The sequence below is a fragment of the Nymphaea colorata genome, chromosome 4 (genome assembly GCF_008831285.2).
Source record: "Nymphaea colorata isolate Beijing-Zhang1983 chromosome 4, ASM883128v2, whole genome shotgun sequence".
Lineage (NCBI taxonomy): Eukaryota > Viridiplantae > Streptophyta > Magnoliopsida > Nymphaeales > Nymphaeaceae > Nymphaea > Nymphaea colorata.
In genome coordinates, this window is record NC_045141.1 from 1,283,981 (window position 1) to 1,428,159 (window position 144,179).

General features: G+C 38.2%; 3 protein-coding genes across 4 annotated transcripts; 2 read left to right on the forward strand and 1 right to left on the reverse strand.

Annotated features, from left to right (window-relative positions):
• Positions 1-25,873: 25,873 nt before the first annotated feature.
• Positions 25,874-86,398, forward strand: LOC116252416 (COP9 signalosome complex subunit 5-like). Of its 2 annotated transcripts, none has more exons than XM_031626661.2 (7): positions 25,874-27,167; positions 27,271-27,685; positions 56,792-57,073; positions 57,241-57,388; positions 71,474-71,556; positions 85,761-85,838; positions 85,933-86,398. In XM_031626661.2, the coding sequence occupies exons 2-7, from the start codon at positions 27,305-27,307 to the stop codon at positions 86,029-86,031; spliced, it is 1,071 nt and encodes a 356-aa protein (XP_031482521.1). In that variant the 5' UTR covers positions 25,874-27,167; positions 27,271-27,304; the 3' UTR covers positions 86,032-86,398. The 2 variants fall into 2 exon arrangements, with proteins under 2 accessions (XP_031482521.1, XP_031482520.1); XM_031626660.2 differs by having other exon boundaries at positions 25,955-27,167; positions 27,286-27,685.
• A 33,259-nt stretch (positions 86,399-119,657) lies between these two features.
• LOC116252564 (transcription factor PCL1-like) lies at positions 119,658-120,233 on the reverse strand. The gene has a single exon (XM_031626913.1). The coding sequence runs from the start codon at positions 120,231-120,233 to the stop codon at positions 119,658-119,660; it is 576 nt and encodes a 191-aa protein (XP_031482773.1).
• On the forward strand, positions 120,002-132,563 carry LOC116253352 (serine/arginine-rich SC35-like splicing factor SCL28). Its single transcript, XM_031628127.2, has 7 exons — positions 120,002-121,140; positions 123,300-123,377; positions 129,696-129,860; positions 129,960-130,027; positions 130,236-130,275; positions 131,754-131,909; positions 132,289-132,563. The coding sequence occupies exons 1-7, from the start codon at positions 120,950-120,952 to the stop codon at positions 132,299-132,301; spliced, it is 711 nt and encodes a 236-aa protein (XP_031483987.1). The 5' UTR covers positions 120,002-120,949; the 3' UTR covers positions 132,302-132,563.
• Positions 132,564-144,179: the final 11,616 nt, after the last annotated feature.

Here is a 144,179-nt window from a genome sequence, read left to right on the forward strand (position 1 = left end):
CATCCCCTGCCCCCGAGCTACCCTCGCTTTGAGTCTCTCCTCCTCCTCTGCCTCTCCCCCTTCTGAGTCTTCCCCTTGCCCACTACTCTATTTGTTGCTCTCTTCCTCGATTCCATCAATCGATGGGTCAACCGGTTGCTACAACCGGTGTCTGTCACCACCTCAGCCCGTGTCTGGCGTCCTGTCTTCGTCTCAGTGCACCATCTCAGTGTCTAGACACAGTATAATACTGTTGAATTTGTCGCACTGTCTTCCCAACCTGCAAAAAGATAGTGAAATAGCATGTCGAATCCGACTACAACCAAGACATTTTGTGAAAGAGTTACGAAACCTCCATTATTCTGATGTACATACCCAAACTGGTATGGGAGTGCCATCTATAACTCCTAAACAATCCTACATGTAGTGAAAAATATAATGAAACTGCATTTGTACAATATAATATGTGATCATAAATTAGCTTGCCTTAAAATATGGATATAAATGAGGATTGAAGCGGAATTTGGATGGAGTGTCATCGTTCGGTCGGCTGATGTATTCATTACCTAATTGACATAGTGCTCGTAGGATGAGGTTCACGTACTTACTAATTGTTTGACTTGAGTGTTGGAACGTGTTTTGACATGCACGATTGCGCTCATTATGGTCAACAGTAAGTAGAAAGATAGCAACTTGTTCTTCAATGTTGATTTCAAGACCATCTTCTACTAAATTTTTATCTTTCAAGATATTACATAGTGTAATAAACGAGTTGCGATCCATGCGCAGTAAGTCCAAGCAATTCCTTGGATAGCCGTCAATGATATTATGAACAAATTGACTACCAACATTTTTATAAGGGTGAACAATTTGCCTACGCCGATGTAGGAATCTAAAAAATATGATGACCAACACAAACATCATTTTCACTATAACATGTTCTCTTTCCTCATCTGACAACATGACTGTAGCATTGGGTAGCACATACAAAAAAATAACTTTCGTCATGTCTAATCATACCATCTACAAATAAAACATTCTAATATGCAAAGGGGAAAGGAATTAACAACCATAAAACAAACATATATGTGTCAAGTATAAAGCAATTTCAATAGCATCTTTTCAATTGCATAGAACTTAGAACGAACATAACATTGAATTATAAAGATGTAGGAGAACACGTACTACTTACTATTGATGATTGACGTTAAGCCGCAACCAAGGCACATGTTCGGTCGGCCGAAGTTTGAGGAAGATGATTGGCTTATTTCCCTGCTCCATTAGCATCAGGGCTCTTAAGTACATGTCATTAACAATCTCTCCCGAGTCGAGCATTTCATGCAATATATCCAAACATTTGTTCAATGTTTGTGTTGTAGATGTGTTTATGACGACGACGAAAGACAAGCCTGTTTCTGGCCTCTGTCAATCTTTCTCTCACTTACTCGGAACGAAGTCAACTAGATTGCAATAGTAATGCATATATAGAACAGACAATTCATCTTCTTAACCTCTTAAAAGATGAAGACTCAATAGATCTCCTAAAACGTTAAGATGGATTGCAATTAAGTAAGGAGATGCATGCTCGATATGAAGTCCACCGTAGATATTATGATATCAAGAGTCACATGGATGAAGATGATTCAAGGTCCTGAAAGTCTCTTTACCAAGAGCTATCTTACCCCTTGACTTGAGGCAGTGGATCCTAATGTTTCATTTATACTTCTGTAAAATTGCTGATAGGTTGGCCCTCAACAGTTTTATTGGCCAAAAAATAAAAATATATAGAGGGCAAAAAGTACGAAGTCCACCCACACAAGTACTGAGATACATAAATTACACTGAAATTTCAAGATGGGGACCCAACTTCATGTTTCATTATACCTTTTGTAGAAGAAAAACAATAATTTTCATGCTTTAAAACCCATTTCTCAGTCATGCCCAAAATGGGTTCTAGCTGAACTAGTAGAACAATTCATGTGTAAAAATAATCACAAAAGGGAAAAGTGAAAAACTTCACAGGTTCAACTGGCCTTTGCACTCAGAACTTGAGCCATGAGTGGGCAATAAAACCTGGTGAGGGAGAGAGAGCAGATACCTTCTTCTGGGTGGAGTGAAATAAATGCCACAAAGCTTAGAGTGGAATGCTGGATGTGAGAGGGTGATAGAGACGATGAGGTGAGGAAGAGAGTGAGAGGGCGAGAGAGACGATGAGGGGAGCAGGAGAGTGAGAGGGCGATAGAGACGAGGAGGGGAGCAGGAGAGTGAGAGGGCGAGAGAGATGACGAAGGGAGCAGGAGAGTGAGAGGGCGAGAGAGACATCGAGTAGCAGTCAGTTGAGCAAGGGCGAGAGAGACATCGAGCAGCATGCGGTTGAGCAAGGGTGAGACAGACGACCAGGGGAGGCGGCAGCGGTAGGAGGGAGGCAAGATGTGAGCGTGCCCTAACGGGCAAAAAAAAAAAACCCGAAAATATGTTTCCACCTCTCCCGATGGAAACATTTTTCTGAAAAAATTTTGCCGATTCGAGCTTCAACTGTCTCAAAAAAATTTCTGTGTTTTATAAACCAAATTTTTTTTAAAAATTTTGGTTTTTTTTCCCTAAGCCACAGGAAATTTCCTTGCCATCAAACACTACCTAGATAACTAGTCTTCTATCCTACACACTACTTTTCTCATCGAAACCATGTAATACTTTAGAAGAGGCACCATTGTAAGGTTCCTACATTTCAGAAATTAAAAACACAACAAATAATGAGATTATCACCATAAAGTATTAAAATAATAAAGTATAATTAAAACAATGACATATAATATAATGAGAATGTTAGACAATGAGTATCATACTTGAAACATAATCATTCCACATTGTTGAAGTAATTTGCTCTCATTGTTGCTACCAAATATATGTGTTTGTGTAGCTATGTGAGCAATTTAGCTATCAGCGCATATATATATATACATACATACATATATATATAATATATATATATATATATATATATATATATATATATATATATATATATATATATATATATGTATATACATATATATATATATATATATATATATATATGTATATACATACATATATATATATATATACATACATATATAATATATATATGGTGGCCTCCAACAATTTGTTTACTTATATACTATATGTCAATTAATTATTTGCATAGTGTCCCTCAATCATTTTATTATGTCTAAAGTTTTGCAGAGAATATTCTTGGAATTATTTTCTTCTTTGTGTCTCATTGCTTATAACTGTGTGTATCATTAATCTTTACTTGATTGCAAAATAAATACATTGATTTCTAGGGATCAAGACGTAAAAAAAGATAACTAACTGAGTAAGATGGTGACTTGTGATGCTATCAATTGTATTATTGTGTTTGTAACTTGGTCCATAAATGCATATTTACGCACACTAGCATGTTATGTTGAAGAAAATAACTCTGTCTTTCACTTGGCAGTAGAAAATAAGTGATAGAAAAGGAAGGAAACACATAGTGATAGAAAAGGGAAGGAAACACATATATCACATACGTCTATTCTAAAATCAGTTTAAATTATGGTATGATGTATATCTTCTTCTATCTTTGGAACTTCAGATGTAAGAGCCCATATTGACGTTCAAGTAGGAGCCATCTTAAACTATCATCGTGTATGGAAACCCACAAAATTATAAAACATGAAAATGGTGGTTGTTAAACAAGTGAAAATAATTCGAACATAGAACCACAAATTGGCTTGTCTATCTCTAATTCCAGTTTATGCTCCTAAGTATCATAAACTTAGCAGCAAGAAAACAGTAAGGCTCTCTTAAACACAAGCACAGTGGTATCAAGCATAGTAGATAGTAGCTGTAGAAAAATATGGGAAGTGATGCTTTTCTTGCTACTTGAACTTCTGAAAAACGCTAGATTTTCATCTACAGCAAGATAACTCAGCAGCAAGAAAACAATAAGGCTCTTTTAAACACAAAGTTATCAAGCGTAGTAGATAGTAGCTATAGAAAAATATGGGAAGCGATGCTTTTCTTGCTACTTGCACTTCTAAAAAAATGCTAGATTTTCATCTGATGATGATTCTCACTAGTAAAGATCTTGTTAATTGATTTTCAACCAAAATGGTAGAGAGTATGTCATAGAACTAATTAATAGAATGAACGAGATTAATCTACCAACAACACAACAAAAAAGTTTTATTTTACTGTTGTTTTCATCCCCCCCACAATGACTTTCTTTACAATTTGAATTTCAGGGTCAGTGACCTATATCATAGTGAAGGACGTCTTAACTTTCTCGACATTTATATGCTTGATTGCTGTCAAGAAAAAAAAAAAAAAAAACAAATCAAGCAATCAAGTGTCCCCAAGACAAACTAGTGGGTCATTTTCAAGAAAAACTAAGGACCAGACCATGTGAAAAAATATTAGTAGCCGAATAAGGAAAAAATGGTTGGTGGAACAACTGGTTGGAGGGGCTCCTCCCCACAGTTTAATGTCCACTTATAAGTGGAGTTGGAGAAAGTAGATGCTTGTTATGGAAATGCCAACCTAGCATAATTTGTCCAAATGCAGATAAAAAGACGAGATTGTCGTTAGGCTTTGCAACAAATCTACATCCCCAAGAAGTATAAGAAAGTCAACAAGATATTGGGAAGGGAAGAGTAGAAAGTTCATGAAGAGAATGGGCGTTAGCTTACCGCTGGTGAAGGCATGGGTGAAGCCCACGAGGAAGCTTATGGAAATCATAATCAAACTAAGAAGAACAAATTGAATGGGTGCTTTTGCCGACAGATGTGCAAGGGGATCAAATCTGAACCAACCAAAAAGAAAGAACAAAATCAATTCAATTAGTAAATTTTCTTAGAAATCAAGAACTAGTAGCAGATTCAAGCAAGAATACATCTAGTGACACCAAGATTATCCATGACCAAGAAGCTAAAAATTAGAAAGGAAGGTAGAAAAAACAACAAAAGTAGTCACGAATATGAGAAAAGTTGAAAAATAAGAAATGGAGGAAGGGTGCAGTAGATGATTGAGAGAGGCGCAACAGGAAGAGACCAAAAGTGAAAAATTCTTGCAAGACACATGAAGGAAATGAGAGTAGTACTCACTCACGAAAGGCAGAACACGACTAACAATGGAGATGGCGAGTCCAAGGGTTGTCGTGACTAAGAAGTCGGCAATCAGATGAAAGGCCACTACGACGGCACAGACCGCGACGGTCTGCATGGTGAGGATGAAATAGATCTTCCATATGAAAAAGAGAAAGTGAAAGAGAAAGAGAAAGGGTGAGGGCAGCTCGGGGGTAGACACAGAGGAGAAGGAGAGAAAGAGAAAGGGCTAGGGTAGCTACGTGGCGGAGACAAAGGAGAAGGGGCAGCTGAAGGGTGGAGATAGAGAAGGAGAGAAAGAGAAAGGGCAAGGGCAGCTCGGGGTCGGGGGAGAGACTGCAGGGAGAGAATGAGATGTTCATCGAGGCACTGTTCAGTGGTAAACCACGGAATGCATTGGAACACCCCAGCCTTCCCATTGTTCTCTATCTTGCGTGTCCTGATTGTTCTTTGTCCAATGTTTGCACCGACTTCGCCTAAACAAAACGCGTACATTCCATTCTGAGGTGTTCCAATGCATTCAAACGACCTCTTATTTATGATGTTATTCGATGTAAAGATGTACATAGATTTTATTTAATTAATTATACTTATATATTATACTATATTTTTTATTATAATTAGGCCACACTCATTGCAGACAGTCAGGTGGTGCTTGAGATGTACCTAGCACGCAGATCTAAGAGGTTGTTTGATAATTGCACCATAGGATAGAACTGACAAGATGTCTTGTTCATCACACTACTGTTATGCCTATCCTGTTAATGGTGTTCCCTATCTATTGTTTGATAGTTTTATGAACTAACACCATTTTCCTTATGTTTAGCGTTTGTTTTATTTCTATTTGTATTGTCTGTCTTGTTCGTCTTGTTCAATGTTTGTTTTTTTGAGTCTCTTGTTCATTATAAGAATACTCAAATGAAGTATTTGAACAGCCAAGATGAAACAATAGGTTTTTCTCTCTTATATATATATATATATAGAGAGAGAGAGAGAGAGAGAGATTATCAACTCATGAAAAAAATTATTTTTTGCTATTTATACAAAAACAATTACACTATTCATGAATCATCAACTCTTCATAATTGCATGTGTAAGTATAACAACCTTCTAGCTACTTCCCTATACTCTCAATAGTGGTCTCCCCATTTCTGTACTCTTTCTTTCTATAATAATACTATACAATGGCCATCAAGAGTCTACTCATCATTTCCGTTCATCTTGTAAGCTTGATTTGGGCCATATATTTGCTTCCTTAGTACAAAAAAAAATTGGAAATTCTCATATTAATTTAATATTATAAGGTGAAGTATAGATAAAAGAAAGGGGGAATATAGCAAACCATCTAAAGTATATTTCTGTCAAGCGTGAACGGTCTTCTGCGGACTCCAAGATATAAACATTTTCAATAAGAATACAATGATTTTTTTTTTATTATTCTTTACATATGGCCAATATAAAGATGCCAAAAGCATAGTTTTTCTCAAATTTTTTGTTGAGGAAACTGAAAAAACGACTTCAACCCATTTGCCAACTATAAACTGAATAAAGAACATTAAACATGAAATGACCAAATAATTTCAAGCCAATCCATTGAAATTCCCATGGAAGTCACATTCACATCATCAAATCCAAAGACAAATATTTACATACAAACACCTCTTCGGGGGTCACATTCATATCATCAAATCCAACAGCCACACAGTGGGAGAACTACAATGTCAATGGAACACTTATATAGTCCAGTACCCTTGAGGAAAAAACAAGCATTCTCAAGGACATCAAAAGTTATTGTAAGATCTCCACAAAACTATGATGGTCAGGTCTACATTATTAAATCCACAATACACTGTCACCACTACAAACTTACAAAGTCGAATGAATAACCAAATACTACATAACTCTAGTTCCACAGATTTTTGCTAAGCTATTGCAAGAAAATTAGATAATTCAACCAGTAGGATTATAAGACAAAGACCTCCCCAACCTTCTCACCAATTGACTAAACCCAAAACCAGATCAAGCTCATGCTGGTTATCTATATGAATGGAATGTGAACTTAAACTTGAATTAATAGGAATCTTTGTTATCATCCAAATTTTTTCGAGGAAGACTATATTTTATTATTGAGATTTAAATCCTAGACCTAGAACAAATTAGCAATTGTTCCAAACACAAATTCGAAACTCGACCTTAGATGCGAGATTTAAAACCTGGACCCACATTTCTTTTGGATTAGATTTGTGTTCACGGGTCTGGTCTCAACCAAGACCCGACCTGCTAAACTTGTCTCACCTAGTTTTTGTATGTAACCCGGCTGAGATGGCCGAGACAACAATCATAGTGGTCGAGTGAACTGATTCGACCCCCACGCCCAAGGAGAGAAGGCATACAACAGCTTCCGACCACCACTGTTACAAGTTCCAGCGGACCGCATGAGAAATCCTATGACCACCACGCCACAACGAGCTGTGTCCCAATGCAGCACAGCTGGGGCGCAGTGGCATCGCACGAATAGTAGGCGATCGAGATGCAGGTGAGCAGCAGGCGTTCAGCTTTCCTCAGGCATCTGATTCCGGCAAAAGGTGACATCGCAAGGAGCCGTTATGCTTCCTCACCCGACCATCGCTGCAAGGGGCGGAGTTCTAACACAACAACGAGCAGGAGGCAACCAGAAATTGAGTGCACGGCACACCACCCACGACAGGAGATGCAGGCGAGCGGCGTTGAGGGTTTTCGATGAGCAGCATGGGTGACCGACGAGTAGGTGGGGCAGGCGTGTAGCAATAGAGCGACCACCAGGCGGCTATGGAGATTCCCGATGAAGGCATGGGCAACCAGCTTTCAAATAGCAATCATTCGGTCAAGACAATGCCTTTTCTTCTCCAACGATTGGCAGCGTGCAAGTGGCCCTCTCCTCTTCTATTTAAACTCTCATCGATGACGAGTTGAGGGAACTTTGATTCATCTTGTAAAACTTAGAGATTTATGAGAATTCAGAGAATCGCCGGCGCCCCTTGCAATTTCGAACAACACTCTGTTTCTAGAAACAGAGGAGTTTTTCCCTGCTCATGCGAGGTAAGAAGCTCAACCTCTAGCGGTTGTTCAACTAGGTGGTGTTGTCACCTCCAGCGACCAATTGTTGAGATATTGTATTGACTGCATTGCCAGTGTGTTGCGGTTCCATCGGACTAGAGCTCGACCAGAGAAGTGGCTGGAGTCCGCCGGATCAACTGGCTTTCCGATCGCCTGTTCCTGTGTTGTTCCTATCCCTGCTACATCAGAACATACCTCTTTTAAACTTGGTGGCACTGTCACCACCTCCAACCAATCACCGTGAGATGTATTGACTGCTTCGCCAATGTGTTATGGTTCCAACGAGCCTAAGCTAGACCGGAGAGGTGACCGAAGTCGGTGGAAATGGCCAGCTTTCCGACCGCTTGTTCCCCTCTTCTTGTGCTACTGTCCCTGTGCTACCGAATATAGCTTTGTTCAATGGGCCTTATCTTCGGATCCCATTGTCTAGAATTCAAAAGAGTGGGCTCTCCATCTTCCTGACTCGGCAAGGTTCGAAGAGCCATAGAAGTGTGAAGCTGCCCCTGTCCTTCGGCAGGTTCATAACGTAGAACCTCGTGTCTTATCTGTTGCTACATCCCCCGCTTTGCCAGACCCTGCTGCATCCCCCGCTTCACCCGACCTCTCTCCTTGGCATCTTAAATAGAGCGGCTGACGAGAGGCGTTGCTTTTCTAGCAATATCATTAGTCACCAGCGACCGCTCTAAGATCTTCCAAAGTAAGAATTCATCTTTTAAATCATTCTCATTAAAAGTGTGTGATCAATATCTCATTTCATTTCTTTTTCTTACTTTCTCTCTTCTTCATCTCTTCATGGTCGCATGAGATAGCTCTCAAGACTCAAATCTCCTTTTTGAAGTCAAGAAACTATTTTTGAGTGTACCGAGAGCATGAGAAGATGAGATGATATTTCATTCTATGATTGAAACATGTTCTTTCTTTTCTTGAATGTTGCTTTATTTTGAGATATTATTCATGCATAGCCAATTAATTTTTCTTATTTATATGTGAATGCATGGCGAGAATGATGATGGTTTGAGATTCTTCTCTTCATTCTTATGTTAATTTTTGAGGTTGAGGTTTGTTCAACTCAAGAAAACCTTCACGAATTTGTACATGTTAATATGTATTTTCATGTCATTCTTGCGTTTAGTTTCCATTTTAATCACCCAATTAGGAACCCTAATAAGTGCATTATTATGTAGTTTGATTTTCTTCCATACCCAATGGTGGAAGAAATATATTTCCTTATAACAAACAAAATAATAATATTTCATATAAAATATTTGAAATCATGCATTTCAAAAGATTTTCGAAAGCAATAACACATTCTAATGCGGCTTTGGAGACTTAGCTTAGGCTTTTGCATGGCCCAAGCTCCTGTTTGGTCTACATAAAAAGTGATGTCAAAATATTTTAAGTTATTTCTTGATTTTTAACCTCAGACAGGTATATATATACATGTTATATGTTATATACATATAAACATATATATGTGCACATGATGATTTTTTTCATCATTCACTCTTTATGTTTCTACATTTTATTTTACAAATTTTCATATACACATGAATGCAAATATATATATATGTGTTCTATTTTCTTTTTATAAATTTTTTATTCTTCTTTTCAAGTCAAATGTCTTTCCCTACAAATTATATATATATATATCTATATATATATATATATATATATATTTCTCTATTTTTTTCTCTCTAAAATCTCTCTTTTTCTTCAAATCAATATCCCTTTTTATAAACTTTCATATGTGTATATATGTGATAGTATGTACACGTACATGTACATCTTTTTCTATATCTTTCTCTCTCTCTTTCTTTCTTTATGAGTATTTCATCTTTTCCGTTCTTTTGGACATTTTTCTCCCAAGATCCTTTTATTTGCTAACTTCATCAACAAGATTAAAATTCAAGTAATGATCCAATATTAGAATCATGTTGGATGGTCTACAATCTCAATCCATTTTCAAAAACTTTTTTTTCTTTATAAAAATATTTATGATAATTATAAAAACAAAAATCTTAGATGTATGTTATGGTAGTAATGCTTTTAGATGAATGTTATGGTAGAAATGCTTTTAGCTGATTGTTATGGTAAGAATGAATTATTCTCTTCTAATCATATAGGATCAATGCATTCATACATTCACACTCACTTAATATTACTTATGATCACAAGCACCTCTCCAAAGAACTTAAGCAAGATGAGATAGAGCTATAACTATGTAGTAACCAAATTAGAGCAAAATCTCAAACTTACTTAAGTCTTAGGAGAACATTAAAGTGACTTCAAAAAGTGATCTCCAAAGTTTTTCAAATGATAATTGTAAAAATCTTTCAATTCAAGATTTTACTCAAAATCAAAGCAAATGATTCTTCAAAAATTTGAAACATCAAATTTTCAACATTTTCTCAAACACTACACCTCATATAGAATGAAAAAGAAAGATGTTTAAGCCAAAATGAAATGCATCAAGAATAAGCATAGCCCTTGAATTTATTACCCTTGGTAAAGGCACCAGGAATGATCAATCCTCGTACCGACAGATGAGTCTCTTTCTCTCTCATTTTCAAAACAAAAACTCATTTTTCTGGAGCACTCCAAAAACCAAATAAATTTTTGAAGATGCGAACAATCTCCCTTGCTAAAACTTGCTTGTCGATCCAACAAACATAAAAGTACCAAGGATCTTCTTCAAGAATGTGAAATTCTTGTCAAATATGGCTCATAGAAGTATAACAATAGGAATATATAACCACCATGGAAAAGCTCAAGCAAATTTGTGAGTATGCAAGTCGTTGGCTGAAACATCCGTTTGTAGCCCTAAACTTGTAAGTTTCTTGTTTTGTTGCAATCGGGAAGATTTCCCCCAAACATGATGGAGAGGGAGACTCTTCAACAACAGTAGAAGGTTTCCCCAAATCTAACATAAGAACGATGTAGAAGTAGCTTTAGTAAAGGACATTGCGTACGACATTCGAGTAATGGAGAGAGAGAGACAAAGGGAGGAAGTAGAGATTGGCCTCTCACATGGATGGGATACCGAAGAGTCAGTTGGCACTAGCGAAGGAAGCTGGTGAGTAGCTGGGAGCCAAAATGCTGGTGAACATGTCACTAGGACACTTTTGATGAGGTTGCCAGAAAGCATAGATGTCAGAATGGAAGTCAGAAAGAGAAAGTTGTGGGTGCGAGGGAGAGAGAGGGAGAGGGAGTGGGAGAGATACTTTGTCAAGACCATGTCCCAAGCGATGAGTTCCATCGGTATTGGAAAGAAATTTGCAAAAACTTATTTTAGGAATTAAAGAAATGAAAACAAGATCCAGATTTTCAAAACCCCTTTGTGTTTGCTGGACTTGAGATAAAATCCATATTTTCAAAGCCCCTTTGTGTTTGTTATACTTTAGTTTATGGTTTAGGAAATAAATTTCACAATTTGGTAGGAATGAAAGATGAAAAATAGAATCGTTGGAGATTAAACACTGTTTTGAAGCCAACCACTATGTTTTTTGTCCCAATTTTTTTTTCCACCCCTTGGGGTGGGACGAAATTTTGGAAAGAAGTTTCTGGAAACAGACCCAACGGTAGGTTTTTTCATCTCAAGTTTGATGTGCAGCAAAAATTTCAAAAATTTGAATTTTATTTCTTGTGTTATAGTATATTTCCTACCCATCAAACGGGCCATAAAGTGAAAAGTTAAGTTGCTCCTTTTACATAAGTACTGAGGAAAGTGTTATATTTTAAAAATTTATAGAACCTGATTAATTCCATATCTTCAGTTCTGTAAAACACAATTTTAAGAGTATATATGATTCATTGATCTCATAATAGGTGGACCATGACGTCATGTTCCACTATTTCTAAAAGAGTGGAAATAAAAAGGTTGCATTTGATAGTTTCATGTCTTAAATCTGATGTTGTGTACAAAAAGGTGTGTTTTGAAAAATCATTAGTTTAACTAATAACTTGGATTTTAAATATGTACAGCATGTTAAAAATCATGAATTTAATGTCGGATTGAAAGAGGGGGAAGTGGGAGGGGGTCCGATCTTAAATTTATGGATTTGAGATTCTGAAATTTATAGATGCTTAAAAAGTTAAAAAAAAAATATCTGCTCATATAATACCATTATGCGATTAAAATATTTTATTTTTCTTTATTTTTTAAAACATTTCATTTTCCATTATCTTTATCCCCTTCACCTTGGTGGCTTAGCATGCCTTGAGGAGATTACATAAGATAATGCCTTCTCTAATTTTCAGTTGGGATATTTATTGAATTTACAACAGTTTAGCTTCACTTTGATGGATGGATAACGAGATTGACTTGCCTAAGATCAATCCCACTTTATAAAATGATTTCATATATTTTATTTGGAGATTTCAACTAAAACACTAAAACGCCAAGGGAGACAGGATCACAACAAATTATTGTATCTAAGGGCAACAACAAGAGATTATCTTTAACATTATTCAATGGATTGCCTTTGAGAAATTCTTATTTTCCTACTCTATGTGATAAAGCTTGGCTTCTTACACGAAAGATTCCTCCCTTATAAGGGAAAAAAAATGGTATCTAGAAAATGCTTACCCTGTAAGATACCATTTTTTTAATAAATAATAGGAATACATCTTCCCATCCTAACATGTAACAAGCAAAGCGCCTTCAAAAGTTGAAGCACGTTACATTGAGATTCGCTAAATCTAACCACTACCTGGAAAGTGTGGATATAATGACTTTTCATTCTTCAAATAATATTTAATACAAACAACCAAATATACTACTTCTTTGAAATTTTTTCTTACTTTTCATAAAAGGGTTATTAACACTACTTCCATTAAAAAGTGCTCAAGATGCTCCAAGAAGTGTACCATAACTGGTGGGGCTAACTAGATGCATTTCCAGTTTGATTCCCCTAAGCATTATCCGCTTGTGCTGCCATATGGGATACATTGTTATATCAAAATGAAGTACATTGACACCTAAAGATGCATAAATGCAACTGTTGCTGGAGCAATGAGATTTTCTTCCTACTCATCCCATGAGAATGCTCTGGCAACCAGAGCCTTAACAGACCAGAGAACAGACAAAAATTCTTTATAAAATGAAATGTTAAAAAGTTTCATCTTTCAAATAGTACATAAAAAGGTGAAGTCAAAACAGAATTTACCTTCTAAAATATGGAAGTAGGAATTCCAGTTCTAATGATCTAGTACTAAATTATCATATTAGTCAAAACTCTCATTTTGTGTGTGTGCGAGAGAGAGAGACAGTCTATCATGGGGACTTGATTGTCAATCGGATTTCTTCGTATTCATGTTCCAGTTATGTTGTCATTCTATCTCTTTACTTTGTAATGACTAAACGACGACACATGATTGTTAGAAATCAAAATAAAAAAATAATTAAAGGGACATGAATTTTTAAAGTGGTTCAGCCAATAGGCCTACGTTCACTGCTTTATCATTTCTTGCTTGCATTCCTTTGGTAGATAGGTTTCTTTATATAGAGGAGATACATAAGGGGTCTCTAATTCTCAAGAGACATGACTTTTCATCTTTCAACAGACATAACTTTTCGTCTCTAAGAGACATTTCATCTCCCAAGAGACATGACTTTTCATTTCTCAACAAACATGACTTTTCAACCCTCAAGAGACATGACTTTTCATCTCCCAAGTAATTCTCGTTGAGAGCCTTCTTGGTATTTTTGTTAACATCCCCACGCAAGCTCAATGCTCCAACAATGAAATTGAGCTTGTTAGTTATTTGATAATGGTGCTGTTTACTAAGTGGCTTAGTTAAAATATCAACAACCTGATCTTTGGAAGAGAAGTATTGAATTTTCAAATCTCTTTTAGCGAATTTTTCTTGAACAAAATGAAGGTCAATCTCTATGCGTTTACTGTGTGATACATAGGATGAGTTGCAAGACAGACTACATCGATGTTGTCGCACCATAATATGGGAGGTTGTGATTGAACAACACAAAGTTCTTTTAATAAAAATTGTAACTATTGATTTCAGCAGTAGTATTGGCAATAGATCGATACTTAGCCTCAGTGCTAGAACGAGAGACAACTTGCTGCTTTTTAGTACTCCATAAAACTAGATTGGATCCAATGAACACTGCATATCTACCTGTAGACTGTCCATCATCAAGACATCCTGCCCAATCTGCATCACTGTAAGCATTAATATTAAGAACTGAACTAGGTATAATAATATGACTATAATCAATAGTGTATTTCAAATATCTTAGGATTCCTTTTACAGCATCCCAATGAGCATAAGTAGGATGATGCATGTATTGACAAACTTTGTTGACAACATAAGAGATGTCTGGACGAGTCATAGTAGAGTATTAAAGAGCTTCAACAATGTTGCGATAAAGAGTTGGATCATACAAAATTTGATCTAGTTTTGAGTAGATAAAATGGGGGGAGCATGCTATAGGAGTTGAAACTCCCTTAGCTCCAAGCATATTTGTTCTTTTGAGAAGCTCAAATATATATTTCCTTTGAGACAATATTAACTTATTGTCAATTCTTCCTACTTTTATGCCCAAAAAGAAATGAAGCTCACCCAGATCTTTAATAGCAAACTCACTTTTGAATTAACCAATAATTTTATGAATATATTATGGTGAGCTTCCTGTTATGATCATGTCATCCACGTATACCAAAACGTATACAAGTATCTCTCTTTTTCTCAAAATAAAAAGCGATGAATCTGTTTGAGCCCTTTTAAAACCAAAATTTTGGAGGAATAGGCTAAGACGGACAAACGACGCCCTAGGAGCCTGTTTTAAACCATGTAAGTTCAAACTTGCATACATTATTTGGGAAAGAATGATTTTGAAATCCGGGTGGTTGAACCATATAAACTTCTTCTGAAATAGATAAATATAGAAATGTATTTTGAATATCCAATTGATGTATTTTCCAATTGTGACTAATAGAAATAGCCAATACCGTCTGAATTGTAGTAGGTTTCACAACAAGGCTGAAAGTTTTAGTATAGTTAATTCCTTCTTTTTTACTATACCCCTTGGCGACAAGTATAACTTTGTATCTTTCCAATGATCCATTTGTTTTTTGCTTGATTTTGAACATCTATTTACATCCTACAATGTGTTTGACTTCTTTTTTTGGGACAAGTTTCCAAGTATTGTTTCGAATAAGAGCATCATATTTTTCTTGCATGGCCTTCGTCCACTTTTCATCTTCATATGCTTCCTTAAAATTTGAAGGTTCTTTGTCTTCAAGAAGAGTGGTAACAAGAGCTCTTGGAATAGAGTGTTTGCTAGAAAAATATGTATGAAACTCATTGTATTTAGGATTAGGTTTGAAGGTTCCCACTTGAGATCTAGTAGTCATAGGATGAACTCGTTGTTGATTTGGTTCATTTTCATTGGATTGGGTTGGCTCCTCATTTCCAAGAGTTTCAGGCTGAGATTCACTATTTGTTTCAGACTGAAGTAAGGGCTCCTCTGATGTTGTGGAGGTACTAGATAATGGTATTATAGGATTTGAGAACTAATATTTAGGAGGGGAAGTTCAAATGATAGCTTGTTTTGACTTTCTAGATCTTGAGTTCTGGTTTTTTGAGTATCAATAAAAGAAAATTTTTTTCTCATTAAATTGGACATGTCTCGAAATATAGATTTTACCAGTTCGTACACCCAAACAACAATACCCTTTATGTTGAGGATCATAGCCTAAGAAAACACATCTTTCATATCAGTAATCTAATTTATTTTTCTGATAAGCTCTTAAACAAGGAAAACATTCACATCCAAAGATTTTAAAGGAAGCCATAATCAGGTGTCTCTTTGAACGATTTTTTCAAAAGAGAAGCAAAATCAAGAATATTGGTTGGTATTCGGTTAATCAAATAAACAAGAGTACAAAAAGCGTAAGACCAAAAGTTATTGGGAATATTACCTTCTGTCATTAGAGATAAACCTGTTTCAACAATATGTTTGTGTCTCCTTTCAGCAGCTCCATTTTGTTCAGAAGTATGAGGACATGATATTCTATGTCCAATCCCATTATCGACAAGATATGATTAAAGCTCTTGAAATTGTCCTCCCCAATCTGAGTGAAAATATTTTATCTTCTGTCCAGTGAGATTTTCAGAAAGTGCCTTGAAAGCTTTGAAAATATGACTAACGTCTGATTTTTTTTTTCATTAAATAAATATAAGTATACCTTGAAAAAACATCCATAAAAGTCACATATTACTTAAAACCATTCACACTCTCCACTTGAGCTAGACCCCATACATCAGAATAAATGAGTTCAAGTGGGTGTTTCACCTTATTTGAAATTTGAAATAGCATTAAATGGAACTTTATGGCTCTTAGCTTTTTGACAAGGTTCACACAAATAGTTCAAGCAATCATCATAATAAGACAAATCATATTTGTTCAAAACCTTCTTAAGAATAGAAAATAAAGGGTGACCAAGTCTTTTATGCCACTGCCCAATAGTTTGTCTTTCTTCAAGCTACGCTTCCTTTTTCCTCTACTAAGGTCTATCTTGTATAGCCCATCACTGCTAGTTCCTTGATGAAGAATTTTCCTCATTCCCTACTGCTTAACATAGCACATATTATGATGAAACTCAAAATAGACTCTATTATTCTTAAAAAAATATTGTACGGATAACAAGTTTCTTGTTATTTTGGGCACGTGAAGGAGATAATTTAAAACTAAATTTTGAGATGTCTTTGAAGAACCAACATGAAAAATTCTCAAACCTGATCCATCTCTAATTTTTACTACATCTTCACCGTTGTATTTGGCATGGATGGACAAGTTGTTGATATCATTGGTGATGTGATGAGTCACACCGGAGTCAGGATACCAATTGTCATCTCCATTGTCTTGATTGAGAGTATCAAAAGAAACTGCATGATACGCTTGAAGAGACATTGTTTCTTTTCTTTTAAGCAAGTTAGTATATGACCAAATGACCAATTTTTCAACATATTTGGCATACAAAATGATCACCTTTGTATTGCTCACTTTTTCAGACTCCTCTTCTAGATTGGTAGTTGTTTCTACCACAATCTTTATAGTTGGTTTGCTTATTGTAAACTTGTTTTGTGAAAATATTCGCAGCAGGCATAATAGATTCAAAAGTTTGAGAATCATCTTCTTTTAAGGTGGCTTCTTGTATGAGAAGAAGTCCATGAAGTTCATTCAAAGAGATAGGGTCCTTTCGATTTTCCATACTGACTTTAAAAGCAAGATATTAACTTGGCAATCCTCTAAGAATTTGAAGAAGAAAATCATCTTCGTCAACAGCTTTGGATGCAATGGCTAGTTGATGAGCAATAGCATTTGCGTTCTTTATATAAACATCCATATAAGTAGACCCATTTTCAAATCTTAAAACTGTGATTTTAACTGCATTATTCGAGCCCTGGATTGTGCAACATAGGACTACTTAAGAGCACTCCAAACCTCTAGAAGAGTTTTTAAACCAATAATTTGGATATGTATCGCTTAATCTAACTCAAAAGTAAGTGATCATTCTCAGCCATTCAATATATATTGGACTAATTTCTGTTGTTCCACATCTAAGCATTGATGGAGCATTTAACTTAATCGTGAGGAAATGCTATAAATTGCTTGGGTATTGAAGAGGAGAAACAAGAAAATTCATACCCGTATAAGAGTTGACTCTCATATTTGATGATGCTTCTTGATTTACCATGAGAATGAAAAGTTGCAACAGAAGATGTAATCCTAAGGATCTAGCAACAACACTAACAAAGACCAGCATCTCTAATACCATGTTAGAAATCAAAATGAAGAAATAATTAAAGAGACATGAATTTTTAAAGTGGTTCAGCCAATAGGGCTGCGTCCACTGCTCTATTATTTCTTGCTTGCATTCCTTTAGTACATAGGTTCCTTTATATAGAGGAGATACATAAGGGGTCTCTAATTCCTAAGAGACATGACTTTTCGTCTCTTAAAAGACATGACTTTTTATCTCTCAAGGGACATGACTTTTCATCTCCACATGACTTTTCATCTCTCAAGAGACATGACTTTTCATCTCCCAAGTAATTCACTTTGAAAGCCTTCTTGGTATTTCTGTTAACAATGATATGATAAGATCCACACGCCAAAAAAGAACACGTTTGGATTGAACAAACAAACTCTGCTTCTTTTTCATGTTGTAGCTGAGTAGTTTGTTTTCTGAAAAATTTTAATTTGGAAGAGCATGCCATTTGACCTCTCGAGTACATGCAAAGACATTAATTTGGGTTTGCTGCTGGTTTTGCATTCCATTTTTAGGCCAGGCTCTTGGATTTTGTGTTTTATTTCAAGCTCGATTCAAATGGCCGACACCAACAATTTCATGTATTGAAAGGAAGCAGGGGATTCTTGGTGAGAGTGCAACTCACAAGCATTTCATTTGGTTGATTTTGGTTGTTATGGGGGACCCTTGCTTATGGAAAGGCGAAGAAGGCTTCTTATGAGGAGAAACAATTGCTGATTTTCTAAATAATTTTTGGTTCTGGGTTCCTGGTTTTTATGATATGCTCTAATATTTGAACTTTTAGGGTCTTCTCTTGGCAGGAGCTGGTGGTGGGAACCTTAGCCTGGTGAAAATTAATTTATTTACTCCCCTCTTTGATAGTTTTCCATGCTTGATAAATTAAATGTTTTCATAACAGACTCCATTTTCAGATACCGCCTTCCCTTTCAAATTAAATTTGCAAAATTTCTTCTGCTTTGATGAACTTATAACATGTGCAACAAATTTCAACCATATTATTTTTCTATTGGCATTTGAAAATAATGGCTGTGGTTATGCTAAAGAGACTGTGCACCTCACATAGGTCAGTCCTTCCATATAAAAATCATGAAACACTTGTTATAGCATCCTTATCATCATTAACTATCATAACTGTAACTGTTATTATTATTATTAATTCTTTTTATACTGTTTAGTGAAATTTTGAATATCCACGTACAAAAAATAGTGAATGTAACTTCCATGCTTATATTTGTACGTTCTAGATAATTGAATCGTTTTTTGGTCAGTATTATTCATCAAAAAGTGGAGAAGGTAAAAAGCAAATAAGTACATATATACAAACATGTATGAGTGGTAGCTAGAGAGAGAGAGAGAAAGCTGTTAAACAAGCCTCAAAACTTATCAAACAGCTTTTTATAGGAACCACTATGACATCTCGTCCTATTCAAAGACTTGTAGTTGATCCCAGGTTTCATAGGATAGACCCTATAATGTAGAAAAACAAGAAAGCAATGTAGCACACGAAAAAGAAGGAAAAACACAAGAAGGATAAGAAGAAGAAGAACAACCACCTGATTTATCTTAATACCCAGAAGTTCAAAAAGAGGATCAGCCTCCAACTATGTTGAATGAGCCCACAAGGAAGTGAACATCATAACAAAGCAAGGACCAAAATCCTCAAAATAGGCATCAGCCAGAATCAAAAAGAGGAAGAACAACTCATCCAGTTTATCCAAGACTGCAATGAAGTGTTTGTTTGGGCCTAAGAGTACATGTTAGGACTGGCAGAGCATAGAATAATTTTAAAACCAGAAAGCCATCTAGTGAAATAGAAACTCAGAAAGCTAGATCTTCTAGTAGAAGACAAAGTTAAAGAAGGACTGGAGGACCTTCTCAGAGCTAAATTTGTCAAAACCATTGACTACCTAGGATGGTTGGTGAATATCATCATAGTACTTATAAAGAATGGTAAAATTTGAATTTGTATTGATTTCAGAAATCTCAAAAAGGCTACTTCTAAGGACGATTACCCTTTCCCAAATATAGACCTTCTTATTGATATAATAGCTAGACATGCCATGTTCTCTTTTATGGATGCCTACTTTGGGTACAACTAAATCAAACTGGTTGGCCGTCAAAGATCAGCCAAAGACCTCCTTCACAACACCCTGGTGAATGTTTTGTTATTCAATAATGCTCTTTGGATTGAGAAATGTTGGAGCCACCTATTAGAGAGAAATGATGGCTATCTTTCACGACCAGATGCCTAAGTTTATGGACACTTATATAGATGTCATTCTGATCAAATCTAAAGCTCGAGAGGATCATATTGATGTACAAAAACATATCTTTGAAAGCTTGCTATAGTACCCGTTGAGACTAAACCCCTAAAAATGTGTCTTCAAAGTTGAGTCAAGAAAACTATTGGGATATCTGGTCAACAAGAAAGGAATAGAAGTTGATCCCAAGAAAGCTAGAGCTATTATTGACATGTTGGCACTCAGGACTCTCAAGGAGTTAAGGAGTTTACAAGGTAAAATTCAGGCGATTCACCTCCAACTTGACCCTTTGTTGTGAACCGTTCAACCAACTTCCATGAGAAGGGGTAAAGTTTGAGTGGGACCCACAATGTCAACAACATATAATGGATTAAACAATACCTTCTTAATCCACTGGTTCTCCAACCCCCAGTTTTGGAATGTCTGCTGCTTTGTACATCGCAGTAAACAATGTTGCTTGTGGAGGATTCTTGGCACAATATAAGAAACGTACCAAGATTGAACATGCAGTTTATTATGTAAGCAAGACATGTTTGGCACTTGTTTGGACATATCAAAAGCTCTGATATTACCTATTATCTTGTGAAGTCAAAGTGGTCTCTCAAATAAATCCTCTCAAATATATTATGAAACAACCATTCCATAATGGTAGAATTGTCAAATGGCAAGTACTCCTCATAGAGTATGATTTGGAGTACATTGATAAAAAATCTATAAAAAGGCAGGTGTTAGCAAATCAATTGGCCAACTTTCCCCTAGCAAAAGAGCTAAAGGTAGATGACAATATTCTAGATGGGCAAGTCCTATGCATGAAACCAACTCTGGCATGAATGTTGTTCTTCAACGGATCTAAAAACATGGCAATGATGGGAATCGAAATCCAATTTATCATTCTAGAAAAAAAAAGATCTTGTATTACCTCAAACACGATTTTGCTTGCATGCACAATATGACAGAATATGAGGCCTTGATTCATGGGCTAAAAGTGCTTTGAGCTTTAACATCAAAGGAGTGCATGCTTATGGAGACTCCCTACTTATAGTAAACTAGGTATGAGGAGTGGAAGGACAAAGAGCAAAAGCTTTTATCATATCAGGAGCCGCCAGGGAACTATCAAACAACTTGAAGAATTTCAGCTCTTTATGTCAGAAGAAAATTCAACCAATTCGTAGATAGAGTATCCAATTTGGGTTCAATCATCACATTCAAGAAGATAGAACCATGTAGAGTCTTTGAAGTCAGAAGGTGACTCAACTGTCCTATGAATGCATAGAACAAGTCAACCAGGTAGAATCACAAGAACTCCTTTGGTAGCATAACATCAGGAACTACTTAGACAAGAGAATTTTCTCTTGAAATGTCGAAGAAAGAAACACGTGCAATACAAAGAATGTTAGCAAAATATTTTATTTTAGCATGAATATTATATAGGAGAGGCTTCACTAGCTTAGTATCAAAGAGGGCAAAATTTTCAAAATTTGGTGTGTCTTGTCTTTGCTACTAAATACAACTTTCACTGGCTTAGTAGCAAAGAGGGACATTTGTAGACACCTCAAAATTTCACACTAGTCAAAATGATCATTTTTCCCTTCACAATGTGATTTCAAACTAGTTTCTAAAATGTGATTTGAATAGTTTGGGCCAATTATCAAAATGAAACTCTAAAAACTTCATCCTGGAACTAGAGACCTAAACCAAATCACCTAGGTTGTTGCCTTCCTATCAAATAACTATTTTGCCCTTGAATGTTGAAAAATCTTAGAAATCCTGCTAACGATGTAGAAGGGCGATTCTTGGCTCTACAAATCTCTGTGATAGTTGAAATCAACTCACCAACTCTTTTTGACCAGCTTAAGTCAGCTCACCCAAGCTGAATTCAGTTCATTGATACCTAAAACTGTAATCTTTAGCTCAACTATATATCCTTAAGTCAAATCAAGTTTGGAATATGTTTACCTTAGTAGAAAAAAAGTATTATTTCACATACTTTGAGTTACCAACCTAAATTTCAACCCCACAATAACTCGCAGATCTGGAACTCACCCTCTCCAGTTTTCAAGAGTTTGAGCTGAATTTTAGCTCAAGCAAATGGTGTGAGTTAAAACTGAGTTAGGATCATGTTCATCATCTACAAATTTATCTTCCCTTAGTTTGGTTTAAATTTGTTCATCCCGGTCCTTAAAGCGTATTCTCTCTCTTTTTTTAGAGGTTTGAGCTGAATTTGGATTCAACATGATGAAGCGAACTAATACCGAGCCGGAATCGTGTTTATCAAGTATAAATTTAACTTCCCTGAGTTTGGTTTGAGTTCATTCATCCCAGTTTGAGTTCAGTTCTGTTATAAAGGCCCAAGTGTTCACTCTCTCTCCTATTTTCATGGGTTTAAGCTGAATTTGAGACCAACCTAATGAAGTGATCTAAAACCAAGCTAGGATTATGTTTATCATTTGTAAATCTATCTTCCCTTAGTCCAATCAAAGTCTATAGATCGTAGTTTGATTTCAATTCTGTTTTGAAGTCCACCAGAGCAAATTCCTAGTACTTGCTACACTCTATAAACAATTTTGAGCTCAATTCAGCTAAATCAAATTAAAATTTTTCATGCTATCCACATGTCCTTACTCGTAAGTAGCTGATCTAAGCACCCCAGCTCCATCAATGAAAAATTCAATGGTAACTTGATTTTTCGAACCCTCTTGTTTTCCCTTCATGGTATGAAATTTATAGCTTGGAAATTTTTAGAAAAATTGATTTTTAGAATAGTCAGAGGAAAGCTTTTAGTGACATTTTATCAAAGGCAACATAGAAGTAGGCCCACATGCTAGTCTAGTCATATTGAGAGAACTCATTTGGAACTCCAAAATTACACAGGGAGTAAAGTAGTCATTTTCTTCTAAGCCATATTCTTCCATGTTAACATAAGATATATGCCACATATACCTTGGTTATGATTCTTTGATTCCTAGAACCTTCGCTTAAACTGTATTCCATGATTTGAACCTATTTCAGTCCAAGATCACACCCACGGGTAAAATGGTCATTTCATCTTCAAAATATCATTCCATACTTAGCTTATATGTCACATATATATCTAAGTTCCTAATATTTAGAGCACCAATCATAATCTCCTCATCCACATGTTTAGATCTATGAATTATTGTGATCCAAATCTCTTATCTGGAAATTTGATACAAATCACATATCACATCTAAGATCCATTTCTAGACTGGATTTGGATCTTCATCTAAATCTCATATCCATGCTCATGTACAATTTCTAGAATTTTCTTTGGATTCTGATCATGATATGAATCTCAAAACAATATCTCAATCAAAATCTAAATGCATAAATGTGCATATATGAGAAAAATGTCATGCTTGATTTCATAGATGGTGCCAATGTCAATCTGAATAGTTGCTCATGATTCATCAAGAGCCCTGAACTGAGCACTCTGGTTCAGATTGAATCAAAATATGTGTTCGTATGTCTTTGATATGAACATTTTCCTGTTTCAAGAAAATGTATAATATAATATTTTAGATTTTTAACATAGGATTTCCTTGGAAGAAGGTGCTCACCCTCCACCCCCCCGCCAAAAGAAAAAAAAAAATTAGTCATGTATTGATGGAGGAGGAGAGAAAAAGTGGTGACCCCCTCCCTTCTATGCACTTACATCTCCTTTGAGAAATTCCACTTAAATACTGAAAGAACTCAATGAGAAAAAGAAACATTTTTAAGTCTAAGCCTTGGCTTGATTTGAGACAACAGTGGACAATCAAAATAACTGACTAAGGCCGGAAGGAATCAATGAAGGTCATGGGTTAGCCAAGGAGCAAGCATAGGTCAGGTAAATTTATTTTTCCCAGTTCCGTTGTTGTTGCATTTTAGTTCTTTTGTTTTCTACTTTCTTAGATAGCGTGCTTTAGGTTTTCTTTTTATGTTTAGCATGTTTAGGTTAGTTTATTTTCATTTTAATGCTTGGGTTAGCTTGTTTATGATTTAATGTTAGATGATTTCAATTTTAATACCATGGTTTGTTTAACTTCTATCAAACATGATGTAGTTTAGCTATTTCCTGATTTCTAGATACATTTAATTTAAATGTCTCCTAGGTTAGTATGTGGGGGAGGTAACCTACTACTATCTCTTTCTTGTTTTTTTAATATTTCAAATTTTAATTAATACATGTCTATTTTACAATGAATGTGTGCTTTCATATAGTTTATTGTTTTGTTTAAATAATAGTATATTAGAACCATGCATATGCATTACTTTTTAAACTACACACTTAGTGGACGACCATATAGCAAGTAGGCTTGACTGGATAGTAGTTACAGAACACATAAAAAAATGTTCCCCAGAACCAAAACAAAGTTAGTTGTTCCATGTGTGACTGTGTCTAACACCATGTTAGAGCTCTGTTCGTAGCTCTTCTCCACTATCTAACCATGATACATCCCGGCATAGCACACAATGTTAATTACGTGAGTCAATTGTTATAACAGCCTATAGTCTACCATCTATCTGTAGTGAAAAGACTAATTCAATATTTTTATGAAAGCAATGACTATGGGAGCAGACTCATACGATATTCCCTTATTCAATTGTGTATATATTCAGATGCCAGCTGGAAGGGGTGTCCATTCACGTGGAGATCTACTACAAGACTCATGGAGTATTATGAAGCAAAATTCGCTTGTCTGTTCCAACACCAAATAAGAATTTGGTTCAATGGCATCAAAAACAGCTGAAAACATATGGCTAACTTACATACTTAGAGATATTGAACCTCTCTTATGGCATCTATGGTATTATGTGATAAATATTTCTGCTCGTCAAGTGCCTATCATGCCAACGGTGCATCCACATGTGAAGTATGTGGAAACAGGCTGCCATTTTCTTTGTGGAAAGTTTGCAAATGAAACCTCAGTCACTTAGTATGTTCTACATGATAAACAACTAATTAACATTCTTACTAAACACCTTCCTTGCACACAACTTGAAGACATGAAAAATAAACTTGGCCTGCGGACTACATTCACCACTAGTTTTAGGGGCCACGAAATAGTAAGCAGCGTTATAGAGAAAATACATATGAGAAGAGAGGTATTGATAAGCAAGATCACACATATGAGTAGCCAAGTAACGATTTTAATACTTCCATGTGAATGAGGTGAGCGCTATTGCAGATGTAGGTGAAAAAATCGATAAACCACACTAAAACAAAGTGTGCCGTTTTCTCTTTCTCTTCATTTGTATTTCAGTGCATATTTGTTCCAATAGTTGAAGGCATATGTGTTGTCACTGAATTATATTCCTTCATGTGGGGCATCAAACTCACCATCACCTTGTTCGTGCACGCACATATACTAAAAGACTTTCCTCCTCTCCAATTGCATCAGGGTGAATTTCATGTCCCAAAGTCATGTCTGGCCTGTTTGTGCATGAACAAATCTAATAGAACAGTTTTCTCTACTCAAGGTATGTAAAGATGAATATCAAATGCAAAATTGTGCCCACTACTTTGTCATTTGTACATGTGGGTATCATTGGAAGACATTTATCGCACGTGTGGAACTCACGACTGGCATGTTCATGCATGAACATCGTTATTGGAATACTTTCTTCTGCTTCATGTGCATCACGATGCTTATCACATGCAAAACCATGCTTATTACTACATTATTCGTGTACACATGTATCGGTTGGAACACGTTCCTCGCATGTACAACATTCAAATATGCACACATCAACTGGAACCCTTTTCTCACACACATAAAACTTGCCGATAACTTGTTTGTACATGCATAAATCTATTGGAAGACTTTCCTCTGCTATACAAAAATAACAACAATCATAGTTATACTGTCCATGAACATGTCCATATGCGTTGAACACTTCCCTTTGCTCCATATGCATCAAGATAACTCCCACATGAAAAATCAAACTAATTATTGCAATGTTCCTGTACGCGTGCATCCATTAGAACACTTTTCTCCTATGTGTCAAATCCACGATTAATCCATTCTTGCATTCAAATATCTATTGGAACACAAATATCTATTGGAACACTTTCATATTCTATGACAACTATGTCAGTCACATGCTTTTCAATCATTTTATCTTGCGTCATCATCATTATCATTATTGACAAAATTGAAAAGCCGGATTTTCATTTGGTGCACGAGCCACCGACTCAAAGGAATCTGTGGAATCTTCTCGTTTGAGTTTGGGGCAGCAACACCTAAGCCCGAGCATTTATGGAATGCGTAATTATGGCATCGACGACTTTCGATTGAGCTCCATCTGCTGGCTGCCTCCACAAATTTGCGGTAGGGATGTTCATGAGTGGAGCTCGAGCTCCGCTGGGCCACCTCAGCTTGAGTCTCCATAACCATGGCTCAGCTCGAGCTTATGAAGCTTGACCTTGGCTTCGCTAAGCTCGAGCTTTTTGTGAAGCACAAGAACAATAACTTAACCAAATTTTTTTTGTTGACAAACATGTGAAACATCGTTTACATATACACGAGCTTAAATGAGTTCAACCGAGTCGAGAACTCGACTCATTTATTAGTCGAGTCGAAATTAGCCGGGCGAGTTTAATAAGTCCAGCCCGAGTAGGTTCGACCTGCGAACATACAGAACCGCAACTTGGTCTGGTGAAAGGCGCAGCGTCTGGAATAATTGTTATTCTTTATATTAATTTTCATTTTCTATCTTACTTTGTTCTGCTGTTTCCAACCCCGCAAAGCAGACGAGTTCTGCGAAGCCCTGGAAAGCAGGGTCTCTGCCTTTATCTGGAGTCGAACGATTGCCCGATCATCTGTCAGTTCCAACCATCCAGAAATACTTCCCCGCACCGGCTCTCCGTCGCCGTCTGCCCCTTTTCCTTTTTTCCCTAACCCGGAGTACGATTCCTCCCCGTAACAAAGCCGCCGTTTTTGTTCCTGGAGAAAATTTCACATTTCTTGGGTTTCGCTTCTCTGCTTCTCTGTTATTACGTTTTTTAAGGTTCTTGTGGTATAGGTTTTCATCTTTCGAGCAAATGGAGCATTCAGCAGCGATTTCTCAGCAGACTTGGGAGTTAGAGAACAGCATCGTCGGCATGGACGTGCCCGACTCGGATTCCATCTACTTCTATGACGAGGCTGGTCAGACGAAGACGCAGCAGGAGAAGCCCTGGAACAACGATCCGCATTACTTCAAGAAAGTGAAGATCTCCGCGCTTGCTCTGCTGAAGATGGTTGTCCACGCCCGTTCAGGAGGGACGATCGAGGTGATGGGGTTGATGCAGGGGAAGACTGATGGCGACACCATAATCGTTATGGACGCATTTGCGCTCCCTGTTGAAGGGACCGAAACCCGGGTCAATGCGCAGGCTGATGCTTACGAGTACATGGTTGACTATTCTCAGACAAACAAACAAGTACGCCCCGTCAACTGGAGTCGATTCTTCGTCTTCTTGTTTGAACTTGTGATATCTGTTTCTGTGTCTTGTCTACTTCAATTAGACAGACTAACAAATGCTGTATGTAATGTAGTATATACTTGACTTGACTTTCGAGAAAAAGGATAGAATACACCCTTAAGGCCAGTTTTGACTGAGGATTTTGATCAGGAAACTTCTAATGTTGGACAATCACTCTTAATCCTATTCCACCACATATCTAAATCTAAATGAAGCACTATGAAAAGCAGCAAATAAACATACTAAATTATAATTGTGAAAATAAATCAGAACTTTGTGTCATACCTAGAGACATGGTTATCTTATTTCGAATGGTTGCATTTCTTCTCATCTCACCTGGAAAATTATCATATATTCATGTTACGATGGATGGCATCCTATGTTGTCAAGGCACCTAGGCGCTGCCTAGGCAAAAAAAAGCGACCAATTTTTTCTTTTAGTCATGTTAATATGTCAAGCTATTTTGATTAACTATTACTAATATTTGAAATGTGGAGAGTAGTAGTATGCAATAAGGAGATGATGAAGCTGCCCAGTCCACCTTTAATCTATGATTCTTCAAACATGCATGTGTAACTTCTTTGTTCCAGGTTCTCTCTGCTGACCACTTTTACTTTACCTTATAAAGGCCTATCATCACCATCAACCAACCATAATCCTTTGACCAAGCATATGCTGATTTTTAATAACTTCCTGCATAAGTATCAAAATTGAGTGTGGAAAGTAATATCAACAACTGAACAAGATTTTCTGTGATTAGATGTCGATATGCAACAATTCATCACTAGATAACATATGTATCAAAGGATTTTCTTTGCTTTAATATACTATACACAGTCAAGATACTTGTAATGAATCTAGTTTGTGTAGGTTGGATTAGTTCGGCTAAATGCATAAATTTCTCTTGAGACTCAATACATAAACATAGTTGTAAATGTATTTTGTAATATTTTGGCTTGTTCAACAACTGATTTCATATCATATATGTCCCAAAATTTTCAAGCACGAGTTTCATAATAGGACATGAAGTACAAAGAGTAACCCATCTTGTTCAGTCAACAACTTATTTGCAGCTTTAAAATTGGATGCATTGTCTGTGATAAGCTGCAAAATGTTCTTAGCCTCAATGTCTTTTTCAACATCATAAAATGTACATGATTAAACATCAGTAGTTTTGGGAGTATCTGACAAATTAGTGGATTTCATGAACATAGTACCTATAGTACTATATATAAGAAACTTTGTTAGTGTTCTTGACCATGTTTCGGTCCACCGATCTACTATAATACTGCACCCCATTTCTTTCCAGCTCAAACTTAGTTAATCGAGATATGCCTTCACTTAATTGCTGCATCAAGAACTTTGTTTCTGAGCTGATGGTAACATTTTATATTGAAGGCCTATAGAAGCAATATGTACTCATAAAAACCATCTTCCAACTGCATTACTTGTCAGTTTTACCATATTTTTTGAAGTCATAGATGTACAAATATAGGCTACGAACCTGAAGCACTATACGAAGGGAAATAGCTTCTCATTGTTCCAAAAGCACTCGACCTACCATTAGGTGCTTGCTCTACAACTAGACCTGCTACTAATGCACCCGTTCTTTTCCTGCTGGAACTGGAAGTGTAGCATGCATTACCTATTTTCTTTTGCCTTCAAGCTGGCTACATCAGATCTTACACTTTGCTAACTAGAATCAGGATCCTCCTCATCGTTGTCCTCGGGTTCCCAAGGCTCAATATAGCCAATTTCTGCTTCATCTATTTCTCCTTTTTTTTTTGCTTTAAGGCATTGATCACATAAAAAATTGCTGTCCCACAAATGATGACTATTGATGTTATTTACTGGCAGTGTGTGGAGCCACATTCTCATGCATACCAAGTACGCCTGTGCTAATAATTGTTTTTTTTGACAATGCTTGCAAATGATTTTCAACTGATCATTTTCGTGCACGTCGCCATTGCTGGTGTTAACATATGTAGAAATAAAATATGCACGAGAGTAGAAGATAGCACACCAAGGTAACGTGGAAAACCCTCAACACGAGGGAAGAAAAACCACGGGTGAGGAGGTCTGGTGCCCACTAGCAGCCAGACACTCTCTCTCTTAGAAACTTCATTAACTCTTAAGATTAGGGTTTACAGAGATATAAGTAGTCCTAACCAGGACAAACTGGATCGGGTCCAGATCCGGACCTGTACAACAAAACCCGTCAACACTCCCCCTCAAGTTGGGCATACATATCAAACATGCCCAACTTGGATACATTTCTCTCAAATGGAGTTACACTTAAGGCCTTGGTTAGGATATCGGCAGTTTGGTCTTCAGACTTTATGTATGGTAGCGTTAATTCCTTATCATCAATTCTTTCTCTGATGAAGTGACGGTCAATCTCCACATCCTTTGTTCGATTATGAAGAACCGGATTGTTAGCCAAGTTAATTGCAGACTTATTATCACAATACATCCTCATAGGCCCTTCAATCTGTATTCCAATATCTGTCAGTAAGATCTTCAGCCATAACAATTCTGATACCCCAGTAGCCACAACCCTATATTCAGCCTCTGCACTCGAGCGGGAACAAACATCTTGTCTCTTGCTTCTCCAAACGACTAAATTTCCCCCCAAGTAGACGCAGTACCCTGAAGTAGATCTTCTGGTGTCAACACAGCCTGCCCAGTCTGCATCAGAATACTCTTCAACTTCAATAGACCTTTGTTGCACATATAGAAGTCCCTTCCCGGGATTCTTCTTCAAGTAGCACAAAATTCTATCTACAGCCTTCAAGTGCACATCTGTAGGTGCATGCATGAACTGGCTCATCATATTTACAACAAAGGTGATATCAGGTCTAGTCAGAGTGAGATAAATCAGTTTGCCAACTAGACGTTGATATCTCCCTTTAGCTTCTTCACACAACAGTTCTCTATCTTTGCTACCAAGTTTTTTTCCAGCATCTATAGGAGTAGAGGCTGGTCTGCACCCCAGTTTCCTGTCTCCTTCAATAGATCCAGGGTATACTTCCTTTGACTAAGTATAAGAGTTGTACCTGATCTAGCAATTTCAATGCCAAGGAAATACTTCAGTTTACCAAGATCTTTTAGATCAAATTCAGTAGATAGTAAACCCTTTAATCTTGCTATCTCTTCCTTATCATCACCTGTAACAATCATATCATCAACATAAACCAACAGTAGAGTAACTTTACTCTCTATTCTCTTTACAAACAGGGTATGATCTCCATTTCCTTGTTTGTAGCCATGTTTCTTCATAACAAGTCTGAGCCGTTCAAACCATGCTCGGGGAGACTGTTGTAGCCCATACAAAGCTTTCTTCAATTTACAGCATTTTGTAGGTTTCTCAAAACCTGGTGGCATGCACATGTACACTTCCTCTTCGAGATCTCCATTGAGAAAGACATTCTTCACATCAAGTTGGCACATCTCCCAACCCTTCAGCACCGCCAATGAAATAATAACTTTAACAGTCTTCATCTTTGCGACTGGAGCAAATGTCTCTAAGTAGTCGATCCCATATTTCTGACTGAACCCCTTGGCCACCAATCGTGCTTTGTACCTCTCAATGTTCCCATCTGGTTTGTACTTAACAGTGTAGACCCACTTTGACCTAACCAAATGGGCTGCTTCAGGAATATCAACCACCTCCCATGTCTGATTTCTGTCTAAAGCTTCCATCTCTTCTTTCATTGCATAAGACCACTTAGTGTCACCCTGAGCCTCTGTAGCATTCCTGGGAATCACAACCACAACCAAGGAGGATACAAAACATTTATAGTCAGTGCTCAATCTAGAGTAAGATACGAAGTTACCAATAGGGTGCTGGGCACATGACCTGACACCCTTTCTCAAGGCAATGGAAAGGTCCTCCTTTTCTTTTTCAGTCTGAATTTCATTTCCAACATCTTGCTTCTGAACATGACTTGGATCATCTAAGGAAGAAGTAGGATTGGGATTTGGTGTAACCTCCTCATCATTAATCACCTTGTCAGTACAAGCTCTTCTCTTGGAATACACCTGTCCAAACATATGATTACCCTCTTGTTCTGTCACCATAGGATGCTCTCCCTCCTTCTCCTGTTCATGTACCTCAGTAGACGTCCCCTCTTCATCTTTGCCAAGCACCTTGGCAGCAGGATTCTCTTCACGCCTGTAATCCATAAAGTCTGTAAACTGAATTTCCTGTGTGGGAGAATACACTTCCTTAGACATTAACTTCTCCCCCTGAAGAGAATTCTCACCAAAAAAGGAGACATGTTCCAAGAATGTGACATCTTTGGTAATGTGAACTCGACCAGTGGTGGGATCTAGACATTTATACCCTTTTTGGGTGGAAGAATACCCAAGAAAGATGCCCTTAATAGATTTGGGATCAAGTTTTTTCACATTTGGGCTGTGGTTATGTATGAAACACACACATCCAAAGACTCGAGGAGGGAGGTGAAAAAGTTGACTACTCCCTAGAAGCATAGAGTAGGGAGCACGACCCTTTAGCACACGACTAGGCATGCGATTAATCAAGTAGACACTTGTAAGGATTGCATCTCCCCAATAGTACTTTGGGAGATTTCTTTAGAACAATATGGCTCCGGTAACATTGAGCAACTGACGATTTTTCCTCTCAGCAACCCCATTTTGAGGGGAGGTATAACTACAGGATGTCTCATGAACAATCCCCCTCTTTCGAAAGAACAGTGAGACACATATATTCACGAGCATTATCAGACCGAAATGTCTTAACAAAATTTCCATACTGGTTTTCCACTAGGAGGATGAAAGTTTCAATAATGTGAGGCACCTCACTACGATCTTTCAACAAATACACAAAGGTACACCTTGAATAGTCATCTATAAAAGTTATAAAGTACTGAAAACCACCACGAGAATAAATGCCCGAAGGCCCCCACACATCAGAATGAACCAAGGAGAAAGCTTTATTAGAACGACTATTTGAAATTGGATATGAAGCTCTAACATGCTTCGCAAACTGACACACATCACATGATAACATGGAAATGTTTAAACTAGAACATAGTTCAGGGAACAATTGTTTCAAAATCCCAAATGGGAGATGACCAAGGCATTCATGCCAAAACAAAAATAACTGACGACACTCTTCCTTCTTTTTCTCTGTCCTGCTGACTGCTGACATAAGAGCTGTGGCAACGCGTATAAGAAGCCGATATAACCCATCAGACACCAAACCAATCCCAATCCTCTTCCCTGTCACCAAGTCCTGCAAAACACAACGTTTTTCAGAAAATATAAGTTCACACTTCAGTTCCTTGGTAATCTTACTAACAGATAACAAATTTAAGGGAAGATGGGGGACATGTAAGGCATCGTGAACTAAAAAATTATTCAACAAGGAAAGACTCCCTTTCCCTGCCACAAAAGTAAAGGAACCATCGGCAAGGGACACACGTTCCCTTCCCGAGGATAGCTTGTAGTCATGGAAAAGCTTGGGGTTGCCAGTCATGTGATGAGTGGCACCACTATCAACAATCCATTCACCCATATAAGAAGTACCTTCTGCCCCTAAAACAGCCAATGCCTGATTGATCTTCACCTCAACTGGTGAATCTGCCTGACCAACATCAATCTGCGCGCAGCTCACGAATCTGTTCTGTAGAAATAGAACCTTTCCCATCACTAAGACTTGTTGCAGACAATACAGGCTTCTTCCCACTAGAAGGCCTCACCCTACTATCCTTCTTCTCTGGATGCAGGTCCCAACAAAAATCTCTAGTATGACCAAGTTTTTTGCAATGTGTACATTTCCGGGAAGAACGAGGAGTTCCCACAGGGGCACGGCTAACATAGGCAGACTGTTCTTCCCCTTTTCGTCCACTAGAGAGCAGCCTTCTCTGTTCTTCAGCTTCAACTCGGGAATAAACATCTTCAATACTGAATGATTCGTCAGAGTTAAGAATCCGACTCCTTATATTTTCAAAGTCATCATTCAGTCCGGATAAGAAAAGGAATACCCTGTTCTCCCATTTATCGGTCATATACTGCATCTGGTCTTGAGGACACCTCCATGTAATATCAGAATGATAGTCAAGGTCCTCCCACTTCGATTTTAATGCTGCATAAAAGTCTGCAACCGAAAGAGCACTTTGTCGCAGGGCATACACATCTTTCATAAGTTGATACACACAAACTTTCTTTTTCTTTTAACCATACATCTGCTCCAAAATAATCCACATATCCCTTGCAGTCTTCTTGCGAAGAATGAGGGGTTGGATATCCGGGGACACTGAATTAACATTCCAGGTTTTTACCTGGTTGTCTTCAAGAAACCATGTATCCCAAGCCAGACTATCTTCAGCAGGTTCGACCTTTCTCCCATTCACATAGGCAATGCGTCCTCGCCCAGCAATCCCCATAGTAATTGCAGTAGACCATCGTGAATAGTTCTCCTTGGTAAGTTGAATGGTGGTAACTTGAACCGGTACATGATCAGTCCGCGCAGATGCAACATCAGGTAGATTGGTATTGACTGAAGAGGAAGACGAGTCAGCCATGATCACCGGCTAGAAGCGGCTGCCCAACAACACACACAGCAGCGGCAACCCAGAGGACGGCAGTGGCAGAGGCGCAGCACAGTAGCAGCGTCGGGTGGCGCGACGCAGCCAGGGATCAACGGCGAAAGCAGAGGGCGGCGCTTGGCAGCGCGCGCGGAGAACAGGCGGCGTCGACAGAGGCGTCGGACGTCGGCCGGTCGTCGTGCGGGAGGCGTCGGTGATGAACAGTGGAAGGATTCCGTCGGGCGATGAACAGTGCCGGGGACCTCCTTCAACACAATCGAACGATTAAGCAACAGTAACGCCGAAACTTCATGGCTCTGATACCATGTAGAAATAAAATATGCACGAGAGTAGAAGATAGCACACCAAGGTAACGTGGAAAACCCTCAACATGAGGGAAAAAAAACCACGGGTGAGGAGGTCTGGTGCCCACTAGCAGCCAGACACTCTCTCTCTTAGAAACTTCATTAACTCTTAAGGTTAGGGTTTACAGAGATATAAGTAGTCCTAACCAGGACAAACCGGATCGGGTCCAGATCCGGACCCGTACAACAAAACCCGTCAACAACATACAGTATGGTTACTCATACTCTATATACTATATATCTATTGTATATATAATTATCCTTCTATAGTGGGATTGTGTGTGAGTGTGTGTGTATATATATATATATATATATATATATATATGTATGTATATATATCTGTATATATACTTAGTATGTAGGAATAGTTAAATTTATTTTGTTCTATTTTTTCAGTTTGAATTTTATTTTCTATTTTTGGTGACCAAGTTTGTCTAGCTGTTGAAAGCTCTTCCACTGGCTCTTAATGGAGCTATTGGAAGAGCCCAACTGCTAGTTCTTCTCACGTTGTATATATGTCAAGTGGGGAACCTCCCCACTCATTACAGTGTGCTCCTTTACTACTTTATAAGTGAGAAATATATATTTCCCATTCTTTGAGTGTTCTTTAGGCCTTTGTTATTGCATTTCATATATTTGACCAAGTCTTGAGCTGTGTCTTGGTGATACTACTCTTTTGAGTAGATTTTTGTGTCTCAGGCTGGGTGGTTCTTGGACGTGCTGCAAGTTGAATAAGAAGCTATTCCCTGAAGTGTGCTATCATAAGAACTTGCTTTTGCAATATTCTGAAATGGTTGATGAATGTGATGGATCTTTTTTGCCTAGAATTAAGCTCAATGGCTCCAACTACCCTGTGTTATTGGAGGCGTACACTTTGACGTGTGAAGCGTACCCCTCAAGGCATTTTCACCTCAAAACACCTCGAGGCATGGTAGCTGCTGGCTACTACTTTCAGTTCCCTGCAAGAAGAAGTTCTCCAACTCACGCACATACATTCTCCCTAATTCCTAATTTGGATGCCCTCACTCAAAGGGATTTCATTCCTCTCATATCCATCAAATTACCATGCATGACAATTTGTATAGGGGGTTTACAAGGTCTGTATTAAAGACCCAACTTGACCATGATGGGAGCCGATTAACCCTGACCCTTAACTTGCTGCTAAGGACCAAACGACTATTAATACTCCCTCATTGGTGAAACACCTTGTCCTCAAGGTGTGAGCATGGTAAAAATGGCTGCTGTGTGTGAGGAGATGTGAGATTGGATGCAGTTTACTGTTAGTAGCATGCATGTCATTGTGATTTCTATTTAGGAACTTTGGGTGCTTGGCAATAACACACGTCCTCATTCCATCTTGCAATCATCCAGCTTTTTGGACTGCTACATCACCTTCCAGTATTCCTCATCATAATCACAACAGGGCGAACTCTTCTCAACAATGTTGTAAAAGGCGTATCATAACGTGTATTGGTTGGGCCAACCTATACAGTGTATCATAGCGTATCGTAAATGTAGCGTAGCGTATCGTAAATTAATTTTTTAATTCATAAAAAAATCTTACAAAATAGAAAAAATAGATAAAAAATTATAAAAAAATCGTTAAAATCAAGAAAAACAAGGAAAGTTTGGAAAAAATGTGATCTATATAAAAAACTCATCACATTATTCATAAGCCATAATATATTGACAACACATTTAGAAATGAGAAATAAAAAATTCATAATAACATAATAAGTGTCTATCACAACTTTAATGTTTAAACTTTCAAGTGTTTTAGATTACATTACAAGTTCACAACATATAATATATCATGATTATCATCACTCAAGGTCTCATCATCCCCATGGGGCCCTGAGTAAACCTTCTTATCCACCAGCAAGTTCTCCTCTAAATCAATGATTATCACATAAATGGGCGATTTTTTATAGAAAAACTAGTAAAACTTCCCCCTCTTACAACTTTTAGACATGTTTGGAAAGAAGAAGTGAGAGGCTCTTTTGTAAAAAAAAATACAAAAATTCATTTTATCCTTGTATCATACGATACGGGGGTGTATTGGACGTATCGTACGATACGGCCCCCGTATCGCACAATATGGCCGATACGCTTACGATACGCAAGTGTATCGTGTATCGTAGGTGTATCGTATAGGTTCAAACCTATACGATACACATAACACTGCTTGTCAATGTTCTTCAATCCCTCTAGTCTCCTTTTCATGTTGACCAATTGTTCAGCTCTTAGGCTCTTAAAGTCAACATGATTCAACACCTTAGGTAAATGCTTGCCAGTTGCTCCATTACTAGAAATACTATGTTGTGCATTCATATTCTGTTGAATTTTGATTGTTGCTGGCCATACTTAGGAGACATGATGAAACACGAACATGTGACAAGTGAGTTGTCCCTCAACCCTTTCCACTCGAACATCGACATGTTGAAGTCCTATCAACTCATCATAGGCACTAGTTGTTTCTATCATTGGTGAATGAAAAATTACTTGCAAAACCACTGTACCATCATGCATTTATCAGCAAGACAAACATTCATGTGAAAAAGGTCCCTGAACTGCATAGCTATAGTCCTCTCTAAGGTGTGGTTATGGACCTTATGGCAGCACCAAACTCCAGCTTCAAGGTAGTTGCCCTTATTCCACTTAAACACTCTGTTTCCGTGAAACAATAGACTAAGAGCCGGGGGCCAGTTTGACGTCCACAACATAGATAGGGAACCTAAAAATGGAGGTTATATTGCTTGCCCGATTAGGCAATTGTAGTTTACTATTTTTTAAGTACCGATTTTTGGCATTAACCTACATTGGCAGGGAGTCCACCTTCAGAGGTATCTTCCAAATTAGTTGACTGACTGGAGCTCTAAAATACCTTATGATATCCCTCCCTTTCAAATAAGTTCCCATAGCAAAGGCTATCACAACTGAGAAATATTTTGGGAATAAGGGCTTCTGAATATGCTACTATGTGTTCCTTAGACAAGAGACCTTGTCATCAACATTTCAAAACTGCTCCCCTAGAAGTTCTATCCTTAAGAAGAACGGCAATGACTTGGAGGCTTCATGTTTGTATTTCTTAATGCTCTTTGCATATCCTCCTTAACACCCTTGAAGCAATCGGTAGTCGGTAGGAATGTTCTTGATTTGGATAAACAACTCTCATTTAACTCACGTCTGAGAAGTTTTATAAAGAACTCCATAAGAACACAATTTTTCGGGTAGGAGCTTCATAGAACCATTAGAGAAGGCAGATTGCTCTTCTTCACACCGGTTGAACATATTGTGAAGGGAGTGACCTCTTGCCGAAGGACCTTGCCAATATTTCAATTTTCAACCCTCATATTGTCTGGTGTAGGAAGCTTGCGACATCTTCTACTAATCCATACTCCTAGACTTCAAGGACATAACCTCCATATACCACACACGCCTCTAAACAGAGAAAAGCTTTTATTGCAAATTTTGTTGCATAACCATCCTACGAGCAATGAGGCAGCCTTAGTCCAGTAGACAAGGCAAATACCATTATCATGGGCTTGGGACCATTCAGATTTTGCTCAAAATCATCCATTAAATAGTTTAATAATAATCAGGACGTCTGGTACCATTTCTAGTAAGTTTTTTGACTGTCTCATTAACAAAATTAGTTTATGTTAAAGCATGATTTTCAGTGTCCATAATGTACAAGTTGCTTCTGTTTGGGTTATAAGCTAGCACCTAAGAGCAATTGAAGGGGCACACCATCGAACGACTCATTCATGCCTTCAATTTCTAGTCCAACTTGAAGAACAAAATTCCCATTTAATTCTGATACTGTTACACGACTACAGTTACTGTCTAGAATGAACAATTGTGATGCCACCATGTACGATAATTAGAAGTGATAAACGACACGTGGCGGTAGAGAAAAGTGGTAGCGAAAATTTTTCGCCTATGCCATGGCATATGGCTCGACCCTTCCTATGTACACATAAAGGTTGCCTGTGTTACGGCCAGAGAGAGAGAAAAGCCAAAAAGATTCTCATTAACGTGACCCTAATCTCAAAGTTAAAGAGATTAGGACTGGCGGTACATAATTTACAATATTAGTCCAAACAACATTAGATAATATTAAAAGACCTACACTCAAACTTTCTAATATTGCAGAAACACTCTAGTCGACTGTCTAAAGTATCTAACACTCCCCCTCAAGCTGGAGCATATATATCAATCATGCTCGGCTTGTTACAACATCTCAAGAAATCGCCTATGGGGAGAGCCTTGGTAAAAATATCAGCAGCCAGATCTTCTGAGGAGACATGAACAGTGCTAATAACACCTTTTTGTACTAAGTCCTAAACATAGTGACAATCCACTTCGATGTGTTTCGTTCTCTCCGGGGGTGTTTGATTGCCCGGGTGAAGGGCGTTTTTTCGGAAAAAACCGTATGGGCGGGTGGAATTTCACCCGCTCGATGGATCCCCCCGCGCTCGACTTTCCCCCTCATTTCCTCCCTCTGCCCGCAGCTCCTCCTCTCGCTCGAAGAGAACGCCCGCAGCTCCTCCTCGCTCACTGTCTTTGGCCGCTCCCACCGTCGCCGGTCCACCGTCGCCGCACTGACGGTCGCCGCTCTGCGTCTCTGTCGGTGATCTTTCCCCCTTTCTCTCTTGCTCTCTGCTGCCCTCATCTTCTCCCAAATCAGTGCTCTAATCGGTGGCCTAATCACCGTCGCACAGCAAACGACTTCTCGCTCGCAGGTTCGGAGGCATCTCCCTTCCTCTCTTTCTCCCTTTCTCTCTTGCTCTCTGATGCCCTCCTTTTCTCCCTTTCTCTGTTGCCCTAATATATTTTTTTTTGGCATCTCACCGGCAGGGAAGACAGCGCTGCAGCCGCTAACCCCACAGTCGCTGCTCCTCCGATCCGCCATCGCTGTAGCTTTTGCGCTCGTTTTCAGAACTTCTGGTATTTCTCAAATCCCCTTTCTTGCGATTTTAGCAGAGCATAGAAGGCTGGTCTGTGCTAATTGATAGGTTATGTGCGACACTGGATGTGGCATACGCTTTTGTTGTACTGCGAATGTGGCATACGCTTCTGGGATGATGCTATGATGGCGCTTCGCTGAACACCTGGGATGAGAGTTTGAGAAAGACCACCAGAGCTTTGAGAGTTCCCTGGACCGTCCGATCAAAAGATCAAGGGTCCGGATGGGAGTCTCCATCTCTTTCCATACCTAGAATCAAGAAGCAAGGACTATATATACTATAGGCTCCCAAGTCGATTTTGATCATTATGGACTAGTGCCAAAGATATGTATACACGTTACGTACGCCTGTACTAGTTCTAGACATGTATAAGAGCAAAACATAATAGGTCCAGGTCTGTTTTTCATTCCCGTTTTTCATTTTAGTGGAGTGTTAAGAGCTTGAATCTTGTTGAAAGAATTTGTACCACGAACCTGAACTCATTAGAGTCCAAATTATGCTTCAGATAATTCATGTTTCAAGTAGAATATGTCCAGTTCTTTTAAACAATCTCTACATAATAGCTTGTGTAACCGTTCCTTATCCATCAATTGGTTGGCTACATGTTTCGTGGTCACCAGATTTCTTTCTCTGTTAGGATTATCCTTGATTGTCATCATAAACTTTGGTGCTTCATCTTGAAAATGTTGAAGATTTTTTATACTACAACTTGTTTCCTGATTTCTCATTTTGATTACACTCCTCCAATTTGAGTTGATATGAGATTATCGCAGTAAGTGTTATGCTTTGTGTTATACTTGGCATACGCTTCTGTTGTACTGCGATAACTTGAATTCAGTCCACCTCCTAGTATGCTTATGAATAATAATCTAACGAAAAATATGTCTTCATTCAAGTTGTTTAATTCAGTCCACATCCTCACTTGGATGTTTTTTATTTATTGTTGCGTTGGGTTTTTCTTGAAGGCCACAATGTTGTCATACAACTTATTTCATTTCTAAAAAACGTCTCCTAAATTATCTATCATGTGCATCAAACATGGTTAAATTTACTAGGTTAAATTCTTCATTGTGCATCAAACATGATTAAAATTAACAGGTTAAATTCTTCCAGTACATCAAACATGACCTCAAATCGGAAGAGGGTAAAATTTCATCCTGTTTTTTTTTTCAGAAAAATTTTTCAGGAAAATTTACCACGTTAAATTCTTCCCTGTGCATCAAACGCCCCCTCATGTAAGACAGAGTTGTTTGCGATATAGGTTGCTGCTCTGTTATCACAATACATCTTTATTGAGAGATTCACCGAAATGCCCAAATCTAGAAGCACTGATATGACGCATGACATTTCAGCTGCAGTTTGAGCCATAGTCCTATATTCAGACTTAGCACTAGATCGAGCCACCACATTCTGCTTCTTGCTCCTCTAGGAAATAAGATTGCCTTCCACAAAGACACAAAAATCAGTAGTAGATGCATGTCTTCTACAAACTTTTCATAATCAACATCACTATAAGCTTCTATGTTAACATATTTCTCTCTTTTTGAACCATAACCTCTTGCCTAGGGCTGATTTTAAGTATCTGACAACCATTAGAGCAGCCTCCCAATGAACCTTCTGGGGTTTTTCCATGGATTGACTTAGCTTATTCACAACATAGCTAATGTCAGGGCGAGTGACAGTCAAATATAAAAGTTTCCCTATCATAGATCCGTAAGATCTGGAGTCAAAATGCTTTGATTCATCATCATGAATATGAACACGAGGATTCATGGGAAGTGTGGCAGGTTTAGTCCTCAATAAACTTGTTTCCGGCAGAAGATCACGAACATTTTTCTTCGAGACAATACAACTCCTTTACTATTATGGGCCACCTCAATATCAAGAAAATAATGGAGTTGTCCAAGGTCTTTTGTGACAAAGTGTTTTTGTAGAAACTCCTTTGTCTGAGCTATCTCTTGATTACTTTCCTCGGTGAGAACAATATCATCAACATATACAATCAATATCACTATACTAGATGTGCTTTGGCTTGATAGGGATCGTCGACATCCACACTTAGATACAACCTCAATTAGCCTATGGAACCATGCACGTGGACTCTGTTTAAGTCCATAAATAGCTTTTTTCAATTTGCATACTTAGAACACTCCCTTTGTCGCTCAAAATTAGGTGGTTGCTGCATATAGACAGTTTCAGAGAGATCTCCATATAAATAGACATTTTTCACATCCAGCTGAAATAAAGGCCACTCTCGCTGGACAACAAGAGATATAATCAGTCGAATAGTGCTCAACTGAGCCATGGGCGAAAAAATCTCAAAGAAGTCAAACTCCATAAGTCTGTTTATATCCTTTAGCGATAAGACGTACTTTGAACTGTTCAACTGAACCATCAGAATGATACTTGATGATGAACACTCATTTGGAGACAACCACATTACAGTGCATCGGTGGATCCACCAAGTCCCAAGTCCCATGAGAGATAAGAGCATTCATTTCCTCCTGCATGGCTTGCCTCTACCGAGAATCTAACAAGGCTTGATGGTAAGAAGACGAGATAAGGTGGCTAGACATAGCTCGATCAAACTGCACCAAACTTGTACTTAGATAGTCAGTAGAGACCGAATTGGAAATCGGATGTAGTGTGCACTGTTGCTTGCCCTTGCGAATAGCAATAGGGAGTTCATCTACGGAATAGTCATCATTTATACTTGAGTCAGTCTTATCGGTGGAGCTTACCTCTTGAGAAGACGCTGGTGGGCAGTTGGAAGAGGGAACGTGACGACGAATGTAGACTAATGGAGGATCAATGAAACATTCACGGGACATAGGTTGAGAAGGAGGAATAGACTCAAGCGACACTGGAGGAATAGATACATGCATCTCAAACGTAGGAGGACACAACGAGGCAAAATAAAGACGAGACTCAAAGAATGTAACATCCACACTGATGATCTCTTACTTGGTCTGGGGATCAAAGCACTTCTATCCTTTTTGATTGGCCTAGTATCCAATGAATACACATTTGATGGCTTGGGCAACAAGTTTGTTTTTGATTGGGCCTAGGATGTGTGGCAAAACAGGTGCATCCAAATACTTTGGGAGGTATATGAAATAATGGTCGATCTGGATATAAACATTGAATGAGAATACGTTCTTGGATGGCTGACGTGAGTAATCTGTTCATGAGATAACATGCTGTAAAAATAACATCACCTCAAAAGTAGGCAGACATGTGAGAATGCAACATGAGGGTGCGAGCCACATTTAGGAGTTGCCGATGTTTGCGTTCGGCAACACCATTTTGTTGGGACGTGTGGGACAAGTATATTGTGGTCAAATTCCATGATTGACATAGAATTGAACTAGAATGGTAGATTTGAATTCAAGAGCATTATCAGTGCTAATATTTTTGACAATGAAACTAAATTGAGTTTTTATTTTCTTAACAAATTTCTAAAGAATACATATAACTTCAGATCTTTCTCGTAACAAAAATACCCAACTGACTCTAGTAAAATCATCAACCAAAACAAGATAATACCAAAAAACGTGAGCGAAAAGAAACCCGACTAGGACCCCACACATTCACGTGAGGAAGATCAAATGGACTTTAACTAGATGGACTCTGACTCGAAGGAAAACTGCTCCATGTATGCTTGCCTAACTGGCAAGCATCACATAAGAAGGACTCTAATGTAGACATATCTGGAAACATACGACGAAGTTTGGACACCGATGGATGACCCAATTTGAGATGCCACTAGAAAGAAGAAGGCCTCGAGGGGAATGAAAATGCATCATCATCAACTGGGACAGACAGGAAATAGAGGCCCTCACGTTCATGGCCGCCACCAACCATCTTCTCAGTTAGTAAGTCCTAAAAAGAACGTGACAAGATAAAAATGACTCTACACTGTAAGTCACTAGCTAATTGCTTAATATATAACAAATTAATAGGAAATCGAAGAGCATATAACACATGTGAAATAGTGGCTAAATGTGGGAGATAGATATCACTGCTGCCCAAAACAAGGGACAACTTGCCAGCAGCCAATCTGACATGCTGTGGTGTAGAGAATTTGATTAATGACAAAAAAGTCTATGGTTGATTACAACAGTGCCTGGATGCACTAGAATCTATCATCCACGTCATACCTGGGTCATCGGTAGGAACACCAACAGAGAAGGCTGAGTCTATGACAATAGTTGCAGATGTAGAGGTAGATGTAGAAGCAGATCTCTGAGCAAGAACAAGATCATATTCATCCTTACTAAAGTTAAGTGGATATGATGTGGATATAGAAGGATCGGTAGAAGACTCAACCATAGATATTGTAGCCTTTGATGGAAGCTGCTTGGGATGAAGAAGGACCTCTGCCTGCAGTGGTTTTACCTCCACCATGCCCAGGTGGACCAACAGAACGACGGTAAGGATGCTTATCCCAACAACGATCTCCTAAATGACCCAGTTTGCCACAAAAGGTGCAATGAAACCTGTCGCGTTTTGCACCACGGCCTGCACCACGTCCCTTAGCTCCAAGATAAGGACTATGGTCACGTCCTCCTAGTATCACAAGTGTAGAGAATGGTGTGTCATGCATAGGTTGAGAAAGACTGACAACAACCTATTATATGTGTCTGCTAAGTTTGGAACATCAGTGCCTGTGAGGATTTGAGCCTTTTCCATAGAGTATTCTGAAGATAACCCAGATAAAAACTTTGCTACCATACCAGTTTCAATGTGTGATGCATAGTAGTGCTGGCAAGGTGGACGAAGAGCCTTTAACCGTTCATACACAACAATCAATGTAGCAAAATATTGTGACAGGTCTTGATCACCTTGCCGTATGTTACATAACTCTACTTCCAATTGCAAGTTCTTAATAACATTGGTAGCATGAGAATATGTCTTCCTCAAGAAAGACCACATATCTTTAGCCTTGGTATAGTATGCAATTGTTGGAGCTATACGAGACTCTATGCTATTAATAATCCATGACATCATAATGTTATTGTCTTCATCCCATGCAACATATTTCCCTTTCCTTCTTGGTAGGTTTATTTTCTTCAAGGATATATTTCTTCCTATGACCAGCCACAAACATCATAAACACCTTAGACTAGATATCATAATTCGAACCAGTTACCAGTCATTTTGTATTCATTAGAACCTTTGGACCTATTATTGTCAGTCATAGTAGATAAAAAAAAAAAAACTAACACACAACATGTAGGATGCAACAGTCAATCACTACAGAGACAAATATCTCTACTGTCCTTGAAGATCATACGAAGATCACACACCAGGCAACGAGGAGAATAAAAATTCAGACGATTGTTGCTGATTTCGGCTAATTACTGCAGACTGCTGCTGCTTTGCTTTCAGTCGCCTTACATACAATTAGTAGAGCACCATCCACGTCAAGAACAAGGTTGAAACAACCTCCACGATCGGCAGATCAACTCTGCTCCACATGCCAAACTGCATCCAAGAACAGCAAATCAAACCTGCTCCACATGATCCATGTGAAACTTAGACACGCCTTAAACACCATCCAGGAATAGCAGATCAACTTTGCTCCACACGATCTGCTGTTCCGCACGCCAAACAGCAACCACGAGATCCCCACGAGATCCACTTAAGGATCTGATCACGCCTTCCACATAAGCGTGATTAGGTCGTTCTCCACGCATTTCTCTATTCTCTTACCGCCTCCTTGTTGGTAGATAAGAAGGAATAGAGATGGGCGACGAGAAGAGGGAGGAGGAAGGAGGTCGCCGGAGGACTTACTTGGCTGTGGTCGCTGGAGATGGCTTTGATACCATGTTACGGCCAGAGAGAGAGAAGCCAAAAAGATTCTCATTAATGTGACCCTAATCTCAAAGTTAAAGAGATTAGGGCCGGCGATACATCATTTACAATATTAGTCCAAACAACATTAGATAATATTAAAAGACCTACACTCAGACTTTCTAATATTGCAGAAAGACTCTAGTAGACTGTCTAGAGTATCTAACAGCCTGCATGATTGGCACATTATTTTTTCTCCCACTCAAGAAGAGCATGCACATCATTTTACAGAAAATTCTGAGTGGCAGGATGTTACACAAAGTCTATTATTCAGGATATCGATCTTCATTGTTTGTTCATAAATTTACAGTGGTGGCAAAAGCAATGGTGGATGATGCACTCTTTCTAGTACTAATGGAGTTTGGTGTTCATCTCAGGCCTTCTTTTCACCATGAAATAGAAGGGTTACCTTCGCGAAATTCTCAAGATCCCTTTGATGACCTTAATCAGAAATTTCTGCCAAATTCTTGCCACTAAGCCCAATAAGAACCAAGGATGGCTTGGAACTTATTCCTAGTTCTCTCTATGGATACATTGCACCGTAACTTATGGCTGGATGCATGATCTCATAATGCAACACTGCATGACAGATGGCTTCTAGGTCTTTCTTTATCAATTTTTGCAGAACGAGCTGAAATATCAACAATTGATTTGTCTTTGTACTTCTTCTCTAAGGAGTCCAAATCTGTTAGCAGACAACTTATGCTATGATACATCAAAAAATCCAGCAAAACTACCCTTCCCCTTAGGTCTGTAAAAAAATATAAGAGGAGAATAATGCAATCAATTGACCTTAGAGGGGAAGTTTGGCACCTTGTTACCTTTGACTTCCAAATCAGATATGTCTTAAAAAATTGGTCTGTCCTTCTAGGCGCAAACTTATCATGTTCTTGTGGAAGTGAGCAGTTTGAGGGCTGCCATATCACATGTATTCCTCTGGTGTTGTTCTCATCCTTGATGATTTCAATGTGTGGGTTTAGTGAACCTGCTCGTCAATCTCATTTAGCATTTTCTCAAGCATTTCATTAAGGGTCTCTTATTCCCCCTACAATGACGCCACTGCCATAACGAACGTACTGTCACCGTTGCTGTCGCTCTTGTCAGCACCACCATTACTGCCATAGTCACCGCCTTCTCCATTGCAAACTCTATCGCCGCGATCCCTTCCCTATTTGCAGCATCTGTTATAAGGAACTGCATCATTAGGGGTTCCATGAATTCCAACCATGTAGGCTTCCCTGGCCGCACCACTATAATGCTGTACCACTGTGGTCTCCTGGGTCCAACAGCTTGATTGTGGTATGGGTCAGTATCTCCTTTGCTGTTGTGCTCTTGATTTCTTGGCATTGGTGATATGGAGGCGGCGTAATCCCTGGCAGATTGAACAAGCAGATTGAACAAACACAAACACAGTTGTGACATGCTTGACACTGCAGTTAGCAGCTCAATTGGCAAGGGATTGGAGTGGGAGAATACGACCTAGAGGGCAATCTTCTTGATGGCGAATGTAGTGGCAAACTCAATGTTCCCAAATCGACAGAAATTACCATCTTGGTTTGATGCAGAATGTATGGCCACAACTCCACCCACATCCCTAAAGGAATTTCCACATCTTTTTGAACAGGAAATGACGGGCTAACCACAAACGGGGTCTTCGATCCAGAACCTGAAGCCTTTTAGGTGTCCAGATTTTTAACCTTTTTATCAGACTTCTCAACCAACTGAAATGCCATCCATCCCATTTCATCCTCTTCATATTCATCACTGGTAGATTCTGAACCGTCACTCAGTTCTGTCCCCTTTGAATTATCAACAAGAATATGCTTTCTCTAGGACAACAATGTTTGCCAAGTTCTCCATATGGCACATTCCTTCAAGCAATCTCTTATTTCACTCCCTCCTCCCTTGACCTGTCTTCTTGGGTTGAGAGTGGAGAGGTGGTGAGCTGTGAGTCCAACCCCTTTTCTGAGATATATATATATATGTATGTATGTATGTATGTGTGTATATTGTAACCACTTCCAACCCTGGAAATTTGATTCTTCTAAGCCAAATTTTTGGGTTCACACACAAACACACACGTGCACACACACACACACACACACACACACACACACACACACATATGTGTATATATATATGCAGGTTCACAATTTATAGTTTCATGCATGAACATAACTTATTTCCTAATTGCCTCTACAACCATACGAAATTCCATTTTTACCCTTGTTTACAAATAACAACCTTTGTTGTTAAGGTCTTGCTTAGGCATGGACTAAGTGTGAGTCCACAACCGTCGCCTAAGTCCACCACTAAGGCCACAGGATATGTGTTGGCTCCTAGGCTGGCACCCAGGTGCCAACACACCTAATCCATGGGAAAGTGAAAAGTCATATTCCCTTTAAAGTTTTTAATTGAGTATATATTGTTATGTACTTTATTTTGTATTGATTATGTATTGTTATGTTGATTATGCTGTTATCTGTATGTTGTTATGTACTTTTATGTATATACTATTAGTCACTTAAGTCTATTATATAATAGTATGATACTTCATACCTGTTATATGTATACATTAGTATGGTTATGTCACGTACTTATTTATATCATATAGTTATATGTATTGTTAATTTGTTATACTTGTTATAAACTTATGTGTATATACTGTTATGTTAAATTGTGTTGTAATACAATTTGTTATTCGTGTTATATGTATACGTGTTATATGTATATACTGTTACGTACAGTCTGTTATACCTGTTGCATGGTATTGCATCAACCTATTATATGTATATACTGTTAGCCTGTTATATGATATATAACATTGTGATACCTGTTATATGTATATGTTAGTATGGTTACGTACTTATATGTATTGTTACTGTTGTGTGCTTATATGTAGACTATTATGTATTGTTATTTTTTTTTAATATTATGTCTTTCTTAAAGTACTGTGGATTAAAGCCTTCTTGCAGATTTACATTCCTTCTTCTAGAGATTAGATTTAGTTTTTTTTTGTTCTTGTATGAGATTGCATTTAATGAGTAAGTAAAACTTCTTCTATTGATTGTGCATATTCAATGAAGTCAACAATTAATTTCTGATTGTTTAAGTTAGTTTTATTTGTTATATTACTACTCTCCACATTTCAAATATTAGTAATAGTTAATCAAAATAACTTCACGTATTAGCATGCCCAAAAAAAAAAAAAAATCTGTCTCCTTTTTTGCCTATGCTCACCTATGCGGCACTTGGGCACCTTGACAACATAGATAACAAGAAAAAAAGTGCAAGTTTTTTCGTTTGGAAAATCAATGGATATTAAAATAGGAAAGACATCTTTATTATATGGAATTTCTTTGTATTCCCAGAAACTCATGCTATGTCCAACAAAAGGATATACATGTTTGGCACAAAATACTAGGACATCCTAGTATATCTAATTAGAGGCTCTACCCCACATTGAAACTCCTTCATACAAAAGATTTTGAATGCAAAGATCATGTTCTTGGGAAAATGAAAAGTCTATTTTTGAAAAAGAACTTTCTTTTCCCCTATGTCTTTTGAGTTGACCCGTTTTGATTACCCGTTTTGATGTTTGGGGTCTGGCACTAGTAGCGTCAAAGGGTGCTTTGCTTATTATGTTATCCTTGTAGATGACTTGACTGGACATTCTTGGATCTACTTTCTTAAGCATAAGCATCAGGTTGTAATCTTAAAGACATTTCATAATCTTATTAAAAATCAATTTAGCACTAGTGTTCAAGTGTCTAGATTGGATTTCAGAGGAGATACTTATCAAATGACTTCAAAAATTACCTTGACATTAATGACATCATACGTAAAAAGCCTTGTCCTAAGACCCCTCAACAGAATGACTTAGCTGAACGAAAGCATCAACATATAATTGAAACTACTAGAACTTTGCTCCCAAAAAACATACCAAACAAACTTTTGGGCTGAAGCCCTTGCTAATTTTGGCTTTCCTCATTAAAAAATGCCAACCGAAACCCCAAGTAATACGACACCTTTTAAAAGACTTTTCAAGTATCAATCCAACTATAATCTTCTTAGAGTTTTTGGATGCAAGTTTTTATACTTAACGGAAGAGATAATAAACTTTTCCCAAAAGCTTTTCCATTCCCATGCTTAGGATATTCAGATACTCAAAAGGGATATGAGTTTTATGGCATAGAAAATGATCAATTATATGTCCCAAGGAATGCTTCTTTTATTGTAAGTGAACATGGTTCTAACGATTGCAAACATCATGAAGATGAAATAGATTATTCATTTTTCTAATTTCTTGAATCTTCTCTCCTAAAACAATAATGATACTTAAGTGATGCCTATGATAGCAATGAAGGCATGAACCAAAATGAACATTGGATAGACCAAAAACAATACAATGAAAAAACTTGCATTGAACCAAATACTGAGAGAACTCTAAATGAACCAATTGTCTAATCAAGGAGAGATAGGGAAAACTTTCAAAGTACCATTGAAAAGTATTCTCAGAATAATCAACAAAATAAATCTAATATACAAAGATCAAGTAGGATTATTAGAATTCCTAATAGATTTGTTAAAGTTTCTCACTTAAATTTAGGGCATGCTTAATGTATGTAGTCTTGCTTTGAACCCACAAACTACAATGATGCTAGAGACAAAATGGTACAGGAAGAAGCTATATTTAAGGAATTAGAAGCCATAAAAATGCAAACACATGGCTAATTCAAAATCTACCACTAGGAAAGAAAACTATATCCTATAATGTGTCTCTTGAAGTAAAAAGTAAGAGCGATGAATTACTTGAAAGATGTAAAGTATGATATAGATTATGATGAAGCTTTTGCTCCTGTAGCACATATGACTATGACATAGATTATGATGAAACTTTTTCTCCTGTAGCACATATGACAACTATTAGATGCATCATTGCTATGGGTTCTATAAAAGGATGGAAGATGTTCCAACTTGATGTTAAAAATTCCTTTTAATTAGTAATCCTAATGAAGAACTTTGCATGGAAGCTATGTCTAGATTGTTGGTGCCTAAAGGTAAGGTCCTTCTATTGCATAAAGCTCTATGTAGGCTGAAACAAGCACCAAAGGTTTGTTTTAATAAATTTAAGCAAGTAATGGTTAAATGTGGTTTTGAATCATGTTTATACTGACACTGCATTGTTTGTAGGAAAGTCTAATGCAGGGATTATAATTCTACTTTGTACATGGATTATAATTCTACTTTGTACACTGCATTGTTTGTAGGAAAGTCTAATGCAGGGATTATAATTCTACTTTGTACATGGATGATATGCTAACCATAGAAGTGATCATGGAGGAATCGGGGGCACTAAGAATATATTGAAAAGGAAAAATTGAGATGACTGACTTGGGTTCTTAACATATTTCTTAAGTGTTGAACAAGAAAAGTTTTATGTTTTAGGAGGTTCCTTGTAATATTAAAGAGTTATAAGATCTCTTTAATATTTTCCTTATTTCCCATTGAGTTATTTTGTAAATCCCTTTTCTACCCTAATCTCTTTTATAAGAGAGATAAGGGTTATCGTAATGAGGCTTCTTTCGGTTCAATCTCACGGCAGCTTCTCTCTCTCACTCTCTTCTTCTCCGCTGCAACATGGTATCAGAGCTACGGACGTGACTGGCGACGTGAAGCACATAGCCGGCGCGCGGACGTGACGCACACCGTCGGCGATCCTCCGTCTCCTTTCAGGCTTGATCTCTTCCACTTCCTCCGTTTCTTTCTCCTTCACCTCTCGCCTGTTCTAGTTGCTGTTTTCCAGCAACAGAACAGTGTGGAGGAGTCTATTCACGCTAGGAGAGATGCGTGAATAGACTCCAGCCGTGGATTTTCAGAAGTGTATATAGTATCGCAGCTGTGTGGGAGTCTGCGCTGATTAATCGCCTATGATTTGATATGTTATATGATCAACGCAGCCAAGTGGAGGACTGCTATCTATGACGTCTATGGCAAGTTTATGTTGATGGTCTTATTTGCTGTCGTTATTCATGATCTGTGAAGGATAAACTGTGGTACAGCAGCATTAGATGCATAAATAGATAAGTCGTTGGTTAGCGCAAACAATACAAACAGTGGGGATTCGTTTTCAGTTGTGGGCTTACTGATAGCAGCGTTTTTCTGTCTTCAGATTGCAGTCTTCTTTGTTGTGGTATTGCTGTCACCAGTTGGACAGCAGGTTGATTGTTTCTGCGCACCTAACGTTGCCGTGTGGGACGTCTGTTCTTGTTGATCAGTTTCTTTTTCAATAGAAATATATATATATATTCTCTTGCTATTGGTGGTTGATCTCTTGTGGACAGATTTATGATGGCTGAAAGTAATAAATCTGATTTTTCTCATGAAGTTAAAAGTGGAGGAAATCCATTTTCGTATGGTTCTACTGTAAAGTTAGATGGATCTAACTATGAGATTTGGTCTCGTGTGTTTATGATGTCTGTGATTGAACATCAAAAGGAGCATGTTATAGAAGAAAACGAACCTGTTGAAAAGAGTGGAAAATGTAGTTCATGGAAGGGAGATAATAATATTGTCATGTCATGGATCATGAATAGTGTGCAACCCCAAATTGCATCAACTATTGCATACTACACATCGGCTAAGCAAATGTGGGATTTCTTGAAACAGACTTACTCGAATGACAGGAATATTAGCAAAATATTGCAGGTAGAGGAGGAACTACTTAATCTGCAACAGGGTGACCAAAGTCTTGCTCAGTACTTCGCTTCCCTTAAGTCCATCTCTGAGCGACTTAAAGCATTACGTCCTCCATGTCCAACATGTTATAAGACCCATGGTGAACAGTCTATGGTTGTGAAATTCCTACAGGGTCTCTCCTCTGAATATGCAGTAGCAAAGGCTCAGATGCTGACTGGAGCAGAAATCCCTGATCTAGCTGAAGCCTACAACAGGCTCAGTCGTCTTGCTGTGACCCTCTCTTCACCTGCCAGTGATATCCATGCCTCTGCCTTAGCAGCTTCAGGAGGACGTGGACGCGGTTTATTCAGGGGAAGAGGCATGGGCCGTGGGTCAGGAGGAGGTCGGGGGAGATTTCAGTGCACTTATTGTGGGAAAATAGGTCATTTGGAAGACAGATGTTGGGATAAACATGGTCGTCCTACTGCAGCTCCATCCTTAGGCAGAAATGTTACATCAAAGCTGGGGAATAACTCTTTACAGTCTTCTATTGGAGCGGCCCAAGCAGCGTCATCAGTAGTAGATGGGTCTTTATCTTCTTCTCAGCCTGAGACAATGACTGTGAGTATCAATAAGTCAGAGTGTGAGGACTTTTTAGCACACAGATCTACTCAGCCATCGGCCTCCACAGTTATGATTGACAGCTGTTGACACTATCTCACATGATACAGGTACTACTTGGATCATTGATTCAGGGGCATCGAGGCACTTTTGTAGTAAGCCTTCTATGTTTACTGTGCTACACTCACTACCTCAGATACGTCATGTGAGACTTGCAGATGGTAGATTGTCACCCATTATGGGATATGGAGATATCAAGATCTCTCAATCTATGACTATTCCCAATGTGTTATATGCTCTTAAGTTTCCCACAAATTTGTTATCTGTCGGACAATTGGTTAATGATTTACATTGTCGTGTTACGTTTGATCCTGGTTTATGTTCATTTCAGGACTTGCCAACTGGGAAGACGATTGGTGGAGGCTATGAGAAAGGGGGCATCTACTTCCTGTCGAATCTCGTGGGTATTGCAGCATCATCGATCACATCGTTGTCCTCCTCGTTCCAGTGGCATCTCAGACTTGGTCATCCATCTGTCTCCAAGCTCCGTCATCTCCTTCCACATCTCTCCTTACCAGAGTCGTTCCAGTGTGAAGCTTGTCAACTTGGCAAATACACTCGTAGTAGTTATTCATCGAGTCTTAGTACGTCTAGTTGTGGACTATTTGATCTTCTTCATGTTGATGTGTGGGGTCCTAGCAGAGTTGCTAGTAGGTCAAGATTTCGTTATTTTCTTGTCATCGTAGATGATTATTCTCGAGTCACCTGGGTTTTCCTTTTGAAGGAAAGGTCTGAAGTCGTATGTACTCTCAAAAACCTTATTATTGAAATAAAGACCCAGTTTGGTATTCTGGTTAAAAACATTCGCACTGATAATGCTTTTGAGTTTAAGGCATCTACCTTAATGAAGTTCTACTCAGATAATGGCATTTCTCCTCAGTTTACATGTCCCCATATTTCCCAGCAAAATGGAATAGTTGAGCGAAAACATCGTCAACTTTTAAATGTAGCTCGTTCCCTTATGCTTCATACTAATCTCCCTGCATATTTTTGGGGAGATGCTATTCTTACTGCTTGCTACTTAACCAATCGTTTACCCTCATCCTCCATTGATAACCAGATCCCCATTAAACTTGTGCACCCACAAAGATCCTTGTTTCCAGTGGCTCCCAAAGTATTTGGTTGCACATGCTTTGTTCACATTCTTGGACCCACACGTGACAAATTGGGAGCCCAAGCCATTAAATGCATTTTCATTGGCTACTCCAGAAACCATAAAGGCTACAAATGCTTTGATCCCTTGACTCAAAAAGAGTATATCAGTGCGGATGTCACATTCTTTGAGTCTCAACCTTATTATAGCCTCACTCCTATATCTGTTGAGATGCCACGATCTCTAGACCCACTACCTATTCCTCCTATTCCTTTGGAGTCATTCCCTGTTGAATCTCCTTCGTCTGTTGTGTCCAAGTTTCGTGATCCACCGCTGGTCTACACACGTCGACAGGACCCTTCTCATAATCCTTTGCCAACCGTTTCTCAGGAGGTAAGTACATCTGAAGTGCATAGCCCTACTCATTCTGATCCTTGTCAAGACTTACCTATTGCTCTTCGCAAAGGCAGACGACAATGTACTTTACATCCTATATCTCATTTTGTGTCTACTGATGGGGTTGGTAAAAATATGCAACAATTCATTCATGCTTTGGCTGCTCATACAGTTCCTACGTGTCACCAGCAGGCCTTATTAGACACCCAATGGAGACGGGCTATGCAAGATGAGATGGATGCCTTAGTGCAGAGGGGCACTTGGGAACTTGTTGATCTTCCTTTTCGATGTGATATTGTTGGCTCAAAGTGGGTATTCACAGTTAAGTATAATTCTGATGGTTCTTTGGAACGATACAAAGCTCGATTGGTTGCTAAGGGCTACACGCAGACCTACGGTGTGGATGTCTTTGAGACCTTCTCTCCAGTTGCTCGGTTGGGAACCATTTGTCTTATTATTTCTGTGGCTGTCCACCATGACTGACACATGTATCAACTGGATGTCAAAAACGCCTTTTTGTATGGTGATCTTGATGAGATTGTCTATATACAACAACCACCGGGATTTGAACGACAGGGGGAGTGTGGAAAAGTGTGCAAGCTGAAGAAAGCTATTTATGGACTCAAACAGAGTCCTCGTGCGTGGTTTCACAAGTTTTTCGAGGTAGTCTCACGGTGTGGCTTTGTGAGATCTCCTCTTGATCATTCCTTGTTTATCAAGAAGGCTTCCAGAGGTATAACTGTTCTCGTGGTTTATGTTGATGATATTATCCTGACGGGTGATTTTGATCAAGAAATTTCTGATGCAAAGCTGTTTCTTCAAAAACACTTTGTGACGAAAGATCTGGGTCCTCTACGATACTTCTTGGGAATAGAAGTTGCTCGCAATAGGGAGGGTGTTGTTCTCTCTCAACGGAAGTATGTTCTTGATTTATTGCAGGACACAGGGATGCTAGGAGCTAAACCGGCAAATTTACCTATGAATCCACATATACATCTTCATGATGACCAAACAGAATTAGTGGATTCTAGATCTTACAGATCCCTTATTGGAAAACTTCTCTATGTTACCGTGACAATACCAGACATTAGTTTTGCAGTGGGAAAACTAAGTCAATTTATGGAAAAACCAAGGAAAGTTCATTGGGATGCTGCTTTGATGGTGGTTAAATATCTGAAATCTTCTCCTGGTAAAGGCCTTTTGTTCACAAAAGGCAAGACTTTGGAAGTGGAAGCATATAGTGATGCTGATTATGCTGGCTCAGTAGAGACAGAAAATCTACCACAGGATTTTGTGTATTTGTGGGAGGCAATCTCATATCGTGGAGAAGAAAAAAACAAGGTGTGGTGTCAAGATCTAGTGCAGAATCCGAATACAGAGCTATGGCTCAAACAACAGCAGAAATGACGTGGGCTAGATCCATGCTATCCAACCTAAGTGCGTCAATCACACTTCCCATGAAGATGTATTGTGACAATCAAGCAACCACACACATTGCAAACAATCCAGTTTTCCATGAAAGAACTAAACATATTGAAGTGGATTGTCATTACATTCGGGGATCTCGTTCAAGCAGGAACCATTGCCACTGTTCATGTTCCTTCAGAAGATCAAGCTGCAGATATCTTCACCAAAGCTCTTCCTATTGGTGATTTCTCTAGATGTTGTGACAAGCTGAGCATGTTTAATATGTATGCTCCAGCTTGAGGGGGAGTGTTGAACAAGAAAAGTTTTATGTTTTAGGAGGTTCCTTGTAATATTAAAGAGTTATAAGATCTCTTTAATATTTTCCTTATTTCCCATTGAGTTATTTTGTAAATCCCTTTTCTACCTTAATCTCTTTTATAAGAGAGATAAGGGTTATCGTGATGAGGCTTCTTTCGGTTCAATCTCACGGCAGCTTCTCTCTCTCACTCTCTTCTTCTCCGCTGCAACATTAAGTATTGGAGTGGCATTCCCTCCAAGAGGATATTTTCTATCTGTGACATCAACAGGTCTGGCATCACAGATGATTAGATTGCTGAGATACCAGAGGTAGTGGGAACAAAGATGAAACATGGCCCATTATAAAAGTTGTCTTTGCCATGTAAGAAACACAACAGCAATTGTAGCATTTTATAACAAATTTAGGAATGACATTGAGGATACTTAGGCATGCCATTTGAGAATTATTAATAAGTAACTAATTTTGTTGAAGACCTCTCTACTTCTGCCTTCTGTATTTCCTATAATTGGTCCTCCTCATATTTCCTACAGAGCAGGGAGATTATGTATTTTTTGTGAATGCTTTCCCGATGTAATTTTCTTTTTGTTCCAAACAGTTCTACCTCTCAGCTTCTTACTGCTTGTTGTTGCATTCTAATACAGATACTCTTTTTACAGAAACTTCTTGGAATGTAATTCTGTCAGTTTGGCTGCTGCATTGATGGAAATGGAATGAGCATTACTTTTGTTCTTTGCATAACTTGCAGGCTGGTCGCTTGGAGAATGTGGTTGGTTGGTACCATTCTCATCCTGGATATGGGTGCTGGCTTTCTGGTATAGATGTGTCCACTCAAATGCTCAATCAACAATTCCAGGAACCTTTCTTGGCAGTGGTCATAGATCCTACAAGGACTGTATCTGCTGGGAAGGTTGAGATTGGTGCATTTCGTACATACCCTCAGGGCTACAAACCTCCTGATGAGCCTGTTTCTGAATATCAAACAATTCCTCTGAACAAAATTGAAGATTTTGGGGTTCACTGCAAGCAGGTAATTTTGGCTTGGTTTAATGTTTTGAGCACTACACGTTACTCAATTTTCTCCATGAACTGTCAAATTTATACCTATGCTTCTGCAGCTGTTGTTGCTTATCTCATGCCTATTTTATTTATTTATTGAAGATAAAATTTTGCTGATATTTACCTTGTGTTCTGCAGTATTACGCCCTGGATATAACGTACTTCAAATCCTCCCTTGATTCCCATCTCCTGGACCTCTTGTGGAACAAGTACTGGGTGAATACACTTTCTTCTTCTCCACTATTAGGTAACAGAGATTATGTTGCAGGGCAAATTTCTGATCTTGGTGAGTGCTTCAAGCCTTCATGCAATTTCCATGGATGGTAACTTTTGGCTCATATCTTGCATGATTACCTTCCTAAGGACCTAAATAACATTGTTACACCACTTAGGTCCAAGTACCCTTGTCAATATGCTGTATAAGGCACTGGTACTTGGACATACGTGGATACATCTTGGATCAGACATGGGTTGGACCCAAATCCAATTCTCTAGGTTTAATGAAACATCAAACTTTTGAAAAAGTAATCATTTGTGAAACTTCAAAAATTTTGTTCAGTCATATATCTTCAGAATTTTGAAATATAATTCAATATCATTCTCAATTCTTATCTGTTCTGATCGGTAATTAATCATAAGGTTTGTTTTTCTCAGGGAAATCTTGAGAATTCATGTAATTAAACAAATACAAAAAATTTAAAAAATCCAAGTTTTCTACTAAACGTCTTGCATAAACATTTATACAAATTCAAATAATTAGTAAAATGTTAAAGAAACCCCTGAAGAACTAAAGTATATTAAAAATGTTTTTTCCAAAAGAAATGACAACAAGCTTTTGTTAAAAATGTAATATTTTCAAAATATCACAAAATTTTCACTTCTGTTTCCATTTTTTCTTGTTTTTCTGCTTTTAGTAGTTAGTCCAGTATTTTGGAAACAACTGCTTGTAGCAATGATGTATCTTCACAAGTCCCTGGACTTGTATGTTTGATTGTATTCTTATATATAATTTCATGATACACACACACCCACACACATATATATATATATATATGTATATATGAAATTTCGTATGTATAGATATAACGTGGTGTCATACCTTCCAAACTTGCACTTGCACCCGAGCCTATGTGACTTAGTCTTACCTTTTTATTTTTTGGATAGGGATGCAGGACCTTTTGTTGCAGAGGCTTTCCTTGTGCTATAGTGTTATCTAAACATGCTTCTTCAAACCGGAAGTTTTCACTCAAAAAGCATAGGGTAGAAGCAATGTGGGAAATAGAAGAAAGAAGTGACACACTTAACTGTTTAAACCTGTTTAGAAAGTGGGAGCCTCTTAGGCACCTGCTTCATGAGAAATGTGAATACTCAAAATGGAGGGGAGAAGAGGGTTATGCAGCAGAAGAAAAGAGCCTCATGAACAGTTCCATTTTCATTTGGCAGAAAAAAGGAAGATCGTGCTTGAGGCGTATGCCTCAGGTAGGCACATGAACCTTGGTGAAGCATGTGCTTCATTGAGGTGAAGTGCATGCCTAATGTCAAGTGCACCTGAATAGGATGCTTTAAGGCATTTTCTTTTGTTATACAATCTCCAAGCTGTACGCTTCATGCCTTGATGCTTACGCCTTTAATGACATTGATTCGTGGGTTTGCCAACTGTGCATTGATACTAAAATACCTATACTTCTACTAGAATTACATGATCCAAGCTTGTTTTCTATTAAAGATGTAGGTGATAACTGTAACGTTGGATGAACTAAAATGCATATGATTTATGAAAAAATAAAATTTTTAAAGGGATGGGAGCAACCGATTGTTACTCAGATATATATATATATATATATATATATATATATATATATATATGCACGTATTTGAGAGTTCTTAAAAATCATGATAGAAAATTCGAACTGATATTATAATATAATGATAAACCTCAACAAGTTTAAAATATAAACAATTTCCCTTAAATGCAAAAACAGGGATATTTTCATTTTTTTCAAAACATTTCTATTTTTTTCTCTCTTTTCTTTTCATTGTCAATATTTTTTGTTTTCTGATTCATTTTTTGGAAAGATACTGATATTTATGACAATTATATGTAAATATAAACACACACATGTGCACACACATAGACCAACACATTCAGATGTTCCATTTTAACATTTTCCAGATGGTGACCAAACTTATCTGCGAAGTGTCAAGATTGATGACTATTACATAGGGGGCTGCAGGCTGTATATTAAGTGAAACATCTCTATCTGTCTGTCTTATATATATATATATATATATATATATATATATATATATATATATATATGACGCAAGAAGAATTAAGATTAAGGAATCTTAATCCTGCTGCACTCACAACTAAGCTAAAACTATGTTTAAACTAACCAAAACTCAAGCAAAGATCAAACAAACAAGAAGAACAGAAGAAAACTAACAAAACATTTCATTTCTTTCAACTTTTTTTTTTTGACTGTCTACAAAATGATCCAACGTCCCTTTATATAGAGAAAGGGATGGACTGCGGATCTGCATCCATTTACAAATACTAAAAATTCTAACTGGATCCAATTACAAAATTTGGTTATGCTTTCATCTTGCATCAGACTCCCCTAGTTGGAGAAGAGTCGTCCTTGACGAGTGTAAATCTTTCATTCTGCCAAAATGGTTCTTCACCTTAGAGAGATTGGACAAGGTTTGGCTCTGCTGAACAAAAAGGTCCCACCACTCGCCTACGTATGCTAAAGTGGTGGTCTGCTCATTATCTTCTGATGATGATCAAGGTGGCTGCTTCGGTGGTGGTTTTGGAGAAGGAACGCGAGCTTGGATATGATCTATGGTCATCCCCAAATCAGATTCAGTCTTAAATGATGGAATGAACTGGTTTGGATCCAGATTCGAACCCTTGTACTCATGAATCAGGCGATGTGGATCCGAATCGGATCCAAAATCCGGTTCGGCTTGAACCGGCCCCCAAAGGGACTGGCTCAAACGTAGCTCGAGGCGCCGCTCGAGTTTCTCCCCTTCCGCCTCAAACAGAGGCGGAAGGGGCAAGCCAGAGGGCGGAAGGTGGGCGCCCACCGCCGCCCAACCATCCGTCTGAGGGCGGAAGGTGGCGGAAGGCCGCTACATGTCGCCTCCAGTCGGCCGCCAGCAGCGATTCCAGGGCAGGGCTGGTTTGGGGGGCGACACCTTGTGACTTTGCCCACAAGCAACAAGCGGTGATTCCGACGTCTTTCCTGGCTGGAATTGTGCAGGCCGGTGAACGCTTCTCCTCCAGACACCTTCCCACAACAACGGCGGGACTCATTGTCGGCAGCTCGAGAAGAGCTGCAATCACCTGCTCTCCTTCAGGTGAATTGAAGAATGGGGCTCGCGTGGGCGGCAAAGTTCCCTTGTTGCTAGTGGCTGGCCTAGGGCCTCCACCGGTGGGAGGCGGGGCGTTGGATTCTCTGGCTCCCTCAATGGTCACGACATCAACCACTCCTTGCCCACCGGTGGACAGTAGACCCATTGGTGGGGCTGGGACTACCTCGGGCGGAGAAATCCCTTTCCTCCCTACACAAGAGGCAGACGAAACAGAGGTTGTTCCCCTGCTGCCGGATGAGCTCCCGGTTCCTTTACCAGATGACGACGTAGTGGCCAGCCTTCGCCACTCCTCGGGACGCTTATCCTCAACCATGGCTGGGTTCACCGCTGTTCGATGGTGAACTGGCGGGGTTGCTTGCTCATGGGTTGAAGAAGACGACGATCAGCCCACCGTCAAAGGAAGTCTAGGAAGATTTTGTGTGTTCTGCAAAATAGAGCAGAACATTCCTCTGATCTCATCTCTGAACTCATCAAACCTTTGATCGATGGTGAGATCTAACTTCTTGTTTATATCAGCAACATTACAAATCTAAACAGGCACATGCCTTGCTAAGATCTGTTGTACTCGTTCCTCCATTAACGGCATAATTTTGCTCCTCTTAGAACCTTGCTCTGATACCAATTAATGCAAGAAGAATTAAGATTAAGGAATCTTAATCCTACTGCACTCACAACTAAGCTAAAACTATGCTTAAAGTAACCAAAATTGATGCAAAGATCAAACAAACAAGAAGAACAAAAGAAAACTAACAAAACATTTCATTTATTTCAACTTTTTTGACTGTCTACAAAATGATCCAATGTCCCTTTATATAGAGAAAGGGATGGATATATATATATATATATATATATATATATATATATATATATATATGTCACACTGGTGGGTATGCCTGTGGTGTGCGTTGACCATACCGGGTACGGTCAACGCATCGGAGGTGATTTTTGACCTTTTTTGGACACGGTCAACTTTGATCGAGTCCAAATGTGTCCTTTTTTAATTTTAACGATTTTTAGATTTTATCATTTAAAACCATTTTAACGTTAAAAAAAAAATGAAAGTTCGAAACCCTTAAAACATGTTTTCGTTTTAAGGGTTTCATTCTCCTCTCAAGGTGCGACGGCCGGCAGGGGTGGCCACGACAGACGAACGGCGACAGCGGTATATTTTTGTTTTTATCATTTTTTAGTTCATTTTCATCGGCTCCGCCCCTGCCTTCACCGCCGGTGACGACAGACGGCAGGGGCGATGATCTTACAGGATTTGGGTGGTGTTTTTGTCTACAATGTTCTTGAACGTGATGATCTTGATAGGCCGACAACAAGATTGATAAAAGAACTCTGCATATTCTGTATTGCATGTTCTATACTGATTGAGAAGAAGTCCTATTTCCGAACATTCTTTGCTGCATGTTGTCTTGTAATGATTGAGAACAAGTCCAACTATATTGCATGCTCAACAAGTCAGACAAAGAGAATTCTGCATCATGTTTTTTCTTAAAGCTAATTGAGAACGAGTCCAATTACCATGTTATCTGCATCAGATATTGTCTTGTACTAATTAGGAACAAATCCATTTGATATTGGTGTGATATATCGTTTCATGAGAGGTTTCGCCTATTTGGAATGATCCCTGTTTCTATTGGTTCTGTGTTGCAGCTCTTTTGCTAGGTGCTTTTCATGTTGTAATGGCTGATAAAGGAAAAGAAACGATGCCTGTAAGTGGAAGTGGAAATGTAGTGAGCAGCAGTAGTAGTGTTAATACCACTGCAATAGAGAAGGATAATCCATCTCAGCCTCTTTGGCGCTATGTGAACAAACTAGGAAAAGGACCAGGTGGTGGTGGTAATGTAATTTTTTGTTGCAAATTATGTAATATGACTTACACTGGCTCTTATACATGTTGCAAAGCACATTTCTTGCATATCTCAGGCGTTGGAATTTGACCATGCCCAAAAGTTACCAAAGAGGAGATTCGAATATTAAAAAAAGAACAGGATGCAGCTGAGGCGAAGAAATCTTCAGCCAAGTCAAGTGTATCTGTTCCTCTTTATGCTATTGAACAAGGTGAAGATGGTTCAAAGAAAAGGAAAACATTATCACAAGCATTCAATAATATGGGAAGGGCAGAGATGGATAGAAGGATCAGAAGGTTTTTTTTTGCAAGTTCACTTCCTTTTAATGTAGCTAGAAATCCTTATTGGAAAGATGTTGTTACAGGTTTGGCTAATTGCAGTTTGAGTGGTTATGTACCCCCGAGTTCAGAGAAGTTGACCATAGTAATTCTTGCAAAAGAGAAGGCAAACATTGAAAAATTATTAGAGAAGAAGAAATTTTCATGGATACAATATGGAGTATCCATTGTTTCTGACGGGTGGACTGATATACAAAGGCGGTCACTGATAAATTTTATTACTTATTCGCTTGATGGACCAATCTTCTTGAAATCTGTTGATGCATCTGGGGAGTATAAAGATGCTGAGTATTTAAAAGGCTATTTATAGAAGTCATCAAAGAAGTGGGTGAGGATAATGTTGTGCAAATTGTTACTGATAATGCTCCAGTTTGCCAACGAGCAGGGATGAATTTGGCAAGTGATCCTAAATATAGTAACATATTTTGGACTCCTTGTGTGGCACACAGTATAAATTTAGCACTTAAAAGTATTTGCAACCCATCAAAAGATGATCCAAATGCAGGTTTGTTGTGTTCATGGATTGAGGAGCTTGAGCATGATGTCAGAAACATAAGAAATTTGGTTGTAAACCACAACAATGCTCTTGCTATATTTAATAGGCATTCTAATTTGAAATTGTTGAAGGTAGCAGAGACTCGTTTTGCATCTATTATTGTAATGATAAAAAGAATAAAGCAGGTGAAACATGCATTAACACTTATGGTGACTGACAATGATTGGGACTTTTATCAGAGTGATCACATTGTGAAGGCATCAGAAATTAAAAAAAATATTTTAGATGATGAATGGTGGGATAAAGTTACATATTTTCTGCAGTTTACAGAGCCTATTTGGCAGATGCTGAGAGATAAAGAAGGGCCCATGCTTCATAAAGTTTATGATATGTGGGATAACATGATTGAAAAAATTCAAAACATCATTTTCATAGGGAGTCAAGATCTATACAGGCATCTTAATGGTTCCATTCTAATCCAATCCAACCACAGTTCATTCAACAAGAGATTAAGAATGAGAGAGCGGAGACAATTTCCACTTAGGAAATTCGTAATCCTCAATTTATAACATGGATGAAGCGAGATCAAAGTCTTGTTGGATATATCACATCAACGCTCTCTCAAGAAGTGTTGATTTCTCTTTTTGATGACTATACAGTAGGATAGTTATAGGTCAGAGTTGCTGAAACCTATTCTCAGATTTCAGAGGCACGTATTATATATTTGAAGAAGGAATTTCAGAGTCTTTCCGAAGGATCAATGTCGATTATGGAATATTTGGGACGTGTTAAAGGGATAGGTGATCAGTTGGGAGTTGTTGGATATTTGTTGGATACCTTGTTTCCGACAAAGAAGAAGTCCAACAGACTCTTAGCAGTCTCAGCCCAGATTTTTATGCCTTCACTACTATTGAAGTTTTGCCTATCTTGACCACTTTCAGTGAACTTTAGGGCAAACTGCTTCAACATGAAATGAACATGAAACAACTGATAGGAGGAACAAACCAAGGTAATGCTCACAATGTTTTAGTTATTGAAGCTGCTGCAGGTCATATAAAGGGAGGCATGAATTGTAGGCATATTGGACAAAATGGCCAAGGTATTTTGCCAACACCGAGTGTTACAAGAAGATTTCAGAACAATACAAAGAAAATGCCAATGTGTTTCTAATGTAACAAGAATGGTCACATGAAAGCGAATTATTGGTTCAACTCACAAAACAGAGGCAATAAACCTGAAGTTGAACAAAATGTCAAACTCCCACCAGCCGATGTGCAACAAATATTAATGGCTACTCTCTCCAAGATGACGATGAAATAAAAGGATCACGGCGACTGGTATTTGGATTCAAGTGCTGCTACTCATGTAATTGGAAATGCTGGTAAGTTACATGATCTTTTTCCTTACTTTGGTAAAAGTAATATAGTTACAGGTGACAGAAGTTTTCATCCTATCACACATGTTGGGAATGCTCAAATTTCTCTTCCAACATCATCATTTCCACTATCTTTGTCAAATGTTGCCTTTGCTCCAAATATGAAAAGAGAATATTATTTCTATTCCTAAACTTGTAGATGATACAAACTCATCTGTTGAATTTACTTCTTCCTTTGTGTATGTCAAGGATCTTCTAACGAGGAAAATATTCGCTAGGGGAACAACAAGGAAATATGTATGTGTTCAAAGAATGTCCTTATTTCTTACATTTCTCTTCAAGTCCAGCTCAATTGACATGCTTTCCTTCCAACGCACTTTCACAAATTTCAAGTTCTAGCTGTCTCCAATCAGATGTTTGTAAGCCAAATTTATGGCATGGTCATATGGGACATTGTAGTTGTGGGTTTTTGGAAAAACTTGCATCAAATAATCTCATTCCAAAATTTAGTCTATCTTTTGATTCCTATGACAAAAATGTTGTAGTTGCGAACTATATAAGCGCCATATATTTCCTTTTCATAATATCAATAAAAGAGCTTCTAAACCTTTTGAGATTGTCTATTCTGATTTATGGGGGCTAGCTCCCATTGATTCCTTGTCTGGCTCCCACTCCCATTGATTCCTTGTCTGGCTCCCGCTATTATGTTTTGTTCGTAGATTCTTATTCTCGATATGCTTGGATTCACTTCATGAAACAAAATAAGTAGTGTTTAGTATCTTTTGAGAATTTCATGTCATGATCCAAACACAATTTTCGTCTAAGGTTGTGCATGTCTAGTGTGGTGGTGGGGGAGAATATTCTTTACATGACTTTATTAACTTTTATGAGAAAATGGGATAACTCGACAGATTTCATACCTATACACCCTACAACAAAATGGTATAAACGGAAACATCAACACATCGTGGAAAGTAGTGTGAGCATGATGCATGATCGTAATACTCCTATTACTCTATAGACGGAGGCTTTTCACACTGCTGTACATATAATAAATCGTCTGCCCATGAGAGTTTTGGATTCGAAATCTCCTTCACTCTTTTTGGTCAAAATGCAAACTACAATGGTTTAACGGTTTTCAGATGTGTGTGCTTTGTTCACATGAACTCATCATTAAGAAATAAATTTCAAAGTAAAGCACTCCAGTGTAGGTTTGTTGGTTGTGCAGATGAATACAAGAGGCATCAAAGTATCAAGAAATGTCGTGTTTGATGAACACAACTTTAACATTTCTATTGAGAATTCTCAACATGTGGAATCATATGATCCTTGGGTAAGTACTGAATTATTTGCAGGATGCAGTCTAGAATCTCATACACATGATGAGATAGGATCTCCATAGATCACACAAACAGAAGGAAACAAAAAACTTGTTCCAACTATGAAAGAAGGAGAAAATAATGCTTTATGTCGATTTTCAGGATAGGTTTACACTCGTCAGAAAAGAGGTATGGATAGCAATCTGACGTCTTCCCATGTTGAAGTTTATGATGATCAGCTTGTTAGAAGATTTGTACGAGTGCGACACCCCATTCATAGATGGGTAAGTTATGATAATCTTTCCTTAGATTTTCAGCTCTTTATGTCTCAAGTTATAAAACAAGATGAACCTACTTCTTTTGAAGAAGCATCCAAGTCATCACATTGGATCAGGGCAATGAATGAAGAAATAGATGCACTACATGAATGTGGGACATGGAAAGTTTTTCTTAGACCCAAAGAAAAGAATGTAGTAGGATCAAAATGGATTTACAAAGTCAAATATAAACATGATGGCAGTGTGGAAAGATACAAGGTAAGATTGGTGGCACGAGGCTTCACACAACAATATGGAGAAGATGATGATGAGACATTCAGCCTGGTGATAAAAATGGGAACGATCCGTGTGATTATATCATTGGCAGTTAATATGGATGGAGACCACATCAAATGAACGTGAATAATGCTTTTCTTCATGGTGATTTGAGGGAGGAAGTGTATATGGAACAACCTCCAGGATATGTGAAAGGAGACTCTCATGCATGGGTTTGTAAACTAAGAAAATCTGTTTATGGACTCAAACAGGTCTTACATTCATGGTTTAACAGTTTCTCATGCAAGATTCAAGAATGTGGTTTTCGGAGATGTCCTTTAGATCACTCTTTTTTCATTTATCGAAAGGAAAACATTTTTCTTTACTTCTTATATATGTTGATGATATTTTTATCACAGGAAATTCTGAAAACACATAGAAGACACTAAAGCTTTGATGATGCAAAACTTCAAAATGAAAGAACTTAGTGATTTACGATTCTTTCTTGGAGTGGAGATTGATAGGCACAATGATCGCCTCACATTGACACAATAAAAATACCCGTTGGATCTACTGAAAAAGACAGGTATGTCTAATTGTAAGCCTGTTGGAACTCCTAGTGTTCTAAATCAAGGACTATGTGATCAGGACGGAGAGTTATATGAAGATCCTACACAATGTCGAAACATTGTTGGGGCACTTCAATATCTTACATGCACTAGACCAGATATTATATATGTTGTGAATGTAAGATATTGAAGTGCCCCAACAATTTGTGGCCTCAAATGAAGCCCACATGCATGGTTTCAAGTTATTTGAAGTAATGTCTACTTTTCGTTTTCAACAAGTCAGGATCAGACCAACTCGTTGTTTATTAAAAAGATTCTATCGGTATTGTGGTAATGGTGGTATATGTGGATGACAATATACTCGTAGGAAGTATATAAAAGGTACATTAGATATCAACTCATCTTCAAAAGCACTTTGTTACAAGAGATCTTGGTCCTCTTAGGTACTTTTTGGGCATTGAGGTGGTTAGAAACATTGAAGGGTTGGTTTCTATCACAAAATATGTGCTTGATTTCTTAAGAAAAATAGAAAAGCTATGGGCCAAACCAACCAACATCGTTGTGGATCCTAAATGTCTATGATGGACAAGCAAAACTAGTTGCCAACAGAAGTTCTAGGTTATTGGTTGGCAAACTGCTGTATATGACTGTGGCAGGGCCAGCTATTTCTTTGGCTGTAGGCAAGAGAAGCCAATTTATGGACAAGCAAGCCAAAGTTCACTTGGAAACCGCTATGATGATCTTGAGGTATTAAAATCCTCTTTTGGTAAGGGGTTGTTGTATTAACAAAGTTCGTTCCTTGAATACTTGCATACCTTGATACTGATTATGTAGGTGCCATTGATGATAGAATGTCTACCACTGATTCACAGATTCATGTATATTTGTAGGAGAGGACTTAATTACTTGAATAAGTAAAGAGCATATTGTTGTAGTCCGATTGAGTGCAGAATCCTACGACACACGGACACGGCAAAATGGCCGCATAGCAGCCTCGACACTCCGACACGTGGATCCCGACACTTGGACACGGTAGGAAACGTTTTGATCCGAACCACTACAGGTAAGTGGCTTTTTTTTTCTTTTCGATATTAGAAGTTAGGAATCGAGAAGCAGCCTCCCTCCCATCGAGATCTTCTACGAAGAGGCGAAGGAATTGGAGCCACGGAAGTCAGGGGCGCGATGCAGAGGAACCGCTTGATGCTGCCCTGTCTGACCGGCGCCAATCTCATGTCCGGCGAGAAATTCCTGCCCGAGAAGCGACTGTCGCGGTGACCCAACTCCAGATCAGGGAACGCAGAGTTGTGGCGGCGGTGGTGATTGCCGTAGTAATTCCCTGAGGTGGGCTTCTCCGGCTGCGGTGTGGCGGTGGAGGAGAATCCTTGGTCGTGGGCGTAGTGGGACTGGTAGAGCGGGTTGTGATTGGATTGGTCACCGAAGTGCTTGGAGCCATCGGAGAGGCAGTGGTACTTCCGTCGGACGTTGTGCCTCTTGATCTTTCTGTAGATGAAAGGGACCAACCCCTCCATTTCCATCGCAGAGGAGAAGAGAGTTATTAATTTAATTTAAAGTTATTAGATTGTAAGAGTGTATTTAATGTTTTTTTTATTTTATTATCATTTTTAATTTTTTAGAATATAAAATTTGCCGTGTCCGCGTATCCTAAAATTTTGAAAATTGCCGTGTCCGCGTACCTGTACCCATACCCGTACCCGTATCGTACCCGCACCCATGTGACATAGGCAGAATCTAAATATGGAGCCATGACTTAAACAACTATTGAGATGATAAAGATTAATTTAATTCCAAAAGATCTACATGTAGAGGTTTCTGCTCCAATGGTAATGGGTGATAATAGAACTGCTAGCTACATTGGTAAGAGGCCTGTTTTCCATGAGAGAATGAAGCAAGTTGGGGTTGTTTATCATTACATTAATACAATCAGGTCTTAGAGGACCACGTTTCAGATGTCTTTATCAAGCCTATTACCGGCTCAGGTTTTTCCAAGTGCTGTAATGAGCTCAGCATCATTCATATATATGCTCCCAGCTTGGAGGGGTGTGAAAAGCAATATATTATAGTTTGGGTGGTCATGCATGAGTTTGTCATGCATGACTTTAGTAAACTTACATATATTTTGCTGTTATGTTGTTTTAACTCTAACCTAATTTAACATGGGGTTTTGTCATGCATGACTTTAGTAAACTTGCATATATTTTGCTGTTATGTTGTTTTTACCCTAACCTGATTTAACATGGGGTTAAGTGTCTAATAAAATTAACTATTTTTTGCCTTCTCTTGCTTTCTCCCTTTCTTATCTTCTCATCATCTCTTTTAGTATAAAACTTCTAGTAAGGCTGTGTTTAATTGCATGGATAATCCTTACTTCACGATAACTCTTGCCTGATGTTTGGTCCTAGTTGGAGTAGGCAATCAAACAACCGATAAGATTATCTAGATTTTTCCCTGCACTTTTGCCTAAAAGGAGGTAAGAAATGTCAAGCCCACAAGGAGTCTGACTTTTTCAACCCATGCATCAGAAAGTGAAGTCTTGTGGTGGTGACGAGAATGTTAAGATAGTATTAGCTCATTGTTGACCAGTTTTTGCTGTTTGCAGGCCCATCTCCATGAACAGACTAGATCCATGCGACTTAGGCTAGTCTATACTGTCAAGTGCATAATGCTGCACTGTAGCTGAAGCCACAGTCACCGATATCGATCTTGACTGCATTTAAGTGTGGAGGATCTTTTTTAGTAATGGTTTTTTAATAAATCTTGTGAAAATCTTGGAAATTAAAAAATTGTGAAGAAAAGGAATGCTATTGGTTAAGCAAATAAATGAAGTTCTACGATAACATTGCAATAATAGTGTGAGATTATATTATCCAGATATTCTCGTGAATGATTTAATTTTCCTGTATTTTCAGCTTATTCCAGTTTTCCAATATCCACTGAGCTGTCATAGAAATTGCGTATTGTTAAAAACTTAAAATTATGGCAAAAATATTTTCCTGTGGATGGAACTCATCAGAAGGTGGCGTTTTCACAAAATTAAGCATACAAGTGCAATCTCCATGTTTAGAAACCTAGCAGTCAACAAAAAATTAGCTTTTGATTCTTGTCACTGTAAATGGGATTTTAAAGTGTGAAAAGTTAAAGATGGTCAATTGGTCTATATGTTTTGAAACTATGGTTTTCCTGTGCTCCCTAGTTCTTTGGATGTGGATTACATCAATGTTCTTAGGTTCACTAGGGGGGTTGTTTGATTACCTCAGATTTTAGATCCATGGATCTGATTTGACGTGATTTGCTGATAGCCAAAGATCCATGGTTCATCAAGCTGAGGATCTTAGGTCAGAATTAAGATCTATATTTAAGATCCACATTTTACTTCTTTTATTGGCAAAATAAGATCCAGGCCAGATGCAAACATGAAGTTGGGAAAAATCCCTGAGCGGTCTAATAATCAAGCATCCTTTTTACTTAGAAATTGAACGTCACTGATTTGTGGGACAGAAAAAGGTTAACCATAGTTTTATTAAATATTTGGGTTTATAAATGTGGCATCTGACACAGTGCTCAGTTCGGCCATTAGTGTCGGGTTGAAATTAACATATCGAATCTGTCTGAGAAATGAAAGTATCAAATGCCATGCTGGACATCTCATGTAAGGTAGCTGCATCGCGTAAGGTCTATCCATGTAGGGCAAATTAATGTTTGCTAACCTACCAACTGGTAGAGGTTTCAATGAAAACGTCTGTGTTTGTGACACGAAATACTGCTGACATTGGCTTACATGAAGCATCAATTTCCTAGTTGACACTTATACAAATCTTCTCCATAAATACCCATATCTGCCAATATCAGTGGCTAGCTTGATCCCTGCCCTTTGATAGCAAGATTGTCTGGGTACCACTGCTGCAACTAGAGCGAGTGTAATTGAGTTGTTTCTGGGCCCAAAAAACATGCAGGTGCTTAATGTTTAGCTTTATTTGCTGTTAAGTTTCATTAACTCCAGAGAGAACAAAATTTGTTAAACTCTGATGGTAATAGGAGCTTCTTTTATTTTATTTATTTATATCATTTTTATAATATTTTAAGATTGACAGTTTATATTCAACATTTTAAGAGAAAAATCAAACAAAAAGTTCCAAGGGTCTACTTAAAGTCTCTATTCATTAAATAAAACATTTTCTTGTGCTTCAGATGATGCTTTAACATGATGAGCACATGATACTCTTGCCGTTCTTAACATCATGCCATGTATTACATTAACATGGGGTTTTGTTTTTGTAGTTGGAATTAACAATATTCTGCTTAACAAGTATCTCATTTGGAAATCAGTGTTTTGATTCTTGACATAAGGTCACTTGAGCTGCAGTTCTGCCTTGTCAGGCAGTTTCTGTTACTAATTGAACCGTGGCCCTAGGAAGATAGCTTGTCCTTGTGTTATTTATTTTGGCTGAACTGTTTTTTGCTTCTGATGATAGTCTTTATCTTTATGTAGCGGAAAAGCTAGAACAAGCTGAAAATCAACTAGCTCATTCACGATTGGGGTCTTTCCTTGTTCCTTCTCAACGGAAGAAAGAGGTAATTTCTTTATCTAAATCTGAGAATTTATGGGATCTCATTTAGGTTAGGTTTATTACCAGGGATGGCTGCTTCATTTATTTTGGTTAGATTTTATTGATCAACTTGTTTTAGGTATTGTAAGTATTTTTTGTTATGGCGCTCTGCTGTCTTGTAGTAAAACTGATTTTCCTTTTACCTGAAATGAATATGTTGTTCTGTCTAACGAAAGGACTAAATTGTACTGCATGATGGACGTGTTATTTGTTGAAATTAGAAAGTTTATATTTAAGTTTGGCAGCTTTCCAATTATTTAAAGAATTAGAGTCTTCTTTAGTCATTTTACATTTTTATGTGTCTCTCATATGTAAGGGCATCTGCCGACCCCTAATCTCTTTAATTAGAGATTAGGGTTAGCTAATGAAGTTGAATCAGTTTCTCCTCTCTCTCTCTCTCTTCCTCTTCATCCATCTTGTTCAACATGGTATCAGAGCAGTAAACGTTTGGGAACATACTCAAATCTATCCTTCTTTTCTCTCTACTCTTCTGATTTTCTAGGGCAGACTTCTGTGAGCACATCTGCTCACGTCTTTGGGCAGACCCTTTTGCTCAACCTAGGGCTTCTTAAAACCCTAGGTCGATTCATTCTTAAAGTTGTGTGGAGGCAGCCAATGTCATGCAGGCAAGTTTGATATTCTTTTGTCGTGGAAGTCGTGGAATGAAGCGCAGCACTGTTTTCCTTTGTCGTTGAAGTCTGAGGTCATGTTGGAAGTTCTAAAGTTGCTTGCAAATAAGTTTTTTTTTTGTTGGCTGTCATTAAATCTGTGCACAGCTTATGATATTACTGCTCACGTCTGATTTTGAAAAAGTATACATATAATTAGAAGATGTTGGCATAATCATTGTTGTGACATTAGTGACGTGTGGTGTGGCAGTGGTGTTGCGTGTGATATTGTTGATTTCTGCTTTGTTGATCAGCCTTGCTGATCAGCCCCTTACATGATTGATTAATTATAAGTTGGACATTCTTTTGTGTGTTCAAACTGCTGTAAAATTGTTTTGGGGATCTCTTTTTTCTGTTATACTACTCCCTGTTGTGTTCATTATCGCTGCGAACAACAAACCAGATGGTTGCAATGATTATAAAGGAACTAGCAATCCCTTTTCCTATGGATCTACAATCAAGTTCGATGAACAGAACTATGAATTATGGTTTGGGTCTTTTATGATGTCAGTCAAATGATATCGAAAGAGGCATATAATTGAAGATGATGAACCTATTGTGAAGTCAGGAAAGTACATGACCTGGGAAGAGGACAACTACATGGTTATGTCTTGGATTATGAACAACGTCCAACCACAGATTGCTCCTGCTATTGTTTACTATACCACGACTAAGGAGATGTGGGAATTCCTTAGGCAGACATATTCACAAGACAAAAATGTAAGTAAAATTCTTCAAGTTGAAGATGAGTTGCACAATTTTTGACAGAGAAATCAGGATCTATCACAGTATTTTGCATCTGTTAAAGCCACCTATGAGAGACTGAAATTCCTGCACCCTACATGCAAATCTTGCTATAAGTCGCACTTTGAACCTACCATGGTTGCAAAGTTTCTTGCTAGTTTATCACCTGAGTACAATGTTGTAAAAAGTGTAGCGTAACTCGTATCGGTCGGGCCGACCTATTTTTTCGGGAGAGAGAGGTCAAGTAGGGAGCGTGTGGGCAGGGAGAGGCACTGACAGAGAGAGACGGACAGAGAGAGGGTTCAGACAGAAATGGGAAAGACGGCAAAGGGGAGGGAAATCGAGCGGGGCAAAGGGAGAGATGGTGAAGAGGAGACGGACGGGACGAGGAGGGAGCTCTAGCAGAGAGGGAGAGGGAGAAATCATGCGGCAGGGGGGGGTGCTGACGAAGTAGGGAGAGGCTGCGTGGGAGGGAGGAGAAGAAGCAGACAGAGAGGGTGAGAGAGGAAACTTACCCACGCTGCCGCCGCCGCTGCCGTCGCCGGTCCAGCCACCGCCACCACCACACCGACCGCCACTTCTTCCTTGCTGCGGTCGTAGTAGAGCGAACAGTCGAAGAAGGAGAAGAAGAAGACGCTGAAGAAGTCGAGGGAGGAAAACTCCCTCGCGCGACGGGGCTCCCTTACACGAGTGGGGCTCGGGTCCGGGTCTGGACCCACTCCAACCCAACCTGTCTAAAAGAAAAGAACGAGCGTTACAGCCCACACCTCCAAATGCCTCCACACGAGGGCTACACATATCATTAACATTCTTAGCTAGTCGTCATAACAATACAGGTACAACTACTCTTCAATTTCATTTAATTGCATTATTGCCCATGACAATGCATATACAACATACCACAACATTCACATTAATCAAATACATCAATCACATCTTTCAAAACTTTGCCAAACAACAGAGAGTAGTCTCGATCTGTGATTGGCTCGTAGTTGTCCTATGTAGTTATCATTCTATGATACTTTTTAATGCACAATCGGGGTCGAGGAGACACTCGACTCGATACCCCACCTCATCTGTCCTAAGCAGTTATCAATTCTAGCACGCACATGTAATTGCATAGTAATTTTTCAAGACCACACTTATCACATAAGAATTCAATTCCCATGTATACATTCTTTTAATTACATCACCATCATTCAATCACATCACAATCACAACATTCAACGATTCTGGAAAACACACATTCAAAAGTTAGCCCCAGGCAGGGATTTGCCTGGAATGCCGCCATACCTGTTGGCGTCCACAAAACACCCAAAACTCCTCGAGCTTCACGTCTTATTGCTCAAGGTTTACTGGACGTGCTCGGCACCTGCAAACTCAAACAAATGATAAATTCTCTACTCGTTTTGCTTTACAATCTATATAAGTATGAAACATAATCATTGAGGCATGTAATCGGCTCAAAAGGGTGTCGACGGGTAGTGTCGACCCACAAAACCCTCCAATAGGCTACTTCCTAACTCCTTAGAGTTGTCACCAAACGTCTAAACTCAAAGATTCGATCAATCTATCACTAACACATTTCTCACTTGCTTTCTTTGGTTGAAATGTCTTCCCAATAATTACACTCAACTTACATGCTCTTTTTCAACCAACAATGCAATACGCCCATTGACAAAAAATGCGCCAAGTTCTCACTAAACAATTCTAAATCTTCTCAACCACATCAAATCTCTACTATGTTTCTAAATAGCTTTGAAAATCAACACACCATGCTAAAGAGATAGATATACACGTGGATTCTCGTCCTTCTCAAAATAATCCTCAACTTTCCCCAAAATAGCAACGTTCGTTAGCATGCATTCTAAATCATCAAATCTTACGTCTAGCATGCTCAATCATTAATTATACGTACGCTAAAATAAAATATTAAAAAATTTAGGTTTGATTAGGCCTTGCTCACCCCAATCTTAGAGTCCAAACTGTCGTAGTGTTCCCGATAGCCACCTCAAGAGTTCGAGCGATCCCCGAGCGGCAAAAAATCATGCAATGCTGCCACCACTAACGCCTTCTATACGCTGTTATGAAGAGAAAGATGCGCCCCCAAGCTGCAATTCCAATCCAATAGCTACTAACTAGTGAGAAAAAGTGAAAATGAGCTCAAGAGGAGAAGTTTGGTTGAGGGATTGGTTCGGTTGGGGGAGGCAGGGGGCAACAAGAGAGAGGGAGGTTGAAAGTGAGGGAGAACACGAGAGGGGTGAGTGGGAGGAGGCTGGCGGTAAAGAGGGGGTGCGAGCAGTGAGATGGGAGAGTAGAGAGGGGAAAGGGCGTGCGAGTGAGAGGGTGTTGACAGAGAAGGGAGACTGGTGAAGAGAGTTTGGACAGAGGGGAGAGACAAGCAGAGAGGGGAAATCGAGCTAGGGAAATGGGGGAGATGGAGAGGAGGAGACAGAAGGGACAGGGAGAGAGCTCGAGTAGAGAGGGAGAAAGTGCGCGGAAAAAAAAGGAGGGTGCTGATGGAGAGGGAGAGGATTGTGCAGGAGGTTGGAGGAGAAGAAAGAAGATAGAAAGGAGAGGAAGAGGCAGAGAGAGGTCGGGAGGGCTTACCAGAGCTCTGCCGCCGCCGCCGTCGTCCTTCCTCCGTCGGCCCAAACGTCGCCGCTGGACAGACCTCTGCCTCCTATGTTTCTTCTGTGATGCGGTTGTAGCAGAGGAGGAGACGAAGAAGAAGGCGAGGGAGAAGAAGGAATCACGAGGGAGAAGAGGGCGACGTCGGGACCCTGTTCGTGCGTGGAGCTCGGGTCCGGGCCTGGACCCGCTCCAGCTCGACCCAAAAACATAAAGCGTTACACCTTGGCTCTCTACGTTACTTCTTGGGGATAGAAGTAGCAAGAAGTAAAGAAAGTTTAGTTCTTTCCCAAAGAAAATATGTTCTTGATTTGCTACAAGAGACATGTATGACTGAAACTAAACCGGTATTTATTCCTATGAATTCTCGTATTCACTTATATGATGATAAATCTAAACTTGTGGATAGCAAATTATATCGGTCACTGATTGGAAAACTACTATATGTAACCATTACTTGGCCTGATATATGTTTTGCTGTGGAAAAACTGAGCCAGTTTATGGACAAGCCAAGAAAAGAACATTGGGATGCAACCATGCTACTATTGAAATTTCTAAAAAGTTCTCCTAGAAAAGGTCTATTATTTAGAAGAAGTTCATTACTCCAGATAGATTCTTATTTTGATGCAGATTATGCAGGCTCTATTGATGACAGAAAGTCCACTACGGGATTTTGTATTTTTGTTGGAGGTAACTTAGTTTATTGGCGAAGTAAAAACAAGCTGTTGTGGCTCGGTCCAATGCAGAGTCAGAAGACTGAGCCATGGTTCAAACTGCCACTGAAATCAACTGGGTGAGATCCATGCTAGAAGGTTTTGGAATTCAAGAACTGCCTATAAAAGTGCATTGTGACAATAAAGCGGCTACTTATAGAGCCAATCATCCTGTCTTCCACGAACAGACCAAACATATTGAGGTGGATTGTCACTATATTAGAGACTTAATTCAAGCAGGGATTATTTTTTCTGAATATGTTGCTTCAGAAGATCAAGTTGTAGATATATTTACCAAAGCTTTTCCTATATCAGATTTCATGAAGTGTTGTAACAAGCTGAGCATGATAGACATCTGTGGTCCACTTGAGGGGGAGTGTTGAGAAAATGTATCGGTTTGAGGCTTTCTGTATCTTGGAACTTTATTATTAGGTAGTTCTTTGAATTTTTAAATACTTATTGGGCTTTTTATGTGAGGGGTTAAACATAACCCTAATTAGTTCCTTTTTATTCAATTAGAAGTGAAGGAGGCGTAACATGTAACGAGCTCCCTTCTCTCTCTCGTGACTTCTCTCTCATTCTCTCCTCTCTACCTTCTCTCAACTATCTCTTTCTTCTTTGTCTTCATTCTTACTGATTTGACGTTAAAGTTCAACATATGGCATGATGTCTTGGGGTACACCCTTAACATGGAGCACCGATGGATAAGAAAGACTTCGTACCCTGTCTTAGTGCTTTCGTTAGTGGTAGGAGAGGTTAAAGGGGGAGAGTGGGCTTTTTTGGATAGGACAAATATATGAGGGGCCAATGAGCAAAGCGCTCGCTGCGAGTGCTTTAGGATAGAAAGACAAAGTTAGAATAGGCTTAGGACTTTTTTGTGGGTGCACGGTCGATTGATTATCCGCTCACCTAAGGAAGAAAGGTTGGGTGGCCCGAATCTGAAGATTGATTCAAGCAATCGACCTTTTCATCCCTTTCGTGCTCGGTTCCCCACCAACAACCTATCCCCCATCTATTCGTTTGAAGTCGAGTGCGAAAAGATGACTGAGACTGATTGATGACTTCACTTTTTCCCGTTGATGGTGAAAAGAAGACAGGACCCCATCAGGGAGAGATATCGAAGAACCTTAGCCACCCGTAGGAGTATATCAATGAAGAGTAGCCAATAAAGAATTACATCCTTTCCATTCGGAGTGAACTCAAACAAAGCAGGGAGAGGCAAAGTGAAGCGCTTTGCTTATCTATTCATTCCGTTTGAGCCTTGTCATTATAGCAAAAAGATGGTCGTGGGGTGGAAGAAAAAAACCACATGTCCCATGCTGGGCTAGTTGCAGGTTGTTCAATCTTCTTCCCATTAACATAGGCAATTCGCCTCTGACCAGCAATTCCCATAGTGATGGCAGTTGACCACTGCAAATAATTATCCTGGTGAGTCGAATAGTAGTAACCTGAATGGGAAATTAGTTCTAAGGTTCCCGATCTCTAACTGATCTGCATAGACATGAGTTTTTTTTTAATCTTCCATCTAGTCCAGCAGTAAACCAATCGAGAGGTTACGCTTCACTGGTGGCCGACGCTACTAAGGACGAAGTAGCAACTACTGCTTTGGTGCAATGAGAAGACAACCTGCTATGAAGGCTATGAAGAAAAAAACAAAAAGAGAAACATGCAACTAGGGCAAGCCACGACGGCAGCTCAGGAGGGTGACGGTGCAGGATGGCGGTATCGGTAGAGGTCCTGCAGCTGCTGTTTGTTTGAACTGTGGTAAGTCAATGAAGGCAAGGAGGGCGATGCTAACTCTAGAGTTTCACAGCAGAGGAGGGCGACGCTAGCACCAGAGGTTCATGACGGTGAGTCGATGAACTGCAGTGAGTTGATGGCAGTAGCAGAGGAGGGCAACACTAGCACTAGAGCTTCACAACAGAGGAAGGCGTCGAAACTTCACGGTAGATGAGAGGAAGGCAGTAGCAGAGGAGGGCGACGCTAGCATAGGAAGGTGCCAGAACTTCAAGGCAGAGGAGAGGAACGCGACAGAGTTTCATGCCGGGATCAGCAAAGAAAGGGAAAGAAGAGGCATTGGGCGACTGGCAAGAAAGGCAGCGGTAGAAAGGAGCGTCGATGACGACGGCGACGACGTGCAACAGAAACAGGCGATGGACAATGGAAACAGGCAGTTGTAGGAAGGACGGCTACGGCAGCAGTGACAACGACTACAATGGTGGCGACTACGACGGGTGACGACAAGAATCTCGTTCGACAAGAGCTTGTACACCAAGCTCTGATACCGTATTGAATAGTAAAATACACAAAGAACACAATAATGTGGAAAACCCTCGACACAAGGAAAAAACCACGATGTTGGAGATGATTCCAGCACTCGCTAGATGTCGGTCACTCTCTCAGTCTTAATTTTCATTAACAACAAAATTAGGGTTACATAGTTTACTTAGATAGCACACCACATGGATTGTGGGTCGGATCGAGTCCAGGCCTGGACCCAGTCTACATAACACGTCAACAATATTTAATAAAAATAATGAAGAAAGTAACAAATATAAGTTTTGACAAGTAGTAGTGAAATGGATAAGCTCATCTAAGTAACATTGTAATAGTTTTTAGATTTTGGTGCAACTAATGTGGCACTAATATCATTGTTTTTTCCTATATGTTGGACCATAATGCCACAATTGCGGCATTATAATATACCATTGTGCAATATCATTATAACTTGATGTAGAACTGAATTCATGAATTATAAGTTACATGTCAAAAGGAATATATGTGCTAATGTGCATGTGCCACTTAGCGTAAGTTAATGGGCACATGTGGTAGTTGCCACCAAACTGTTAGAAGCTGTCTCATAGGTCCAGGTATGAGTACCGATATGGGTACAACTATGTAACACGGGTACGCCCCCAAAGGGGGGGGCGTACCCGTCCGGTACCGGTACGACACCGGTACCGGTAAGGGCCTGGGTACGGCCCCGATACGCGTTGACCGTATCGGGTACGGTCAACATACCGGGGACCGTATCCGTCCAAAATTGGACCCAGTCAACATTGACCGGGTCCAATTTTGTCCATTTTTTTTAAACGTTTAACTGATTTTAACGTTAAAAAATATTTTGACGTTAAAAGAAAAAGGTAAAACGAAACCAAAACCTTCGACTCCTTACCTCTCGTCTCTCTTCGGCAACATTTACCTCTCCGGCAACGAAGCAGCGGCGACGGCAGCTGCGAAGATAGGAGGTGACTGAAGTTTTTTACATTTTTTGTTTTCATTTTAATCGGCCCCTGCCTTCGCCGCTGGCAACGACCGGCGACGGGTTTTGTGTGTTGTTCGCCTGAAAGTGAAAACCCATCACCCCTCCCTCTGGCTCGCCCTTTCTCTACGGTTTCAAATCTCTCTCTTTGTGTTTCAAATCTGTGAATACGAACCAAGATGTTGAATCGTAGGCCTCGACGTCCCTAAATCTTTGATGACCAACCACCAATCCGAGAGGGTTTCAAATCCCTTTCAAATATAATAGATGCCTCCTTTTCATTCTTCAATCTTCACTGTCTTAGAATATGAGGCCTTTTCATTCTTCACTGTCGTAGAATATTGTTGAATGTGGATTGCATTTGCCGGCAGGGTATTGTAGAATGTCGATTCTGCATTGCATTTGCCGGCAGGGCATCGAATGAGTGCTGCACTCATGCCGATGTTTGTTTTTTACCATGATTTATGTGTTTTGGACCATGATTTATGTGTTTTCAACCATGATTTATGTGTTTTTGACCATGATTTATGTTTGTGTGTTATTCTGTTTGCTTTTTTTTGATATATATGTGTGTACCCCCGTACCCAAGTTTTTTGAAAATGGTCTGTACCCGTACCCGTACCCATGTGACATAGGGGTACAGCTACATATTCAAAAAAAATTGGGTATAGGGGCAGGGCTATATATATATAACAAAAAAATAAGATGTTAAACAAACAAAACAATACATTCATGATTTAAAATTTAAAGATTCGGAAGAAAAACTAATGTACAAAGTATGAATGTAACAAACATACTAAAAATTCAAATTATATTAGCTTTTGCTGCTCCTCCTCAATATGAGGTTCAAGATAAGAAGGAATAGTAGATTTCTTAAGGTTCATATTAAGAACATGCAAATCATGTTCGCCTTCAAGATCCACACCAATGTTCTTTGGATTAACATCCCAATACTTGGATGATCCTGAATTGCAAGTTGCAACACAAACACAATATGGTATAATATCTAACTTTAAGAAACCGATCAATAGATTTATACATATAAAAAACAATACCTATAATCATCTGAAGTGCATGAAATTGTGTAAGTGTAGGTTGGAATGGACATAAACTAAATATTCTACTTGCTTACTAGTGAGTTCATTTCTCTTGATGTTATGACTTTGGTAATAACTGCTCTAGTTTTTTTCACAACATGATGAGGTTGTAGGTTGTGATAATAACTTCAATGCAAGCCGTTGGAGATTTGGTGTCGTTGCTTCAAAACATAACCCTGTTAATAGGATCTTCTTCTTCTCTTGCCACTGCAGCTGCCAATGAATCATTTCTTTCACTAAGAAGCTCACAAACTGATTATTTATTATCTTCAAAATATGATGATCACTAAAAAGTATTCCCAAACATATCCTATTATTTGATATTTCTGTATTTTGATTAGGAGGAACACGGCCAATACCTCATACCAACAATGTTTGTTAATAATATTTGTGATTTAAGGAGTGTGTCATAAAATTTTATGCATGTAATCGAAAAACTCAGAATCATCAAGTGCAACATTCTTCTTCTCGTGTTGAAAAACTATGCTTTGAATTTTCTCAATTATGTTATCCTTCATATCATAAACTTTATGAAGCACAAGCCATTCTTTATCACCTTCTCTCAGCATTTGCTAAATTGGTTTTGTAAACTGAAGAAAAGATATAACCTTACCCACTACACATTATCTAAAATGCATTTTTTAATTTCTTGGGCCTTCACATTGTTATCACTTCGATAAAATTCTCAATCTGTATCAGTCACCATCAGCATTAATGCATGTTTCACATGCTTAATTTTTCTCATCATTACGATAGTGGATACAAAGCAAGTCTCAACAACCTTCAACAATTTCAAATTGTAATGCATGTTGAATATAGCAAGAACATTTTGATGGTTTACAGTGAAATTTCTACTGTTTTGAACATCATGTTCACAATTTAACAACATTTACATCTTCTTTTGATGGGTTACTGTTAACATATCGTGTATAGGGAACCGGGTCTGGATATAGACCCGGTCCCATGGGCACGGGTACCGAGAGTGGCTCGGTACCCTAGGCGGGTCTCCCTCTTATTTAATCCCACTTATGGTGTAATTGTTGATGGCGTGGAATAACATTTTCTCTCTCCTAGGGTTGCGGTTGTGCCCCTAGGTTAGAGCTTCTCCGTGGTTTTTCACCTCTCTTTGAGGTTTTCCACGTATATTGTGTGTTTCTTCTCTTTCTCTCTATCTTGGTTTGTGTTTCTACAGATCAAATACTTCTTAAGTGTTAGATTTATACTATGTGCTACACAAGGAGTCTAGAGCATGCGATTATACTTGGGATCACTTGCCATATTCATCGCTACACAATTGCAGACTGGAGCATTATTAGTAATAATTTGAACACTATCTTCACTCACTTCTTTCTTCTGTAAACAACCCCTTTAAATACTCAACGTTTTATATTGACCCAATGCATCAATACACTTCAGAAAAATTGTCCCACTAAGCAAATAAGCCATAACATTTATTAGTGGCTGCTTTGTATATCAGTCCACCCATCAGAAACTATTTAGACTTCATATTGTGTCTATGAAAATTTATTTTTCTCTAATAATTTTTGCATATTTATTTTCCCTTTTGTGAGGATTACTATTCTCAACTTCTCTGAACTTGAAGGTACAAAACCAGCTAAATTGCTATTAGCCAAACCTATAGCAACAACTTTTCAATAAAGATTTCCAGCTACATTGAAAGGAAATGAATTTGCAAAAAGAAAAAAAAAACCTTCTATCAATCTCTTCTCTTCCCATAGTCTTGATTGCTTATGCTATTGTTTCAGTAGGTCCTATTCTCAAGCTTATCTTTTTTCTTTGAAGCATCTGCACCTTCTTGAATAGCATGAAAAGGAACAGATGTTTCACTTGATTATACTGAAGTTTTTTTGGCTCAGTTATCTCATGTTCTTTTTTCAATTCCTTCATCGTTTCTTTGTTGATATCTAGCCTTTGATGTGCAATAAATGTGCTTGAACACGCGTATAGGAGTCAACTGTCTACTACAAAAATTGCAAGTAAAATTCATATTGCCACCGCCACCACTAGCTTTTCCTACTTTAGTCACTTACCTCCAAAGTGGCTGAGATGAATGTGCTTCAGTTGCACTTGCGCCTGTGGTTTTTACATTACCAGTAAAACTTACTATATGACCACTTTCACTTGCTTGTTTTTCCTTTATCAGCCATTATAATCTGTATTTGAAAAACTATAAATGAAATTGCTGTATAGCACAAACAAGTAAGACAACAAAGAACAATTTGGGGAAAAAAAAATAAAGAGCATAGAAATCTGACATAAATGAAGATTTAAGATAATTTAGAAAACACATGGCACGGTTGCAATCCTCATTTTAAAATAACCAAAGTACCTAACGTATTAATTAAGAAACGTATTAATACACTAACAATGTACAATGATAACAGAACAATATACCATTAGTTTCAAAATCACAAATATAAGAACACTATACCATGAAGTTGAACATGATCCTTTGTCATGGTATGCTATATGCACACAAATTTAAAATAAAAACAACACAATGTATCAATATGACTTCTAAATAAATAAAAATCAAGATAAAGAAAAGAATCAGAGCACTAGCTATATACAAACAACACAGTATGCATATGAATTAAGAAAAAACTAATATACAGCATGGTATCATACGAAAATAAGAAGAAAATACTATTAACAAGTCAACAATAGTAAAAAGAAAAATCAATGACGAAGGCATACAAGAATGGCGGGAAGCCATACCAGTTGCCGGATAGTAGGAGAAATCATTGGACGGTAGGGCTTGTTGGAAAGTTGAAAAAAATTCAATACCCAAAGTGGTTGGAGGAAAACGATGCCCAAATCCACCACAACAGCCAACGATGCCCTAAAGAAAACAAGGAACCAAACAGATGCTGGAGATACTGCCACCAGAAAAAATCACTGGAAATAGAGTTCAGCCTCCACAGCAGCAGGCAGATGCACAAATGAACACAAAGCCTTTGACTCTATCGAAGGCTTTGTGTTTTCATCAAGTATATATGTAGAAATAAAACGCAAGCCCTAAATTTTAGACAAAAAAGGACTCGGTCAATTTTGATTGACTCCTTTTTTGGACGAATACTGTCACAGGTATGTTGACCGTACTTGGTATGCATTGACTCATACTTGTATCTAGGGTTGTACCAGTACCCATACCGGTGTCGTATCCAACCGATACGGATATGGTGCCTGAACAAACATAACTCGTGTGACTGCAGTTAGAAGTCATTTTAACTTTGAGGCAGTACCAGAGATCTTTATGTAAAGAAGATAAAACGGAGAGATTATCAGTGTCACAGTCCAAAGATGAGGTTTAGCCTAATTGATTCCCTTTATATAACAACTTATAAACATTAATAATAACCTAATGAATCACACAATATTACATAGCACTGTCATTACACACTTAAAACATATATGAAAGCAAATACCGTCTGGTATGCCTAAAGCTGGACCTGATCCAAATAATATCTGATCCAAACTGTTTCAACTCTCCCTCAAGTTGCACTTATTTTTGTTCTTCATTAATCTTTTAGTGAGCAAACCTGCAGCCTTATTTTCTATAGGAGCAAAAACATGCTCAATCGCCATGCTCTCAAGTTTCTATCTAGCAAAAGGTTTATCTATTTCGATATGCTTGGTCCTGCCATGATGCATAGGATTTAAGGCTATCTTAATAACACTCCAATTTTCATAAATAAATGTGGAGTTGTAAACTAATTACCCCAGCTCTTTTGAATGATGCTTAGCCCATATGACTTTTACAATGACAACAACCATAGATTTGTACTTTGCTTGAGTACTGGGTCTTTCTGAGACGGTCTATATGTAGCAGCCACCTGGGTTTGAATGGGGGAAGTGTGGAAAAGTGTGCAGGCTAAAGAAAGCTATGTATGGTCCAAAACAGAGCTCGTGTGTTTGGTTTCATAAGTTGTTTGAGGTCATGTCTGGATTTGGCCTTCGAATATCTTCTTCAAACCATTCATTGTTCATAAAGAAGAGCTGCAATGTGTACGTAGATGATATCAGTTTGATAGAGGACAATCAACAAGGTATCTCAAATACTAGATCTTATCTGCAAAAACTCTTTTTGACCAACGACCTTAGACCTCTTAGATATTGTTTAGGGATTGAATTTGCCAAAAGCAAAGAATGTGTGGTTCTCTCACAAAAAAATTCATGTACTGTATTTACTTCAGGAGACTGACATGCTGGGTATTAAACCAGCTATCATTCCTTTGGGTCCAAGAGTGCATCTTCATGATGATCAGTCTGATCTAGTGGACAAGAAGTCGTATAGATTGTTGATTGGGAAGGTCCTCAATGTGATTGTGACCAAACCAGATATATCTCTTGGCGTTAGTAAATTTAGTCTATGGACAGATTGAGGAAAGTGCATTGAGATGCAGTTATGATGATTCTCAAATATCTTAAGTCTTCTTTTGGCGAAGGTATTAGAAAAATGTAGCATCTTTAGGTGTAGATACTTGTACCGATGCAGACTATGCATGGTTGATTGAGGATAGAAAGTCTGGAACTGGTTTTTGTGTATTGGTTGGAGGGAATTTAGTCTCATGGGGGAGTAAGAAGCAAGCTATGGTTGCTAGATCAAGTCCATGCTTATAGGTTTAGGCTTTCATGTTGATATTCCCATGAAGATGAGGTGTGAAAAATAAGGCTGCTATACATATTGCCCATAATCCAGTCTTCCAAGAGAGCCCAGTACATTGAAGTAGACTGTCAGTACACTTTTGACATGATACAGACAAAAATCATATCTATAGTTCACGTATCTTCAGAAGATCAAATGGCAGATGTCAACTGGTTTTGCCTGGATTATTTCCCCCTCATTTTCACCGACATTGCCATCAACATGGGTTGAAATAAGCATTTTTCCTTTTTCCTTCATATTAGCATCTTTCATTGCTTTTAAAGCCTTTCATGTTTGGTTTAGTCTCCTCTGGGGATGGTATGTTTTACTATTTTTGGAGCTAGCTCATCTGCTTAGATGGTTTCTCTAAATTTCTGTTACTCAGGAAGAATCTCAACTTGCAAAGATCAGTCGTGACAGCTCAAAAATAACTGTAGAGCAAGTCCATGGCCTAATGTCACAGGTAGCTGATTACCCATGCTGTCACATTGGTTTTAATTTTTATGGCTGCAGGATATTTATTTGCTTCCTTTTTTTTACTTTTTCCTACTTTAAAGGTTATCAAGGACATTCTTTTCAATTCAGTTCGTCAGTCCACAAGGGCTGTGCCGATTCCTAATGAGCTGTTGGGTCCGGAGCCTATGGTTGAGAGCTGAACATCTTGCACAACTCATTGCAATGGTTCTCTTCACCGGTTGTTTGATGATTATCTGAGATTCAGCTAACGTCAGGAACTTAACATGAACTTAGCAGCTTCTCAATGTAAATTCTTTCATCTTAGTAGTCAGAAAATTTTTTATGATTGCGACCTTTACGCCTTCCCAGTACAATTGTCCAGTTCTATGATTTTCTGGGGGATGGCTCTTGTTTTCCATGTGATGCATGCAAAATGAATCCTTCACTCACCTGACGTCATTTTGTCTGATGAACAAAAAGTGGATTCGGATTCCATTGGCATATATTTAGTTGTTTACATATTGTAAGTAGCGATGCTTCAGAGAACCCTTCCTTCTAACTTTGAAACCAGTGTGTTCATGTTCAATATGTTGGGTATTCTACAGTTACTCTGAAAGAGTTTGGATGTAGGTTAATCTACTCAGCGTTTTTGAAAAAAAAAAAAAAAAAAAAAAAAGCCGTGGGGAGAGGTGTGTGGTGGGGTGTTGGATGGAAAAACGTGAGAGAGAAAGATTGACCAACCGTGGTGCATACTTAGTCCTGCCAATCACTACCATCGCCTCGTCCAACAAGAAAACCCAGTACCTTTTGCACTTTGAGGTGGTGGAAAATAGTCATGGGACTCTTTAAGTGTCCATAGTTACGAATTCTTGGAGGCCAATAAGAACAAGAATTTTATACTATAGGGCTATCCCAAAGCAGCAACCCTATGCTGTTGGAGGGGACATATTAGGGTGTACTGCTATGGATTTTGTTACATACCAGGGACAGCTATAATGTCTTGACTGAGAAGCTGGTGAGCTATAGCCAGTCAAGAAGCATCTACGACTTAGGCAAGGAATGGTACCATTCTTTATGAGCTTGGGTATCGGTGGGAATTGATTTTGGGCTTCTACGACAGAAGCATGCTTCTGATTGTGTTACCGCTCCGATCCAAGGGCAGGACGTTATGCTTGGTGTGCGGTGGATTCGATGACTCAGCTTCAAAGCTGTTGGTGCATGACCCATGGATACCTTGTCCTCCTAGCTTCTCCCTCGATCCATGCCCACACTGCTCAGGTAGGCTCTTATCGCTGCGCCACTTAACCACCTCGTGTCCTCCCTTTGATTTGTTGCACATCTTGATCTTTTGGTGCCTCACTTGCAAAACCGTCTTATTAGCCTTGTTTCCCCACATTGGACCCGATCTGGCCCATGTGATCTTGTGTTCTGAAGGCATGCTGGCTGTCCCCGCTTGGGCTATATAGCATTGTTTCCCCTCCTTGGACCTATTCAGAGACGAGGGTTCTTGTTCGTTTTGTGGTTTTTTCTGGGAAAAAGTGTCGTTTTTATTGCCATTGCCTAATCTGATTCAATTCTCTATGGCATGGGTGCCATCAAATTGCCTGAACTGGATTCAGGAAACTTGGGAAGAATTCTCGATAGAGTTTCACGTGGTTACCAGAGAATGAATGGCATTTGTGCGGGGACGTTGCACTTCATTTGACATGTGTTGCACGTGGTTATGAGAGAATAAATGAATATGGGGGGAAATACAAATCCATAGGAGTTCAAGGGCTGCCCATGAGGTGAGGTCCAAACAAAGAATGACGTGGGAGGGTAGGAACTGGCAATTCTTAATCGTGTCAACTTTTTATGCATATCCAAAACAAGCTTCCCATGTCTTCATGTTTGATCTGCAAGCACAAATATTTTAGGCCTTTATTTTGGTTAGTAGGCAACCAGGCTGTTAAGTCGCGTGGCATTGTTAAGATGTGTTGGTTCTGTATCCAAATCTGATCCACATTTACAAGCAGTTTGATTTTGTATATTATGGATACCATTATAATATATTTTATATAACAAGGGCATGTAGACCCATGTGGTATTTTTATCAGTCCATGCCCTCTTAATATGTGGGCTACGAGACTTGGCTCATCTACGTCTCTTAACCTCTTCTTGTTGGATTACATTGTGGGGATACATCAGATTTGATAAATCTAAATCTAATTCGTGAGTTCTTTTAAAAGGTATGCCCAGTTATGTCTTTCAATTAAATTTCCAAGTCAAATTTTCAAAAGTTTTGTCTTTCAACTTTTCCTCTCTTCCGTATCTTTTTCTTCTTTTGAATCTCCTGCATATATGTGGTAGATCACTATAGTTCGTTGTTGAGCGTTCTATTTCATCCCCTTGTTGAACTTCATCCACAGCCGTAGTCGTCCCATACCCGTGATTAGTTTTTCAAAACCTTAACGGTCCTTGTCTTCCCTTTCAAGAACCTAATGAAATCATCAATCCAACCAAACCAAACGGACTCCGGGTTTATAGAATGAGGAAGATGATTTAATACAGCGTAGGGCGGTCATTTGCTCATTACATAACATTGCCTTCAGACTTGTTATCTGACATAATATTAAGTGAAATACATATTGCCTTCATACTTACAAAGCAAATGGGGTCGAAGTGTGCATTGCCTAAAGTAAATTTTATTTTAGGCTAGTGAAAGTCAACCATGTTCCGAAGTTAAAAGAGGAGGGAAGATGGTCTCTAAGCGGTCAATCCAATGAATCCTAGATCTAATATGCATGCATGCAAATTAGGTCCTGACATAATTGAGATCCAGTTTCTAAGGTTTTGGGAATGTGGACTTGAAGCGATTCACGATCTGAAGCCCAAATTATCATGACAAAAATCTAAGTTCAAGATTTGATTTAGAAACAATCCAACTATGTGCTTTATGATCCAATTCAGTAATCTAAATTTGAAGGTTCTACATGGATGTTTTGGATCTTGGGTAAACTAAGATTGAGACCGAAGTTCAATTCTAAAATCCAAACTTGACTAATATCTTGATCCAAATAATATAGATGTCTAAAATCCAAAATTCAAATTAGGATCTGATCTTATAAAGTTTGAAATCATGATCCAAATTCCAAGATCTGAGATTCAAAATGCTAGATATAATATCCAACAAATTGAAATCCAATTCTATGTAAGATCCATATTCATCAAAATTTAGGCCCAAATTACCAACGTCAGGTCCCAATGGAAATTCAATTAAATAATATGGGTCCAAGATCTGATCAAGTTCAAATTTAAAGATCTAAAATCCAATTCACGAGATATAGATCCATTCTTAGTTGACATGGCTCATTGCATCGAAGGGGTTAACTTAAATAAAGATAGCTAGGATTATAGTTTCTACTTAGTTCCAACGTAGGTTAGGATTAGGTCAGTTGTAGTGGTCCCAATGTTAAGCCTTGACTAAGGCATTGAATAAACCCAATATACTTGCAGGCAGGTTAAATATATTTTAGAAGTCAAACATGTTTGAATCTAGGGTTTTGAAAAACAGGTTTGAGAACAAGCTCAAGTTTGAAATTGTCAAAAACAAGACTATGTTTTTTAAAACGTGTATCTTCATGAAAGTTAGTTTAGACTAAGTTCATGCAAGGACTATTGTCTTATGCATATAGCTGACAATCTAACCTAATGCTCACATGGACCTAATTATGAGTACATTATTTGAAATTAAATGCATTATGCAAAGTGGAAACAAACTATTTGAATGTACACTGAACACTACAAAATATACCAAAGCGGTTAATCATAATATGCATGGATCTTGAAAATTAAATCCATGAAGTGAACAAACTAGATCAAGAATTCACGTGTAGGTACTATTGGTCATGATAATGTGATAAGCTAGCTCGAGTCCTTTAGTGAATCCAAATGCAAGTTTGAAAACCAAATGTTGCATTATAATGTTAAATATCAAACACAATATTCATACTAACTAGAATATGAATTGATACATCAAATTATGATTTGACCCTAAACACTAGAGAAATCAAGATTAGATGCTGAACTCAGATTTGACCTAGGTAGCAAACTGCAACATGAAATCTATCCAAGTTTGAAAAATAGGTCAAATATACTCAATGGCTGACTTTGACACATTCAAAAAGTAGGTTCATCAAGTTATTTTAACACAAAATTTGGTAGGAAGACTCTCTATAAATGGCCCAACCACCACCAATTGGTAGATTTGAAAAAAACGTTTTGAATATGAAAGATAAAGGACTAGAAACCTATGACAAAACTTAGAATTGCAGAAAACAAAATCTCTAAAACATATTGAGCAGCTACATTTGGTCTAATGAAAACCCTATAAAATCAACTTAGATTGATATGAGAATTGGTCAATAGACTCTCTACATAACAAAGAATCAATAGGTCTTTACATTTCTTGACATTGCAAAGTTAGATCAGAAGTAAGAATGACACAAAACTACAAAAACAGAATTGACTTAATGACTCTATGACCACATTAGGAGTAGTGAAAAGAGTATCCAATCAAGTGATGTCATTTCAAAAATTGGTGTGGATCAAAAGGTTATAGTTTGATGAAGTTAGAGTTGGAATTTAAAACAAAAAAATTGCAGAAAACAAGTCAAATAATAAATTTCACGAAAAGAATTGACCGGATTAAAGACATCCTTTTGAGATGAAAATATGGGGATAAAATTGGTATGACAGATAACTAACCATAGCAGAAGGTTTTGGAAAGGATTAAATAGAGAGGAAGAAACAACATCATGAAGTTTATAAGACAACACAATTATGTAGAAAAGTTTGTAGAAAAATAATTTTGAATAAATCACTTAATTGGTAGGTCAAATCAACTTGAAACTGACTAAAATTTGGTGTTGTGATACTAGACCTGTAGATCTAACTTCTGACTTTCACATAAAGCAAATCAGAGTTCCCAAACAAAAGTTACGTAGTTCATAAGACAAAGTTTAGAATCCCATTGATGCATTTTGGAAGTTGCAGAAACTCACTTTGGGAAAACAACCAACTATAGGACCAAAATGACTCGGAATTTGATGAAATTGGGAAAACAAATTACACATATAGGAGAAACATGTGTTTTTTTATAGATCATTAAAATTTCTAGTTAGAGAGTCAGATATAGCTTTCTGAAATCAGACAAATTTTGGAATTTTTACAATTTCAAATTTTGAATGAGCTCAAAAAGTTACGTCTCTGAAGCTAGAAAATGCACAAAGATCCTAAACGTAATGACCTAAAAGCATACAAACGATTAATTTAAACATGCCTAAGGAAACCATGAAAGAAAATGATATAAATCACACACATATACAGGGTAAAAGAAATAAAAGAAAACAATGAATGAATAACTACTTGTGAAGCCTTTATAGAGTGCTTCAATGCAATACAAACATGATTAGCACAAAGCAGAAGTGCTAGACGATGAGGGACAGAAGAGAAAGAGAAAAATGAGAGGGATGAGACACAGGAGAAAAGAGAGAGAGAGAGAGAGAAAGAGACTTGTCTTTTCCTTTCATTTTCATTCTCCTTTTTGTTCTTCCTCCTCTTCTTCTTTCTTCCACAAATTGGATGTAGGCTCCCTAGGTGGCTGTTTAAGCTGACGTAGACTCCAAGGGAGATCTTAATGAGATAAATAATAAAAGAGAGGATTCTCCAGGTGCAGGGGCACAGATTCTAAGGGGAGTAGGGAGAGTCTTCAGATGGGACATCCCTTCTAGGGTCATCTCTATTTATAATAGAAGCCACGCTCTCCAAATGTGTTCAATCATGGCATATTTCTACCATGTGCCCTACTGGGTGGTGCAACCTCCTTAACTCTTCTATACAGATTAAGGACGTGTGTCCTTTAAGAATTTTAAAAAGATAGAATCATGACATGTGTTATTCATATGAAATGATAGATGGTTGACATAGGTCATCCATAAAAAATGTTAGATGGCGTGTGAACAACTGATTAATTTAGATTTAAACTTTAGATTCATATAAAAATATGCATTACAATACGAATTTTGGAGACATCTAAAAAAGAATTTAGATCTAGAATTTGGGTCAAAAGTCTAGATTGAGATATGGATCGAGAGATTTAGATCTACATATCTGAAATTAAAATTAATATATGAATCAAAGTACATGATAGATCTAAGTTTTGATATTGTGATATGAATCAAGGATCTAAGTTTTGGACATCCAACCTAGGCTAAAATGGGCCTTGTGGGCTTAGACTTAGTGTTCAAGAGGTGGACCTGGGCATGATCTAGGTCTAGACTCAGCTGCATGCAAGTCAGGTTGGCCTCAAGTCAAACTAGGTACAATTTTTGTAATACATGTTCAATTAAGTACGCTCAAACCATGTGTGAGTTTTACTGGGCATAGGTCTCATGCATGAAAACCCTAAGCTAAGTAACTCCAAACTTAGGTTATAAAAAAATAATGCATGTATAACCCTTGGCACAAAATTGTGTTTTATCAATTTGGGAAAAACGTTTGACCCCACCAAGACATAGACTTGGTTCAGTTTAGGGGCATGCAAAGTATGATTGAAAATTCATCCATTTGTACTTGAAAAATCACATTTTTCAAAATATAACAAGCTGAAATTGAAAATGTATACGAAAATGTGGATAAAATGAGAAATGGTGATTTTGCGATTGACTATGAGAACTGAATATTCCTCGAGTTACACAAAATCCATCTATGTACTTGGATTGAAAATCGACATTTCAGGTCTTTCAAGCTTGACAACTAGAAATGGAGTTACTGCTGACACTAAGGTGGGTCTGATTAGGAATGTAGGTGTTCTATTGATGAAAAATGGTAGAAATAAGGGGAAAAGGGTAATTTTTGGATCGTTTCTGGAAAAGTGTAAGCTGGTGAACTTGTTTTAAGGCTTGCTTGTTATGCATAATTAAGGAAAAGTAAAGAAAAATGAGGATGGTCAGAGATAAAATTATCATTTTTCTAGGTGCTAACAACCCTGATGATCTGAGTCATAGGGCCAAATACATACGGTGCATGATTTGATCTGATTTAGTTCATAGCCCTTACATTTGAAATCCACTTGAAATAATCAGTTCAAAGTCCCCTTTATGAGGTGTAAAATGGTCATTTTTGCCTCTAAAAATTTTGGGTGTCTACAGTCTTTTTCACCAAGCTCTATCTCCCGTGTATCATCTGGCAGCATGCACCTCCCTGAAAGGTCCACCCAATCGCTCGTTGAATTTGAGAGCCATCGCCAAATTGCATAATCGATCATTTCCCTGTTTCATTACCATGGGTGCACATGAAGCCCTCCTTCATCGTTACAAGCCATATTAGCCTTGCACGTTATCTACCATGTGGCATCAATCCCTCCTAGTCACCGGCTGACAGTCTTTCTCAGTGTAAAGCATTACCACTAATCACTACCGTTATCCGTTGGTCTCTATTTAAACATGGGCATCCGGCCAGGCCGGCTGACAGTCTTGACCCGATAAGAGACGGGTGCGGGTTGGCCGGACGCTTGAAACCTGTGCTCGAGCCCAAACCGGCCTCGGCCAGGCCTGGCCCAACCTGATTAAAATAAAAAAAAAATATTTTTTTAAATATAAAATAAAATTTTTGGATATAAAATATATTTTTAATAATAAAATATATATTATTATTGAATAAAAACAATAAAAAATTTTAAAAAATTCCTAATCGAACCAACTTGAGCGGACTTTTTGGGCCTGGACCTGATCGGGCTGGGTACCAAGTACCCGGTAACCTGGGCCCGTTGCCCAAGCTTATCCCTATTCACTCACTCTTCACTATTGTCCTCATAATCCATCATTACCAACTCCGATTAAAATTGCTTGCAATCGGTAGTGTTTATCTTTTAAAGAGCTTGGAAATCACTTCCATCAGGTAGCAAAAAGCACACATGTTCGTTTTCTCAGTCAGCATCGTAAACACTTCAAAATTTTCACGTCACTTAGATGACCATTTTACCCCTGTCCCTTAGTTTTATTACTGTTTTGAATCATGTTCTAGCTGGTCCGTGACCTCAGGATGGAGTCAAATCACCTACGTTGTCCAAGTAGGCTGACCACCAGCCTAAGAAAACCCTAACACCTTACGCCGACCCTAGGTTATATTTACATTGTTTAACTAAAATCGTAGAAGACCCTACAGATGAGATTGTTAGGCAAAATTAAAGCGAGGTCTCATTTTCACAGTCAAAAGCAAGTAAGTCGACATGGCCCTTGACTTTAAAACCTAGTCAAAACCTTTTCTTTACCTTAGAAGAAGTCCAGGATCCTTCCTTCTGGCTTAGTGAAGCTTTGTGTGGCTTATTTTGGCTTAAAATAGCCCAAAGCTTGGCAGGCTACACTTCAACCAAAAATGTCAATTCTTTAGGAAAACTGACAATTTATTTAGGAAAACTAACTTTTGAAGCACTTCAAGAGCTCATTTTCGATGCCATGTGAACTAAACTGAGATTTAGATATAGTGCCCAAACTTGCCTAAAATAGCTCCAATGAACCCATTTGGTCCGGTCTGTCAAGGCCTACCTAATTTAAACTTGGTAGGACCCATATAATTCAATTCGATAGAGCCTACACGAAATAGTCCCCACAAGGCCTTAAAACCTTGACTGTTTGAACCTGCCAAATATGGATTCGGAGGGGTCCACAAACTTTAATTCTTAAAAACATGGTTAACTTATCCTCATCGGGGTTTATAATCCTTGCGTTTTGAAAAGCTGTCCATCATATCTTTATAGTAAACCTAGATCGTGAATTTGCTGATAGTTGCCCACGTAGCTTAGTTTTTAAATACTTGTCTGACTTAGAGTACTGCAACCAGGTGAAGCCATTTCAATCAAAGCCAAGCTTAGCTTAGCCCATCGGACCCAATATACAATCTGATCCAATTAAATTCAAACCAAAGTCATTTTGACCTATTTGAAATAAATCAACCTAGACCCAGCCCATATCTCACCATGACTCGAACCTGGTCCAATTTCTAACTCAAAGGGCTCGAGCCCACTAAGCCCAATTTCCCAAACCAGTCTTAGTTTGACTAAGCTTAGACAACTGAACACAATTCTACTCAAACTAGTTTTAGCTTGACTAGGCTCACTCATACTAAACCTAGTCACCCCAAACCAAACCCAACATGACTTGACTCCTCCTGGCTCAATCAACTGGACATAGGCTAAACCCATTCAATCAACTGAGGCAAGTAGGAGACACCCCTTCCATTTGAAAACAAAAATCCAAATCTAGATTCACAATCTAGTTCCATAATTCAATGTCGAATCTCAATCCATGATCCATCCTAGATTAAAATCTTCATTTCAGATCATTATCTAGATCTCTAATCCAGTATCAGAGATCCAATTTTTCTAAAAAAATATAGATTTCAGATTAGATCCATATCTATTTCAATGTAAGAAGATCCAAACTCACCAGTCATGCCACAGGGCACAAGATTAATATCAACCCTTAAATTGGCTTTTATCTATCTTTTTCCAAGAAACTAAATTTTGTCTTCATCTCACAAGGAGGAAGGAGGTTGACCCCACCTCCCCTTTCCCTTAACTATCTCTCTCTCCACCCATTATAAATAGAAAGGAGGAGAGTTTGAGGGGAGGGGAAGTTTGGGGACATGCCATACCTCTCACCACCCCCCAAGGTTATATATATATATATATATATATATATATAGAGAGAGAGAGAGAGAGAGAGAGAGAGAGGTTACCACCCCCTAAAAGGATCACCTTAGATGTCTAAACAAGGAGAAACAAGAAGGAAGAAGAGTTAGAAGAGAAAGAAGTAGAAGAAGAAAAGGAAGAAAGAAAAAGAAGATGACGAAAAGGAGCTAATCAACGAGTTAGGTCATCCATCTCTCTCTCTCTCTCTCTCTCTCTCTTTCTCTCTCAAGCCATCCTTCTATTCTCTTTACATGCTAGCCACGTGTACTTTTGGAGTTCTCTATAGATACTTTGTTTCATTTGTTTTGCTTACTACTATGTTATTGTTATAATGCCATTTTCTATGGCCATTGATGAATAATTCATCCTTGTAGATGAAGTCTTCTTTTAAAAACCTACAGAATTTTCATGTTTTGTCATGGATTATAGTTGAAGTAGAGAGGTTGAGGTCACGTATATGAATGTAAGTTCTCCTTTAGGATACTCGGTTCATGTCATTATATATTTTATAGCCTATTTTTTCATGAGTGATACATCTTCATGGTTCGGCCACCAAGAGGAATATAGATGTACTTTCACTCTAATCCGATATACATTTTTTTATGAATAACATATTTTCAATGGGTTTCATGAATCTACAAGCTATGTCAATGAATGATTAACTTGATGAATCTTCATGCATCATGTTCATAACTAATTATATTATCATTCTTTAGTTTCGAGTCCTTAATATACATCCATGAGCTATTTCTGTCATTTTCATGTGTGTCAGTATCATCCATATTGCACATCATGATTTGCAGACATTTGTCATGGTCTTTCATGATTCTCAAAGTGATCCACGCTTTAGAGACATGCATTTTTAAGTTTAAGCAAAGCTCAATAGGTGAATTGCATTGGTGAATCATAAAATCCTTTGGTTTCCCAAATGTGTCTAGTTAGTTTCCACCAAATTCCATTAAAATCTAAGTTGTTTTGGCTAATTGTTCGTATGATTTTCTAGAACATATTTTCTGCGACTTTTTAAGTTGTAGAAAATTGCTCCTAAAAGATCTACAAACTTTGGAGCTCAATAAGTTAAGTTACATAACTTTGATTGATAAAAGAATTCTTTGTACATCATTTTCAGCTCAATCTGGGTTGATTTGATAGGTTGTTGAATAAAAAAAGTTGAAAAAACAATTCTTTCACAAACTTGTGCATTCCTACCAAAAGAGAATTCTTGTCAAGTTTGTCATGTTACAACTTCTTATGAGAACATATTTTTCTAACATTTTAAATTAAGACAGGTCTTGTTGTACTGAAATTCTATGCCAAATATTTCAAGTCAAAAGGGGTCCATCTACATAATCACATTTTATCTTAAAAGTAGGCTGGTTGAACTCAGTTCTCTTATTACTACAATGATCATATTTCTGTTATACTCTTGGTATAACATAACTTGTCGCCCTGAACATGTTTTGCAAATCTATCAAATGAGTTTGATTCTCTGTTGTGTATAGAGTTTTCCTTCCAAATTTCAAACCAAACCAAAGTCGATCATTTTACCAATATGTTATGTTCTCTTTTGCAGAATCTCACATTTTCCATCTTATGTTTCTTATTGCCCATTGTCCAAATTCTGAATTGATTTTGCAAGCCAACACCTAGCCTAATAGCTACCCATGCATGGAACGCCCACCCTAAATTTCAGTCAAAACTTGTGTCATTTAATATGTCTTCCATCATTCTGAAATTCTTGTCGAACCAAGTTTTCGGTTTGGCAGTTTCGCAAAATCATTGTTTTGCTTTCTCAATTCAATATTTAATCTTTGTTTCACACTGGAAATGTGTTAGTCCCATGCATGGTCAATTTTCATGTAGCATCTAGGATGCTATCATCAAGTTTCGTGGTCTGTTTGGTCCTTTTTGTTTTAATCGTAGGTTGTGTTTCTCATGTAATGCACATTATATTGTATTTTCGTAACAAGTAGCTAGGACAATGCATGTTTTTCCTTTTCATTAGTGTTTCATCAAACTCTTTGCATGATAGCACTAGGTTAGGCATTTCCAATGCAGATAGATATGATTCATAATGTTTCATATCAGTCCATGCCATTTGGTAGTTTGCCCAGCCTCATCCTTCAATGTGTTATGTTTTGTTTTGTCTTCATAACAAGTTTTGGAAATTGAATTTTGTTCATGCTAGTTAATATCATAGGTATATTCTAAGATTCAATAGCACTTGTCTAGATTCTCTCCATGTGTGATAAGTTTACATTCATTCTCTTACTTGAAAACTATGATTTTATCATGTTATTTTATGTTTTCTTGTGTAATGTTATGTTTCATCACGATAGTTCACTTTTTGAGGATTCAATGAAAGAAATGAATTGCACATGTCAAGATGATTTTTGGTGGCATTACCATGTTGTTAAAAAATCCTAAAATGCATACATTATCCATTTTTATGGCATTTCTTTGCTTTCCTTGTTATAGATATTCTAGATTAGTTTTGCACTACATATATTCTACTTTCAAATGCTAATTGTGTGAAATGGTTTGCTATGCATGCACACACTTTACTTTTCATCTTTTAACGTGTTGGTTACCACAAATATGATCGCACACATGCACCTCCTTCTTGGAACCGATATAGGTTCTGCACTATCCGGGTTGCTAAACAAATCTTCCTATATAGAGAAGGTTGAACACCTCGACATCTTCTAAAAAAAATTACAAACTAGCATCAAGTCTTCCAACTTGTTCTAAAAAGAGTTTTCAACTTTGTTTTCAGAATCCAAATTTCTAACATGACATTGAATGTTATTCTCAAACTTATATTTGCTAAAATTAATTTTTAAATCCGATGTTTAGCCATGTTATACATCATTTTAGGCACGATCCAAAAATCAATTTTCAAATCCAATTTATCATATTTCTTTCAAAATCAAGTTTTAATAATAATTCTATGTTCAAATCCAAAACTCAACTCCAAGTTCCAAGTTAGGTTTCTAAATTACATACATCATGTAGATATAGGTTGCATGTCATGACCAGATGATGATATCAGCACTTTAGGTATGTTATGAACGACCTTGAGGGTCCCTGTAACTTACAAAAATAAATTCTATTCCAATTTTAAGTCCATGTGCATGTGTGTTACATGTTGTTCATTAGGATTGAAGCATAACATTTGGAACATTAGACATTAAGTGTAGTTGCTTTAGACCTTAGATTGATTACCGCTAGTAAGAGCACTAGGAACAATCAATCCTTGTATCAACAGGACAGATGTTATCTCATTTAAATTGAAATGTTGGAGAATCTGTATTTTCAATCCAGGTTGCATGCATAGTTATTTTAAGAAATTTTTCATGTACACAGCAACTGCCACCTGCCTCTACCCTGGTAACCTCACCACACTACGCTACTACCATCAGCAATGTCACAGGCTAAATTCACTGTCACCTCTATCAAACTGTCAGCTATTTAGCATTTGTCTGACCCTTGCATCCCTTTCGTTCCTCTCTGCAACTCTAGTGAAAACCCACAACGATATCAGCTCTTGGAAATAGGCTACCGGAGCAGACCTGTTTCTTGGTCATGTGCATGTAATAGTTTAAAATGGGTTAGCTTAATCAAGCCCCACCAATTGTAGACCGAAACTAAAGTTCTTCCATAATGCAGCCGATGGATTTTGGTAGTGGCCTTCGAGGCCCCATTACGAAATCACCCATGGCATTTTGACAGCATTTTAGAACATGTATTTCTGCTTGCTTTGGTTCCAGATTGTTGGTGCTTTTAGCATCTCATTAATCACTAGACAGATGTTTACAGTTTGTTGTATCACTTATATTCATATCTCATGCACTCTTCCTATTCATGTCATGTCGATTGTTAAGTCCTTTAGAAATATGTTCATCTGCTATAGTTTCTTCTATGAGCAATGTTAAACCTGACATGCTCTCTTTGGTTTGTAAATGGTCTATTTTTAGATCTTCTACACACGCATGTGAACTGATTACTCACCTTAAAATGTGCAAGCCTACTATTAGTCTTCTTTTGTCTATTAAGTTGATATTTCAAGTCCTTTTCATTTTCAATTCAAGTTACTAACACTTTTTTGAACTCGCACCGATGTTTAGATCTATCTACCATATACATGTGTCTAAGCTGCACCCATTAGCTAATTTTCTACTATATGTCTATCTACCAGATGCTTCTTTATTGATGTTTAGATCTACCATATACATCTTTATTGATGTCAGCATGGCATCTGCTCCTTTATTTACCATTTGTTAGTAAATGCATTTTCATCTTCATGTAATTTTTAATTCATAATGTAATGTTATCCACTTCTGCAAATTTCATTTTGATGTATTGAACTCTCTTTGATTTTAGGAATAATTGATTGTTTCAGTATGATGTTCATGAGAGGTCAATTCTTTCAGAAGTTGATTAGGAATATGATTTTTGTTTGTTTGACATCGGCAAGGGCCCCAATGACCCTCCCGCTGAACCTACAATCTGAATGACTAAATAAGAGCAGAGAACGTCATTTTGGCCAACGTGTAACATTAATCGCACGTATGATTTGATAGTTTTGGAGTTCACACTTTGATTGGGGCTGGGTATATACATGCTCGAGTGAGATTTAGAGAACTTGGGAATTTTTATATTCAGGGTTTTGCATTGGGTTCCTGTTTGGCTGGGTATTATGTTTTGTAAATTTTAAATAATTATTTGTTCTTGACTATTTTTATTTGGATGTATAGAGTATAAAAGCAAATACGACTCCATTTGATCAAATCTTTGATATTCCATCAAAAACTTACTGAAGTGAGTGTTAAGTGTCGATTTATGTAACTCTAGGTGGAGAGATGTCTTGGCATATCAACATTGATCACTTCTGTGATTGAAGTAGATACGTGGCTGAGTTCTCTTTTTGAAACGTCTCTTTGCTCCGAGACTCATTCCCTTGATTTATTCAAGCCGGACCCAAGGCTACATTAACAATGTTTTCAAATATTTTTCAAAGGAAAATTTGGTTGGAAGTGGATTAGATTCGAATTTAGGTTTGAAATATGATTTTGGGTATGCTATGAAATTTCAGCTTGATTGGATCCAAATTTGAAAATGAGCCTGGAAGGGGTTGTAATTTTGAAGGATTGGTTTCATGGTATTGGATTTGGATTGGTCCTACCAAAATCTGGGCTTTCAAGATTACTTTCGTTGGGAATTGGGTATGGATTTGAAATTTATTTGAATTTAAACACTAACTTGATTAGTTGTGGATTTAAAATTAAAATCAAATTGTATTGGACTTGGAAATGGATCGGGCTCCCAGTTTTATTGGATCTGGATTTCGAAATAGCTTCCTTGGATGAGTTTTGAAGTTTTGATTTAAAATGGGGTTTGGATCGAATTTGGTTTGGAGGTTGATTTGGAAATTTGGTTTGATGGAAATGGATTTGAATTGGATCTTCCTACATTTGGGTTTTATAGACGGGTTTATTTGGATTTCAAAATGGTGGGTTAGAAAATTAGATCTGGTCTAGTTGAATCAAGTATTTATTCTGAAAACCAAATTAAATTTTGAAATTGGATTTTGAAAACCAAATTTCAAATCTTTGTCCAGGTCTAGTCCAATCCAATTTTCAAATCTAAACCTAATCAAATCAATTTTCAAAGCCCACCTCTTTATAAACCACCTTGCTGATAAAATCCAATTTCAAAATCCCATCAATCCCAAATCTAAACCTAAAAATATAACAAAGCCAGTTATGACCCAATTTTTGAATCCATATTTTAGTTTTTATGTAGTTTCATCATCCAAACCAATTTATCCTTGGATCTAATATCCATTTCATTCACCTAGTCCAAATCCAATTCCTTAGATCCAATTTCCTAATTCAATACGATTTTCAGATCTAGTTAATATCATTTATAAATTAAATTTTACAATTTAAATAATATTTCTTTCAAATAAAATTTTGAAATGCCATTAGGGTCATATGTGAGGATTACACACATAACTTTAAAATGTCATCGAGTTTGCCACAACTGATCTACATCTTCTTTTCGTTTCCAATATACCTATCTATGTTTCAAACTAGGATTAATTCATATAGTTCAGCTCTCAAAACGATTAGTGAACACGCTTTCCCTCAATATCCTCAAGACTGTATGTTGAATCCAACTACTTCAAGCCCTAAGCTTTTGGCCAGTCTACACCTTAAATATTTTCATATTAAGTGATCTATTATCATATTAAACTTGGATTTTAGATAACAAAGTGTTGAAATGATCTTACAATGATTGGACAATTAATTCTAAATATTGAATATTCAGAATGTTAGCATCTTAGATCTTAAGTATGATTAGATAACCCTTAAGACTATGATATTGGATCTCACTCCACATCATTCAGTTTCAATCATGATCAGGATCTGTCAGTTCAGTTTGAATCATAATGTTGGTTCGTAAAGACTAAATCCATAAAACTTTTGAACTGGATTTTGACTTGATTTCAGTTTGGATCAATAAACTCCTAGATTGTTACTTGAGAGCTTTGTATCTGAATTAAGTCTTTGAAATTGGATCAATCAAGCTTTTGGAACTGGATCTATATTGAACCTTCATTAAATCCAGATCTAATGGAATTAAATGTCTAGGTTTAATCCAAATGTTAAAACCTCAGAAACCAGATTTTGATCATATGTGACCTAATCGCATGAATGATACTAATTTAGGACCATGCATACATATTTCAATGACGAATGCAAGTTGAAACTATGTTTCTCTCTTGAAGCTTTACTGTTCAAATCCCTATACGTCTAATGGTCCACTTAGATTTTCAAAATAATAATCTTTGCAAAACCTAGGACACATTTGCTTTGGTTTATTCAAGGTCAGGCTGACAATCAAGTATTTAGATGTTAGGCCAGTAAAACTTAGTACTTGGTCGGATTATTCTTAGTAAAGGAGCTAGGAAATGTCAGACCCCACATCGATAGGATGGGTTTTGTCTCTAGGATTTCATTGGTGAATATGGAGGCAAGTATATGTGATATTTCTTCATCTACAATGATCTATATGCAAAGTTGTTAAAAATTTTGCACGTAAGCACACTCTTATATTTGGTGCCAATTATATGTCCTTTATGAACTATATGAAATATAAGGTTTGTGCACCACACATTCTATTTAATTTCTTTCATTTGAGCATCATTAGAGTTGGAAATCAGTTTCCAACTGACAAAATCGATTTTCGTTGAAAATTGAGAAAGAAATGACAAAAATTTTGTTGCGATACATGTTGGATATATGACATTTTACCAAGTCTTATGTTTATAATATTGTTTCAGTTGGCTCTCAAAGGCTCAAATGTGCAGTCCTATATTCTAAGTTCCTATATTCTAAGTTGGAAAGCAGTCTCCCCACTTCGCCACTATAAATATTCCTTCAGGGTGGAGGTTCTAGCACACAAATTCCAAGGCAAGTTTGCACAAAAATTGGGAATTTCCAACAAGTGCTGAAAAGTTGTACCTTAATGAAAAATACCATCGGCCAAAATTTCTATTATACTCTAAGGCCTGTTTGGATGGAGGGAAAGGAGGAAAATGGAGGGATTGAACAATCAATCATTTGTTTGGTTGATTAATTAGAAAAGAGGGAAATGAAAGAAAATTAAAAAGTTTGTTTGGTTGTAAAGGGAGGGAAAGGAAAAGAAAATGTAATGTAAATTCTATTTCTCCAAAATTGGACGGATTGAAAAGGAAATGAAACCTCTGCCTCTTTCTACCATCTATACCCCTCTCAATTTTTTAAACATTTTGAATGTTAGGGGTATTATTGTAAAGTATTATAAATTATATCATTTCATTTCCTTTCTATCCAATTCCCTTTTTCTCACTTTCATTTCCTTTCCATTCTCTTTCTTTTCCATTCCCTTTTTCTCACTTTCCTTTCCTTTCCATCTCTCCCTTTCCTTCCCTTTCCCTCTATCCAAACAAAGAGTAAGAGTCTTCATTAGGGGATTGAATCAAGCCACAATAGCAATCGGTTAGGTGTTGTAGCCAAGACTCAAGTGAGTCAGGTTGGGGTCCTAGTGTAGATCCTGGTCTGGTCTGCATAATTTCTCGTTTGTTCATCTTTTTTTTTTCTACTCTCAAAATAGCATGTCTTTAGTTATTTTTTGCTTGCTTAGTATCATGTTTAAGATAATTTTCTGTCCTCTTAATAGTATGTTTAGGGAATTCTCTATTTTCTTAAGCATGCTCAAAATTGCTTACTTTCTAATCTTAGGATAGTTTATTTCCAGCCTTCATAGTTATAATTTAATTTTTTTTGTCTTTAGGATAGAATATAGAGGTCAGGTATGTCAATCTCTCTCTTCATCTTTTTCCATTTTGGTTATATATTTTAATTTGCTTTGTTACATAGAACATGTAATTTTCTTCCCTAAAAATGTTGAGATCTAGGCATGCTTTTACACCATATTTAAATGCGCAATATTGATTACACATCTAACACACACCACAGTTTGTGTTGAAGCTAAGTTTGAAGAGATTAGGACCATACCTTGTGACAATAGTCCTAGCATGTGAAAACACCAATTTGGCCTAGCCTTAGCATGAACACATTTTATAAACCGTAGACTTTGAAATATATTTCAAAATAAGCCATTTCTGGAAAACCAGCTTTCAAAAACACTAGGTTAGTACATGATCAAGAAAGAACCTCGGCTAAACCTACATGTGTCTTCTAAGACTCAACCTAGACCAGCCTTAGAACCCTAAACTCAGTCCCCAAAACATCTGAATTAGGACCTTTGTCAAAATCTTACTTTGATATCCTATAAGATTGTATATTGAAGGCCTCTACATGAAGCCCAAAATTTTGAAAGATCTCTATCTTAGAGATGTTTCAACCCTAAGTGATCTATTATCATATTAAACTTGGATTTCAGAGGCCAAAGTGTTGATTGGATCATACAATGATAGGATCATTGGATCCCAATATTAGATCTTGGGAATGTGAAATGCTTAGACCTTATGCATGATTGGGTCTTGAATTCAGATATAAAATTAATGACACCAGATCATAACTATGAATGGATCTCAAATTTAGATGGAACATTGTATTGGATGTTAGGCCATGACCAATTGGATCTCATGAAGTTTGGAACTTATAAATCCTACATGAACCTTAGAACTATGATATTGGATTTCAATCTGGAGTTGACTACGATAATTCAGTTGACCATGATATTGGATCTTTGCAACTCAATTGGGTCTATGGAATTCTTGATTGAATCTTAACATAAATTTAACCTAGATTATCAGATTTTTTTTATCATTGCTTGATCATTAACATGAACTTCAATTAGATTATTAACCATGTTTGCATCACAATGTTGGATTTCTAATTAAAATGAATTCATGTGAATGAAATTGAATTTCTAGGATCACATTATAGGTCACTTAACCATATAGAACCCCAATTATCAAACATTAAAAATTGGGCCTTGATCATGTGTAACCTAGTTGCAAACATCATGTTAGTTTGGGTTCATGTTTGCATGATTAATGATAAATAAAGAATTGAACAATGTCTCTCTCTTGGAAATTTTCTATTCAAAATTTGTACTTCTAATGATCCAATTACTTTAAACCAAGCTTATTCAAAATTAGGGCATGTTTTCTTTCAATGAATTTAGAAATTGGATGTCATTCAACACTTGGCAGTAGATATATACGACCTAGTCCTTAGTTTGATTACCCCTGGTAAAGACACAAAAATGATCAGGCCTGTCTCGTAGACTTTTGCGTAAACTAGACGGAGGTATGTGGAAGTAAATTTTGTTTCCCATTAACAATGTATATGTGTTTGCATCCCTAAAATTTATTTCAATTTTGGGGTGCTTCAGAAAAATGAGGTTTTATTTTGAATTAGAGAGAAAGGGACTCATTTGTCGTTACAAGGTCTAGTTGTTCCCAACGCATTTATTGGGGATAACTCGACCAAGAACTAGCTTTTTTCTTTGTACATGCGGATATTTGAAATGTTACCCTAAATCCTATATTCATGTGGGCTCAAGTCTAAATAAAATTTTTAAAAAATATTAAGACAAATTTTGAAATGATTAAAATATAGTTTGGTTTAAAAAAGAAAAGTGTTCTAAGGTCTAGAACTATGGTCTTAAGAATTAATGAACCCTTAATAATTAGAAACTTTAGAAACTTGAGATCGAATTGTTAGCCAAATAATATAAAAAACAATTTGTTTAAAAGAAACAAATGTAAGATCATTTGAGCTCTTCAAATATTGTCACTAGAAAGATATCTTATATTTGAATATAGTTTTGAAAATCGAAGTTTTCAATTTGTTTGAGAAAATATGATTAGTAACATACTTGTAAATTACTTATTTTGCAAAACATGACTTCAACTTATCATGCTTTGCAAAAGTAAGTTTTTCAAGTTTTGTTTGAAAAATAAGATATCAAAATAGATGGACGATAACCATAGTTCTTATTCATCATATGGTCAAAGAGACATATTTTGTAATATTATAAATATCAAAATAATGTGTTGGAAAGGGTAAAGATTTGATATTTAAAAGAAAAAAATTATAATTGATGGGTGTGTTTCCCTTGACTCTTAAGTAAGTTTCAAGATTTTGCCTTGATTCGATTATTATCTCATTAAGACCTGATCTTGTGTTACCTAAGCTTCTTAGAGATGTGCTTGTGAGTATTCATGAGTTCCATAAGTAATTGTGTATGCATGATTATATAAATTCTATATGCTTAACAAAAAATAAACCATTTCTACCATAACATACATCTATGAAGCAACGAAAAAGATAAATTTGATGACAATTGATTGAGGTAAATATCATCTAGTGGGTCACTCAAAAAGTGTATTTTAAAATATAGGTAGGCCAATCGAAGGCTAAAAGAAGTGAATGATTAAAAGAATTATGAAAGATGAATTTACAATTTAAAGAATCGAAAATGACAAGTTCAATGCAAATTAGCATGTACATGAAGTGTGTATGGGTGCTCCCTAGTTGGACATCTCCCAACTACAAAATGATAAAAATAGCAAAATAATGCACCTCAAATCTTCACATTGTAATACATATCCACAAGCAATCAAACCATCAAAATAGATAATTAGATAGAGAAACAAAAAGAGAAATAAAGATGAAAGAGGGAGAAAAAGAGAGAGGTATTTCAAAGTGTAAAAATTAAATGAGAGAGAAAGAAAAGATGAATAAAAAAGAGAGAAACAAAGATAAGAAATTAAAATGAGAGAAATACAAGTAAAAAAGAGATAAACAATTTAAAAGAAATGAAGAAACTAGTTAAAAAGCAAAAAAGAAAAAAAAAAGATCTTGAGGAAAATGTTTGTCTTGGTCATGCTTTCATAGCTTTAAGGAGGATCCTTAGCTTCGGAAAGACTCTAGACCTTCATTGACTTGTTATGAAAAAAAGACAAGAAAATGGTAAAAAGAAAAGTTATAAATACCTTTAAAAAAAATGGTGTAGATGAGGCTCCTTAGCTCTTTCAGGTAAAAAAAAAAACTCTTTGATGGCAGTTTGAACGGGTTGGAGTTGCTCCTCAAGAGACCATCACAAGATCTTCCAAGGTCTCCTCTTGCTGAAAATGAAGGTTTGGAGTTGAAGATTAAGAGAGCCAAGCAAGAAAATTTGAGCAAAAAGAAGAGAAGAAGAAATCTAGAAGAGGAGAGAGAGGGCTCAAAGACTTGAAAAGATGATAAATTTTCGTGTTAAATGAGAGAAATGAGGAAGTATTTATGAAAAAATTAGGCTCAAGGGCATTGTGGTCTTTCTAAATAAAATTAGTCATTATTGGCTTAAAAATAACATAAAAACACCAAGAGGGTCAAATCTGTCCAAAAAAAGGTTTGTGCTAGGAGGCAGATTGGTCACCCAAGGCTAGCCCAGCCTAGGCTTGGCCCACTGGCCTAGCCGTGCCTAGCTACGCTTGGTATGGCCAGACCAGGCTTTGTCAGCCTGCCACATTGGCTGTGGGCCCCACAAAGGGTATTTTGATATTTTTTATGAAAAATAAGATTGTTTTTTTGAAAAGAAATGATATTTCAAGAAAACCAATGGCAGTTTGAGAACTTCAATGATATTATCAGAAAATAAAGGATATTTTGGGAATCTTGAATTAGAAACTATTGGTATTCCTAAAATGATCATAATGTCTCGAATGGACATAGAATAATGTGTGACTTGTATTCGGATCTGAAAATGGATCTAGCTCTTGGGTTTGAAGCTGGATCTAGATCAAAAGCTTATAATGGATCAGAAATAATATATTTGGATTTGGATCTTGAATTTGGATCTAAAGCTCATATTGGGTTTTGAATCTCATATTTAGATCTGGATTGAGGTAAAACATAGAATTGGATCTAGATTAAGGATTTGGAATTGAACAAGGATATGGATCCAGATTTTGGATCTATGGTTCGGATCGGATCGGATCTGAATTGATATGAAGGCTCATATTGGGATCAAATGAATATAGAATTGAGATTTGGATCTAGATCTAAAGTTCTATTGTCAACCCAGTTTTAGATTTTGGATTTAGATTTGAAACTATTTTGCGTATGGTTTGGATCTAGGGATCTGTTTTGGATCTGGGGCTAGTATTTGGATCTAGGGATCTTTTTTGGATCTGGGGCTAGTATTTGGATCCATATTTGGATCTAGGGCTTTGTTTTGGATATGGAGCTAGGCTTTGGATCCTGGCTTGGATGCATGGATTTGGTTTAGGCTTTTATATGAGTTTTTGAATAGAATTTCAGAATTATAGAATAAGTCTAAATTGAGATTGGGTTTTGTGATCAAAGTCTGAAATTAGATCCAAATGAGTCCCAAATATCCTTCATAGTTAAATAAAAGTAGAAATTGACCATAATTAAGAGAAATTGAAGTGTTTGAAGCAAAAACTCCTTGAAGGTTGTCGTAACGTTATCATAAAATGTTCAAAAAAATGCTAAATATAGAATGTTATTAAATTTGAGGTGATTACAATGTGCAAAGTTAAAATGTACGTAAACAAAGGTAATGACGTAACGTGACATGTCACTGTTTGACTAGACTAGTGCTCCAAACCATAGAGCCTCCTAAATATGCATGATTCTTATATGCATTAGGACCAAATTGAGAGGGCTCAATTATTTTTGCATATATCTAGGATTACATATAGCTCCTTTTAATTTAGGAGTTGTTCGAAAACAATATTTTCTCAACTCTCTTATTTAACCTCCATCTTAGACTTTATTGCATTAGAGCCAATAGTTTGCATGTGTTCACATTTTCAACTCTTTTGAACCTATACATCCCGATCATCATGTCCCAGGTTTTCCCTATCAAGCAATGGCATCAGAGGCGTCCAAATGCTAAACTAGCATATGAATTTAGGTAAAAAATTTCCCTTACCTGTACTAAGTTAATAGTCCTATAAATCGGTAAGTGTCCAAGGAGAAATGATGAAACCTGAACCATATAACCAAAATGGAGAAGAATATGTTGTATATATTGGACTTTTGCAGGTATATATGCATACCTTGCAATTGGAACTCCTATAGATCTAAAGCATCGATTGACTTGATCTAACAGGCCAATCCGTTTCCAAAAAATGCATGGTAGAGCTGGATCCTTTGTGTGTGCTGCTTGAGCATATGTGTGTGCCATGTTTATGAATTGACTACGTATACATGCATAAACACTTTTTAAAAAACTCTCTCTGAAAACCTGGACATGACTTCAAAATGATACCTAACTTTATTGTTATCCTTGATTTGTAGAGCTTCGAGTTGAACCAAATACATTATTTGAGCATGTTTCAATCCAAGGTCCCCTCTAGGGGTAAAGTAGTCATTTTATTCTGATCCATATTTTCACATGAACTTAAGATTATATGTCATATGTGCATAATTTCATCAAGCTTATCAATTTTAGATCTTCAGAGCTTTAGTTTGAATTTTTTTTTTCATTTCAAATACATAACGAGTAAACCATATCTACAATCAATGGCGAAACAGTCATTGTTTTTTGCATCTCTTGCTCATGCCCAAGGGCAAACAGCCGTTTCATCTTCAAGGTATGCATATACCTAAATTTATAATCTTTGAAGCATCAATTATAACCTTTTTCTCAACATTTTTAGATCCATAAACTATTGACATCCAAATCTCTTATATGCAATTCTTACCCAAATCTCCTATAACATCAAAATCGATTTTCTAGAACTTTCTTTAGATTCAGATTTTGATATGGATTTTAAAACTATATCTAGGATCTATTTTCTATAATTTTCTTTGAATTTAGATCCTGACCTGAAATCTCAGAACTATGTCCCAATCCAAGATCCATGTACATAAAATGTGCATATATGCAATAAATGTCATACTTAATTTTAGGCAATACGTCAGACATCAATCCAAGCATATGCTAGTACCATCTTCAAGTCTTGTCTTTGCATCTCTTAAACATTTGGTGACATCTTCATCAAGATTTTAATCTTCCCTTGTTGTATGTTTGATTTCAATTAGTAGGCCCAGTCCCATCACATTCAGTGTCTACTCCCATCTTTGAAATTATATGTTATTCTAAATATGTAAGACAATAACAAGTCACTAGGATTCCACACACCAAATCTAATGGTAAAAAATGAGACTTAATGCAGACAGAGGAGACATGAAGAGAGAAAATCTCAAAAATCTAGAAAGTGAAGAGGAAGAGAACGAGTTAGAGGAGGAAGATTCGGTAATTGATGCTCAAGCTTTTGCCGTATTTCAAAAGATGTTCTCAAAGATGATGATGAAAAGTGCCGGAGCATCCGTCTCCAAGAGCAAGGAGGAATTCCAGCAAACGTCTCAAGGTTGCTGACACCATGCAATCCCCAATGGAAGAAATTGAGAAAACCATCCATCAAACGTAGAATAAGGGCAAACACATGTATAAAAGAAAGGATTTTTGTGAAGGGCAGGACGAGGAAGACCTAGAAGGGCTGATGCATAAATTCTATAACTCTAAGGGTGTTGAGAACCCCCATCCACACGTTGCCATTTTCTTTGTGGAGCCTGACAAATTTTGCGATAATGATAATGCTCTTTTTGTTTTCTTTTCTCGAAGATTGAAAGGGGAAGCATCACCATGGTACATGGAGCACATTGACTTCATGAAAATAAAGGATTTTGAACAAGTAGTCAATGCATTTATTGAAAAATACGAATTGAATTTCTTATTGGTCTTGACATTGACACACTAATGAACCTGCGTCAAGAGCCGGGTGAGGCTGCCATGGATTAGATTCAGAGGTAGAGGCCAATAAGCAGCAAGTTGATAATGCTAATCTTAGAAGACCATGCCTCACAATGATCCTTGGTGAGTTATAGGAGCATCTCAACCACCCTCTCGTATAGCATCAGTACAAAACCTTTTATGAGCTTACCAAAAGGGCAGAATGGATAGTGATGGTCATGCAGAATAACCAGCCAGAGTAGAAAAGAAAGTGAAGCTGTCAAGAAGCTGGTAATGACCCAAGTTCATGACTTATCTACCTTCACCACCAGCTCAGCTCAAGGTGGCGCCAGAGTAAACCTTGATAGTGGTGACAACAAGGTGAACAAACAAGTAAATCTAAATTGTTTAACAAAGATGCTACAAGAAAACACGTGAATTGGAGGAAGAATAGAAAAATTTATTCTTTTAAAGCAGTCAAAGAAAGAGATACTGGAGTATTTGCTATCCTAGAACATCTACAAATTGCCACATGTGCCGACCCACCATATACTCAAAGCAAAAGGGCAAGTTCTACAAATATCAACATACATTGGATCACAATATTGAGGATTGTATTATCTTCAAACATATCATACATGATTACATTGATAAGGAACTATTTTCTAATCATGAGAAGTGAGTCTAACTATAAGAGCAAGTTACCCAAGAAGATCATGAATTGGAAATACAAATGTTTCACTTGTCTTGTTTTGCCATTCTTTTTTTTCCAGGAATTTAGGGAAATGGGGTCCCAACTCTTTTCATTCCAAAATATTATCACTTTTGTTCTTCTAAGATATTCTTTTTTCATTTGATATTCATCAAAATGGTAACCAAACCATCCCATTTTCAAGATTGAGCATTCACTCTCTTAGCCCTAAATTGGGGAATCTTCAAAAGATAGAACCTAAACACCAAGGTCTAGGAAGAAGGCCATGAAATCTTACCAAAAATTTCAAAATGATCTTCTAACCCTTCCACCATCCTTCAAATTTTCAAGGTGAATATTTTCTCGAGCCATTGGTACTGTTGCGGACTGACTATGTCCAGTCAAGCCAGCAATATGGGATGCTGCTTGGCCAGCTTGGGCATTTCTCGAGAAGCATATAGGATCCAATCGAACGCTAAGTCAAACAGAAAGTTGCACTTAGAATGTGCAGCAGTGTGGTGTAAAAACAATGCGTATAAGTGCACCAGGGTCATCAGTCCCTTGAAATGTGCAAGTCCATCATTGGGAGCCGATAGGGTTTCCCACGTGTGGCATTTGGATGATGCACGAGGATGCGTGTGAGTTATAGGCAATTTCTATGATGGACGCACATGCTATGTCCACAACCATGTAGAGTCACGCAGGGTCGAGCAAGTGAAAGCTCGTCGTCGAGTAGGGCGATGGTTGGTCGCCTTGCTTAATGACATATAGTTGGCAACTGGCTTCGGCTGCGGACTTCCTCATAAGAGATCTCTACCCCCCCCCCCCCCCAACACCAAGATTTCATATGAAAATAGATAGATGTTTGGAGGAATGGCGATGTTCTGGCAAGGTCTCATAGCCACAGCTTGCCGATGGTCTACTGTGGGCTAATCCTGGGTAACGGTGTGCCGAGTGCTTAGCACTCCTCATCTAGTTCACGGTCCTAAAAGATTGATAAAAGTTTCTGTTACATTGAACATGTGGCCCAAATAGGCTTGAAAAAGTGAGCCCGTGACAAAGTGGTATCAGAGCAAAACGATTTCTCAAAAAGAGCTTGAAAGATGTAAACGATGCGAAGATACTATCAACAAGTGGTCATTAATAACGTTGGCTTGTTGTTGGTGCCTATAGTTTGGGCATGTTCATTAGACACTAGTTCATGTGATCGTGTTGGTGTTAATCAGATGGAGATGACACGTTCCGAAGATGACATCTGGCTATCAAGAGCAGAAAAGCTAAGATGACCCACTCGCTAAGTGTTATCACCCCAAATTTTTCAAAAAAAAAAAAAGAGGCCATTATTTTATTATTATTTGGATTTAAAATGAATTTGCGACTATTGGATCCAAAATGAATTTCTAAACCTAAGTTTAGATCCAAAACTAGCATTTCAAACCCAAAATCCAACTTCAGATCTAAATTAGATCCAAAACTCAATTTTAGATCTGAATGGAGCATTTGAAACTCAAAATCCAAAATCGAGTTCAAAACGACAAAGTCTAGTGCTATAAGCGTCACGCGCGCATGTACAGACCTCTCCCCATTTCATGCTTCGTCATCGCACCAAAATATGTTTTGAAACTTGAAACGAAGCCGACCACTCTTTTATAGCAAAAAAAATCATTTTTCTACATATTTTAAATAAAAAAAGGTTTTATGGTATTTTATCTTATTCATTTTAATTAAAGTTAAAAAAAAAGAGTATTGTGCGACGCACAGTCGCGCGACTGCGCATCATGCGATCACGTGACGATCGCCCCTCCCCCTTCCTTTTCTTTGCAAAAAAGACCCTTGGGGGTCGGTTTTTGAAAATTTTGGGTGGGCATAGCCTTGTCCATACCTCAAATGAGTATTGCACCCTAGTGGCCAATCCCACTTAGTCAAAACTTATTTTCCTAAAAAAAATTTGAAAATAATTCAATATTCTCTGAACTTCGGATGAAAATATTGAGAAATTCAAAAAAATTCAATTTTTGAGTTTTGGCTCTAAAACTCTTTATAAATACCTCCACAATCCCCCCTCTTAACAAGGGTTGGTCCTTAGAAGAAACTCTAATGTATTCTCACTTGAAGACTTGGAGTTTCTCTTGAGCTCTCTCTCCCTCTTTCTCTTTCCATTTCTCTCCAACTTAAAGCAAACTACAACTCTTCAAGGGAGCACCAAAGATCTCTTGGAGAACTCATCTTCCTCATGTTGGAGCTTCATTCAAGGAGATAGCTCTCAATCTCTATTCTAGAGTCAAGAGGCTATACACGAGTGCAGCAGAAGCATGAGAAGATAAGATGTTCTTTCATTTTATGGTTGAATCATGCTTTCTCTCTTTCCTTAAATATTGCTTTGTTTTAAAATATTATCCACACATAGTTATTTGATTTTTCCTATTTATATGTGAATGCAAAGTGAGAATGAGAGTATAGTTTGGGATTTTCTCTTTTCTCTTATGTTAATTATTTTGAGGTTGGGACTTGTCCAACCTGGGAAAAATCCTCACGAAATATGTATATTTTAATATGCATTTGCATGTCATTTTGCATTAGTTTATCTTTTATCATCCCATTAGAAACCCTAATGAGCACCTTATCGTGTGGTTTGAGTTTCTTCCATACCCAACGGTGGAAGAAACATATTCCCTTGCAACCAATTAAATAATAACATTTTATCTTTATGTAAATCATATTTTCCAAAACATTTGCAAAAGAAACCTTCTAATATTGCTGTGGAGACTTAGCTTAAACTCTTGCATGAGTCCAAGCTCCCCTCCGGCCTGCATCAAACTTGAAGTCGATTATTTTTCATTATATATACATGTTATATGCATATATGTGCACATGATGATTTTCCTCTTTCTTTCTCTCTCTCTCTCTCTCTCTTTATGTTTCCACATTTTATTTTACAAATATTCATATACATATGAATGCATATATACATGTGTTATATTTTATATATATATATATATATTCATCTTGTTCTTTCTCTCTCCATTTAAATTTAAGACTTCAACTTCAAAAGCTTATATAAATAGGTATACATACATATAAAGAATATATATCTCATCCTATTTCAAAATCTTCTATCTGATGATCTTTAAAGTCTCTTTCTCTTTCTCTCATTATTTTTATGAGAGTATTTTACCTCTTTCACTCTTTTAACATTTTTTTCTCATGATTTTTTTTATATCTACCGACTTCACTAAAACCAAAAATCAAGTAATGACCCAATATTGGATTAATGTTTGATAGTCTACAACCTCAATCCATTTTTAACAACTTTTCCTTCTTATATATGATATTTATCAAAACAAAAATTTTAGATGTATGTTATAGTATGAATGCTCTTAGACGAATGTTATGGTAGGAATGAATGATTTTTCTTTTCAATCATATAGGATTAATGCATTAATACATTCTCACTCACTCACTTAATTTCACTTATGATCACAAACACTTCTCCAAAAGAACTTAAGTAAGATGAGATGGAGCTCTAAATAGGCGGTAACCGAATTAGAGCAAAACATCAAACCTACTTAAAGTCTTAAGCAAAAACTAAAGTGATTGCAAAATGATTTCAAAATGACATTTATAAATATTTCTCAATTCTAGTTTTTCCCAAAATGTCTCACATTCTCAAGTCATTCTTCAAAAATCTTTTCGAAAGTTTGAAACATCAAACTTTCAATATTTTCTACACCACATATAAAATCAAAATGATGTTTAAGTTAAAACGAAATGCATTAATGATGAACATAGCCATTGGATTGATTACCCTCAGTAAAGGCGTCGGGAACGGTCGATCCTCATACCGAAGGATGAGTCTCTTTCTTTTCTATTTCAAAACAAAACCTCATTTTCCTGGAGCACTCCAAATACCAAAAATTTTGGAGATGCAAACACTGAGGTAGGGAGAGGGTGAGAGGCCCAACGTTAAATAGGATTGCCTAGGTGGGTAGGGGCCCTTAGTGTTGGCATGGCTCAAAGAAGCGAGCATGTTATGGTACTCAAAGGTGAGTGCTGGTTGGCAACACATGTTGAAAATTTGACAGTTAGTGGTCGTCGAATATGTTCTGGACTTTACTACTGAAATGTACAAGCAATGACAAAAACATGGGAACAACCGAAGATAGACTTGAGGCAAAACACCTATAAGGTTGGTTGCCATGACGTGATGGGTGTGTCAAGCATATGGATGTTGGCTCAATTGAATGAAATGAAGGGGATGGCTACAAAGTTTCTCTTGCTCAGGGCAGGTCACTAAGGACATCGACGATTTGGTGGTATGAGAATATTGTGGACCGACTATATCTAGCTCCACAAAGCCAACAGAATGGGATGTTACTTGGCCGACTTAGATATTGTTTGAGAAGCATATGTGATCCATCGGATGTTAAGTCAAGCAGAAAACAATGCACTTGGAATCTGCAACACGGTTGTGCAAAGACAAAGTGTATAAGTGCATCATGGTCATTAGTCCCTTGAAACATGCAAGTCCTTCATTAGGGAATTGGTAGGGTTCCCTACGCGTTGCATTTGGATACGTATAAGGGTGCGCGCGGCTTAGGGGCAATTCCTCCGATGGATGCATATGTTGCGTCCCCAACTACGTAGAGTCATGTGGGGCCGAGCAAGTGAAAGCTCATCGTCGAGTAGGGCGGTGGTCGGCCGCGTTGCTTAATGACATATAGTCGGCAACTAGTTTTGGCTGGGGACTTCCTCCCAAGGAAAGTCTACCCCCACCTAGATTTCGTATAGTAGATAGGTGCCTAGAGGAATGGTGATGTTCTAGCAAAACACCTCATGGCCACGGCTTGCCGATGGTCTACTGTGGGATAATATTGGGTGATGGTGTGTCGAGTGCTTAGTGCTCCTCGTTTAGTCAACGGTCCCAAAAGATTGATGAAAGCTCCTGCTACATTGAGATTGAGTTAAGGTTGACTGAAGGTCAGAAAAACCTTCGACGCCGCGTAGCCAAATTGGCTTAAAAAAGTCAGCTCGTGACAGATATGGTTGCTTTTCTAAAAATGTTTGAAAGCAAGGCTATATTTTTTAACTCTTAAAGTTTACAAACATCTCAAAGCTAAAAAAAAAAGACTTTGAAACTCTAAAATCTGAAAGTAGAATTTTAAATTTTGAAAGGTTGCTTCAACATATTGAACTCTTTTGAAAGCCTACTTTACTAGATGAAACTCAAGGCTCCTGGATGGAACTTTTTTGAGAAACTGCTTTGAGGATGAAACTTTTTTGAAAACCTATTTTGGCAGATGAAACTCTTTTGAAAGCCTACTTCGGTGGCAGAATTCCTTTGAAGGGCCACTTCAATAGGTAGAACTCTTTCAAAAGCTTGCTTCGGTAGATAGAACTCCTTCAAAAACCTGCTTCGATAGATGAAACTCTTCTGAAAACTTACTTCAACACATGAAACTCCATTTGAAAGCCTACTTTGGTGGATGAAACTCCTTTAAAAAGTTTGCTTCAGTGGGTGCAACTCTAACAAAAGCCCACTTCAGTAGACGCAACTCTTTTGAAAGCCTACTTCGGCCTATGGAACTCCTTTGAAAGTCTTCTTCGATGGATGAAACTTTTTTGAAAGCCCACTTTAGAAAATAGAGCTCCTTTAAATGCTTTCTCTATCAAATGGAACTCTTCTGAAAGTCTGCTTCAACAAATGGAACTCATTTGAAAGTCTAGTTCAACAGACAAAACTCTTTTGTCAGCATGCTTCTGTAGTTGGAAATGCTTTGACAGCCTGCTTTGGCAAATGAAATATGAAGCACAGTGACATGAACTAAGTATCTTATCTCATAAAATCCACTATCAGCAGTCTGATATAAGAAAAACACTTATAGTTACTATATTGCTATTATGAAAATATCCATAGGTACTAGTATGTCATCACTAAGATAGCATCTTGATACCACATTAAAAAAAAGGAATAACAGAACTTTTAGACAAACACTACAAAAAATTAATAGCTTGCTATCAAAATAGCAAACTAGTCTGTAGACATTGTTAGAAACTCAGAGTTAGTGAGGTGATATTATGAGCTTTTTGACATCAACTAGCAATGTTACCCACAAATTCTCTAGTCAATGTTCAAATACTATCAATGCACAGAGTTACCGTATTTTTGTCACGAACAACATTTGTAGTTAACAATGTTTCATTGTTAAGGTAGTAGTTTGATGTCAAAATTTTAAAACTAGAATTCAATCTCCCTCATGAAAAATTTTTAGCTCCGCCCTTGGCTACACCTTCTCCCAGTACAAGAGTTCTTGCAAAACAATTTGTCCCACGTTGAAGTTGTCTAATGTATAAGAAAAAGTTCTCTAACTTTATCATCTCATTTGCCAACTAGCTCATCCTTTCTACCTTTGTTGTCCTATGTATTATTTCAAGACGAGCATGATTTATTCTTGACCCACCTCCTTCCAGGATTCTTGCTTTGACTACGAAGCACAACCAAATGTCTTTGTTCTCATATTTGTCTTTGTTTCGACAGTTAAAACAAAATAAAAAATAAAAAATCCATTAAGAGTAGCAAAATCCCACACAAAGAGCAACAATGAAGGGGTAGTAGGCAAAATCTCACCTCCTTACCACCAAAACTGCTCCATCGCATGTCAAGTTCCATTCTCCTATGCTCTTTCAAGGTAAAGATGAAAAACTTCTACGCATGAATAACATTATGAGGAGATTGGGGCAAATGATTTTAAAGAAGGCAACCACTCGAGGAGAGCATTGCTTACAGTAAACCAAGAAAACAAAACTAGAGACCAAGGGCAAAGATATTAATAGAAAGGGCACCAGGTAAGAAATGTCCAAGGAGAAAGGAAGCAAAAGAGGGAGTCCCATTGTGGATGGGCTGACTGAGATGAACCAAGGGCATGTCGCATGCTGGTAGGGATGAACATGAGTCGAGTTGAGCCCGAGTTCGGCCAGCTCGTGTTTGGCTCGACTCTTGTTTTGGTCAGCTCGAGCTCGACTCAAACTCGAGTTGAGCTTTACAATGGTAGCTCAAGATTGACTCAATCAATTGTGTTCGAGCTTGAGTTTGACTCGACCGACTCTTTTAACTTGATTAATTGCTTGTTCGAGATGCTTTTGCTGTGGAAGGCGATATTGCTTCATGTATGGAATATGGAAAAAGATGGCAATAGAAGAAGGTAGTTCTACAAAGGAGAATGAACAATCATATGTTACCGAAATATAAAAGAAAAAAAAGAATGATGTTCAGATCAAGCTGAAAGCCTAAAAACCTACAATGAGTTTCAGTTTCTAAAACGCTTCCTCGAGCGAGGTTTGAGGAAGAACAGACCTTTGCTCGAGCAAGGGTTTGAGGGAGAACAGACCTCACTCGAACGAGGTCAGAGAGAAAATAGACATTCGCTCAAGCAAGAGTCTGTGAGTTTCAGAAACCCTTGCTTGTTTTGCTCGAGCAAGGGTCATCCTCGAACAAAACCCTCACCAAGGGTTTCGAGCGAGGTCTGTGCTCAAGCAAAACCCTCACTTGAGTGAAACCCTTGCTGGAGAAGAGATCATTGAGTTTTTGAGACCCTCTCTCGTTTGAGGGAGAGAAGGTTTTCAAAAACCTTGTTTTCTCTAATTTAGAGAGAGAGAGAGAGAGACGTACCGTTGTTGCAAGCTGGTTGCCATCAGCAGTTCCACCGATCGCCGGATGTCGGTGCTGATTGAAGGAGTTTGTTGGCATCGGAGGTTGAAAGAGGAAGAGAGAGAAGAGAAAAAAAAGACAAAAAAATGAAGATGAAACAATGAGGAAAACAACAAATATGTTCAATGTTCATTAGTGTTACTATTCACACAATTTTTTCCCAAGTGAGAGAAGGGGAGAGTAGAGGGATAGGAGAGGCCAAGAGCAAGAGGGTGTACCTTGGCCGGTTTCCCAAGTGAGAGAAGAGGAGAGTAGAGGGATAGGAGAGGCCAAGAGCAAGAGGGTGGACCTTGGCCGGCTGTTTGGAGGATTCTGTGGGGGTTAGCATAAGGCTGGGCGTCGGGCCGAGAAAATCCCGGGCCGGGCCGGGCCAGGCCCGGATAGGCCGGCCCGGCGGCGGCCCGGTCGGCCCGACGGGCTCCCTCCCCCTTCAGCCTTCCCCACTTCCCATCTCCTTCCCCCTTCCCGTCTTCCTCCAACTTCCTAGTTCCCCCTCCATTTCCCACTTCCCCCCACGGGCTCCCTCCCCCTTCCCCTTCTCAGTTCCCCCTCCCCTTTCCCCTTCCCAGTTCCCCCGACGGGCTCCCTCCTCCTTCCCGTCCCCTTCCCCCTTCTCGTCTTCCTCCCCCTTCCCCCTCTCAGTTCCCCCTCCCCTTTCCCCTTCCCAGTTCCCCCCGACGGGCTCCCTCCTCCTTCCCGTCCCCTTCCCATCTCCCTCCCCCTTCCCCTTCCCAGTTCCCCCTCCCCTCCCCCTTCCCGATTTTAGATTTTCAGAGAGCGGGTTGACACGGTGCCGGAGCCTTGTGATGGTGTTTTGGGAAGCACGGTTCACATCCAGGATGGTCCGACAAGGATCCAATGTGATGGTGAAAGCCAAAGCGAGCTCCGGTGGGATCAGCGTCTGCGAGAGGGGCGTCAAATCCTCCAAGGTCGGCAAACCCTGCTCCCAGTCGACCACCCTCTCCTGCGCGGCATCAAAATCGACCATTTCCTCATCTTCTCCCATCCAGAACCAGAATCACCGCCACCAACCAAGCCTTCTACGATCTAACCGACACCAATGGGAGTTCGGGCAAGAGGAGGGAGGTCGGCGGCAGGAGGAGCCGAGGAGGTCGGCGGGCCGGGCCGGATCGGGCCGAACCTTACTGGGCCCGGCCCGGCCCGATACCCACCCTAGGTTAGCGAGAATGAATGAGAAAGCAAGTGAGGAGAGAAAAAAAATGGGAAAATGAAGCATCGACAGAAGAACCAAAGAAAAATATCCTTGCTCGAGCTAACGAGCCCAGTTGGCTTAAGCGAGCTTCGTTAAACTAACTTGAACTAGACTTGATAAAATAAACGAGTTGAACAGACTTGTTGAGTAGAAAAGCTGGCTCAAACTCGAGTTAGACCCGAGCCTTAATGAGGCGAATTAGACTTGCTCGGCTCGTTTTTCACCCCTCTGTGGTAGACCATCGAGTAATGGGAGGGGTTCGAATGTTAAATCCGTACCGATAGTTTTCGTGCACATGGATCGCGCACAAAAACTCGGTCTCGCTTCGCGCCCTGACGGGCTGACGGCCCCATACACAAGCACTCATGCTGCCCCGAAGCATTTGATCCGTTTCGCGGGGGAGGAGGGTGCGTCTGCGCCCATGTCGACAGAAGTGATATCTAGTGGAGATTGATTGAGAGTCCCCCAACGGAACAAGGAGGAGAAGACGGGACAGGGGAGAACCAGCGATGGGAAGGTACCGAAGCAGGAGCAGAAGCTACAGCCCCAGACGAAGCAGGAGCTGGAGCCCTCCTCGGAGGAAGAGGTATGACGACCCCAGGGACCGACAAAGAGGGGAGAGGTCATCTAGGTTTTACGGAGACCGGCGGTCCTCCGCTCCTTCAGGCCTCCTCGTTCGAAATGTTGCCCTAGACGCCAGGTCCGTGCTTCTTGGCCTCTCTCTCTCTCTCTCTCTGTGTGTGTGTGTGTGTGTGTGTGTGTGTGTGTGAGAGCGAGCAGTCGATCCCTGGCTGTTTATATGTTCGGTGTCTTTGTTTTTGGTAGAAAAATCGTTTATTATCATTCGCATGCTTTCAACTTCCGCTTTCATGCTTGCAATGATGATTTTAGGGATCCCATCTCGTGTTATGACTGTTGCCGTGATATTTGCTTTTGTTACTCTTTGAAGTTTGTACTCCTTCCTTTTCTCACTTAGCGAACATAGTGGCTTTTTCCTCCGCTTGGGACCGCTCTGTTTGTCTAAGAGTCTGGGAAAATTCTTGCCAGGTGCTTCACTGCAGTTTCTTTGAGCTTCATCAAATTGATCTGATGGAAAACAGGAAAAGCAAATTGTTTATCCTTACTTTTAAATTCGACATACCGTTGTCCTTTTTCCTTTTTTTCCTTCCCTTGTTCTCCCTTCACAAAAGCACCCTAAGTAAACTTGAGTGACACCTCTAGTGGTTCATGTCAAACAAAAATCGCCTGCGGCTATTGATTTTGAAGTCTATTAGGCAGCAGTAAGCATAAAACGGTCCATTCCTCTCTCTCTCTCTCTCACACACACACACACACGCACACGCACTCAAACACCCTGCACACATGCACACACATAGTGCTGCAGAGCTGTGCAACTAGAAAGGCATGCTACACTCCACTATATACCTGGAAGGAGGCTTCTAGGTCCGCAGCATTTAGTCTTTATCGTGCATAGGATATAGTAGTAGCAACCGGACCTCTTACGTTGACTTGGAATCTGAGTATGAAGATACTGGAGCTGTTCGTATTCTGGCGAAAATGCTTGTGCACAAGTCTACATGACAATGTAAAAAGGAAAGGTGAGAAAAAAAAATCGTGTAAGCAATTTTTTGTTGTTTTCCAAAAATGACTTAGTGCAAATGGGGGGGGGGGGGGGTTGGGAGAGAGAGAGAGAGAAGGTTGTAGTCAAGCAAAGAACACACACACACAAACACACAGTATATGTGTAGGTATGTGTGTACTACGTAAATTAATATTGTTTGTTTTACAAAAGTTGGTTGAATCAGCTTAAAATTTAGATTGTTTTACTTAATATCTTGCTCTATACACACACACACATCATATATATAAAGTGCTAGGCTCAGTGAGTTTGGCCTTGAGCCTAGGCGAGAGTATGCACATTAAGTGGTCCCAAATAGAGAAAAAGTAAGCTAAATAAAATGCAATATTCGTTTTGAAAATTAAGAACGGAACTCAAGCGTTTATCACTCGAAAACTTATGATGAAAGTCTGGGACAGTAAACCTGCTATGGGTCCTCCATCACTGCACCAAATAAAGAATGCTTATGACCAAGAAGTCCAATGATGTCAGGAAATGGCTTGGCATTCCTGGATATTTGGTGTGATATCCCAGATCTGGTTATGGATGTGCATCACATCTCCATCATCTTCCATATTGATCCCAGAAAGGTGCTTAGGAGACTTCTTATCTATGTATTTTATATTGCTTACTTAGTTGAAGAGTGAAAACATGTATAGAACTGATGAGTTTAATGTTTAGATCTGTTTCTAGATTAGTTAAAAGATTAATGGTCGTAGTGCTTCCAGACCATAATCAGGAAATTTTCAAGGTTCCATGCTAAATTGATTCCACATGAAACAAGTGAATAGGCTGTGGGTGCCACATATATGGGTCCCATTTGAGCAAAAGATCATGTGAAGCAACTTTTCTCGAACTGTCTATGACACATACTCTGTTTGGCAACCACTTGAAATATATAATCCTTTATGGTGTGAAATTGTATGTTTTCACCTGTCACAACATGGCAGCTTTCAATTCCTAAATTCCTTGATGGAATTGTTTGTAAATGTGGGTCTGTTGCTTTTGTTTTATGCTGTTGCATCTATCTTGGTATTTGGTGTTGGTGTTTCTATTGTCTCTGATTATCATATTTCTGAACTGACTATGGTGATGCTTTATCCCAGGTTTGTAATTTTTTGTAACTCAGTTTGGAATGCTGCATCTGGAAGCTATTGTGATCTCAAGATTTTGCTCTTTTTCTTGTATTTCTGCCTTAAATTTTTGTCCCATCTTTGAAGCAAAATAATGTCTTGATGCAGACCCGAGGATTTAAGGATTCCATTTGAACGGTTTGGACCTGTGAAGGATGTGTATCTTCCAAAGAATTATTATACAGGGTATGATTATTTCTTGGGTTATTGAAACTCCGTTATTCTTCTGATGCCTATTATGTGACTTCACAATTTTAAAGAACATTGTTCTTCCCCTTTTCGTTGCTTCTGGTACATTAGTTGGAGTGTGTAGAAACAGTAAAAGTGAGAAGAACACGGATGTAACGTGGAAAAACACTCAACGAGAGGGAGAAAACACCACGGGTGAGGTCTGGTGCCCACTAGCCGCCAGACTCTCTCTCTCTTAAAACTTCATTCGCTTCAGAAATTAGGGTTACAAGTCTTTAAGGAAGGCCCAACAAGGGCTACAAGCTGGATCGGGTCTAGACACAGACCCGGTCCCAAGACCCATCTTTACATGCTTCAACACTCCCCCTCAAGTTGGGCATACATATCGAACATGCCCAACTTGGATATATTTCTCTCAAAAGAAGTTGAAGATAGAGCTTTAGTCAGAACATCAGTGGTTTGGTCTTTAGACTTCATGTAAGGTAAGATTAACTCTTTAGCATCAATCCTCTCACGGATAAAGTGGCGATCAATCTCAACATGCTTTGTTCTGTCATGTAGTACAAGGTTATTTGGCTAGGTTGATTGCAGACTTGTTGTCACAGTACATCTTCATAGGTCCTCCAATCTCTATCCCGATATCAGCTAGCAATATTTTCAGCCATAGTAACTTTAACACTCTCATAGCAATAGCTCTATACTCAGCCTCTGCACTACATCGAGAACACACATCTTGCCTCTTGCTTCTCCAGATAACAAGGTTTCCTCCCAAGTAGACACAATACCTCGAGGTAGACCTTTTAGTATCAGCACAACCTGCCCAGTCAGCATCGGAATACCCTTCGATCTCAACAGGCTCTTGTTTCACATATAAGAGCCCCTTGTCAGGATTCATCTTCAAATAGCACAATATTCTGTCCACAGCCTTCAAGTGTGCATTAGTCGGAACATGCATGAATTGACTCAGTACATTCACAGCAAAAGTGATATCTGGTCGAGTGAGGGTAAGATAAATCAACTTCCCAACAAGACGTTGATATTTTCCTTTGGCTTCTTCACAGAGCAACTCCCCATCTTTAAGGCTCAACTTGTGCCCAGCATAAAGAGGAGTAAAAGCTGGTCTACACCCTAGCTTACCGGTCTCCTCCAATAGATCTAGTGTGTATTTCCGTTGATTTAACACAAGGCTTGTACTGGACCTAGGAATCTCAATACCAAGAAAGTATCACAGTTTACCAAGATCCTTGTGATCAAGTTCGGTAGCCAGTAACACTTTTAGCTTTGTGATTTCATCCTCATCATCACCTGGAACAATCATGTCATCCACGTAAACAAGTAACAGAGTGACTTTCCCTTCTTTCTTCTTCACAAACAAAGTGTGGTCTCCATTCCCTTGATTGTAGCCATAATGTTAGTCGTTCGAACCATGCTCTAGGCGATTGCTTGAGGCCATAAAAAGTCTTTTTTAGTTTACAACATTTTTCTGGTTCTTCATATCCTGGGGGCATACGCATATACACCTCCTCTTCGAGATCGCTATTGAGAAATGCATTCTTAACATCCAGTTGGTACATCCTTCACTCCTTCATCACAGCTAGGGAAATAGCAACTCTAACTGTCCTCATTTTCGCAACTGGAGCAAAGGTCTCCAAGTAATCAATCCCATATTTTTAACTAAACCCCTTGGCCACAAAACGAGCTTTGTATCTTTCAACACTTCCATCTGGTTTGTATTTGATGGTGTAGACCCACTTGGATCCAACCAAGTGAGCTGCCTCAGGGATCTTTACAACTTCCCATGTCTTGTTTCTTCTCAGGGCTTCCATTTCTTCTTGCATCGCATCAGCCCACTTTGAATCACCTTGAGGTTCAGCAACAGTCCTGGGAATCACAGCCAAAGAAAGAGAAGATACAAAACACTTGTAATCCTTGCTCAGTTTAGAATAAGATATGAAATTACCAATAGGGTGTTGAGTAAATGACCTGACACCCTTTCTAAGAACAATGGGTAAATCTTCACTTATAGTCTCTGCCTGAGTACCTTCAACTGGCATCTCTTGGGCACGACTTAGGTCATCCAGGGAAGGAGTAGCATTAGGATTTGGAGTAGGATTTTTGTCACCAGAGGGCATCGCTTCGTCAGCTTCATCAGTGGGTCCTGCCGCAGGCGACTTTCGCCTAGAGTAAACCTGCCCAAACAAACGGTCATGTCCCTCCTTATCCACAGTTGAACATCCATCATCCTCATTGTGCTCTAGAGGGTTAGTAACCTCAATCTCTTCCTTCTTGTATTCCAAAAAATCTGTAAACTGAATCTCTTGATTGGGAGAATATTCTTCTCTCATTGTAGACCTCTCCCCCTAAAGAGAATTCTCACCAAAATATGAAGCATGTTCCAGGAAGGTGACATCTTTGGTAACATAGGCACGACCTGTGGAAGGGTCTCGACACTTATATCCTTTTTGAGTGAGGGAATAACCTAGAAAAACGCCCTTGACCGACCTAGGATCAAGCTTTTTAATATTAGGACTGTGATTGTGAATAAAACAAACATATCCAAAAACTCTAGGTGGAAGAGAGAAAGGTTCACGACTCCCCGGTAACATAGAGTGAGGCGTTTGTCTATTCAACACACGACTAGGCATACGGTTAATTAGATACGCATTGGTCAACACAGCATCCCCCAATATTTTTTTGGAACATGACGTTGAAAAAGAAGTGCCCGAGTCATATTCAGTAACTGGCGATTCTTTCGTTCAACAACTCCATTTTGAGGAGTAGTATAACTACAAGAAGTTTCATGAACACTTCCCTTTTTTTGAAAGAAGCTATCAACAGACTGACACGTATACTCACGAGCAATGAAGGTCTCTATAACAGTAAGAACTTCACTACGGTCTTTCAGCAAATAAACAATGGTGTTACGAGAACAATCATCTATAAAGGTGATAAAATATTGAAAACCATGACAAGAAGGAATTCTCAAAGGCCCCCACACATCAGAGTGAATCATGGCAAACACCTCGTTAGAACGATGGGTTGACACAGGGTATGAAGCCCTAACATGTTTGGCCAGGTGACAGACATCACAAGACACCATAGTCATATCTAACCTGGAACACGGATCAGAAAATAACTATCTTAAAATTCCAAAAGGAAGGTGTCCAAGGCGCTCATGCCAGCGCAGAATCGATTGAAGGGAGTCCTCTCTACTCTTCGTTGTTTTGCTGGCGGCTATCATGAGGGCAGTAGCAGCAACAGCGGTGGCGGAATAAGAGCAGCGAGCGATGGAAAGGTCAGGGCCGGCAAAAATTTTCACAAACTAGTCACAGCTCTGATACCATGTAGAAACAGTAAAAACGAGAAGAACACGGATGTAACGTGGAAAAACCCTCAACGAGAGCGAGAAAAAACCACGGGTGAGGAGGTCTGGTGCCCACTAGCCGCCAGACTCTCTCTCTCTTAAAACTTCATTCACTTCAGAAATTAGGGTTACAAGTCTTTAAGTAAGGCCCAACAAGGGCTACAAGTTGGATCGGGTCTGAGACTCTGGACCCAGACCCGGTCCCAAGACCCATCTTTACATGCTTCATGAGAGTGCATGATAATAGGATATTATTTATGTGCAGAACTTCTGTCTTGAAACTTATCCACGTGAAGCAATGTTGGTCAGATTGTTTGAGAGAATGTAGATTGAAAGTTTATAATTTGCGAATGTCATGGGTGCACAATCAAAACTAATCAGTTAGCCTTGGTGGGGAATATCCATTTAATGGTTATGAACCACACTTAAGTTTGATAATTGTACCACCTTTGGAATCTGAAGTGAGTTTCATTAAATTTATAGATCAATCAAGTTAAATTTCCATAAGAACACAGGGTTTAGATGTATAAAACAAAATTCACATTATTAAATTTAATTCATAGTCAAGCTAAGTAAGTATGGATAAGAATATGTCGGTTTAAGTGTACATATCAAGATTCACATATATTTTGAATTCAAATTCAATTTTTATTTATTTAAGTGTAACCTGTCAAATCACTAAACACATCAAACTGAAATCTGTAATTCACAATTTTCAAGAGTAATTTTGCATCGGGTGTAATTGGTTAAGGTTTTATACTATGCATTAGAAATCAGTTTTGCTAATGAATTAGCTAAACTTTATCTAAATCTTTTTGATGTTGAAAATTACGATTTAGTTTTATAAACTCCAACCCTTTCTTTTAGGGAATCATATATTAGAAATTATTATAAATTTTATGTAAGAGATGAGGTTATTTTAAGCATTGTCACAAAAGACGTTAACAGGTATAATACGGTGAGAAAAAAAAACGGGTATAATACGGCAAGGAAAAAAATTTCGGGAATAAAACGGGAAAAAGACGGCAAATTCTGAAAAAATAAATAAATAATCCTAACAATTATATAAAAATAAAATGAATGAGAAATTAAAAAAACATTAGAAAATAGCTAGATAAGCAACAAATTTTAGGTACACCTTGAAACAATTTGTCAACTTAAAAATTCAAATAAATAAAGTTAATAAACTCTTCCCCTGCAACGTGAACTCCAGCAATAGGTGGGAAAAGGGGAAAATAAAAAGAGAAAAATAGAACGAAGGAGAGGTGGGCGGGAAAGCCCCTTTCTCTTTTAAAAGGACGTTTTTGCCATTAAAAGGAGCGTCCAAGTTAAAAAAAACCAATTCGTTTACAAATATTACACGCGTGCCATCTTTCAAAAGATGTTTTTGCCATTAAAAGGAGCGTCCAAGTTAAAAAAAAAACAATTCGTTTACAAATATTACACGCGTGCCATCTTTTTAAAAAGACGTTTTTGCCATTAAAAGGAGCGTCCAAGTTAAAAAAAAACCAATTCTTTTACAAATATTATACGCGTGCCATTTTTTAAAAAAAAACTCACCGTGTATCTTTAAAAAAACGTGAAAGACGCGTATAAAACGCGTTTTATACGCGTCTTTTATTTTTAAACATTTTTTTGAAAAAAACGCGTCTTATTCCCGTTTTATACGGTAAAGACATTTTTAACGTATAATACGCGTTTTTTTAAAAAAAAACAGCGTTTTTCCATAACCAATGTTGTAAGAGCCATTCTGAACTCAATGCATTTGTGAAGTTCAAAAGGCTAATTGGTGTAAGTATCCAAACTTATAACACAATCAAGGTTTGGGTAGATATGACTGTTGACCAACAAAGATCACACAGCCCATAATTTTTCATGCCTAAATTGTGTGCCCAAAAATAAGAACCTTGTATAGGCTTCTCAATTGATTTTGAGTCTATTTATTTTTTCTACAAAATGTAACATCTTGACCCAAAGCAAGGTCTGGTAAATCAAACTCATTAACTCCAATTTATTTACAATCTATCAAATTTTGGTTCTAACTAAATGCATTGCAGTCCCACAACACTTTTTTTTGCAGGAGCTGCTTATACTTGAAACATCAGCTCTCATGCTTAAATTTAAAATTTAAACTGAAAGCTGTAAGCTTGGAAAACTATGAGTATAGAAAATGACCAGTTAAATGGGATCATTTTGACATTTCATTAGCTTTGAAATAGTAAACACTTGCATTTTTTTTTCTTTGTTTATATTAATTATCCTCTGGTAAAGGTAGCCATTTGTATCTACAGCTCCTCCTCTGGCAAGGGAAAAGTCATTTATTTTTCCGTGAAAATGATGGAGATTTTTGGATGTGTCAAATAACCTTAGCATAGCTAGTGTGTGTGTGTTCACGTGTATTAGTGGCTTTTTGAAATTATCACAATTCTTCGATGTGTCAATTATCAAGTAGGATGGATAAGGAAAGAAAAACATTAAAACATAAAGGGAGTTCAAGAAATATGTTAGCATGCAATAGGTCAGGAATGAAAGGTTGGGCTTAGACAACCTCCTTCTAGAGGTTTCATGGATGCTTATGTTTGTCTTGATATAAAAACTGAAAAAGGAAAGCACAGTGGTGGAACAATACAAAATCCATTTTTCGCTCTCTTTTTTTGGCTGACTTGGTTAACACTTCTTTTTTTTTTTTTGGGGGGGGGGGGGGGGGAACATACTTTTTGTGACTATGATATACATTGGCTGTATTCAATTTTGCTCTTGTTAACAGAGGGTTGGAGTTGGTGGATGTATCTAGGGTCTGGACTTTGTGTATCTTTTCAAAATGTACTAGCATTGTTTTTGTCCTGTCTTTCCTTAATAAAAGTGGTCTACTCAAGTCTATTTTCATAGTGATAACTGTATACTAACACCCATTAAGCATGTTTTTTTTTTTAATCTCGAATCAATTATAGGGAGCCACGGGGGTTTGGATTTGTGAAGTTTCGGAATGCTGAAGATGCAGCAGAAGCCAAGCAACAGATGAATCATCAGGTTATTTTGGGGCGTGAAATAACCATTGTTTTTGCAGAAGAAAACCGAAAGACACCTGCTGAAATGCGTGCTACTGCACGCATTAGGTTAGTGATTTTTTAGACATTCATCCATTTTTTAATTTTTATTTAGTGTGAATAAATACAATATTAACTTAGTTAATTTGCTTATTGATTGAATTGCAGTGGTAGATATATGGAAGGAAGCTTTAGACGTAGAACACCACTACGATCACCAAGGCATCGTTATCAATGTCAGTGTTTTTTCATGGATCTCCATAGTAATTAGTGTATTTGTGGTCCCTATGTTGGATTTCTGTAATATGTGGGATTGGCATTTAATGTTAAGCAAAGTAATGCTTGTCCTTTTTGCTAGATTGTATGTGTCCTCCTCTTAAAAGAAGAATGGCTTTATTTCTTCCAATCTTTGTTGCTCTTACAAATGCTGCTTTACTTTGACAGCCTACTCAAGGTCACTTTCTCCATCAAGGCGTGATTCAAGGTATAAGTTCTCTCCCTTAAATCCACACTCGATGGGCACCATGGATCTATTTAGTGATTATATATTCAGAAAGTAGCAAGTTTTAGTTGGATGAAGTTTGATATTTTCCCTAAAGTATAACCTTTCTGTGGTCAACATAGGACATGATTTATCCACTTATATTGGTGCCTGATGATTGCTAATATTTGTAAGCTTACTGGCACCTTCTACAACTGCCTCACAACAAAAGATTGATTCATGGCACATGCCTGTCTTTGAACGGATTTCAGAAAATGCTTATCAGCTAACAGAATGATAAGAATACTAAGAAACACTAAACTTTTGTTACATCATATATCATCACTTTATTATGAAACTCACAATTTTTGTCACATAAAATCAAGTATATCAATTGTTTGAGAGAAGTTCCTTTTGGAAGTTTGCTCTTATATGTCCTCAAACCAGATATTTCGTTGACTGTTCTGCTTCTGGCTGTGTAGAGCACACATTCAACGTTCTTAGCTTCTATCAGCTTCAGCATATGCACCTGTGACTGCTTGTATTTATTTGCTGCTTATTCTCTCGGGCGAAGTGTAGGTACTGTTTAGGTGATGTAACATGTTGGTGGTCTTCTGTCTGCAGATTATTAAAGTGAAAAAGGGACCCCAAAAGAATGCAAGGGTGATTAGTAAAGAGACAAAAAGAGTATTATTTTCTGATGTTTTCAAAGCAATTCAAGTATAGCATTGATCATCTTCACCAACAGTAATCATATGAATGATGTGGTGGTTCCACAGTTTTCTTTTGGCTTGTAAGGATCAAACTATATAGGAATGAATCTTCAATGCATGTTATGGTTATGTATCACATGGAGTAAATGAGATGATAGGTTCTCTATTTTCTTCCTTTGTTTGTTATCTTATTTGAATTTTGAATTCCATTGATGTTGCTGGGTTTTTCTTTTTTCTTTTTGTATAGCGTCCTGTTAATAAAGAATGTAAAGGTTAGTAGTTGACAAATGTGAAAGCAACCTGATCTACATGTCACAAGCCTATCAGCACTCTCTGCTAGAAGTATGACTCCTGGTGGTTGTCCTTTCAGTAAAAGCTATAGTGTGGTTTAATAATGATGGGGACGAAAGCTTTGAAGTTTCAGTTGCTACTTACTCAAGAATAACTCAAAAGTTTTTGCAGCCAATGTTTTTGTCAGATTTTTGTGCATATGTGCCAGGTAAAAACGTTGTACTTGTTTGGGTTTTAGGCATGAGTAGACTTTGGGGACTCGCTTCCACAGGATGCATAATGCATTTGGTCCAATTTTGAGCCAGTTGGCAGTTTATGTCCAAAGCTTGTATAGGATTTCGCAGAAAACTTTTTGAATGCACAAATATGACTTCTTTGGTTCTCCATCTTTGTTATTGCTGATTGTCATTTTGGTTCTTGTATTGTTTGGATTTGGTGATTGGTTTCCTCATACACATCCATCTGTCTGAAATTCAGGGACAGAGTCTATAACACAAGAGATGACTGCTCAGAACCAAGGTCTAGGTCTCTGTCACCTCCAGATTATGATGGCAGGGATTATCGATCACACAGAAGATCCTTGAGCCCCCATGAGAATGGAAATTTTAGCCGTTCTCGTTCTCATTCATACAGGTGACTTGTAATTTCTACTGTTCATTGAGCTGTTCAACCTGAAATTGGTCATTAATATTTCAACTATTTGCTTGTTAGATTTCACTGGTTGCTTTTCTTTTATAATTTCAAATGTGCCCCTAGGATTGACAAATTGGGCCACCTTTTTGTTCTATATATGTGTGTGTGTGTGTGTGTGTATAGGTGGGATTTTTTGTGGTTGGGTGGGGTGGAGGGGATGGGGGGAAGGCTAGCTTGGCCTTGGTTTAATTAATCGCTGAGTGGTTTTAGGACCAATAACATTCAGATGATGGATTTGCTTATTGTGTTAAGTCTCTAATTTGTTGTGTTTGTGGGCTATAATACTGTCCCTAATGTGGTTGTCCTTTCATTTTTGCAGTCCACGATCATGACATGGCATTGTTCAGCTGCCTTCTTGCTTTCCGCTAGATTCAAGTAGGAGTTGGGTGTTGAAATACCAAATTTGACCCTTTTTAATGTATCGATGGTTTGGAAAGGAATGGTAGCTTTCGTTTTCCTGTCTTCCCTTTTTTGTGGGATGTTTTGGATGGTTGATTTGCACAAACATGTTTCTGTATTTTGAACCTTTTGATTGCAACGATCGTATAGTTGTGAAACGTCCTCGTTCATTTTGTATGACAACCTGTGCTGTCATATTTGTTTGTGTGCCTGGCTGTACCAGGGTTACGAAATGTGCATGCCAACTAAAGTGTCTTGTTGATGCTCTCTTGAAAGGACACATTAATGCACTTTTTGAAAAGAAATGTTTGGGAATTTAACAATCTTTGTGGCATAATGAAGTCGGCATTGTCGCATGGAGAGAAAATACCTCAGGGGTGTGTCAGCTATTCTGAACCATGGGTTCCGTATTATGGCAAATGGAAGATCCACAGGGCTTGGCTGCATCCATGGGGTCCAGTGTCAAGGACTTCGCGAGACGGCAGAGGACAATTTAACTGTACCACAAAATTACTGCCTGACAAGGATAGCAGCATGTCGTTGAATGTTGTGGCCTGCTTTTTTCTGTGTTGATGAGGGTGTGAAACCAAGTTCTTGATCCAGTATTTCTAAGGACGATGGCTTAAAGTAACCGAGGAGGAGATTTGGTAGCCCCTTTGTTTCTTACCAAAGATGCGCTTTGGGTTTCGAACAAGTTCTTCACTGTGGCACGGGTAGGATGTATGACTTCATAATGTCTATTCTAGCAACGCTGCATGCTCGTTCTCATTGGTTTTTGTGGCAGCAGTAGGAGAAAAGTGTGGTTGGTAATTTTCATCCAAGTAATTGACAATGTTTTAAAACTCTGGCTTCAAACGTGTTTCTCTCCAATTGCATAGAAAATTTTAATGGAGCTTTAGAAAATTTTCTTGATTCAGCGTCGGCATTTCATCTTTTGGAAATAACTTTCGGCTTTCACTATGAGCCTCGAGTTAAGGCTGTCGTTCTCACTTGGGTTTTCTGGCTCAAGATGGCCGTGTTTGGTAAGACTTCATCTTCGTCGTCCTTTGTTTGGGCTTTATTCCTTGTGTTCTTAAGCCTCTTTATTTCAGAAGGCCTTGGAGTACAAGTTATCAATCTCTCATTCGATAATTCAACTATGGCCTTCACTGGGCGGTTTTGCCAAGTGTTTTTTTCTTTTCCTTTTCCTGTTCTTTTGATCGGCAGTTGTGAAGTTTCTATTGTTGGCATTGTTGATGCGTTGAATGAGCGGTGCTTCCTAGAGAGTTGGTTCATCGAACTTCCTGGGCCTTACACGTACATATGTTTTAAATAAACCGGTTGTATGGGAAAGTGATTTAGAATATAACATTGGTTTTCTAAAGTCCTTGACTCATACAAAACTACAAGCGTCAACCATCTACTTCATTACTATTGACAAGTTCATAGATGCCGTAAAGTGTCCACTGTAAATTTCTCCCTAATGCCTTTTTTTTTTTAAAGAACCTACTTGAAAAGAATAAGAATGATTTTAATTAAAGCGTGAACACATTATGCTGCCCGTGGGATGTCACCGGTTAAAAAAGATAAGGTAAAAACTAGTCTTGATAAAACCAATTGTGGTAATTACTCCATAATTTACAAAATGAGTTTACCTAAGTCAGTTAATCTATCAGTTGATCCACCAAACTCCCACCGTGTCCGTCTTGCGGGTGCAGTACTCGGTTTTTGCCACCAGAAATACTGGTAATTTTGAAAAAAAGTTAATATCTTCATTGTAAATGTTCTACACAACAAAAAGAATACAAATACATCTATGTGAGGTTTTATAAAACAATCATATGGTCAACTATCATGTCCAATTACACCTGACTACGTAACATACGGCATAACTCAGACATCTTTCGCACTCTCTGTGGTGTCTCTTTGTTTGAGAAAAACCAAGGGATGGAGTCACAAAATCTTTAGTTTCGATGATCTTGGATAGCACAATAAAAATCTGCCCTGGTTTTGAGAGCACAAGCATGTTACGCCAACTAACACATGTTATACCATACTCTCAAGCGAAGTTCACACATAAATCCCACCCTGGGTGAAGAATTGAAATAAAACATAGTTTGAACAGAGCTAAGAGAGAAGAAGATAAGACATTTTATGTGGTTCGGCTAATTGTAGCCTACGTCCACGTGGAGAGTGATCAATCTTGCTTATTCAAAAATTGAATTACAATTCGTGCTCTACTATATACAACAGAGGCTAAAGATGTTAAGAGAGTAGGAGTTGCCAAAAATAAAGGGATCGTTTATTAACGTTCAAATGAATCAATAATGCTCCTTCCTTATTCTTTCAATCAACGAATGGGGCAATAGATCACTCAACATCCCTTTAACTTTATCACTACCCCTCAAGTGGGGAGTAGATGTTATGACATCCCCACTTGTCGGTTGCTAATTGGAGTTTTGCTTTAGTGACTCATTTAGTTAAGACACTTGCAACTTGTTCAACTCCACTTATGTGAAGAGTTATTCAATATTTTCTTTGACATAGTGACAATCAATCTCGATGTGCTTGGTCCTTTCATGAAAGACTGGATTGGTCGAAATATAGATGGCAGCTTGATTATCACAAAACATGTACATAGGCTTTGAAACTTCAAGACTCAGTTCTTCAATCACGTTCTCAGTCCATATGAGTTCACTAGTTCCTACGGCCATGGCTCGATATTCTGCTTCGGCACTGAATCTGGTTACTACTTTTTGTTTCTTGCATTTTCATGCTACTAAATTACCATCGACAAAAACACAATATCCTGTAGTTGATTTTCTGTCGCCGATGTCTCCAGCCCAGTCTGCATCTGTGAAAGCTACTATGTCTAAGTTTTGATTCCTTTTCTACTAAAGTCTTTGTCCTGGAGAGCCTTTGATGTGTCGAAGAATGCGATCTTCAGCCCTCATGTGTGACTCTCTTGGGCTTTGCATGTACCTGCTAATCACATTCACAACAAATGAAATATCAGGTCTAGTGACTGATAAATAAATGAGCTTACCAACTAGACGTTGAAATACTTCCATGTTGACCTTTGGTTCATCCTCACATGGCCCCAACTTGAGATTTGTTTCAAACGGAGTGTCGGTTGGATGAGCATCCATCTTCCCAGTCTCTTTTAATATGTCAAGTGCATATTTTCTTTGACAAAGAATGATGCCTCTGTGTGATTGGGCTATCTCAATTCCGAGAAAGTACTTAAGTTTTCTCAAATTTTTTATCTCAAATGTGGTTCTCAGGTAGTATTTGAGATTGTGTATGCCTTCAACATCATCACCTGTCACTACTATATCATCCACATAAATCAACACGATAGTGGTGAGTTCATTGTGTTTCTTTATGAAGAGCATGTTGTCAGAGTAACATCAGCAATATCCAAAGTTTTTCAAGGTCAAGCTTAATTTCTTAATTTCAGGTACACGCTCTGGAGGTTGTTTCAGACCATAGATAGCTTTGTTGAGTTTGCATATATAATTTTTCCATTCGTCTGGATGCCCAGGAAGAAGTGCCATGCAAATTTCTTCACTAAGTTCACCTTACAAGAAGGCATGCCCCAGTTCATGTTACAAGCCAAAGATAAGAGAATCCTCATGGTGTTCATTTTTGCCACAGAAGCAAAGGTTTCGTCATAGTCAAGTCCCTTTGTTTGAGTAAATCCCTTGGCTACTAGACATGCTTTGTATCTTTCTAGTGAGCCGTCATCTTGTATTTGACTCTATAGTGCCATTTGCAACCAACAACGCTTGTGTCTTTTGGTTTTGTAACTATCTCCCAAGTCTTGTTGTGTTTCAGGGCCTTTAATTTTTCATCCATTGTCTTTCTCTAATTTGAGTCCTTCTCATCTTCTTGAAAATTTTGAGGCTCACGAATTTTATCAAGGCTCTTTATGAAGTTGACGTGTTGAGCAGAAATCTTATTGTAAGAAACAAAATTGCTGATGGGATAGTGGCTGCAGGAATATGTCTCATATTCGGCTAGATGAGAGGGCAGTTTTCGAGTTTTCTCAAATCTTCTAAGTTCCCGGTTGGAGGATTCATCACCATCGGTGTTAGTAACTGGTCCTTGATTTTCTGTGCGACTTTCAGTTACTTGAAGATTTTCTCTAGTGACCTGCTCATCACTTATGGTAAAAAATAAATAATCAAGATCATGCAAATTAGGAGATCTAGACTCCCCCTGTCCTATATCACAATCATTGACCCCAAAGTAGGGTTGTTTCTCATTGAAATGAACATCACATGATATATGGATTTTCTTAGAAATGGGATCAAAACATACATACCCTTTGCTTTGTGCATTGTAGCCGACGAAAATGCATTTGGTTGAGCAATGACTTAGTTTGTCTTTTTTTGCATAATGCAGCCACACATAAACCACACAACCAAACCCACGCAAATGATCAAGTTTTGGTTCATGCCCCGTAAGTTTACCAATAGAACTATCATAATTAAGATGCTTACTAGGAGTTCTATTGATCACGTAGCAAGCAGAAGAGATAGCATATTTCCAATAATTTTTAGGTACATTCATTTCAATTAACATGCTTCTAACAACTTCTAATAGATGTCTATTCTTTCTTTCAGACACGCCATTTTTTTGAAGTGTGTCAACACACGATGTTTGATGTTGTATACCATGATCATCTAAGAAGATTTTAAAACTAGAGTTTTGAACTCAGTACTATTATCAGACCTGAAGCATTTTATTTTGCAGTTGTATTGAACTTCAATCATCTTATAAAAAAATTGAAAATGAGAGAGAGCTTCATATTTGTTTTTCATAAAATAAACCCAAGTAGATCTGAAAAAATCATCAATAAACATAATATAATATCTAAATTCATCCAAAGGATCTACAGGCGTAGGGCCCCAAATATCAAAGTGAATAAGATCAAATGGTTGTTCACTAATTGAATCTAATAAAGAGAACTTTGGTCTGGTAATTCTAGCAAACTTGCAAATATCACATTTATGATTATCAAAATAATACTTCGAAAAAATATAATTTAACGTTCGAGAAGATGGATGACCCATCCGTTGATGCCAAATCTCTCCCTCATTCAAGGACGTCACACTCAAAGCTTGATCATGAGCTTTAATTTGGTAGAGTCCATTCACTAGGCGTCCCTCACCAATCATCGTCTGAGTCTTTTGATCCTGAAATACAACGTTAATAGCAGAAAAAACCACATTGCAATATAATTCTTTGGTATTTTTTGCTATCGATAATAGATTAAACTTAAGTTATGGCCTAACAAGAATCTCACTAGTATAATTTTGTTAAAAAAATCTATTCCTCCTTTTCCTTTGATAGCGATGGGTGCTCCGTTGGCTCAGCAACAGGTCCAATGCCGTTAATAGAGTGAGGGAACTAGAGATGAGTGGACTAGTTAGCCATGTGATCGGTGGCTTCTGAGTTGACTATCCAATGAGAGTTAGAATCAAGACAAGAGATGTAGGTCATACCTTTAGCATGATCAGAGATGTTGATGGAGATACCTGCAGTTTTTTCAACTTGGAGTTCCTTTATCATTTCAGCAAGAGTCCAATGTGATGTGCTTGCCTAACGAAGAAGTCATAAGGCTGGTCTGATTGTTCTCCTTCTTGATGTTCCCACTGAAATTGTTCTCCTTCTTAAACCTCCCATTTGAAGTGGTCTTGGAGGTATGACTTATACCTTTGTCAGGCTTTCCATGGATGAACCAGCATGTATCACATGAATGGCCAATTTTTTTACAATGTCAGCATTTAAGATTTTTGCCTTCATCATGTTTACTCCTTAAATTTCTGCTATTTGTACCATGAGAGTTCATAGCAAAGGCCACCTTTCATCATTTGACACATCTTGATCGCTGAAGTTCAAAGTGCCCACAGTTTTTCTTCTTAACTCTTCTGGTATAAGAAGGGCACAAACTGAACTTAGCGAAGGTAGCTCATGTGTCGTGAGAATTTGACTACGAAGATTCTCGTAGTCTTGTGGAAGTCCAACAAGAATTTCAAATATGCGCTCTTGTTCACGTTGCTTCTTGCCTCTGTCAGGCTTTCCACGGATGAACCAGCATGTATCACATGAATGGCCAATTTTTTTACAATGTCAGCATTTAAGATTTTTGCCTTCATCATGTTTACTCCTTAAATTTCTGCTATTTGTACCATGAGAGTTCATAGCAAAGGTCACCTTTCATCATTTGACACATCTTGATCGCTGAAGTTCAAAGTGCCCATAGTTTTTCTTCTTAACTCTTCTGGTATAAGAAGGGCACAAACTGAACTTAGCGAAGGTAGCTCATGTGTCATGAGAATTTGACTACGAAGATTCTCGTAGTCATTTGGAAGTCCAGCAAGAATTTCAAATATGCGCTCTTGTTCACGTTGCTTCTTGCCTCTGTCAGGCTTTCCATGGATGAACTAGCATGTATCACATGAATGGCCAATTTTTTTACAATGTCAGCATTTAAGATTTTTGCCTTCATCATGTTTACTCCTTAAATTTCTGCTATTTGTACCATGAGAGTTCATAGCAAAGGCCACCTTTCATCATTTGACACATCTTGATCACTGAAGTTCAAAGTGCCCATAGTTTTTCTTCTTAACTCTTCTGGTATAAGAAGGACATAAACTGAACTTAGCGAAGGTAGCTCATGTGTCATGAGAATTTGACTACGAAGATTCTCGTAGTCATTTGGAAGTCCAGCAAGAATTTCAAATATGCGCTCTTGTTCACGTTGCTTCTTGGCTATAGAAAGATTGGTAGTCAAAAGAGTATGAACATCTATCTCATCCCAAATTCCTTTGAAGGTGCCAATATATTCATTAATAGGAGCAGTCCCCTTTTTTAGACTTCCTTTTGTTTGAGATAGTTGATACATACGAGCAATATTATATTGTTCGCCATAAAGATCTTTGGTGGCTTGCCACACCTCCTCTGTGGTGTCTAGAAAATTAAAAACATGCTGCTATCTTAGGCTCCATCGAATTGATGAGCCAAGACGCAACTGTGTCGTTGGTTGTTCGCCACTCACTATATTTCAGATCATTGAGTGGTGGTCTCTTTGTGGTACCATCAATGTATTTGAGTTTAGATTTTCCACTAAGGAATCAAGATTGGGATTACTTGCTCGTGCAGACAAGTCTGTGCAAAGATCCGTCACTGCCTTGTAAGATAGTGTGTTGTTCATTATTGTGTGTTGCTCCCCCTTCCTGCTGCTTGGAGATGATTTTCTACCTTAGGATGAAGGTTTACGGCTCTGATACCATGAAGAATTGAAATAAAACACAGTTTGAACAGAGCTAAGAGAGAAGAAGAGAAGACATTTTACGTGGTTCGGCTATTGTAGCCTACATCCACGGGGAGAGTGATCAATCTTGCTTATTCAAAAATTGAATTACAATTCGTGCTCTACTATATACAGCGGAGGCTAAAGACATTAAGAGATGAGGAGTTGCCAAAAATAAAGGCAACGTTTATTAACATTCAAATGAATCAATAACACTCCTTCCTTATTCATTCAATCAGTGAATGGGGCAATGAATCACTCAACATCCCTTTAATTTTATCACTGGGTCTTCATTTATAGACAAGGTCTCCCTAACCTCCTGATTAGAGGTAGAAGAGTATGACACGCTTAAGAAACAGTATCCACAAAACCTCAGGGTAGTGTTTACTTTTAATGAACAATATATATTGTTATGCTATATAGACTACATTCTAGTTTTATATGTATTCTCTTAAATCACAGTACATTGGCAAACTAACAGCCAGACATGAACCCACCAACACATATGGGATTCACCCTAAACTAGAATATGAGGGCCTCGCACGCCGAAAACACCTTTTGTTGGACCAACACAAGTTGTTCAATGATCTTTAAAAACAAAGCTGATGGCTTGTAAAAAATAATTGAATCAACTATTTAGCAACATATTCTGCAGATCCACATACACAAATGCACGCACTGTCACACCCCAACCTTTTGACCCTCAAACAATTTTTTTTTTTTATAAACATAAAGCATTGAAGTATGACGACACAACATTTCACAAAGGGAGCTATGTCATTCCAAACAATGGGGCAACTCTCATTTATATAACAATTTCAATTCATACAAAGTCACATCTAAGTGTATGACAAAAATACCCCAAACAACAACTTTGATGCCTAACAAAAATAAGACATCAAAGAGACCAAACCATGACGCGCCGGCACTATCAAAGACCCAAAACCTCTCTAGAAGGATGTGAGTGAAGTCATCTAATCAACCTGCTGCCACGGGTCTGCCAAAACCTGAAAAAGAAATAACTGAAGGCTTAGCCTTCGCAGTATGGCAACAAGCCAGGAAAATCTCAAACCCTCTTAGGTAGGGCTCAAATCTAAGAACAATCATAAAAACAATCTATCGTCATGTCGTGTCAGGGCATAGGCACATCATTTGCCAAGGAAACTCCTAACATATACCACGACATGAAAGACCCCTCAAGGGCCACAGAAACACAATCTCAATCACATGCAAGGCATGCTTAAACATTTCATTTGAATCATAGCATTCACATGTCCATCAATCACATACGTTCGTTCACACACATTTCATTCACATACATTCATTTTCATTCACTTTAGTGAATTGACAGTTCCTGTGGGTGCAAACACAGGCACGTGCACACCATGGGTGGCCCATAGCCGAGAGACAACCCCCGTGGTGGCCCATAACGGTATGGATCCATTCATCTACTGCAGCGGTAGAGCACTCATCTATGGATGTGTGAATTCCAAGTAGAGATACTCAGCCTTCCCTAGAACACCCAGGTTGGGAAGGCGGGAGCCCACGCTCTAAGCACAACACACAACAGTACCCTGGGGCCTTGCACCGCCTGCGCTCCGAACAGGCCAGTGGCGAAAGCGGGACGTCTCCCAAACACAATGCCACAACCCACTGGCCTCTCATCTCTTATTCTTTCATTATTATCATTATAATTGTACAATCACAAAATGACCGGCTAGCTCATGAGGTTGGTTCACTTCACGAGTGCACCCACACCTCCAATTGCCTCCCCACGAGGTCTACACATAACATTAACAGTCATAGCTAGCCGTCATACAATACGGATACAACTACCCTCCAATTCCAATCAATTGCATTATTGCCCACGGCAATACATATGCAACAATTCACCACATTCACATTCATAAAAATTCACATCTTATCGAACACATCAATCAGATCTTTCAAAACTTGGCCAAATCCCGGAGAGTAGTCTCGATCAGTGATGGCTCGTATCTGTCCTATGCAATTATCATTCTATGATACTCTCTAATGCACAATCGGGGTCGAGGAGACACTCGACTCGATACCCACCTCATCTGTCCTAAGCAGTTATCAATTCTAGCATGCACATGCAAATGCATAACAGTTTTCAAAACAAGCTTCTAATAGCTTTCCAAAACAGAACTTGTCACATGACAAATCATTCACAATCACACACATCAATCACACCTTTCAAAACTTGGCCAAACCATGGAGAGTAGTCTCGATCTGTGATTGGCTCGTATCTGTCCTAGACAATTATCATTCTAGGATGCTTTTTAATGCATAATTGGGGTCGAGGAGACACTCGACTCGATACCCCACCTCATCTGTCCTAAACAGTTATCAATTCTAGCATGCACATGCAAAGACGTAACATTTTCAAAACAATTACTAATAGCCTTTCAAAACCCTTCATATCATATATCAATTTATGTACATGCATACACACATTCAATCTCAAAACAATCAATCAGTTCACATCACAAATCATAGAATCCCATGACCCTAGGAACACACATTCACACATTTGCCCAGGCAGGGATTTGCCTGGAATGTCGCCATACCTGCCGCACGCCAAATGGTAAGTTCTTTACTCGTTTCGCTTACAATCGATACAAATCTGAAAATACCATCATCGAGGCATGTCTTCGCCTCAAATGGGTGTCGACCCACGAAACCCTCCAAAAAGGGTCTCTACCCAACCCACGAAGTTGCCGCCAACGATTAGAACTCAAAACTTGTATTCGACTTATCACATGTATGATTCTCACTTGTTTTCCTTAGTTGAGGTGTCTTTCCCACCATAAGATTCTCAACATACAACATATATGCACATCAATAGAAGCATATTTCTCCAAGCTCACCAAAACGATTCTAACGTTCTCCACAACAATACAATCTCTACCATGCATCCTAATTGCTTCGAAAATCAACCTATCATGCTTATAAGATCATTGTAGATATGGATCATCGTCCATCCACTTGAGTCCTAGACCTTCCCCAAAATAGCGACATCTCTAGCATGCCTTCTAAATCATCAATTCTTAATTCTAGCATGCTCAAACAATAATTGTACGTACTCCAACAGAAAATTTACAACAATCTAGGCTCGGTTAGATGTCGCTCACCCCAATCAAAGAGTCTGAACTGTTGCGCTGCTTCCGGCAGCCACCTCAAGCATTCAACGATCCTCAAATGGCAAAAACCATGCAATGCCGCCACCACTAATGCCTTCTAGTCACTGTTATGAGGGAAGAACGCGTCCCCAACTGCAATCCAATCCAACAGCCACATGAGAATCAAAATCAGCGAAAAGGGAGGTTTAAAAGAGGGGTTTGTTGCTAGAAGTGGCCCACAATAGCTGTGTGGGAGGCTGAAGACGAGTGAGAGAGGGGGAACCAAGGGTTCGGGTGAGAGAGAAGCGTCTGGCGCAAGAGAGAAGGAAAGACGCAAGGGACTGTTTGGTTGAGGGAGAGGGCTCGAGCAGAGGGCGTGGGCAAAGAGAGAGTGAGAGAGAATGTAGAGGAAGGCGTGACCAAAGAGACGCGAGAGTGAGCAGGGAGAGAGAACGATGACACATAGGGAAGAGACGGACGGAGAGAGTAAGAGAGACCGCAGAGAGAGAGAGAGAGATGCGAGTAAGGAGCACGAGAGAAAGAGGGGCATTCAACGAAGAGCAATCGGGCCTACCTTTGATGGGTCTGAATCCTATCGCCTATTGGACTGAGGGAGAGGCATCAGAAAAGGAAAACAGCGAAAGAGGGAGGAGGAGAAGAAAGAAGAGAGGGGAATCAGTGGCTTACCTACGCGCCACCACCGCCGTCGCCCTTCACCTTCTCCGCTGCTGCCATCTCTTCCGCCTCCTTCTTCTCTGTGTTGTGTGCAACCCAGCGGGATGAGGGAGATGAGGTAAGGTCGAGGGAGAAGACGCGAGAGAAGGGGCGTCGGGCTCCTCTTCGCGTGGAGCTCGGGTCCGGGTTTGGACCCTGATCCGACCCGACCTGCCCAGAAGTTCGTAACGTTACACGCACACCCATACTTATATCGGAACCCAAATTTGCAGATCTTAACTTAGGCATGCCAACATTGTACTCAGCTGGATCAGATCCAGAGGTAAAGGGTTCATACTATTCTTATTCTGAACCTGATTCGTTCAAAACATGCACATATCTCAAGTTTCACAACAAATACATTAGATGAAATATACAAACAGCTCTCAATGATCATCACGCTCACAACCTATCTGACCACTAATAGGAAAAGCACAAACGAGAACAAATTTACTGAAAACAGATCGGACCAGATCAGAGATGTGAAAACCGACTCCAACAGATGTACTACACGTCCAATGAAACCAGGTCCAATATGGCCGCACCAATTCCTGAACCAACTTGAATTTCAAATGCCATCCAACATTTGGCCCCAATCAGGTTTTAAAACAAGTCAAAATCGTTATCCACCTCTTATTTTAACATGTGACAAAA

Coding starts and splice junctions, on each gene's coding strand:
- LOC116253352 (XM_031628127.2), top strand. CDS start 120,950: ATGGGAAGGTACCGAAGCAGGAGCAGAAGCTACAGCCCCAGACGAAGC. Junction 121,141..123,299: donor AATGTTGCCCTAGACGCCAG/GTCCGTGCTTCT, acceptor GTCTTGATGCAG/ACCCGAGGATTTAAGGATTC. Junction 130,028..130,235: donor ACCAAGGCATCGTTATCAAT/GTCAGTGTTTTT, acceptor TTACTTTGACAG/CCTACTCAAGGTCACTTTCT.
- LOC116252564 (XM_031626913.1), bottom strand. CDS start 120,233: ATGGGAGAAGATGAGGAAATGGTCGATTTTGATGCCGCGCAGGAGAGG.
- LOC116252416 (XM_031626661.2), top strand. CDS start 27,305: ATGGAGCATTCAGCAGCGATTTCTCAGCAGACTTGGGAGTTAGAGAAC. Junction 57,074..57,240: donor TTGGGGTTCACTGCAAGCAG/GTAATTTTGGCT, acceptor TGTGTTCTGCAG/TATTACGCCCTGGATATAAC. Junction 85,839..85,932: donor TCCATGGCCTAATGTCACAG/GTAGCTGATTAC, acceptor CCTACTTTAAAG/GTTATCAAGGACATTCTTTT.